The sequence below is a fragment of the Panicum virgatum genome, chromosome 9K (assembly GCF_016808335.1).
Source record: "Panicum virgatum strain AP13 chromosome 9K, P.virgatum_v5, whole genome shotgun sequence".
NCBI lineage: Eukaryota > Viridiplantae > Streptophyta > Magnoliopsida > Poales > Poaceae > Panicum > Panicum virgatum.
Window position 1 is genome coordinate 8,161,743 of NC_053144.1, and position 123,268 is coordinate 8,285,010.

A 123,268-nucleotide genomic window follows, 5' to 3' on the forward strand; every position below is an offset into this window, starting at 1 on the left:
TTCTGTATTAAAAAATCAAGATATGTTATCATCCAGGACTTCATGCAAGATCAACAGCATAACTGAATCAAGACAGGATTCCGTACCTTGGTAGTTTCCATACCTACCTTGGTTGTAGCCATATCCACCATCATACCCGCCTTGATTATCATAGCCTCCATACCCACCTTGATTATCATAGCCGCCATACCCACCTTGATTATCATAATAACCGCCACCCTGATTGTACCCACCTTGGTTGTTTCCATATCCACCGTAACCCCCATAGCCTCCTCTACCCCAACCCCTTCCACGTCCACGGCCCCTTCCTCTACCTCGACCCCGTGCATAGGAGTCTAAACAGAGTCAATGATTAAGAGATGAACGATAATCAACAAAAATACCCACATCAATGCAAAATATCACTGTTGTACCTTCATACTCAAGCTGCTGGAATTGGCCTTGTGGTCGGCGAGGTTGGCGCTGCGGTGGTGGTGCCTGCTGTAGGCGCTGTGGTTGCCTGTGCTGTTCGATGTAAGCAGGAGCTTGGTACCTGTATAAAAATGGATTAATATTCCAATCAAACCTTTGTATTGTGCACAAGTACATTTTTTATCTTACAAGATTAACTAATGTTTGACACCAATAATCCTAAGGAATTAACTGAGGAACACATGTAACTCACCCAGGGGTGTTCTTATCCAACTCTCCAGGAGACAAGGTAATTGAAATCATCGAAACATGCCGAGTCATCTCCAGCCTGAAATTGGGCAAGCTTTAAAATAAGAAATGAAAATGAAACAGGAGTAAGAAAATAATATAGTAAAATGAGTAGAAACTTACGGGACAAGGCCTTCTTCTATAGGTTCCCAGACATCAGTGATGCTGACAGAACTGATATTGGTATCCTGATGCAAACCAGCATTTCTTTTCTGTTTCAAATACAGCTTGTCATATATGGTGGCCTTTCCAAATGAAATAAAGATGGGAGAAGGAGAGAAAAGAATTACCTTGATAATCTCCGCAACAGCAACAGACTTGCTGATTGCCTGTCCCATGGCCTTCAAAACAATCTCTTTTATTCTCCGCTCCTGGTTATAAAGGAAAAAGGTAAATTATATTAACAAATATACAGGAGCTGAGCTACACAGCACTACATTGTACATAGGCAACAAATAGTATAATTGTAAAACATTACAGTATACCTGGTAAAAACGGAATCACAATAACAGGAGAATAATAATCAGCATGAGCAATGAAATAACAGAGTTCACAGCCTTCAGTACTACCCAAACAACAGTCAGGATTGAAGCTAGAAAAGGCCAAGAAAGTACAAACTTTTAGTATCCTACCAAAGCATCACCAGTGGGAATCAAACCTTGGATCATTTGTTTGCCACGGTAGCGGCAGATTAAGCACAAGAAAACCCCCCATAGAAGCCAATGGAGTACAAATAACTAGTTCTACTGAAGCATTTTGAACAAACTTTTGAAAAGTGGGCACCTAGAAAAAATCAATCTGCATTGACCACTTATCACACTGTAAGCACCTAAAGTCTTCCTGCAGGCATCCACATAATTTAAATGCACTCCAAGCGTGGCAGCTAGGCGCATGCACCACATGTCCAGAGCATTGACGACAAACAAGCAACAGAAAACACTAGGGGTGTAATTGGTGACCCTTAGGTGCACCTCCAATTCTCTTTACTTCAAATATTTGCACTACTTCTCCAAAATGAGATCCTATTTTAGAAAAGTAGCACAAATATTTAAGCTAAAGAGGGTTGTAGGTGCATCTAAAGGGTCATCAATTTACGCCCCGAGAAAACAACAAACTCCACATATTGCTTTACCAAGCTGCATTGTCATCCTAATACTAAACCAAAAATGCGTCTTGAAGATATCAGATTGGTGCATGAACATCGACATTGTCCACAGTCCACACTGCATTGAACACGCATGCTTCGCAATCCCAAAATCAGACGCATTAAAATAGATTACCAGTGAATTATCTGCTAAATATCAGAGACTCAGCCAATTCATTCACATGAATCAGAACGCCCAACAAATAAGTAGCTCACTAATCCACTTCCCATGGGCATTTATCAATCTCCACGCATGCCGTTCAAACCACATAAGGTAAACACAACCTCGCATCGAACCGCAAAACTCGCTGTTTGAATCCACCTCTCAGGCCAACGGTCCAAACCCACCAAAGTCCAAGCGCGCCGATTCGAATCGGCACATGGACACAGGGGACTGAAACGGAGCGGCGCGGCGCGCCATAAGGACAAAACCGACACGACGGCGATGGGATAGCCGGGGGGGGGGGGGGGGGGGGGGGGGAGGGTAAGCGCACGCACCTGGAGGAGGGAGGTGGCGTAGGAGACATAGTTGCGGATGAGACCCTGCGAGGTGATGCGGATCTCGTTCTCCTCGATGGTCGCCGACTCGGTCCGCGGCCGCTCCACCCTCTGGTACCGGTCCATCTCGGCCGCCGGTATGGCGGTGGCACGGGTCGCGGGGGCACGGGATTCGCTAGGGGGGAGGAGGTTGCGGCGGTCGGGGCAGGGCCGGGAGGTTGGCGGCGGAGGGCTAAAACCCTAGACGGAGCCAACGATACAGGTGCCCGGCGTACACAAAATTTCTATATATGAAACGGGCGGGACTCCACGGCCGGGGAGGGTAAAGTCTAGATATACAATATTTGTATTTAATTTGCTATTATATTATTTTTCCAGACAATAAATCAGATGCATATATCCACTGAGAAGAGAACATCTCTTCAGATTTAGACAATAAATCAGATTTAGGCGCTCACTAAGAGTCTCCGTTCACCATCCCGGCGTGGTGGAGCTCAAGCCACGTACAAACTTCTTCGGGATCCCACAATCAACTTGGCAAGCTCCGGAAGAAATACCTAAATCACCAAGATCGCCTAGGTGCTGCCAATCACCAAGAGTAATAAGCTAGGGCCTTCACTTGAGCAAGAACCGATCACCAAGAACAGATACACACAAGCTTTTCTCTACTCAAGACCTTAGTCTTGCTTCTTGAATGATTGAATGATCAAAAGTGTGGAAGATAAAGCTCAAGGTGGCTCTCAACAATAGTATGAGTGTATGAATGTTGTCTGGTGTCAAGAGAGTTCAAAATGACCCATTGGAGGGGTATATATAGTCAGCTCACGCGGATAGAGCCGTTGGAGAAAAGCTACCAGAAAAGTACGCAACGCCGGTTAATCCGACGGTCCTCCAAAAGTCATCGTCGGTTTAACCGATGAATGTAAACTGCCTGTAACACCCCTGTGTTAATTGTGCTTGCTAATCACGAGTTAACTCGCTAATCGTGGACTCAAGTTCGTCGTTAACGCTAATCGCGTTCGCTTAGTAAACATCTGCTTAGCGATGTTCGATCCCGTTTTTCTTGATGATCCGAGCTCCAAATCAACTTTCGCCCAAAAGCAAAGTTGTAGATCTTTTTTTCCTCTACAACTTTTATTTTGGCTAAATTTCATGTTCCCTTATCAAATTTTGAGTTTTAGGTGGTCAAAATCGGGTCAAACTCGTGTCCAATTCATTCAATGGGTGCACTGCTCCTCTCCTGTGCTCTCGTACGCCGCCCATACCGCCGCTCTGGCCGCCGGTGACCGCCTCCACGCGTCGACCGTCGCGCCAATCGACCGACGAGCGAGCGAGCTTATCCGGTCGCGGTGCCGTCTCTCGTTTCTCCTCCATTTCATACCCATCCTCGGGCTCGCGCGGAGCTAGACCGAGCAGAGCTCGCCGCCGTATGTCCCGCCGCGCCCAGAGCCGCGCGACCTTGCTGTCCACCTCCTCCGCTCCATCCCGTGGCCGTTCAAGCCGCTCCCCGGCCAAATCGGCGTCCAGACCGCCGCCGCCATCGTCGTCCGCCATCGAGCTCCCTCTCCCGGCCATCCTCCGCCCCAAATCGAGCCTCGGTGAGCTCCCACGTGATCTCCTCTCCCTCCCCGACCTATTCCCCGCTCAGTTCCGCGGCTACCGCCGCCGAATCGTCGTCGCGCCGCCGCGGACGCTCCGCGCGCCGCGCGCGCATGCCGCCGGCCCTCCCTGCGCGGGCCTGTGCGCCACCGCCGCGCGCCCTAGGGCCGCCTGGACCCTCTGGCCGCGGTGCCTCCCGCCTCCGCCGCCGGCCGGTCATGGCCGGGCCGGAACGCGGCGCCGCCACGCGAGCCCCGCCGAGAGCCGCCGCGCGGGCCTCCCTGCGCCTTCCCGCGGCTGTCCCTGACCCGCTGCGCCGGCCCCGCCGGGGAGCCCTGGCTGCGGCCGGGCCTGGCCCCGCCGCCGGCGAGCCGCGGGCCGGCGGGGGTGGCGCCGCTGCGCCGGCCAGGGCGCTGGCCGCGCGCGCGGGCGAAGCAGAGGAAGGGGAGCGGGCTGGGCTCCCTGACGGGTGGGGCCCGGCTGTCAGTCCCCCCTTTTATGTTTTCTTTTTACTTATTTTCGGCTGAAAGTTCTTAATTGCTTAATAAATCACAGAAAATGCGAAAAATGCCAAAAAAAATTTGTTAGGTTTATAAAATCAAGATCTTCAGAGAAAAAATACTTGTGCATGTGAAATGCCACTTTTTCCCCTGATGAAAATTCAGTTTGCTTTTAAGCTGGTTTAATTAATACTGGTTGTTCTATGGCGCTAAAAATTATGAAAAATTTGCAGTGGCTTACTCTTGGTATGTGTAGTTCACTGAAAAAGTTTCAAGTGCATGGCCTATGTGTTTGGTTGTGGATCTGTTAGTGTTTGATTTCTTTTCTAGGGTTAAAATAAATGCTTTCAATCGTCAATAAATATTGAAAATTTGGGTGGCATGCTGTACTGCTTTCACGTTGAGCTGGTAAATTGTGTTGCTAGATCATGTATGCAAGTTAGGTTTTTACTTATATTTTGGCCCTAGCTATACTGTTTTCTTTATAAAAATGCTGTTAGTTGTTTATTTCATGCATGTGAAACTTCAACAAAGTTAGTTCTGTCTCATTCCATGCTACTCTAAGCAAGTTTAATCGTTGTTGTTTTGAAGGAAACACTTCAGGCTAAAATATTTTGAAGTCTTGAAACCAATCATCGGCACCCACACCCTTTTGGTTTTAGCCCTGTTGTTGTGTTTATTCAATTTAATGTTGGTCGGTCTTGATTGTGACTCATTTTGCATTGTATCTCATTGCATCGCATCATAAGCACTCATGTTTTGCGCTGTGTCCTAATTGTTGCATGGCATATTTTTATTCGTGTAGACGCCACGAAAGAAGCTGCCTACGAGCTGATCACCGAGCCGATCCAGGAGCCGCAGGCGGGAGAGCAGCAGGAAGACGCAGGCGAGCCCACTTGCGAAGAAGTTGCTGACCTGCAAGGCAAGCCCCGGAGCATAACCCATAAATTTAGTATATTATTGTTTAATTAAGTATTGTGCATTTATATTCTAGGAGTTGTATGGAACCCTAGTATGCATGTTTCCTAGGTACCCGTGAGTCCATACTAGTATGCAGGTGTCGATAGAAATGCTCTGCTAAGTAGGATCTCGGTAGAAGTCGAGTGATTCCTGTCACTCGCGAGAATTTAAGATATTGTTACTTGTGGCAATGTGGTTTGAGAATGAACTAAAGAGGAAAATAGAATTGGAGACCGGGCGGAAATGTTTTGGAGTATAGAAATGGAATAGATGAGAAAATGAACTTCCGCCTGTGTCGATTGAGGACCGTACCGTTGTTGGCCCTGATGACTGAGGATTGAACAGTACTAACCGCATGCCGGAAGTAGGAGGTAGTCGAAACCGGTAAGTTGTGTACCACTTTACAACGATAGTTTGAATTCCGACCTGCTACGCTGGGCGTGGAAGTTGGCGGGTGTTGGATAGTATGTCGCCTCCGGGTTCTCTGGGAGTTCGCCGTGAGGGACCCATCACCTGGGTTTTAGCAGGCGTGGTTCAGATGTCGTGGTAATGATGGCAACAGTTGACGCGCGTGGCCCGACGGGGCTTACATGCGTCGTGTGAGTTAGGTCGACCTTGCAAGGTTAAATCGGATCGATTCGCCGTGACTCGCGGATATGAGAGCCTTGGTCACTGCGTCACATCGTAGTAAGAAAGTGGAATGAAAATGGAATGGAAAAGGTTGGTTTGTGAGTTATTGATGAATAATCTGCTCCACCATGTGTGCTCTAGATGTTTAGGCTAATTTAGTTAATACTCGCTGTACTAAATGGAGCTAAAATATTGAAAGTAAGGATTCACTTCTAGCAGCCTTTCTGCAAAAGAACTCCAGAGCCAAAAAGCTTTGCATGTCTAGGTAATGGGCTAAGTATACCCAAAGTCGGGTAAGTCTTGCTGAGTATTAGTATACTCAGGGTTGTTGTTGTAACCCTTCTAAGCAGGTTGCGTTCCAGCTGACTTCGAGGAGGTCTGCGCGTCCTGGATTGGACAGCCGCTTCCTCCGGGTTGGACCGTCGAGTGGGCCCCGTCTTCCCCGTGAAGATCGGGCAGGTTGGCATCACATCGGTGGGCAGGATGTGTAGCTCACCTTGCATCGTCGTCGTAGTTATCGTATTGTATTTCGAACTCGGTCTTAAAACTTCCGCTGTGATTTAAACTCTGTCGCTTGTACTTAAGACTTTTATGTAAAACCTGTGTTGTAAATTAATTTGAAGACTTCTGTGTGCTGGTATCATCTATGCTCGTCTTCGTACGGGTCTACTAGTGCAATTGTGATCCTGGAGTATAGTAGTTTAATCGGGAATTACCCGACAGCCTGTCAGATTACACCGTTTTAAGTGCACAGTAACTTGATTAAGTATTAAGATGATGGTTAGCGCACTTAAGCCGGTTTAATTTCGGCGGTGCTGCTACAGCTGGCATCAGAGCTCTAAATTGCACTGGGGTGATTACTGGCGTGCTTAATTACATTAAGTAACTCTTACCTTGCAACGATTTCGGGTTTCTCGAAAAGTTGACGCTAGATGCGCTAAGGAATAGAATAGATAGTTCGTATGCCCTAAATATGTTACATAAGTTAGGTGGCATCTAAGTATCTATTTTATTCCAGCACTTCCAGCTTTTACTTTTTGTTAAACCTTATTTCGGTAACAACGCACCTCCGCCAAGGTAAGCAAGGTAAGCATTCTTGGTAGTCCTTTAGAATAGCCCACGTGTTTCATACGTGCGCGGGTCCCGTATGATGAGCATACGAGGAGGTGATAAGGCTCAATTCAAACGAGTCTGTCGCTATCTGCCGCCTGATATGGAGTGCGGATTTCCTACCATGTGATTGTGATCACGGCCATTTCATAAGGCAATGTTACGAGATGTAAACCTGTCATGCGGTTGGCCATGACCGTGACCCTTGGGACACGTCTACCCTTGGATGTCCCGTAAGGCGAGTGTACGGGAAGTGAATACGTTGTTATGACGTATGCAGCGCTGCCCATTCAGCGTCGAACATCTAGGTGCCATCTCTATAGTGGATGGTAATGTATGTGTGAATATGTGGGAAACTGCATATGCGTTACCCGTGTGGCGTAGGACACATGGGGGCCATTCGTGAGTGCTGACACGAAGGGTCCAGAAGTGGTTATATACTCTGTGTTCTTTTGCCGGAAACTAACCACGTTAAGCGCGTTATAAAATCCTTGATCGTAGGAACGACTAGTCTATATATAGGGAGAGTACGTAAATGTGCCACCGATTGTCCTCGTATACCATATTTTGGTACTTGTTTGGGTGAGAAACGCTAGAACATGCATGCATCTTGCATCTTGCATACCCGAGTTTGTAGATCATTTTGTTGCTTATGGTTGCGCTTCATAAAAATTTATTTGGATCGCCATGTTTTTACTATGCGTTCTTTAAAAATTTATTTGTGTTGCGTTGCCAAGTTTAAATCTGTTCTTTTAAAAATTTGTGGCTTACGTTAGCGCTATGTGTTCTTACAGATGGCTAGCTTCACGCACGTGATCGTGGACGCTGAGGGTTGGGCGCACTCCAATGCCCTCCACACCGGCCACTTCCCTCGTCTGCTGTGGCAGATGCTCAGGGCGTTTGACTACAGTGAGTCCCCACAGTACTCAGGACACGAGTCTAGCTTACTGGGCACCAAGCGCTGTCAGATGATCGTGAAGATTCCTGCGTGCCCCGCTCGTTTGGAATGGGACTCGTGGCAGCTCACTGTCTATGGTAGGAAGCTGGCAGACTCCTGGGAGATTGTAGCTAGGAAGGCCATTGAGGAATTCTCAAAGAGGCACAATGCTGAGATCATGGATACTCCTTACAGTGTGTTTCCTCTGAAGGATGAGACCACTCAGGCCTATGCAGATCGGGTGAACCGCAACATGAACTACATGATGCCCGACTACAACGTCAGGACAGCCCTCTCGTTCAGCTACTCCTCAGCCTTGATCAACATGTACGAGCAGCTTTGCGAGGAAAATGCGATATGTAGGAGCAAGGGTCGAGAGGCTCACCTCCATGAGCAGCACATGATCGGTACTCAAGACAAGATCAAGACCCTGAAGGCCAAGTCCAGAGCGAGGAAGATAAGGATTCAGGAGTTGCAGGAGGAGTTGGAGAATAGGACCCAGATGGTGCAGCACCTGGAGGGGCAGCTTCAGCAAGCCCATGAGTGGATGGAGGACGTCCAGGCTCAGGTGCAGGCAGCACAGATATGGAGGCTGAGGCAGCCGAGGAGGAGCCAGAAGAAGAGGAAGAAGAAGAAGAAGAGGACCCTGAGGAGATCGAGGGAGTGTCTGGAGTCGAGTCGGGACCTGGGACTCCATGAGGACGTAGATGGATAGTGTTGATTCTCCCCTTGCAGTGTAGCCTAATTGTAGGATAGTTGGGTAGGATGACCAACTTAGTGCTCTAGGCTAACCTTGGGTTGAGAATTCTTTTGTGGCTCAGTAGCTCGAGTCATGTAGGATAACCCCTCGCTAGTGTGGCGTGTAGCCGGGTCGTGTAAGACCCCTCTTTTCGTAGTGGTGTGTTGTCGGGTCGTTTAAGAACCTTCTCTAATGTTAGTTTGTTGTCCGTAGCACGGCTTGGTAATGCAATGAACCTTGTTCCAAATCGAGCAGCATGGCTGCATAATGTAAATTGCTTATGTTAATGATCTTCCTGGTTGCTGCTTTAGTTCGTTAATGTTGGTAGTGTGAAACTTCCCCATGAGCTGTGTTTTGATTGTCTTCGTAATTGAAATCTTGTTGAGGCGGTTTCAACCGAAGCAAGCCATTTTAATTCCCTTGGTGAACCAAATCGCAGGGGAAATGATTCATGCCGTGTGTTCATATCATATATGCACATTCTTTAATTGCATGAATTAGTCCTGATAGCGAAATGGCTAACTAGGGGAATGATTATTTTTACAGATGGGTGATAACCATAACAACGAGAATCACGAAGCACTGCCCCAACAACCTCCCTCTTTGGCTCAAGCTGTTGCGGCTCTTATCGCTGACCGCAACGAGCAAACTGAGTTGATAAGGCAACTGGTGCAAGCCCAAGCAAATGTTGGCATAGGTCGACACGTTCCCCCACCGCCACCAGCAGAAACTGACTATGTCGGATTTCTGGCCACCCAGCCTCCTTTGTTCCATAAGGCCGATGATCCCCTTGAGGCTGATGCTTGGATTCGCACCATTGAGGATAAGTTCAGCATCCTCAATTGCGCAGAAATGGACAAAGCCGCCTTTGCAGCGCAACATCTGCGAGGACCGGCAAAAATATGGTGGGTCAATCACAAGGCTTTACTTCCCGCCAATACGCGTCTCACCTGGGATGAGTTTGTGGCGGCCTTTAAAGCCCACCACATCCCTACGAGCTTAATGAGGAGAAAGATGGCAGAGTTCCTAGCCCTGAAGCAAGGGAACAACACTGTTCTCCAGTATGCTCAAACCTTCAACCAGCTATCCCAGTATGGTGGTTTTCATGTGGATACTGATGAGAAGAAACATGATTGTTTCAGAAGGGGACTCAGCACAAAGCTTCAGGACAAACTGGCTCTCACTACTTGCAACAACTTTACCGAGCTAGTTAATAAAGCCATTACTCAGGAAGATGCCACGCTGGCGCACAAAGCTGACAAGAAGAGAAAGGCACCTGCTGGATCCTCCAGCAATGCACCACAGAGGTACAAGCTGGTTCAGACAGGGAATCAGCAGACTTCAAACCGTCCTCCACAGTAGGGCCGATGGGTCGCTAGACCACCACAGCAGCAGCAGCAGTGGGCACCTCGTTTCCCAACACAGCAGCAGAGGCCTTTGATGCTACAAGGTCCTCGCCTCAACAACTACCCCTGTTACAATTGTGGTAACCTGGGGCACTTTACACGTGACTGCCGTCTGCCACCTCGGCAGAATAGCTACAGGACTCCTGCGCTGAGTCAAAGTTCCAGCCAGAAGGATCAGAAAAAGAAGATTGTACCTGCCAAAACTGGTCACGTGAACTACACCGCTCTGGAAGAAGTTTCGGAGGGCACCCAAGTGATGGCGGGTATGTTCTCCGTTAATCACTACCCTGTTACTGTGTTATTTGATTCGGGAGCATCTCATACCTTTATCAGTGAAGCATGTGTGGCACGACTTCACTTACAAGTAACATGCCTAGAGAGACCCTACATTATTCAGACACTGGGCACCCGGTTAAATGCTGGCCAAGTAGTTCGAAATGTTCCCCTTAACTTGGGTGGGAAAAATTTTCCGGTCACTCCCATTGTCCTTCCAAGTCAAGGGATAGATATCATACTTGGAATGAATTGGATGAAGAAGCATGGCGTTATCATCAATACCTCTTCTCGTATCCTTCAGTTCAACTCTTCCACGTATGGTTCTATGGATATTCATCTTTCCCAGCATGAAATTCCAACCACTGTCATATACCATATTGAAGAGAAAATTCTAGGAGTAATTTCGGTGGTTTGTGAATACCCCGATGTGTTTCCCGAGGACTTGCCAGGCATGCCTCCCGATCGAGATATTGAGTTTGTCATTGAGTTACAGCCTGGCACAGCGCCCATATCTCGAAGGCCATATAGAATGACTCCGAGTGAGTTAGCTGAATTAAAAGTCCAGTTGCAAGAGTTGCTAGATAAAGGTTTTATTCGACCGAGCACCAAACCTTGGGGTTGTCTGGCTCTGTTCGTAAAGAAGAAAGATCACGGACTGAGGCTATGTGTGGATTACCGACCTTTGAATGCAGTCACGATCAAAAACAAATATCCACTTCCTCGTATTGATATTCTTTTTGATCAATTAGCTGGAGCGAAAGTATTCTCAAAAATAGATCTTCGATCCGGCTATCATCAAATCAAAATCAGACTGGCTGATATACCAAAAACAGCTTTCTCTACTCGTTATGGTCTTTACGAGTATTTGGTAATGTCTTTCAGATTAACCAATGCTCCCACTTATTTCATGTATCTCATGAATTTGGTATTCATGCCGGAGTTAGACAAGTTCGTCGTGGTCTTCATTGATGACATCTTGATCTACTCCAAGAATGAGGAAGAACATGCTCATCATCTTCACATAGTACTTCAGCGTCTGAGGGAGCACCAGCTTTATGCCAAATTCAGCAAGTGTGACTTCTGGCTGAAAGAAGTTCCATTTGTCAGCCATGTCATATCTGCTGAAGGCATCTCTGTGGATCCCAGTAAAGTACAGGATGTACTTGATTGGGAGGCCCCAACTTCAGTTCCAGAAATCCGCAGTTTCTTGGGTTTAGCTGGGTATTACCGTCGGTTCATCCCAGAATTCTCCAGAATTGCAAAGCCGATGACTGAACTTCTTAAGAAAGGTGTCAAGTTCTATTGGAGTAATCATTGTGAAGAAGCTTTCCAGAAGTTGAAAACACTTCTCACTTCAGCTCCAATCTTGGCCCAACCCGACACAACAAAACCATTTGATGTCTACGGTGATGCCTCAGGCACAGGACTCGGTTGTGTCTTGATGCAGGAGAACCGAGTGATTGCTTATGCTTCTCGATCACTCAAGCGGCATGAAGAAAACTATCCCACTTATGATCTTGAATTAGCAGTTGTGGTCCATGCTCTGAAAATCTGGCGACACTATCTTCTGGGTACACTATGCAACATCTATACTGATCACAAGAGTCTCAAATATCTTTTCACTCAAGCTGATCTGAACATGCGTCAAAGGAGATGGCTTGAGTTGATTAAAGATTATGAGCTCGAAGTGCATTATCATCCAGGCAAGGCAAATGTGGTTGCCGATGCGTTAAGTCGCAAAGCTCATTGTCATTGCATTTCAGCTATACCATTAAGCGAGTCTCTTTGCTTTGAAATGGAAAAGCTGAACTTAAGTATTGTACGACATGGCACATTGGCTCATCTAGAGCTTACTCCTACTCTTCGTAATCTCATCATAGTGGCACAAAAGCAAGATAAAGGGGTGAAGGAAATTCAGAGAAGACTATCAGAAGGAGACCCTAAAGTGAATTGCTTCCACCAGGATACTGAGAATGTGTTATGGTTCAAGAACCGATTAGTGGTGCCTAAGAATTTTGAGCTCAGAAAACAGATCCTTGATGAAGCCCATACTTCACGGTTATCAATTCATCCGGGTAGTAACAAGATGTACCAAGACCTAAAACAACGGTTTTGATGGACTCGGATGAAGAGAGAAATTGCCAAGTATGTGTCAGAGTGTGATATCTGTCGAAGGGTTAAAGCTAGTCATCTCAGGCCAGCTGGAACTCTTCAACCATTGAACATTCCTGAATGGAAATGGGAGGATATCAGTATGGATTTCATAGTTAGTTTGCCACGAACTCAAAAGGGATACGATTCTATTTGGGTTGTGGTCGACAGGCTCACCAAGTCAGCACATTTCATTCCAGTTAACACTCGTTATTCAACAAAGAAATATGCTGAGTTATACATGGAACGTATTTTGTGTTTACACGGTATACCCAAGACTATCATCTCTGATCGTGGAAGCCAATTCACTGCTCGCTTTTGGGAACAATTGCATACTTGCTTAGGAACTCGTGTGATTCGCAGCTCTGCTTATCACCCTCAGACAGACGGCCAAACCGAGAGGATAAATCAAATTTTGGAGGATATGCTCCATGCCTGCGTCTTGACCTATCCATAGAAATGGGATCAATGTTTGTCATTAGCTGAATTTTCTTATAACAATAGTTATCAAGAAAGCATCAAAATGGCACCATTTCAAGCATTATACGGTCGTCGATGCCGTACACCTCTCAATTGGTCGGAAACCGGGGAAAGAACTATTTTTGGACCCGACATAGTTCAAGAGGCCGAAGGACAAGTTCGTCTTATCCAAGCCAATTTAAAGATTGCACAGTCTCGACAGAAGAGCTATACAGATAAAAGAAGGGATCCACTCGTCTTTAAAGTCGGTGACCATGTCTATTTAAAAGTATCACCTTGGAAAGGCGTGCAAAGATTCGGAATAAAAGGGAAGTTAGCTCCCCGGTACATTGGTCCATATCCAATTGTGGAAAGATGCGGTCCTGTGGCTTACTGATTGAATCTGCCAGCAAATCTCTCAGCAATTTATAACATCTTTCATGTATCACAACTCAGAAAGTGCCTTAGAGTTCCGACTGAAGTTGTGGAAAGTGACTCGATTCAATTAGAGTCTGATCTCACTTATCCAGAGCATCCTATCAAGATTATTGATCGCAAGGATCGAGTTACTCATCGCACAACCAACCGATTCTACAAAATTCAATGGAGTAATCACTCCGAAGATGAAGCTACTTGGGAGAAAGAGGAATTTCTGAGATCCAAGTATCTGGACTTTTTAAACGCTCATCCAGGTACTTCACTTTTGAACCTACGCGCTTTATTGTTCCCTTGTGCGTGAATCTCGGGACGAGATTCCTTTAAGGGGGGAAGGCTGTAACACCCCTGTGTTAATTGTGCTTGCTAATCACGAGTTAACTCGCTAATCGTGGACTCAAGTTCGTCGTTAACGCTAATCGCGTTCGCTTAGTAAACATCTGCTTAGCGATGTTCGATCCCATTTTTCTTGATGATCCGAGCTCCAAATCAACTTTCGCCCAAAAGCAAAGTTATAGATCTTCTTTTCCACTACAACTTTTATTTTGGCTAAATTTCATGTTCCCTTATCAAATTTTGAGTTTTAGGTGGTCAAAATCGGGTCAAACTCGAGTCCAATTCATTCAATGGGTGCACTGCTCCTCTCCTGTGCTCTTGTACGCCGCCCATATCGCCGCTCTGGCCGCCGGCAAACGCCTCCACGCGTCGACCGTCGCGCCGATCGACCGACGAGCGAGTGAGCTTATCCGGTCGCGGTGTCGTCTCTCGTTTCTCCTCCATTTCATCCCCATCCTCGGGCTCGCGCGGAGCTAGGCCGAGCAGAGCTCATCGCCGTCTGTCCCGCCGGCTAACCCTCGAAACCCGGCCTCGATTCGCCGCGCCCAGAGCCGCGCGACCTTGCTGTCCACCTCCTCCGCTCCATCCCGTGGCCGTTCAAGCCGCTCCCCGTCCAAATCGGCGTCTAGACCGCCGCCGCCATCGTCGTCCGCCGTCGAGCTCCGCCCCTCTACGCCAAGCTCCCTCTCCCGGCCATCCTCCGCCCCAAATCGAGCCTCGGTGAGCTCCCCTGCGATCTCCTCTCCCTCCCCGACCTATTCCCCTCTCAGTTCCGCGGCTACCGCCACCGAATCACCGTCGCGCCGCCGCGGACGCTCCACGCGCCGCGCGCGCACGCCGCCGGCCCTCCCTGCGCGGGCCTGTGCGCCACCGCCGCGCGCCCTAGGGCCGCCTGGACCCTCTGGCCGCGGTGCCGCCCGCCTCCGCCGCCGGCCGGTCATGGCCGGGCCGGAACGCGGCGCCGCCGCGCGAGCCCCACCCTGCGCCGCTGAGGGCCGCCGCGCGGGCCTCCCTGCGCCTCCCCGCGGCCGCCCCTGACCCGCTGCGCCGGCCCCGCCGGGGAGCCCTTGCTGCGGCCGGGCCTGGCCCCGCCGCCGGCGAGCCGCGGGCCGGCGGGGATGGCGCCGCTGTGCCGGCCAAGGCGCTGGCCGCGCGCGCGGGCGAAGCAGAGGAAGGGGGCGGCCTGGGCTACCTGACGGGTGGGGCCCTGTAACACCTCGGGTGTCTGCACAGTAAGTAAATAGGTGTCTGCACAGTAATTGTGTATGTTTGATATGCATCATGTGCTTTAAATGCTTAAAAAGGGTCTTTTTGTAATTATGAAAGGTTATATGTGTAATTATGATTTTATGCAAGGTCCTTTCTTCAGTTGTGTTGAATAGGGTGTGTGATTATGGCTTTAGTGGAGGGTGTTTTTGTAAAATTTCAGTGTATTTATTGCATGGCAGCAAAATTTACTTTTAAGTCTATGTTTGAAGTGAATTTGCTTTGAAAAAGAAAAATTTCCTAGAATTCAAAATCCCTTCAACGATTTTAATTTTAGCTCTTGAGTCTTTGGTCAAATAAATTTTTGCACAACATCAAAGTTGTAGATCTTGAAAAGTTGAACAACTTTCATGTTGGGCACTTTTCCATTTGAGCTTTGGTTTAAAAGTTATCACTGGTTTACAGTTTAGTCCCTGGAATTTTTGGTAATTGCAAAATCGCCCTTATCTCCATCTCCCACCTCCCTGCTCTGTTCTCGCCGCCGACGCCACCGACAGTGCCGACGCCTTCCCGGCCATTCCGGCCATTAATCCGCCGTGCGCTGGCACCCACGCGTCGCGGACGACCTCCTCCACCGCCCTCTAGCCTCGCGCTGGAGCCTCCCCAGCCGAGCCACGCGCCCCGCCACTTCCAGAGCCACCCCGACGGCCGCCACTGCGACGCCGCCGTGGACAGCCCTGGACAGCGCCCGCCGCGCCCTTCTAGCGAGCGCCCGAGCCCTGCAAGAACCCCAGGAGTCGATTTCACTCGCTCCTTTGCCCTCTCCTCGTTCCCACGCCGCAGAACGCCGCCGCCGCCCCGATTGAACCCCGGCGAGCTTCACCCCGCCGCGGAGCCGCCACCCCAGACCCGCTCCACCCCTACAGCCCCCACCTTTAGCCGCGCCTCGTCCTCGCGCAGCTCCCAGGCCATTTCCCCTCGCCCAAACCTCACCGGAGCTATCCCGCCGCCGTGCTCCGAGCCCGCAAGCCGCCACTCGCCGTCGACACCCCCTCTCCGACCACCCTAGCCTCGATTCCAAGCGCCCAGAGGTGCGCCTTGGACTCCTTTAGCCCCCACTCCTGTTTCCCCTCGCCGCCGGCGACCCCCTCGCCGGGAAACGGCCGGTCAAACCCCGCCTCCCCTCTCTGACCCGGCCAGGGACGTCGGGGTTTGAATTTGAAAAACCCCAGGGGGTTATCTGCGTAGTCAGTGACTCATAGGAATAGTGCCGCAGGGACTTGTTTGTATTAGTTTGCTGCAAACTTTGAAATTCTATATTAATTCATAGGAAATTCATAAAATTGCAAATCTTGATGTTTTGGAATCCTCTTGAAGAGCTCTATGCAGTAGAACCATAATATGTTAGGCTTTAGTTGCAAGTTTTTGCTGTAAATTTTGTTTTGTGTTACTAGGTATATAAATACTTGTTCTTTAATCTTTTTCTTATCTGATGCTTGAAAGCTTGTATTGCTCTGAAATTTTTGTGGTGGTTGAATCATGTTATACTAGTTTTGCTATAAAAATTTCATGATCAGTTCTTTGTTGTAGCTATTTATTTGATTTAATCCTTTTTTAGTATACTTTATTTATGATAAATAGTTTCTTTTCTTATTAAATCCTGATAATATTCCTGAGTGTTCATCTGGAGTATATTAGCTTGATCAGGAAGTTTGAGCCTTAGTTCATGACTAGAACAGGAGCTAAAATTGAATCTTGCTAAACTGATGTCTGTTTTGTTTATTTTCTAAGAATTAATTATGTGTATATAAAATCATGAAAAATTCACAGTAGATAAATCATCCCTGTGCAGAACTCCTGTTAAATTTTGAGCTTCTGTTTTGCTCTAGTTTGACCTGTATAATTCAAGCTTGTGCTAGGTGTTGCCTGCATAAATGATTTGTTGTGATTAAATGGCTATATTTCTTGGCATGATTTTTGCAGGGTAGCTTAGTATGTTCATGTTCTGTTTAGTGTAATTTTGGTAGAATTTATTACTATTTGTGCTCTGAGTTGTTGATTTATTTGCAAACCATGACTTAATTGTATAGGAAATCACCCCCATTTGTTTATGAAGTTAGTCAACTTCATTTGTGCTGTTGATCATGATGCCTTGTGTAGTTAAATTTGGTATTTAACTACTCTATAAACGATTGCCCATGTATGTTTATAATGTTGTTCTTGCATTACATCTAGACACGACTGCCTTATCGGACGGGACGTACGAGTTGATTCCGGAGTCTGACGGAGGTGATCTCGAAGCTCAAGTGAACACCGCCGTACTAACTGAAGCCCCGGACCAAAGTTCGGAAGAGCCTAGAGCTGAAATAGTTAGCAACTACCGAGAAGGCAAGCCCCGGACATAACCTATACTTCAAAATTATTATCACTACTATTATTTACTTGTGCATTTACAGTTCTTAGGATTTGAATTGAAACCCTAGATGCATGATCCTAGGAACCTATGTACTGAACACTAGACCTGAGTTCGACTACTTGCTAAGCTTATAGGACCGGTAAAAGTCGAGTGATTGCCTGTCACTCGCGAGCTTTATAGGAATTGCTTGTTTACTTTCTGTTATCAATATAAGGACGACGGACGGGGTTGTGTTCAATATCATGACCTTATGTGAGACCCCGTCTGTGTTGATGAACTTGCTAAGGTCACGGTGTGTGGTAGTGCCGGTTAAGTTTTTGAAAGTACTAGCCACATGCCGTAAATATGGTACGCGGCAAGCCTAGTAGCCGATTGGACCGGGGAGTGGATATACCTTTCACTCTCTCAGTAGGGATAGGTTTTATTATTATGTTGCGCAACACTACGACTTCAAGGGACAAGGTTCGGCCTTGGAGCCCTGTAGTCGGGGAGAGTGACACTATCCACAAGCCGGAAAGAAAGGTCAACGGTTGTTTGGGAATGACCCGACGGTGTTCCAGACGTGTGTGCTAGGTTATCCTTGCAAGGTTGAATTTCGATTCAGAATCGTCCGCCTCTCACGATGAAATGAGACTGCTTGATTGATCTGCCACACAGAGTAATAAGAGCAACAATAATATGATCAATCTTGATGTTTGCTTAGAAGTTCCACCATGATTGGATAGTAGTTGCTTACATAGAATGGTTAATCTACTAGAATCTTGAAAGCTAAAACTTGAAAGTAAGGACCTACTCTTTATTGCTTTTCAGCAAAAGAAAACCAGAGCCTTACAAAGCCTTGCATAGTCTAGCTAAGGTGGGCTACTTATACCCGTTGACGGTTAAGTCTTGCTGAGTATTAGAATACTCAGCCTTGCTGTTGAAACCCTTTTTCAGGTATGACTTTTGAGGATCAGATCGCTAGCTTGACCTATCCTTGCTCGTTGCCTCCTGGCTGGTCCGTAGAATGGGATACGTCTTCGGCCGGTAATGACCCTGACGAGTGATACCATGCTTGGGCTAGCTTGGTATACTTTTGCGACGTGTTGTAGTAGTCGTGTTTCATCTTCCGCTGTTTAGATTCTGAACTTTTAATCATGGATTGTATAACTGTTTTTCTTAAGCTGTTTTTGTAATAATGATTTGAACCAGTTTGTAATCTTTATTATGCTTCTGTTGTAAAAATTGTGGTTGTAATATCTCTGGACTCGCCTTCGTGCGGGGTATGCTTGTTCGATCCGAGAATCGGTGGTTGTATCGGGACGTTACCCAACAGACCAAAAATTGTTCCGTTTGAAGTGCGTTTAAGCTAATGTTGCCTTTATGGTGATGGTTTGCGCACTTGAGCCGGGATAATTTAGGCGGTTCTGCCACAGCTGGTATCAGAGCTGCAAGCATACACCAGAGGTGTTGGAACCTTAAAAACTGGTTTTCTTATAAAATTGAAAGAACAAGGTATTTCGGAAAACTACGTTGGATTCGTTAAGAGTTGTGCTTAGAACGTAAAGTCCTAGGGAATTTATGGGAATTACTAGGTGGTTATTTCTGTATGGTTTATGTTATCTGACTTCCAGCACTTTATATTTTGTCAAACCATACTCACAAGCAACTCTTAATTCTTGTAACGACGCACCTACGTGAGGTAAGATGGTAAGGATCCTCAGTCAGCTGAGGGAGTCTGACCTTCCCGTCGGTGATGCGAGCCGAATGCTGCCCTCAAGCAGTGGCTTACTTGAGGTGCTTCCAATATACCGACTATTAGTTGACTATATTGGAAGTAAAGTGTGCTCAGTCAGCTGAGGGAGTCTGACCTTCCCGTCGGCGAAGCGAACCGAACGCTGCGCTCAAGCAGTGGCCTACTTGAGCTGCTGCCAATATATCGATCTCGATCGACTATATTAGGAGTAAAGGAACTTGTGAATACGTCTCTGAGTAGCGTATGTTAACGTTGGCCATACGGCGGAAATTGTATGGCTGCCGCTTCTATAGTGAGCGGTAATGTTTGGGAACGCTTTCATGAGTGCTGGCATGAAAGGTTCATTGGATATATATATATATATATATTCTGTCAATCTTATGCAGGTACACTAACCACGATTCGATAAGATAAGAACGGTTAGAATGTATCGATTAGCTATATAGGGAGAGCCGTATTTATGTATACCACCGTGCTAACTACGTAAGCCCAACGATAGTTGGCATTTGTTTATCTTGTGAGGACGGTCAGGACGTGCATACATATCTGGTTGATGTTTGATGGGTTATTAATAACTGAAGTTGCTACATGAGCTTTTTAAGGAATTTTTAGTATGAATCCTTATAAGATAAGTGTTAGTGTGCTTAAAACATGAGTGAGTAAAATTTTGATTTTAGTAGCATGCTTGTAAAATGCTTAGGTTTCCTTGGATGAAAAATATGGTTTTGAGTCATGCCTTCATCCTAAGCCCCATCTTGTTGTTGTAAGGATCTTTTCACTCCTTAGAATCTCAAATGATGAACCAGTACCGATTGTGGTTTATTATTCTTTGAGTTTGGAACCATATCATCTTTTAATTTAGAATCATAGTTGTTTTTCTGCAGTCTTCTTAAAGCTTTATTTGAGAAGTCTTGAGTTAATCATATTACTCAATTTGAATCCTTTTTGATTCAGATGGCGACTTGTTCCCAGGTCTTTTGGGATGAGGAGGGAAATGCTCATACCGACTGTCTGTACTGGGAGGGTTTTCTGAGGATTCTTTGGGATTCACTTCGTATCTTCCACTACCCAGATCCACCCCAGTACACGGGATGCCAGTTTTCGGAGGATGGAATTAAGAAGAACAGAGTTAAAATGACCATTCCTCAGCACCCCACTTTAGAGTGGCCACCGATTGAGATTGAGGTGATTGGGTACCGTCTTGTGGATGCTTTTGAGAAAGCAGCTCTCAACGCTATCACCACTTTTTGTGAGCACCATCCCGAGGAGGTAGCTGCATACCCTATTGGTTTGTTTCCAGCAGTCAGTGCTGGAAATGCAGAGTGGCTGTTCAGGGTCACACACTTTGGGCACTTGATTCGAGATGTAGCGGATGAGACTATCGAGGCAGTAGTCAGATATATGAATGCTCAGTCTCACTACTAGATACTTCAGCAGCGACACATGGACCAGGTGATAGACTTGGCCCAGAGTTTTCAGCGAGGCCTTCGTTTGAGGAATATTCAGATTCAGGGACTTCAGGATGCCGTTGCTGGAAGGGATAATGCCATTGCACAGCTTGAGCATCAGGCTATGGAGCATGGTGCTGAGATAGAGCAGCGCAACATAGTTATTGGTTTTCTTCAGGGGCAGGTGAATGAGCTCCAAGCAGATTGGGCTGATGCTTTAGCACATGTTGGTATGCTCCAGGAGCAACTAGATGCCCCAGCTGAGCCTGCAGCAGCAGATGAGGACCCCGAGGAGATTGAGGGAGTTTCTGATCTAGATTCAGAGCACGCACTTGCTGAGCCTAACCCTCAGCCGGACGACTCTTCTTCCGGCAGTGCCTCTTCTGTGGGCAACCTCGACGACTTCTAGGCGCCTTAGACTAGTCCTAGATAGTTCGTGTTTTCTCTTGTAGTAGCTTGTACATAGGAAAGAGATGTTGTAAGATAGCCCTAGGGAGGAGTACCACTTGTTGTATTATATGTGGTAAGGGTGAGTGATGTTAGGTTCTAAGAAAAATGCTGCTTTGGATGTAATATAAGTAGCGACTACCAGTTTGGAAATCATAATCTTTCTACTTAGCAAATCTCTTCATTTGTGCATTTTCACGCCGTTTGATGAATACTAAAGATGTTGCAAATTTTGTGGCATATGTGCTCATCAAATGTTAGCATGTTGAATCTGTGAGACTAAATTTTAGTCCAACTCCTTCTATGATCTCTGTTGTTTAGCAACATAGCACATAGCGATGAAGAGCGAATTGATAGATTATTTTCTTTACCCTTTGCTCTCAGTATTGAGTCTCTATACGATGGAGCATGAAGCTATCTAACAGCTGACCAGTTTTGATTTTTGTGGGTTGCACAGTTATGTGTTGTGCATATTGTGCTACGCCGCATCTAGTTAAATTTTGCTGATTTTGTTTTATCCTATGTATGATCATTGCACGTACCATTGATTTTGGAAGCGAGAAATATGTATCTAATGGATGTCTTCCATAATTACAGATGGTTGGTCATACTCGCGGAACGCCTGATGGCTTCGGTTGTGAAGCTGGCAGTGGATCTCAGCAACCACCGCCACCCCCGTCGAATCTGGCCGAGTTAATGGCCATGCAAACAGAGTTGCTTCGCCAGCTAGTCCAAGGGCAACAAAATCAGCCACGCCAACAGTATGGAGGAAGGGAGGCACAACCAGCGGGTTACCAGGAATTCTTTGGTACCCAACCTCCGCTTTTCAGCAAAGCTGATGACCCATTGGATGCCGATGCTTGGCTTCGTACAATCAATTCCAAGTTTGCTTTGTTAGCAGTACTGTGTGTTGATGCAAACAAGGCCCCCTTTGCCGCCCAACAGCTGCGTGGTCCTGCACGTATATGGTGGGATAATTATTGTGCAATGCAGCCTGCTGATCATATCATATCTTGGGAGGAATTCAGAACTGCCTTCAGATCACATCATATTCCGGATGGACTAATTGAAAGAATGTTGAATGAATTCTTGGCTTTAGATCAGGGAACCCGCACTGTTCTACAATATGCACAGACCTTCAATCATCTGTGCCAGTATGCGGGCCATCATGCTGACACTGATGCCAAGAAACGTGATCGTTTCCGTCGTGGCCTCAATACTAAGCTCAAGGAATGTTTAAACCTGGTTCAGCCCAATACCTATAATGAGCTGGTTAATATGGCCATTACACAGGAAGATTGTATTGCTGCACATCGTGCTGAGAAAAAGCGGAAGGCACCAACGGGACCCTCGAGTGCCCAGCCACCGAGGTATCGCCTGGTGCAAAATACTCCACCTAGGCCTCCACAAAGAAATGCCCCAGTGGGTAGGTTTGTCTTTAGGCCGCCTCAGCAACAAGGAGGATTCATACCTCCAGTGCCTCAGCAACAGCAGCAACAGCAGCAATTTAGCCCGAGGCCGAATGCCCCACAGTTCAATAGTGGGAATAGTAATAATCGATGTTTCAACTGCGGCAGTGCCTCTCATTTTGCCAAGAATTGTCCACAACCCAGAAGGAATAATCCAGGGCAAAACTCCATCCAGAACAATGACAAGAGCAAGGGCAAGAGACAAATGGTGCAAGTCTGGCAAGGGTGAGTTAACTTCACCACTCTTGCAGACCTTCCAGCAGGAGCACCAGTAATGACGGGTACTTTCTCTATCCACAATAAACCCGCAGTCATATTATTTGATTCTGGTGCAACACATAGTTTTATAAGTGCCAAATTTGGAGCAAGATTAGGATTGGATTTTTGTCATACTAAGGGATCTTTTATGATAACAACCCCTGGTGGGAAGATCGCTTCCAATCAAATCACTAGATATGTGCCAATTAAGCTGGGTAGTAAATTGATCAAGACGGATTTGATCTTAATGAATTTAGAAGGCATGGATGTTATTCTGGGCATGGATTGGATGACTAAACATAAAGTACTGTTAGATATCTCTTCCTGAGCTATCGAGATAGATTCACCACATCAAGGAGCCACCATACTCTATCTACCACAACGAGAGTGCATTAACTCTTGTGCTTATGCCGCAAAAGAAATTAAACTTGAAGATATCCCTATTGTGTGGGAGTATGCGGATGTATTTCCAGATGATTTACCTGGAATGCCTCCTGATAGAGACATCGAGTTTGTTATCGAACTTCAACCCGGTACCGCCCCTATTTCTAAGAGGTCGTACCGAATGCCTCCAAATGAGTTAGCAGAATTGAAAGTCCAACTCCAAGACCTTCTTGACAAGGGCTTTATACGTCCAAGTTCTTCACCCTGGGGATGTCCAGCCCTGTTTGTGAAGAAGAAGGACAACAGCTTGAGGCTATGTGTTGATTATCGACCACTCAATGCGGTCACTATTAAAAACAAGTATCCTCTTCCCCGCATTGATATTCTATTTGATCAGTTAGCTGGAGCTAAAGTTTTCTCTAAGATTGATCTTCGTTCTGGCTACCATCAAATAAAGATCAAGCCTTGTGATATTCCAAAGACTGCTTTCTCTACCAGATATGGACTATATGAATATCTGGTTATGTCTTTTGGTCTTACCAACGCCCCAGCATATTTTATGTACTTGATGAATTCAGTCTTCATGCCAGAGCTGGATAAATTCGTCGTGGTTTTCATTGACGATATTTTGATCTACTCCAAGAATGAAGAAGATCATGCTGAACATTTGCGTATCGTTCTTCAACGATTACGAGATCATCATCTTTATGCCAAATTCTCCAAGTGTGAATTTTGGTTGGACAATGTGAAATTCTTAGGTCACACTTGTAGGGTCGAGATGGCGGACTAGAGGGGGGGTGAATAGTCCTTTCTAAAATTAATTACGCCGGCTAACCGAAACTTATGCGGAATTGAAACTATTCGCTTAGCCAAGACTTCACCCCTCTAACTATGACTCTAAGGCACCTCCAAAAAGGATCCTACACAAAGCAAATGGAGTGCCAAGCTAGTAAGAGCTCTCCTAACAATTCTAATGCCAAGTCACACAAGCTTAAGCACTAGTACTACACAAACCGGGGGAGCTCCTAAACAATTCTAATGAGCAAAAGCACAAAGCCAAACCTAAGCTCACTAGATGCTCAAGGACAAGGATACACAATCCAAATCCAAGTGCTCAACTTGCTTAGCTACACAATCTAAGCAAGAGCAACTAATTAAGCTACACAAGCTAACTAGTTACACTAGGATCTCTACTTCTAGCTACACAAGCAAGAAGTTGATTAGCAAGCTACACAAGCTAACTAATCACTAGAGAGCAACTACACAAGCACAAGATATAGAAGAATGTAAATACAATGCTTGTGATTTGGAGAAAGCAAACCACCGAGAAGAGTAGACAAAGTTGACACGGTGATTTTTATCCCGAGGTTCACTTGGTTGCCACCAAGCTAATCCCCGTTGAGACAAGCTCCAAGGTTGCCGCCGATCCTCTTGCTAGTGGTGACTCTCAAGTCACACTCTCCCACGTGGAGTGCTCACACCGAGCTCTAGCACATGATCCGGCCGAACCACTTGTTGCTCTTCACGTCTCGCTCAACTAGAGTTGCTCTTCGCGGCTCCCGCGGGGTGAGCACAATACCCCTCACAATCTCTTCTCCGGAGCACCGCACAATCTTCTTGCGGGCTTCAACGGAGCCTCTTGCCACCAAGCCGTCTAGGAGGTGGCAACCTCCAAGAGTAACAAGCACACCGGCTTGCAACACGATCACCTAGTGCCACTCGATGCAATCTCTCAAAGCAATCGCACTAGAATCGCTCTCTCACTCGATCGGATGATTACTATCAAGTTAGAGTGAGTAGAGGGCTCTCAAGCACTCTCACACATGGACACTAAGTCCCCAAGGTGCTCAGCAATCTCAAATGGCCGGCCACACCCTCTATTTATAGAGGGAGGCCCCAAACTAGCCGTTACACTCAATTCCCGTGAAAACTGAGTTCTCGCGGACTGTCCGCCTCACAAAAACCGGACTGTCCGCCATTCAAACCCAACGGCTAGATCTGCAATGATTATGTGTCAGAGTCGACCGTTAGAGCTTTCGCGGACTGTCCGCGTCCTATTGGCGGACCGTCCTCAGTTCAGACACTCCGAGCACTCAGAGAGACAGCGTCTCTGGACAAACTTAAAGTTTGAGGGGCGGACCGTCCGCACCCCTGGGACGGACCGTCCGCCCTTCACATCGTGCAACCCACCAGAAACGAAAACGTCTCTGGACAAAAAACGAATTAGCCTGCGGACCGTCCGCGCCCCAAGGGCGGACCGTCCGCAGTTCACTTTTTAGCCCAAATCAGAGAAACAACCTCTCTGGTACAAATCTAAGATTAGCCTGCGGACCGTCCTCGTCCCATGGGCGGACTGTCCGCCGTTCAACTTTGAACCCCACCAGAGAGATACCCTTTCTGGTACAACTTTGAAACAAAGTGGCGGACCGTCCGCCCACCTGGGCCGGACCGTCCGCGAGCCCACCAGAGACTTTGCAAGCTCTCTGGAACGGTCGCGGACTGTCCCCCCTCGTGTGCGGACTGTCCGCCGTTACTCAGTCAGCCCTCAACCTTAGTTGCATCCCAAAGTTGATCAACATCAACTCCAACTCTTTCTCCTTTGCAAATGTGCCAACACCACCACGTGAGCAACACCATATGCATGTGTGTTAGCATTTCACAAATGTTTACAAAGGATTTTCACTTGATCTCACCACGCCACTCGATCCTAGCAACATCGCAATGTTAGATCGCTCAAGTGGCACTAGATGACCGATATGCAAACAAGTTTGCCCCTCTTGATAGTACGGCCATCTATCCTAAATCCGGTCATGCACTTCTCTACTCAACCTTTGACCGGTGAAGTGAAATGCCCTACAAGTCATACCTTTGCCTTGCGCATTCCATTTCATCTTCCCAAATGTTGATGCCACACAAGCACCAAACTTCCATCAAGCCTTTTGATCATCTTCATGAGTCAACACTTGGCTTGATCTTCCTTAAATGATATGATCCACTCCATATCATCACATGACCTCTTTGGTACATCGATCTTGACCTTGCTCGCTCTTCACCGTTGCCTCGGTCCATCGGCGCCAAATCTTGCCCAAGCTTCACCGCCTCGCGGTCCCTCGCTTCAAAGCCTTGACTTGCCCTTCTCCATTGCAACCGGTCCATCAAGCCAAGCCTTGTCTTGATCTTCTCCACTTTGGTCACATAACTCCATGTCATGTCTCATATGCAATGAGTTCCTCGATCACACTATATGAGCATAGCATCAATCCCTTAGCCATTTCTCCACCATGGCACATGTTGCTCATACTAGTGTCTTTGTGTGGACTAATTTCCTGTGTATCTCAACATAAACACTTATTAGTCCACCTAAGTTGTCACTCAATTACCAAAACCAAACAAGGGCCTTTCAATCTCCCCCTTTTTGGTAATTGATGACAACTCTACAAAGATAGGGAAATTAAGCATATTCCAAGCTAGCACTTCACACATGTGTAAATAGCTAACTTGGTTTGGATTTTATGTTTCTTATCCACTATTAAGACCACTTGTAAAAGATTGGATAAGCACCATAAAAAATCCAACTTGGTAGTGATAACTCCCCCTACATGTGTGCTCAAGAGATTTGGTTTTAAACTCACACACATGCATAAATATGAAATTTGTGGGATTGTTATCACTACTAAGTGATGCTAAGGTATATAGGATAAACCTTTGAAGCGTGATACCAACTTGAGTTGCATCCTTGAAGTTCATTCCTTAGCATCAATGAGTAACTAGACATTCATCAAAAACTCAAGATGCCTCATGAGATCAACAATATTAGCAAGGCTCTTGATCCATTTGAAAAAAAAAATGTCTAGCTACAATCTATGCATGCTAGTTATCAAATCATCAATTAAGTTCTATGACTAGCATACATCACACACAAGCAATGCATATATAAATTTTAAAACTTATGCAAATGCAAGCAAGCACATGAATATGCACATATCAAATGCAAACAACTAAGTTCATGAGCTTGCTCCCCCTACTTGTGTGCTCCTCTTGTCCAAGAATATTGATCCTCCTCAATATTGCCCCTCTTGATCCATGTCCATGATCGTACTCTCATCTCATCTCTCCCTTTGTCATCCAAGGATAATTCATATCTTTGTTCACTGTCATCCAAGGATAATTCATATCTTTGTTCATTTCTCTCCCCCTTTGTCATCAATGACCATAAAAAGGGCCGAAGCCACATGAAATTGGCCATGTGAAGATCAATGGCTACCACTTGAGGTTGTACCTATTGTACTTATAGGGTTACCACTTGAATACCCCTTGTAGGCAATCATATGAAGCGTTTGTGGTTTGATACAAAGAGTTGGACTTGGGTAGATGGTTGAGTCTTGAATCTTCATTTTTGATGGACACTTTCAATTTGATTGGAATTGACACCACTTGTAACAACAACATGTGGAAGCATGAAGATCACCTTGAAATGCCACATGTAGGATACTAGTAGGATCCTTGACCTTGATACTTTGTAGTGGGGCTCCTCCCCCTATGTCAAAGAGTTTTGTCAATCTACTTGAATCTTGAGCTCTTCTTGATGAGGATAGCTTTCTTGATTTGAATTGATCACTTAAAGTTGAGGATCACTTGTGGAACCACCATTGTTGTACTAGATCTACTTGAATGAGTACCACTTGTATGACCATGTATATCACTTGTAGAGATACAATGATATACCTTTTGTTGAATCTAGTATCATTTGTAAAATTATGATGGATCACCTTGTGGAATTTGACATTGATAACCAATTCTTGAACTAGATGGTTTCCATGAGCTTCTTTCTTTTTGACTTGATCTAGACTACTTGCCCAAATAATTCAACTCGGTTTGAACCAATGACAAGCTTCTTCACACCTCATTCAAAGGGTTATCTTGACAATGTTGAGTTAAACACTTGAAAACTCATTTTCTAGATCAACTACTTGGGTTTACTAGCTCATGAACATGTCATATGTTACCACTAGATCATATCAACCATAGAAGCAATAGTGGCATCATAAAACATTTAAAAATATTTTATTTTTCATGAAAGATCACTATATATGACTATATGCACTAATCATGTCCTTAGCATATAATGAATGCATATGTCAACCAATTTCACCTTGCTATGTTGGAGTAGAGGATAGTCATTAGATTCCGATTTAGTTCTCCAACTAGCATCATGAAGTCCAATTATAATAGCTTGGTGAAGACAATGAATACCATCCTTCACCCATATGAATTTAGGATTATTTATAATCAAGTGCACTATCTTGTTGTGGTTGACTTGCTTCTTCTTTTTGATCTTTGCTTGCTTGAGAGAATACCACTTGAATATACTTGAACTATCATGAATCTCTCTTATGTTAGGTGTTGCTTGCTTTTCTTGATCAACCCATTCGATATCTTCAACTAAGCATCTCCAATGACTCTAGACTACCACTTCCATGTCGGCCTTCCAAGCACCTTGCTTGTCCATCCCACTCTTGGACGGTCCGGCCCCTCTCCAAGGAGAAGTGATCTCTCCAAGAACCATTCTTGACACTCACTTGAATGACTTTGATTGATTGATCAAACTATGGACTTGTCATAAAAGAAATCTTCACATCTTTCTTTAAGTCATTTTCTTTCTTCTTGAGCTTGGTCTTGATCTTTCAATTAAGTGCCAAAAGTGTGACCCAATACTTGTCATGCTTCTAGCTCCTCTCAAAACCAAACCTAGGTTCCTCAACCACTTGTAACGATGATTCCAACTTGAGGACCTTTCAATTTAAGTGACTCAAGATCAATCCAACATTTGTCACTTTTCTGGCAGATTTTGTACTTCTCAAAGAATACATCAAATCTCTCAAAGTACACATTGAATTGCCAAAAAAAAATTTGTGGAGCTATGTGGCACTAAGTCATCTAGTAGTCATAAAAATTTGAGCTTCAATGCTTTTCGAGATTGCTACCAGATTTCACAGATTCAGTCATAGGTGCATGCTGAAAACTGCTGCACATGCATTGACAAGATCCACTCCAAAACCAAAGTATTTCTCATCATATTCTCATGAAATTTGTACAGAAACTAGTACCATAAGTGTAGGGCATGCATACCAAATTTCAAGCCAATCCAAATAGATTTGATCATCCAACTATGGCTATCTTCTCAGCTTGCTCAGATTTTCAATAAAGGACAGATTTTGAGCAAATGAGCTAAACTTCATAAAATTGAATCAAACTTGATGTCAACTTATTTGAATGAACTCACAAGACATATATCTAATCATATACCATATTGAAGGTTATCTCATGATCATATCCATTCAAACTAACTCAATTTTGATTACTAACCATTTAATCCATTCAATCATCTTGTAGCAAGAAACAAGAGCATATATATCCAATTCAAACATCTCATATGCACCCAAATGAATGTGATCAACTAGAGATATACCTTTGTAGCTGATGATAAGTCTAGCTGTCAGGATCCTCCTTTCTGTCCATTCGCGGACTGTCCGCGAAATCCTAGCGGACCGTCCGCCTTTGAATTTTCACACCGCCGCCCGACTGAAACTGCCTCTGGCAAATACTGCCCAACACAGGCGGACCGTCCGCGGTCCTTTGGCGGACTGTCCGCAGTGTATTTTTGCGGTTGAGAATTTCTCTGCAGAGCCTCTGGTGAGCAAGTCCCATGAACGGCGGACTGTCCGCCCCTTACCCGCGGACTGTCCGCAGTACCAAATTTCAGACTGTCCAGAATTTGTTCCAACTTTCTCAATTCAACCTCAATTTGGGATCATTGCTCATATAAAAATCCAAAAATCTCAAATATTGCATGAAAACCTTCAAAAGACTCATATGAGCAAGTTTCAACAAGAATTCAAAAATAAATCGAGTAGAATCATGAAAACTCATAAATGGCTTTAAAAATTCAAAAAAATGAAACAAGAAGTGCATATATGAACCAAATGCCATAAGTATTAGTTTTCAAGTCATATTTGAGAAGTCAAATGACAAGTAGCTCATTTCTCAACTTGCAAAATGATTTTCATCCAAAAACGAGATTCAACTCAAATAAATTTGCAAGCCATCAAATATTTCCAATAAATCTTCACAACTAGAAAAATATACTTGTATGTTGTAGAACTTGGACTTCATTGTTTTGACTTGACATTGGGATGAGAATAGCACTAGGCTTCGATTACTTGACTCAATCACATGATGAACAAGATAAAACCAATTGAGTCAAGCCTCCAATGTCATTGGTACCCACACACATTTATCCACGTTTTGATGGTACCCAAACTAGGTTGGGTCCTCTCAAGTTAGGAGCAACATACTTTGGCAATGCCTTAGTATGAATAGCGGGATGTTTTGCAATAGTAACAAATGAGGTACCATTACCATCCTTTCTAAGCATAATATTTGCATCAATTGAAATAGGCTTAGAATTGTTACCTAAGGGACATGAATAAGCCATGTGTCCCCTTTCCCGGCATAAGTAGCATCTTCTCTTTTGTTGAGCCTTTTCTTCCTTACTCATTTGATGCTTCTCATTGCCTTGCTTCTCATTGTTTGCTTGAGCCTTCTTCTCAAACTTGTTTGGGCAACCCGAAGCTAGGTGACCCAATATTGCACAACTATGGCACTTGATGTGAGCATGTGGATTCTTATCTTGAATCTTGTTCTTGCTCAACATCTTGGCATCTTGAATATGAGATGGATGCCTTGCTCTTGCCTTGCCACCCCTTCTTGTTCTCTTTTTCATCATATTCAAATCATCAACTTGATCATCATGGTTGATCTTGACTTGAAGTTGGGGTGCCTTCTCTTGCTCAACTTGTGGCTTTGGTTGAGGTTCTTGTTGCTTCACCAATTGCTTGGTTGGGCACATTGAGGTGAGGTGACCCCAAGTGCGGCACTTGAAGCATTTGACATGTTTAAGCTTCTCTTCTTCCTTCTTCAACTTGAGCTTTTCTTTGTTAGGGCAACCATTTGCAAAGTGTCCCATCTCATGGCATTGAAAGCACATGAAATGAGATAGCTTCATTTCTTCTTGCTTCTTCATCCTCCTATTATATGTATTCTTGCCCCATTTCTTGCATTTGGCTTTGCTCTTGTTGGAACCAATGCCGCTCATGTCACCAAAGCTTCTTTGATTTTTTATTATGCTTTCAAGGGTGACTTTTGATTTTGTCCATCTCTCTATTTTGTTGCTCAAATACTTCACTTGACTTTGGAGCTCTTTATTTTCTTCTACAAGGTTAGTCTCATATTGCATAGTAGAAGAAGAACAAGCATCTATATGTGAAGTACATGGCATAGACAATAAATCATCACATGAGGTGGATACATGTTTTTTGCCTACATCACAAGGGTTAGCAACATTTTGCAATTGATCCTTTGACCCATGTGATGAGCTCTCACTAGTTTTAATTTCTTTATTAGAAAGCTTGCTAGTGAGTAAAACATGATCTAATACCAAATTTTCATGAGCAACACTAAGCTCCTCATGAGTCAATTTTAACTCCTCATGTGAACAACTCATGACATAAAGTAGATGCTTTTGTTGTTCACATGTGTCTTTGAGAAAAGAGTTTTCTTTTTCAAATTTGATTGTTTTGGCTAACACTTCCTCAAATAATTTGGTCATGCTAGCATATCTATTCAAGAGCTCATCATATGAATTAGGATCAATCACATTGCAATTTGATACCTTTGTGTCACCTTGTGACATGAAGCAATGTGATGATGGAGATGAGCTTGAAGTATAAATATCATCCATACATGAACCAACTTTATTAACAAGTGTGCTTGGAGTAGGATTATCATTTGCAACACTTGAATCATCACCATCAATTATGTCAAGTGAGCTTGTTGTAGATTGATCATCATCATCATCATCACTTGACCATGAGGTGGAGCAATCTTCCACAACTACCATGTCGTGGATATGCTCACCATCCTCATGTATTTCCTCTAGGGCCTTAAAATCATCATGATCATCGGAGGCCGCCCCATATTTCTCATTTAGATAACTCCAAATCTCATGGGCGGTTTCCTTGTCCATGACCTCACAAAGAATGCAATCATGCAAAGATCTAAATAATATGTTAGTAGCTTGGATGTCTAGATCTAGGCATTTCTCTTGTGTTGGAGTTAGATTTCCTTCATCTAACACATGAGAAAAACCTACATCCACCATCCACCACATTTGAGGGCAAATAAATTTAAAATTGCATATCATCCAATTTTTCCACAGTGCAAAGTGTGTGCCATCAAAAATGTGTGGACACTCAACATCTAGCCCATAAGTCGCCATCCTCTCGGGTCGGTAAGGACCACAAATGAGAGACCTCGGCTCTGATACCACTTGTAGGGTCGAGATGGCGGACTAGAGGGGGGGTGAATAGTCCTTTCTAAAATTAATTACGCCGGCTAACCGAAACTTATGCGGAATTGAAACTATTCGCTTAGCCAAGACTTCACCCCTCTAACTATGACTCTAAGGCACCTCCAAAAAGGATCCTACACAAAGCAAATGGAGTGCCAAGCTAGTAAGAGCTCTCCTAACAATTCTAATGCCAAGTCACACAAGCTTAAGCACTAGTACTACACAAACCGGGGGAGCTCCTAAACAATTCTAATGAGCAAAAGCACAAAGCCAAACCTAAGCTCACTAGATGCTCAAGGACAAGGATACACAATCCAAATCCAAGTGCTCAACTTGCTTAGCTACACAATCTAAGCAAGAGCAACTAATTAAGCTACACAAGCTAACTAGTTACACTAGGATCTCTACTTCTAGCTACACAAGCAAGAAGTTGATTAGCAAGCTACACAAGCTAACTAATCACTAGAGAGCAACTACACAAGCACAAGATATAGAAGAATGTAAATACAATGCTTGTGATTTGGAGAAAGCAAACCACCGAGAAGAGTAGACAAAGTTGACACGGTGATTTTTATCCCGAGGTTCACTTGGTTGCCACCAAGCTAATCCCCGTTGAGACAAGCTCCAAGGTTGCCGCCGATCCTCTTGCTAGTGGTGACTCTCAAGTCACACTCTCCCACGTGGAGTGCTCACACCGAGCTCTAGCACATGATCCGGCCGAACCACTTGTTGCTCTTCATGTCTCGCTCAACTAGAGTTGCTCTTCGCGGCTCCCGCGGGGTGAGCACAATACCCCTCACAATCTCTTCTCCGGAGCACCGCACAATCTTCTTGCGGGCTTCAACGGAGCCTCTTGCCACCAAGCCGTCTAGGAGGTGGCAACCTCCAAGAGTAACAAGCACACCGGCTTGCAACACGATCACCTAGTGCCACTCGATGCAATCTCTCAAAGCAATCGCACTAGAATCGCTCTCTCACTCGATCGGATGATTACTATCAAGTTAGAGTGAGTAGAGGGCTCTCAAGCACTCTCACACATGGACACTAAGTCCCCAAGGTGCTCAGCAATCTCAAATGGCCGGCCACACCCTCTATTTATAGAGGGAGGCCCCAAACTAGCCGTTACACTCAATTCCCGTGAAAACTGAGTTCTCGCGGACTGTCCGCCTCACAAAAACCGGACTGTCCGCCATTCAAACCCAACGGCTAGATCTGCAATGATTATGTGTCAGAGTCGACCGTTAGAGCTTTCGCGGACTGTCCGCGTCCTATTGGCGGACCGTCCTCAGTTCAGACACTCCGAGCACTCAGAGAGACAGCGTCTCTGGACAAACTTAAAGTTTGAGGGGCGGACCGTCCGCACCCCTGGGACGGACCGTCCGCCCTTCACATCGTGCAACCCACCAGAAACGAAAACGTCTCTGGACAAAAAACGAATTAGCCTGCGGACCGTCCGCGCCCCAAGGGCGGACCGTCCGCAGTTCACTTTTTAGCCCAAATCAGAGAAACAACCTCTCTGGTACAAATCTAAGATTAGCCTGCGGACCATCCTCGTCCCATGGGCGGACTGTCCGCCGTTCAACTTTGAACCCCACCAGAGAGATACCCTTTCTGGTACAACTTTGAAACAAAGTGGCGGACCGTCCGCCCACCTGGGCCGGACCGTCCGCGAGCCCACCAGAGACTTTGCAAGCTCTCTGGAACGGTCGCGGACTGTCCGCCCCTCATGTGCGGACTGTCCGCCGTTACTCAGTCAGCCCTCAACCTTAGTTGCATCCCAAAGTTGATCAACATCAACTCCAACTCTTTCTCCTTTGCAAATGTGCCAACACCACCATGTGAGCAACACCATATGCATGTGTGTTAGCATTTCACAAATGTTTACAAAGGATTTTCACTTGATCTCACCACGCCACTCGATCCTAGCAACATCGCAATGTTAGATCGCTCAAGTGGCACTAGATGACCGATATGCAAACAAGTTTGCCCCTCTTGATAGTACGGCCATCTATCCTAAATCCGGTCATGCACTTCTCTACTCAACCTTTGACCGGTGAAGTGAAATGCCCTACAAGTCATACCTTTGCCTTGCGCATTCCATTTCATCTTCCCAAATGTTGATGCCACACAAGCACCAAACTTCCATCAAGCCTTTTGATCATCTTCATGAGTCAACACTTGGCTTGATCTTCCTTAAATGATATGATCCACTCCATATCATCACATGACCTCTTTGGTACATCGATCTTGACCTTGCTCGCTCTTCACCGTTGCCTCGGTCCATCGGCGCCAAATCTTGCCCAAGCTTCACCGCCTCGCGGTCCCTCGCTTCAAAGCCTTGACTTGCCCTTCTCCATTGCAACCGGTCCATCAAGCCAAGCCTTGTCTTGATCTTCTCCACTTTGGTCACATAACTCCATGTCATGTCTCATATGCAATGAGTTCCTCGATCACACTATATGAGCATAGCATCAATCCCTTAGCCATTTCTCCACCATGGCACATGTTGCTCATACTAGTGTCTTTGTGTGGACTAATTTCCTGTGTATCTCAACATAAACACTTATTAGTCCACCTAAGTTGTCACTCAATTACCAAAACCAAACAAGGGCCTTTCAACACTATCTCCAGTGATGGTATATCTGTTGATCCAACTAAAGTACAAGAAGTGATGGATTGGGAATCTCCTATTTCAGTTCATCAAATTCGCAGTTTTCTTGGTTTAGCTGGATATTATCGTCGGTTCATTACTGAATTCTCCAGAATAGCCAAGCCTATGACGGAGTTATTGAAGAAGGGAGTGAAGTTTGTTTGGAATGATAAGTGTGAAGAAGCTTTCCAAACTCTTAAAGCACGATTAACTACTACTCCAGTATTGGCTACACCGGACAGTACTAAACCTTTTGATGTCTATTGTGATGCTTCGGGTACGGGACTTGGTTGTGTGCTTATGCAGGACAACCGGGTTATTTCTTATGCATCTAGAGCTCTCCGGAATCATGAGAAGAATTATCCAACACATGATCTGGAGTTAGCAGCTGTCATTCACGCTCTTAAGATTTGGAGACATCATCTTATGGGAACTCACTGTAATATTTACACTGACCATAAGAGCCTCAAATATATCTTCACTCAAGCTGATCTCAACATGAGACAGAGACGCTGTCTAGAGTTGATAAAGGATTATGATCTAGAAGTGCACTATCATCCAGGAAAGGCTAATGTGGTTGCGGATGCACTCAGTCGCAAGTCACAATGCCATTGTCTATCTGTAGAACCATTCAATGAAACTCTATGCCAGGAAATGATGAAGTTAAACCTAGAAATGGTACCTCAAGGAAGTTTGAACCATATATCCCTTGAGCCTACACTTCATGATAGCATCATCGTGGGGCAATTACATGATGAGGGTATCAAGATCATCAAGGAAAAGTTATCACAAGGAGAAGCAAAGTATAAATGTTTCCGAGTGGATCATAGAGGAGTTCTATGGTTTGAATCTCGACTGGTTGTACCCAAGAATCATGAGCTTAGAAAGCAAATCCTTGATGAAGCACATCTATCGAAGTTTTCGATTCATCCCGGTGGTACCAAGATGTACCACGATCTCAAACAAAATTTCTGGTGGACTCGAATGAAAAGAGAGATCGCCAGATATGTTTCTAAATGTGATGTTTGTCAAAGAGTTAAGGCTAGTCACTTGAAAGTAGCTGGTACTCTCCAGCCTTTAACCATTCCATCCTGGAAATGGGAGGACATCAGTATGGATTTTATCGTTGGTCTCCCCACTACTCCTCATAAGCATGATTCTGTTTGGGTAATCGTTGATAGACTCACCAAGACCGCTCATTTTATTCCAGTACACACCACTTATTCTGCCAAGAGGTACGCAGAGATTTATCTCGATCAGATTGTTCGTTTACATGGAATTCCAAAGACGATTATTTCTGATCGTGGGCCTCAGTTTATAGCACGTTTCTGGGAGCAAATGTAAGAATCCCTTGGAACAAAACTGATTCGTAGTTCAGCTTATCATCCACAAACAGATGGGCAAACTGAGCGCATCAATCAAATCCTTGAAGACATGTTGAGGGCATGTACTATTCAATATGGCAAGAACTGGGTTAAGTGCCTAGCACTGGCAGAGTTTTCATACAATAACAGTTATCAATCCAGCTTGCAAATGGCACCATTTGAAGCATTATACGGTCGAAGGTGTCGAACTCCTTTGAATTGGTCACAAGCTGGAGAACGCAAGATTTTTGGGCCAGATTTAGTCTCTGAAGCAGAGGAGAAAGTCAAAGTTATCCAGGTTAATCTTAAAGCGGCTCAATCAAGACAGAAAAGTTATGCAGACAAAAGAAGAGATCCTTTACAATTCCAGGTAGGGGATTTCGTTTATTTGTGAGTATCTCCTACTAAAGGTGTTCAACGCTTTGGCTTAAAAGGGAAATTAGCACCCCGATACATCGGACCATTTGAAATTATCGAAACTTGTGGACCTGTTGCCTACCGACTTCGTCTTCCATCTCAGTTGGCTGCCATTCATGATGTCTTCCATGTATCACAACTCCGGAAGTGCACCAGGGTACCTACTGAGATCCTTGAACCACAGGATATCGAGATTGAATCCGATCTATCTTATAAGGAGTATCCAATCAAGATTCTGGACACCAAAGAAAGGAGTACTAGAAGGGAGAAAGTTAAAATGTACAAAATCCAGTGGAATCAGCATACTGTAGAAGAAGCTACTTGGGAAACTGAAAATTTTCTCCAAAGAAACTTTCCCGACTTTCTTAGAACCAATCCAGGTATCAAGTCTTTGCACCCTTTTCTTTCTGTAATCTCGGGACGAGATTCCGTTTAGGGGGGAAGGCTGTAACACCCCGGGTGTCTGCACAGTAAGTAAATAGGTGTCTGCACAGTAATTGTGTATGTTTGATATGCATCATGTGCTTTAAATGCTTAAAAAGGGTCTTTTTGTAATTATGAAAGGTTATATGTGTAATTATGATTTTATGCAAGGTCCTTTCTTCAGTTGTGTTGAATAGGGTGTGTGATTATGGCTTTAGTGGAGGGTGTTTTTGCAAAATTTCAGTGTATTTATTGCATGGCAGCAAAATTTACTTTTAAGTCTATGTTTGAAGTGAATTTGCTTTGAAAAAGAAAAATTTCCTAGAATTCAAAATCCCTTCAACGATTTTAATTTTAGCTCTTGAGTCTTTGGTCAAATAAATTTTTGCACAACATCAAAGTTGTAGATCTTGAAAAGTTGAACAACTTTCATGTTGGGCACTTTTCCATTTGAGCTTTGGTTTAAAAGTTATCACTGGTTTATAGTTTAGTCCCTGGAATTTTTGGTAATTGCAAAATCGCCCTTATCTCCATCTCCCACCTCCCTGCTCTGTTCTCGCCGCCGACGCCACCGACAGTGCCGACGCCTTCCCGGCCATTCCGGCCATTAATCCGCCGTGCGCTGGCACCCACGCGTCGTGGACGACCTCCTCCACCGCCCTCTAGCCTCGCGCTGGAGCCTCCCCAGCCGAGCCACGCGCCCCGCCGCTTCCAGAGCCACCCCGACGGCCGCCACTGCGACGCCGCCGTGGACAGCCCTGGACAGCGCCCGCCGCGCCCTTCTAGCGAGCGCCCGAGCCCTGCAAGAACCCCAGGAGTCGATTTCACTCGCTCCTTTGCCCTCTCCTCGTTCCCACGCCGCAGAACGCCGCCGCCGCCCCGATTGAACCCCGGCGAGCTTCACCCCGCCGCGGAGCCGCCACCCCAGACCCGCTCCACCCCTACAGCCCCCACCTTTAGCCGCGCCTCGTCCTCGCGCAGCTCCCAGGCCATTTCCCCTCGCCCAAACCTCACCGGAGCTATCCCGCCGCCGTGCTCCGAGCCCGCAAGCCGCCGCTCGCCGTCGACACCCCCTCTCCGACCACCCTAGCCTCGATTCCAAGCGCCCAGAGGTGCGCCTTGGACTCCTTTAGCCCCCACTCCTGTTTCCCCTCGCCGCCGGCGACCCCCTCGCCGGGAAACGGCCGGTCAAACCCCTCCTCCCCTCTCTGACCCGGCCAGGGACGTCGGGGTTTGAATTTGAAAAACCCCAGGGGGTTATCTGCGTAGTCAGTGACTCATAGGAATAGTGCCGCAGGGACTTGTTTGTATTAGTTTGCTGCAAACTTTGAAATTTTATATTAATTCATAGGAAATTCATAAAATAGCAAATCTTGATGTTTTGGAATCCTCTTGAAGAGCTCTATGTAGTAGAACCATAATATGTTAGGCTTTAGTTGCAAGTTTTTGCTGTAAATTTTGTTTTGTGTTACTAGGTATATAAATACTTGTTCTTTAATCTTTTTCTTATCTGATGCTTGAAAGCTTGTATTGCTCTGAAATTTTTGTGGTGGTTGAACCATGTTACACTAGTTTTGCTATAAAAATTTCATGATCAGTTCTTTGTTGTAGCTATTTATTTGATTTAATCCTTTTTTAGTATACTTTATTTATGATAAATAGTTTCTGTTCTTGTTAAATCCTGATAATATTCCTGAGTGTTCATCTGGAGTATATTAGCTTGATCAGGAAGTTTGAGCCTTAGTTCATGACTAGAACAGGAGCTAAAATTGAATCTTGCTAAACTGATGTCTGTTTTGTTTATTTTCTCAGAATTAATTCTGTGTATATAAAATCATGAAAAATTCACAGTAGATAAATCATCCCTGTGTAGAACTTCTGTTAAATTTTGAGCTTCTGTTTTGCTCTAGTTTGACCTGTATAATTCAAGCTTGTGCTAGGTGTTGCCTGCATAAATGATTTGTTGTGATTAAATGGCTACATTTCTTGGCATGATTTTTGCAGGGTAGCTTAGCATGTTCATGTTCTATTTAGTGTAATTTTGGTAGAATTTATTACTATTTGTACTCTGAGTTGTTGATTTATTTGCAAACCATGACTTAATTGTATAGGAAATCACCCCCATTTGTTTATGAAGTTAGTCAACTTCATTTGTGCTGTTGATCATGATGCCTTGTGTAGTTAAATTTGGTATTTAACTACTCTATAAACGATTGCCCATGTATGTTTATAATGTTGTTCTTGCATTACATCTAGACACGACTGCCTTATCGGACGGGACGTACGAGTTGATTCCGGAGTCTGACGGAGGTGATCTCGAAGCTCAAGTGAACACCGCCGTACTAACTGAAGCCCCGGACCAAAGTTCGGAAGAGCCTAGAGCTGAAATAGTTAGCAACTACCGAGAAGGCAAGCCCCGGACATAACCTATACTTCAAAATTATTATCACTACTATTATTTACTTGTGCATTTACAGTTCTTAGGATTTGAATTGAAACCCTAGATGCATGATCCTAGGAACCTATGTACTGAACACTAGACCTGAGTTCGACTACTTGCTAAGCTTATAGGACCGGTAAAAGTCGAGTGATTGCCTGTCACTCGCGAGCTTTATAGGAATTGCTTGTTTACTTTCTGTTATCAATATAAGGACGACGGACGGGGTTGTGTTCAATATCATGACCTTATGTGAGACCCCGTCTGTGTTGATGAACTTGCTAAGGTCGCGGTGTGTGGTAGTGCCGGTTAAGTTTTTGAAAGTACTAGCCACATGCCGTAAATATGGTACGCGGCAAGCCTAGTAGCCGATTGGACCGGGGAGTGGATATACCTTTCACTCTCTCAGTAGGGATAGGTTTTATTATTATGTTGCGCAACACTACGACTTCAAGGGACAAGGTTCGGCCTTGGAGCCCTGTAGTCGGGGAGAGTGACACTATCCACAAGCCGGAAAGAAAGGTCAACGGTTGTTTGGGAATGACCCGACGGTGTTCCAGACGTGTGTGCTAGGTTATCCTTGCAAGGTTGAATTTCGATTCAGAATCGTCCGCCTCTCACGATGAAATGAGACTGCTTGATTGATCTGCCACACAGAGTAATAAGAGCAACAATAATATGATCAATCTTGATGTTTGCTTAGAAGTTCCACCATGATTGGATAGTAGTTGCTTACATAGAATGGTTAATCTACTAGAATCTTGAAAGCTAAAACTTGAAAGTAAGGACCTACTCTTTATTGCTTTTCAGCAAAGGAAAACCAGAGCCTTACAAAGCCTTGCATAGTCTAGCTAAGGTGGGCTACTTATACCCGTTGACGGTTAAGTCTTGCTGAGTATTAGAATACTCAGCCTTGCTGTTGAAACCCTTTTTCAGGTATGACTTTTGAGGATCAGATCGCTAGCTTGACCTATCCTTGCTCGTTGCCTCCTGGCTGGTCCGTAGAATGGGATACGTCTTCGGCCGGTAATGACCCTGACGAGTGATACCATGCTTGGGCTAGCTTGGTATACTTTTGCGACGTGTTGTAGTAGTCGTGTTTCATCTTCCGCTGTTTAGATTCTGAACTTTTAATCATGGATTGTATAACTGTTTTTCTTAAGCTGTTTTTGTAATAATGATTTGAACCAGTTTATAATCTTTATTATGCTTCTGTTGTAAAAATTGTGGTTGTAATATCTCTGGACTCGCCTTCGTGCGGGGTATGCTTGTTCGATCCGAGAATCGGTGGTTGTATCGGGACGTTACCCGACAGACCAAAAATTGTTCCGTTTGAAGTGCGTTTAAGCTAATGTTGCCTTTATGGTGATGGTTTGCGCACTTGAGCCGGGATAATTTAGGCGGTTCTGCCACAGGCCCGGCTGTCAACCCCCCCCCCCCCTTTATGTTTTCTTTTTACTTATTTTCGGCTAAATGTTCTTAATTGCTTAATAAATCATAGAAAAATGCAAAAAATGCCAAATAAATTTTGTTAGGTTTATAAAATCAAGATCTTCAGAGGAAAAATACTTGTGCATGTGAAATGCCACTTTTGCCACTGATGAAAATTCAGTTTGCGTTTAAGCTAGTTTAATTAATACCGGTTGTTCTATGGCTCTAAAAAATATGAAAAATTTGCAGTGGCTTACTCTTGGTATGTGTAGTTCACTGAAAAAGTTTCAGGTGCATGGCCTATGTGTTTGGTTGTGGATCTGTTAGTGTTTGATTTCTTTTCTAGGGTTAAAATAAATGCTTTCAATCGTAAATAAATATTGGAAAATTTGGGTGGCATGCTGTACTGCTTTCACGTTGAGCTGGTAAATTGTGTTGCTAGATCATGTATGCAAGTTAGGTTTTTACTTATATTTTGCCCCTAGCTATACTCTTTTCTTTATAAAAATGTTGTTAGTTGTTTATTTCATGCATGTGAAACTTCAACAAAGTTAGTTCTGTCTCATTCCATGCTACTCTAAGCAAGTTTAATCGTTGTTATTTTGAAGGAAACACTTCAGTCTAAAATATTTTGAAGTCTTGAAACCAATCATCGGCACCCACACCCTTTTGGTTTTAGCCCTGTTGTTGTGTTTATTCAATTTAATGTTGGTCGGTCTTGATTGTGACTCATTTTGCATTGTATCTCATTGCATCGCATCATAAGCACTCATGTTTTGCATTGTGTCCTAATTGTTGCATGGCATATTTTTATTCATGTAGACGCCACGAAAGAAGCTACCTACGAGCTGATCACCGAGCCGATCCAGGAGCCGCAGGCGGGAGAGCAGCAGGAAGACGCAGGCGAGCCCACTTGCGAAGAAGTTGCTGACCCCGCTGACCTGCAAGGCAAGCCCCGGAGCATAACCCACAAATTCAGTATATTATTGTTTAATTAAGTATTGTGCATTTATGTTCTAGGAGTTGTATGGAACCCTAGTATGCATGTTTCCTAGGTACCCGTGAGTCCATACTAGTATGCAGGTGTCGATAGAAATGCTCTGCTAAGTAGGATCTCGGTAGAAGTCGAGTGATTCCTGTCACTCGCGAGAATTTAAGATCTTGTTACTTGTGGCAATGTGGTTTGAGAATGAACTAAAGAGGAAAATAAAATTGGAGACCGGGCGGAAATGTTTTGGAGTATAGAAATGGAATAGATGAGAAAATGAACTTCCGCCTGTGTCGATTGAGGACCGTACCGTTGTTGGCCCTAATGACTGAGGATTGAACAGTACTAACCGCATGCCGGAAGTAGGAGGTAGTCGAAACCGGTAAGCTGTGTACCACTTTACAACGATAGTTTGAATTCCGACCTGCTACGCTGGGCGTGGAAGTTGGCGGGTGTTGGATAGTATGTCGCCTCCGGGTTCTCTGGGAGTTCGCCGTGAGGGACCCATCACCTGGGTTTTAGCAGGCGTGGTTCAGATGTCGTGGTAATGATGGCAACAGTTGACGCGCGTGGCCCGACGGGGCTTACATGCGTCGTGTGAGTTAGGTCGACCTTGCAAGGTTAAATCGGATCGATTCGCCGTGACTCGCGGATATGAGAGCCTTGGTCACTGCGTCACATCATAGTAAGAAAGTGGAATGAAAATGGAATGGAAAAGGTTGGTTTGTGAGTTATTGATGAATAATCTGCTCCACCATGTGTGCTCTAGATGTTTAGGCGAATTTAGTTAATACTCGCTGTACTAAATGGAGCTAAAATATTGAAAGTAAGGATTCACTTCTAGCAGCCTTTCTGCAAAAGAACTCCAGAGCCAAAAAGCTTTGCATGTCTAGGTAATGGGCTAAGTATACCCAAAGTCGGGTAAATCTTGCTGAGTATTAGTATACTCAGGGTTGTTGTTGTAACCCTTCTAAGCAGGTTGCGTTCCAGCTGACTTCGAGGAGGTCTGCGCGTCCTGGATTGGACAGCCGCTTCCTCCGGGTTGGACCGTCGAGTGGGCCCCGTCTTCCCCGTGAAGATCGGGCAGGTTGGCATCACATCGGTGGGCAGGATGTGTAGCTCACCTTGCATCGTCGTCATAGTTATCGTATTGTATTTCGAACTCGGTCTTAAAACTTCCGCTGTGATTTAAACTCTGTCGCTTGTACTTAAGACTTTTATGTAAAACCTGTGTTGTAAATTAATTTGAAGACTTCTGTGTGCTGGTATCATCTGTGCTCGTCTTCGTACGGGTCTACTAGTGCAATTGTGATCCTGGAGTACAGTAGTTTAATCGGGAATTACCCGACAGCCTATCAGATTACACCGTTTTAAGTGCACAGTAACTTGATTAAGTATTAAGATGATGGTTAGCGCACTTAAGCCGGTTTAATTTGGGCGGTGCTGCTACAGCTGGCATCAGAGCTCTAAATTGCACTGGGGTGATTACTGACGTGCTTAATTACGTTAAGTAACTCTTACCTTGCAACGATTTCGGGTTTCTCAAAAAGTTGACGCTAGATGCGCTAAGGAATAGAATAGATAGTTCGTATGCCCTAAATATGTTACATAAGTTAGGTGGCATCTAAGTATCTATTTTATTCCAGCACTTCCAGCTTTTACTTTTTGTTAAACCTTATTTCGGTAACAACGCACCTCCGCCAAGGTAAGCAAGGTAAGCATTCTTGGTAGTCCTTTAGAATAGCCCACGTGTTTCATACGTGCGCGGGTCCCGTATGATGAGCATACGAGGGGGTGATAAGGCTCAATTCAAATGAGTCTGTCGCTATCTGCCGCCTGATATGGAGTGCGGATTTCCTACCGTGTGATTGTGATCACGGCCATTTCATAAGGCAATGTTACGAGATGTAAACCTGTCATGCGGTTGGCCATGACCGTGACCCTTGGGACACGTCTACCCTTGGATGTCCCGTAAGGCGAGTGTACGGGAAGTGAATACGTTGTTATGACGTATGCAGCGCTGCCCATTCAGCGTCGAACGTCTAGGTGCCATCTCTATAGTGGATGGTAATGTATGTGTGAATATGTGGGAAACTTCATATGTGTTACCCGTGTGGCGTAGGACACATGGGGGCCGTTCGTGAGTGCTGGCACGAAGGGTCCAGAAGTGGTTATATACTCTGTTTTCTTTTGCAGGAAACTAACCACGTTAAGCGCGTTATAAAATCCTTGATCGTAGGAACGACTAGTAATATTTCATTAAGCTGCACAAACTCATTAGTCACAATAATAGTTGTCATTAATCACCGAAACATACCTAGAGAGCCTAGATGCTTACAACCTCCTCGGCCGGCGCGACGAAGCTGCCTCGCGGCGCGGCGGGTTCATGGCGGCCGACGCTCGACGGGGACCTCGGCGGTCGGAGCTCGGCGGGGACCTCCTCGGCCGGCGCGGCGAAGCAGCCTCGCAGCGCGGCGGGTCCATGGCGGCCGGCGCTCGACTCGCGGTGATGGAAGGCGTCCGGTGGTGCTCGCACGCGCAGAGCCCCGCGGCGGCGCTCGCCTGCGCCCGCGGTGGCTGCCGGCAGCACTCGCCCACGCGACGACCCGAGGGTCCGTTGCGGCGCGTGACCAGCCCAGCGAGGCGGGTCTGCTGCGGCGCGCGACTGGCCCGGCGAGGTGGAGCGCGGCCGGCGTGGCGAGGCGAGCCCGCGGTGGCCGGCGGCGAGGCGAGCCCGCGGCGGCCGCGGCAGCGGTTCCAGCTGCGAGATTTGGCGGCGCTCAGCTTGGCGACGTTGCGGTGCGCGAGGTGGAAGAAAGAGAGCAACGGGAGGATGGGTCCTCTATTTTTGCGTCGCTTGTTGGAGAAGAAAATATTTGGATACCTAACTTCTTCACTGTGCGTGACCCAAACCTTGGAATGGGTAGCTGGTTTGGGTCTCCGTTGTTGGAGACAGCTTTACCCAGAGTCTCTAGATTCTAGAACCTACGGCCCTCTCCGGAAGGAAACGGCCTGAAACGTGTGCGAGCCATAAAGGCATAAACCTGTTGGTAGGAAAGTCCAGAAGATTTAGGCAAAATTGGCCAGCGGACACTGAAAAAAGATGGCTTTTGCCACATGCCACTAAAAAAAGTTGTCTTGGCTACAACACACTACAATTTAGTGGTAATTAGGTGTAGGACACTACACCTAATATTATATTCATTTTTAATCAGCAGCCATGCGAAATGACGATTGTGCCCTTGCCTCTCCTTCTCCTTCATTTCCTCCGTGCCCCAAATCGTATCTATCAGAATTTGCTGGCTCCCATGAATCAAAAAAAACCTGCGGCTTCCGCCTCTACTCCGGCCGCCCCTGCTCCGGCGACCCCTGGCGGCCGGCCGTATCCCACTCCGGCAACCCCTGCTCCCCCTGCTCCGGTGACCCAAGGTGGCCGGCCGCCTCTGCCCCGCCTTGGCTCCAGCCGCCCTGCTCCGATGACCCCCGGCGGCCGGCCACCCCTGCTCCGCCCACCCCTTCATCCGCCTCTGCTCCGGCGGCTGGCCGGCCCTGCTCCGACAACCCCTGCACGCGGATGGGCGGGTGGCGGTGCCTGGGGGCACGGAGGCCTGATTGCAGCACAACGCACGGACTGGCGGCAAGGGGTGAGCTCGTTCTACGATCCCCGGTGGCCGGCCACCCCTGCTCCGCCCGGCCCTGACCCCCGGCGGCCGGCCACCCCTGCTCCGGCCGCCCCTGCACGCGGATGGGCGGATGGCGGCGCCTGGGGCCCGGCAGCCTGACCGCAGCACAACACACGGACCGGCGCCAAGGGGTGAGCTCGTTCCGCGACCCCCGGCTCAGCCCCTGGCGGCGCAGATCACCCCCTGCAGCCGTCGGTGGAGAGGAAGCGTCAGGTGAGCTCTAGAATAAGAGGCGTGGGGGAGTTTGATGTTAGGGAGACAAGGGTATAATTGTCTTTTTGCGTGACTTTCTATTAAAATGGGGTATAATAAGAGGTGTAGTGTCCTACACCAAATTACCATAGTTTTAGAGTGTGTTGTGGCAAAGACAATTTTTTAGTGGCCTGGAGCAAAATCCATGTTTTAACAATGTCCCGTGGCCAATTTTGCCGAAGATTTACGGATCGAACTCTCACACCACCCGCATTCCTATTTTTCCTCGCCCCAAGAAAATAAAAAGCCTATTTCGTGTACGCCCAGCACCCGTATCGTTGGCTCCGTCTAGGGTTTTAGCCCCTGCCGCCGCAACCCAACCTCCCGTCCCCTGCCTCTGCCCCTGCCACCGCAACCTCCTCCTCCCCCTATCGAATCCCGTGCCCCCGCGACCCGCCGGGCGACGAGCGCCTGCGCCGGCGGCCGAGATGGACCGGTACCAGAGGGTGGAGCGGCCGCGGACCGAGTCGGCGGCCATCGAGGAGAACGAGATCCGCATCACCGCGCAGGGCCTCATCCGCAACTATGTCTCCTACGCCACCTCCCTCCTCCAGGTGCGTGTGCTTCCCCTCAGGCTATCCCATCGCCGCCGCGTCAATTTCCGTTGTCCTTATGGCGCGCCGTTCCGTCAGAGTCCCCTGTGCCCTTGCCTATTCGAATCGGCGCGCTTGGAAGTGGTGGGATGGGTCCGTTGGGCCTTAGAGGTGGATTCAAACAGCGACTTTTGCGGTTCGGCGCGCTTGGAAGTGGTGGGATGGGTCCGTTGGGCCTGAGAGGTGGATTCAAACAGCGACTTTTGCGGTTCGATGTGAGGTTATGTTTACGCTATGTGTTTTGAACGCCATGTGTGGAGATTGGTGAACTAATTCCATTTTTATGTCATGCATAAATGCCCATGGGAAGTGGATTAGTGAGCTACTTATTTGTTGGTGTTCCGATTCATCTGAATTAAACTGGTCGAATCTGAGTTTTAGCAGATAATTCACTGGAAATCTATTTTGATGCATCTGATTTTGGGATTGCAAAGCATGCGTGTTCAATGCAGTGTGAACAATGTTGATGTTAAGGCACCAATCTGATACCTTCATGATGTATTTTTGGTTTAGCATTAGGATGGCAAAGCAGCTTGGTAAAGCTATATGGGGAGTTTGGTGTTTTCTGTTGCTCATCTATCGTCGCTGCTCTGGAAATGTGGTGCATGCTGTTAGTTTCATCTAGGTGCCATGCTCAGACTGTTTAATTTCATGTGGATGACTGTAGGAGGCCTTTAGGTGCCCATAGTCTGATAAGTGGTCAATGCAGTTTGATTTCTTTTAGGCGCCCACTTTTCTAAAGTTTGTTCAAAATGCTTCAGTAGGACAAGTTCTTTGCACTCTATTGGCTTTTGTGGGTGTTTGCTTAATCAGCCCCTACCATAGCGACAAATGATCCAAGGTTTGATTCCCACTGGTGATGCTTTGGTAGGATACTGATAGTTTGTACTTTTTTGGCTTTTCCTAACTTCAAGCATGGCTGTTGTTTGGGTAGTATTGAAGGGCTGTGAACTCTGTTATTTCAATGTGCATGCCGATTATTATTCTCGTATTATTATGATTCTGTTTTTCCAGGTATACTATAATGTTTTACATTTACAATTTGTTGCCAATGTACAATGTAGTGCAGTGTATCTCAGCTCCTGTTTACTTGTTAATCTAATTTACCTTTTCCCCCTTATATTAACAGGAGCGGAGAATTAAAGAGATTGTTTTGAAGGCCATGGGACAGGCAATCAGTAAGTCTGTTGCTGTTGCAGAGATTATCAAGGTAATTCTTTTATCTCCTCTCATATTTGTTTTATTGTAAAGGCCAGCATATATGACAAGCTTTATTTGAAACAGAAAAGAATTCCTGGTTTACATCAGGATACCAATATCAGTTCTGTCAGCATCACTGATGTTTGGGAACCTATAGAAGAAGGCCTTGTCCCGTAAGTTTCTACTCATTCTACTACATTATTTTCATACTCACTCCGTTTCGTTCGTATTTCTTATTTAAAAGCTTGCCCATTTTCAGGCTTGAGATGACTCGGCATGTCTCGATGATTTCAATTACTTTGTCTCCTGGAGAGTTGGATCAGAGTACTCCTGGGTGAGTTAGATGTGTTCCTCAGCTAATTCTTTAGGATTGTTGTTGTCAGACATTAGTTACTCTTGTAAGATAAAAAAGTACTTGTGCATGATACAAGGGTTGGAATATCAATTCGTTTTTATACAGGTACCAAGCACCTGCTTACGTTGAACAGCCCAGGCAACCGCAGCGCCTCCAGCAGGCACCACTGCCGCAGCGCCAACCTCGCCGAGCACAAGGCCAGTTCCAGCAGCCTGAGTACGAAGGTACAACAGTGATATTTCACATTGATGTGGGTATTTTTTGCTGATTATCTATCGTCTCTAATTATTGGCTTTGTTTAGACTCCTATGCTCGGGGTCGAGGTAGAGGAAGAGGCCGTGGACGTGGAAGGGGTTGGGGTAGAGGAGGCTATGGTGCTTATGGTGGATATGGAAACAACCAAGGTGGGTACAATCAGGGTGGCGGTTATTATGATAATCAAGGTGGGTATGGCGGCTATGATAATCAAGGTGGGTATGGAGGCTATGATAATCAAGGTGGGTATGGTGGTGGATATGGCTACAACCAAGGCAGATATGGAAACTACCAAGGTACGGAATCCTGTCTTGATTCAGTTATACTGTTGATCTTGCTTGAAGTCCTGGATGTATAACATATCTTGATTTATTGAAACAGAAAATGGTGGGTATAGCCGAGGACGAGGTGGTGGCATGCGCGGAAGAGGCAACTGGGGCTACCGTGGAGGTATGCATGCCTGTTATAACCAACTTGTGCCTTCCATGTGCCTAAAACATTGCATGTTTTCGATATGGCAGGGCCCATGATTTTGTCTTATTATTTTCATATATTTTATATGCTCCAAACCTCATTATAATTTTGAAAGTATTTTGTATTGAATATGCTAGTGTCACTATCATAATGCGAATGCACCAACATATTGTCAGTCAGCTAAAATAATTAGACTTTGACCACTTCTACAGTAGGTGTCAATCCTGTGTGTGGTAAACAGTTTTTATGTTCTTTAAAATGTTGTTGCATTTAACAGAGGCATTTCTTTAGTTACTTCTAAACAGTAATTTTAATTTGTTGTTCTGCATAGAAAGATTAGATCCACTGTCTATAAGTGGAAGCTGTTCTGAACATTGTTGGCTTGCAGGCTATGATGGAGGCAGGGGCGGTGGCTATGAAGGAGGCAGGGGTGGAGGCTATGAGCAAGGCAGGGGCGGTGGCTACGAGGGTGGCAGGGGTGGAGGCTATGAGCAAGGCAGGGGCGGTGGCTACGAGGGTGGCAGGGGTGGGGGCTATGAAGGAGGCAGGGGTGGGGGTGGAAGGGGCTATGGTGGTCGTGGAAGGGGAAGAATGGGTGGCCGTGGGCGAGGGAACTGAGCGCAGGCGCAAAATCCATGGGCTTCTGGTGTTTCTTCAATGCATGCTTTATAATCAGGGGAAAAGATAAGTTATCTGAGAATTTGTGTTGGAAGCCGTCAGTTATGTGAGGTCTGTTGTTTTCCCTGAGCGCGAGGTTTGGTTGTGAGCATAATGCATTTGCAAGTTTAATCATGTTGTCATCTTTCAATATTTCTGCTGCCGAGGTTGCTTGTTTTCCCAATGGTCTTTAAATGCTGAGCATGCTGCCTAATGTTCATGCCTGCAGTATCAACAGATGGAAACTCTTCCCCTGTGTTAAATTGTTCATTCTATTTGTGCAATTTTGCTTAAATTAATGTATTCATGATAGTTGATACCGTCAGAGCTTAGTTTCTTTTGTGATTTGCGGCGTACATGAAATTGTTGTGCTTATTCTTGCTTGTAGCCTGTAGGCATCAGCTCCATGATGCATAGGAGTGATGGAAGTGATCTGTATTCATCCTTTCTGTATATTATGATGCCAAGATTACCATGGTTTATGATATCAGCCCATCACATACGACACCAGTACAATCGTTTTAGTGCAACTTTTTGAATAATTGTTAATACAAATTAATGATCTTCCTGTCCAATCCGCAACAGCATGGATCGGATGGTTACTGGTTAGGGCTTCTCCCGTGGTGAATCAATTCATAGTCTCCACGCGAATAGTGAAAGAGCACATATTTTTCTCTCTACTAAAAATGTCATCTTATTACTGTAATTAAACGAAGAATTATTTTCCTGCTTAGTTGCTTTTACTCTCCTCTCCTCTCACAAGCGTTGCCGCAGACGTGCTCTCAAAACACGAATCGGTTTTCACTCTCATCTAGAAATCGACTTCTTTAGCAGTGCTTCACTGAGGCCGGCGATGACAGGTAAATCAGTAGATGGTGTGAAAGCTGGTGGGAACTGGGAAGATAGTGGTAAATTGCTACCTTTGCCTCAGTTCAATCGATGTTTGGAACACCAACATCCTAAAATAGTTTAATCAATTTCCCACGTTAGAAAGCGTTGTCGCCGAAACAATTTTCAACCTAAAAACATTTATTTAGGCCTTTTCACACGAACTGCTGTAGTTCTAGAGTAACTTATATATATATTGATTTTAGAGGCCTTGGCATTGAATTGGATTCAATACCAAATCAGCCTACGCATTGAAATGGGCTCAATATCAAAGTGGTAATTTGGATGCAGGTGCAATCGCTAAATAGAATTCAACTAGGGATAAATATGAATTCATATTTGGATGCGTAAACCCAAAAATTGAAAATCTCCGCCGTGCGGGTCGTGGAGAATCACGTCGATATGGGCCTGTACTTGAGCAAAATCAGCCCAATACTGGTATGTTCTGGACTTAGTCGGACAAGAACTGGAATACAGAACACTTGTTTGATTAAGGCCTGGCACTCGATCAGAATCGGAATCTATACAATCTACCACTCTCCTTACATCTCTGTGTACTACTTCCCGAAGAAGTATGGCTGCTGCTTGTTGGGGTGCGGCTTGCGAACGGAAAGCTTCTGGCTGAGCCAGTACAGCTAGAACCTGCTAATGATCGAGCAAACCAGGCATACGTCCCGACATCTCCGGCTGCTGGAATGCAGCCGGCGGATGGTAAGCTTCTGGCTGAGCCAAAATGGCCAGGACTTGGTCCCGATCAAGAACCTGCAGGAACAAACACAATTCAAATGCCAAGTTACTAATAGTGACCTTGAAACAAGATAACAGAAGAAAACTTTATACTTAACATGGAAACACGTGAAGCTTCTGGCAGAAGATCATCCATCAGCCGCATTGGGGTGACGAAGGGCAAGGCGTGGGGATATGTCAGGCTGGAGATGTGGCGGAGGCGGTATTTTTTTTCAGTATAAACCATCAGACAATAAGGTATAATATTGGGACTGACTACATATCTTTTGAGGAATACAGTGGGTCCAACGTGAGGAGTACTGAAGAATATATCTAGATGAGAAGTGTTATTAAAAGTTTTTGTTCTTTATAGTATAATAAATAAAGCTGTAGCAGGAGGAAAAGCAGGCACCACCACCAATCCACCAAGGTACAGGAGCCGTTTACGCCTATCATAATGCCAGAAGAAAAGTCAGTGATTATGCCTACTAAACCAGTCTGATAGAATATAGTAGTGGAAAACAAATGCACAATGAAGTATTCAGATACAAAACCTATGCCTAAATAAGTATATAAGCAAAAAACAAAAGGGGGTTATTTCAATGTGAGGTCAGAATATCATTTGGTTTGCTTTGGTGCACTAATTCCAATGAGCATACTAAAGTTATCCTTGTACAACTTCTGGAAGAACCATGTCAGCATTGTGTTTTGACTCCCCAATAATACAAAAACTTGCAATACATCCTCGCAATTAAAAAAAAACTTTTGCTGTCTCTTTGCCAATTAAGTCCAGCACTAGCAAACCGAAAATCTTGCATGATGACACTGCATCTAGATGGGTGCAGCTAATATTCCATTCGGTTGGTTAAGTGCAAATGCAAAGTTGAACCAGGAAAATTAAATATTCATCACTGGGTATATTTCTTTCCTAGCCCAAAAAACACTACATGTAAATAAATAACCTAATAATTCTTCTATCCATTATGACAATATAGTCGTCACTAATATAAATAAATCCCTTTTTGCTATTTTGTCAGAAAATGGGCAATCACCATAAGTAGTGAATACAAAGACCAGTCTAGATGCGAAATCAGCATAATCAATTGGTTTGCTTTGGTGCCCAAACTCTGCAATGAACATCCTAAAACTATCCTTGTAGAACTTCTGGAAGCAACATGTCAGCAGTGTGTGTTTGGCTCACCAGCGATGCTTATACTTGCAAATACCTAGGTCGACCGTAGCCGAAATACATTTGCTTTTTGTTTGCTATTTAAGTTCAGCATTAACAGACCAAAAGTCTCAAAGGTAATACTCATAATGCCTTTGTAGCAGAGACAGCGTAGCAACTACAAATGACAATAGCAGCCAAATAAATTTAAATTGATTAATAACTGTGGCTGCAATCTTGGAGCGGTAGCTAAGAAGATGGGGGGTGCCCTGAACATAGATGCTCTCTACACTTAGGTGGAAAGATGGCTGATTGAATTGTATAATTTGACATCAAGGTCATCAGTATTACTTTCATGTTGTATTGATTACAAATGTTTTCCGTGAAATTTTAGTCCTTACTTTGTAGCTCTGTGCAAGCACTCGAGCAGCTGTGAATTGTGATGAGATCATTTTGTCAACCCTTCCCACACCAATGCGTGGGACTATATTTGTCACGTATCTAATTAAAAGGATTCCTACTGATTTGGGACTGTGCACAGTATGTTGTCACTTTAGTACTCTTGAAACACCAAAGAAATTAATTAATGGTACTGAGCCTTTGTGGTCGAGGGAAATTGTGACATAGAACGTGCCACTTGGTCTCCTCCAGCAAAAGTTCAAAAAAAAATCTCTAAGGACAAGAAACTGTATGTAGCAGTAGCAGAAAATATACATGATTTTATAAATTTCTAGTAGTAAAGATCAGTTTTGTTATGTCTTCTTTCAGCAAAAGTGACATGTTTTTGAATGTCCTGTGGCAAAATCCCCCAGCAGTTGATGTAGGGCAATCCGAAAATGCATACTACAACAGAAATATTGCAACGGAGGTAAGACTTACCCCGTGTCGCCACTTTCTCTTCACCCTCCAGTCCTTCCAATTCCCATGGAAGATTATCTGTCCTTTGTTCCTATACAGAAGAGAGGAACAGCAGAGAAGAACATGGGAACAGTGAAATGAACAATTGCTATTGGGAAGAACAATGACGTAAAAACAAAACCAGGTCACTAACCAGTACTCACGAAAGCAGCAGGTAAAGATATGGGGAGTGATGGTGCAAGGACTTGGAAAAGCAATCCCTGGTGTACGTCCATCTGATGCTGCCGATAATGTGCCACTATTGAGATGGTATTGAGCAAGATATGTTTTAATTGGTTCGAAAAGAACAATGGTGTCAGCCACAATGGTAGGAAACGCCTCAGAGCTGACATGCAGACTCCTCTGCCTAGAAAAGAAGATAGTGCTGCCATTGATGCATGTCAGCGGGACAGTCCTTCCCAGCATCAGATCAGCTAATCTGTACAGTGAATATTGCTCACCTCTTAAGGTGATCACCAAAATCTCCGAGTTGCATTCTACCAGATCATACAAAGGGGGACACATTCCTGTGCTTGCTGGACATTTGGCTATAAACTTCGGTGGCGGCAACGATGGCGTACCCAAGTTCATATCCTCCTGCTGGGGTGGGTCGACCTGAAAGACCTCTGGTTCGCTGTTATCTTCAGGCTGATGCAACATATAGAACTTTCCTTGGAACGGCAATGGAACAGAACGCGGGCAGCAGCGCCGGCTTGAGATCCTCCATTGCTGATCCCCAGAGGTAGCAAAGATGAAATTCTGGTTTCCGGGTAGGGACATCATTGCTTTGACGACTCCATCTGCACCCACGCTGATGCAGGCAACACAGTTATTTCTGAGATAACACCACTTGTTTCCCCGCAACCATGGGTCCACATGTGGCAGGAGGGTCTCCAGCGGTGGGAGCTCCGCGATGTCGCCGGTGAAAGGATGGAGGAGACGGATGGCGGTGTCCTGATCCCTCTGCAGAAGGAGGATGCCGTCGACGGAGTCGAGGGCGCAGTGATCCCTGAAGAGCGGGAGCCGGACGCGGACGAAGGCACCAGTTGAGAGGTTGAAGAAGCGGACGCACCCACCGAGTTTGCCGTGGCCCGGGTAGAGGCCGTGGCCCTCGGGGAACAGCATCCACCGCCGCGGGTGGAAGCGCGTGTCGACGATGCCGCGGCCGCGCGGGCAGGCGGTGCTCGACCGCCAGTGGTGGCACGCTGCGCGGAAGCGGACGTAGTCCTGCAGATCGCCGGCGAGCACTCGCCACCCGATTAGGCTGACCAAATCGTCGTGTAGAGACGCCCACGGAGATGAATCCCGGGCTGCGGCGGCGGCGGCATCAGCGATCTTCCGCCGCCGGCGCGAGCTGCTGCACTTTGCAACCAAGGCCGTTGGGCGCTTGCTGCTGCACGCAACCGAGGCGGCTGGGCGATTCAGGTGGCTCGATGACATCCCGCTCGACCAAACAGCAGATCGATCTGGTTCACCAAACTGAGGGTCACAACATGATGGACTGAGGAGAAATCGATCTGATTCACCAAACAGCAGCTCGCCGAAGGAACAAAAATAGAAGTTATATATAGTGGAAACTAGGCAGTAGTAGATGGAAACCTGAAAACTACCATCTTGGATCATCGGATCATGATTATTGATTGATTAGGCCACTGCTTGATACATTTTGCCAATCAACATCCCAACACAGCAGCCAACATCGTGGGCTGCAGATCTGCCAATCAATATCTCTCTGCATCCCGTGGACCTGGCTGGGCTGGCTCGAGCATGGCTCATGCACCTTGCCAAACGCGCCCATAGGATTCTCGCTCGTCCAGGCAAAGCTCATCCAACCGCAGGTGACTGAAATCGACGGCCTGGGGCCTGGGGATGCTCCCAGGTCGTCATGCAAACGGACTTTCTGTTTTTTTTTCTTGGATATGTACGTGCCAAGGGTTTTGGCACGTGTTTAAAGTCAAAATATTTAAAAGTTATTGGATTGCATCGAACTACTACTAAAAAATATCATTTGTTGTGTGATGGAATAACACAACAAAAAGAAACAGAAGAGTTTTATAACTTATAGCTTACCAATGGTCCATCAACCTCCTCCATCTTCTCTTTGCCATATAGCCGCTCCACCAAACCAAAGCGAGAGCAAACTCAATTGCTGTTCCTGGACCCCGGCTGGTCACGGCATTCCGATCCACCACCACCCTTAAGTTCATAAGGATCACATCTGCAGTAAACTTCTCCATGAACGATGGATAATAGCTTGGACACATATAATTACACATCTAATTTCACCAAAAAAAATTATACCAGGGGGATTGGTGCTAAAAAGCTTGTCGATATGTGCTCTAAGAATTCATCGCCTGACGCATGCAAGCAAATCAAAAAACAAACATTGTTAAATAAAGTCCATAAACGATCGATGTTGCTTGATGTCCTACGCCATGGAGAAAATAAATACCTTGATACAACATGCAACTTGGGGGGTCAGGATTTGATGGGAACACAGTGCCCTGATTTAATGAAAGTGCACTGATTTAATGAAACAAATAACAAAGATGGAGGTCAGCGATCTCGACGGCAGTTAGCAAAACAAAAAACAAACATCGCAAGACAAATCCTTGGACGCCATGGAGAAAACGTGCACCATGGCCAAGGTGCAACGGGGGGAGGGGGTGGCATCCTCACCGCTGATTTAATTAATCAAAGATCAAAGATGAAGGTCGGCACTTGCCTGGGGTGGCCCGGCCATAGTGACGGCTGCCCACGAGATAAACAAAAGAGGGTTAATCAACTCACAACAAATTTTTATAATATAGTGCTACATGTAGATTACCTTCGTCAAAATTACGGCATGTGTAAATTTGGAAACATGAGATCACCGTTGTATTAGGAAAGGAAATATTTGGAAACATGAGGCCGCGTACGCTAACTGCTCATAGTAGTTAATTCGCTTTCCATATTGATCAATAGGTGGGTACGGTGGATACATAGGAGAGCTATGGTGAGAAAAGTTGGAGGTTTTGAGTGGAAATATTTTAAAAATAGCTGTTTTCATCTATCTACCATCTATTCACCATCTTGGAACCTGCGGTGTGGGGCCATCTGTGAGGGATAAGGGTGGCCCACTTTGGATGAGAATTGTTTTCAATTATTTCAACTTTTATAGTATAGATTTAATCCCATCGTCCCGGCAGAGCAGATTTATTTCCGGCGGCGCTTGGGCTAGGTCATCGCCGCAAGCACCTGGACGGGCGGACGGCCGAGTCCACGCACATCTCCGGTCAGTCAGCCTCGGCGTATGTTCCTCCGATCCTCCTTCTTTCACCACCCTCTTAATACTATACTTTACCCTGATTATGATATTGATGCAATTCAGTTCCTCTTGTTGTCGAATTAGCTTCTGGATTTCTTTAAACACTGTCTTTACTACAGCGACTGCCAATCCGCAGATCTTGCTTCCTGCACACTGCGCGCCGATCGATGGAGCCCCACAAGAACAGGAATAGGAACAGGAAGAGGAAGAAGAAGACCCATGGAGGCAGCCGCAGCTCCACCGTGGACCGGCTGAGCGCGCTGCCGGACTGCCTCCTCCACCTGATCATGTCCCGCATGAAGGCCCGGCAGACGGTGCAGACCTGCGTGCTGTCCCGCAGGTGGCGGCACCTCTGGCGCTCCGCCCCCTGCCTCCACCTCCACTGGGCAGAGTTCTTCGAGCCCAGCCACGGGCTCCCGACCCAGGAGGAGCTCCACCCGCCCCGGGAGCAGCTCGCCAGGTTCCAGGGCTTCGGAGACTCGCTCCTGCTGAACCGGGAGCCCGGCTCGGCCCTGGACACGCTGTCGCTGCGTCTGCGGGATACGCACGCGAGCCGCATGGATGCCGGCAGATGGATGCGCCACGCCTGCAACCTCTCCTCCCTCAGAGCGCTTCGCTATGAGATCTTCGGCGTCGGCGAGTCTCCTGCCCGGATGCCTCCGGATTTGGGGCCCAGCCTCACACGGCTGCACCTCGGCAACCTGTCCCTGGACGAAAGATTTGCGGGGGTGGTCGCCTCGGTGTGCGTGGCTCTTGAGGTTATGGAATTGGAAGTGTGCGAGATCGCTTGCCGCCGTCTCGCCTCTAACTCGCTGCGGAGCTTGGTTATAGATGGTGGCTACATCGATGGTGACGACGGTCATGGCGACTACCAGCTGGTTATAACGGCTCCTCGTCTTGCCTCGCTGCGATTAATGCTCGACTGGGGGAACGAGTTCGTCACGGTAAGAGCATCTCCAGCAACGGTCGTTACTATAGGATCCTTGCTTTTTTGAACGAGAAAATTTCTTGTACGCCATCAAAATTTAGAGTGATCAATTATACGCCATCGAAACTTAAGCAAATTGAAATTTTAAGCAATCCCTTCAGCGCCATTGACTTTGTGATTTTTCATCCCCTATGTATGTGGCATTCTGTTAATTATCATCGTTAACGTCTCTCAGGGGCCGTCAGCACCACCACAGCTTGGAAACCGCATCCATGGCCGCCGCGCCGTCGAGCTTGCCAATTGCATCCACGCCGTCACGCTCGTAATCCGCGCAGCCGACGTCCTGATCCCGTCGTTGCCCGTTCGCGAGCGAGCAAGCCAAGCATGCGCCCGTACATTCCCAGGGCCACCTTCGCCTTGTGCCACTCCCTCCTCGCCTCCCGCCTCCTCCCCTCCGCCGCCGCCTCCGCTTCCTCGCGGCTCCTCCCCGTCCAGGCCCTCCTCACCACCGCCGGCCTCCTCCCGCGCCACCAGGACCTCGCCCTCCTCGCGCTCAACTCCCTCCTCCACGCGCTCTCCCGCCGCGCCGCCTCCCCGGCCCACCCGCGCCTCGCGCTCCGCCTCCTCCGCGACATGCTCTCCCCCGCCACGCCACTCCCGGCCCCCGATCACCTCTCCTTCCCCTTCGCGCTCTCCGCCGCCGCCGCAGTCGACGCCCCGGGCTCCTCCGATGCCGGGGCCGGGCCGCAGCTCCACGCGCTGCTCGTCAGGAACGCGCTCTTCCCCGCCGACCACTACGTCACCACGGCGCTGCTCCAGGTCTACGCGCCCCGCCCGGAGCTCGCGCGGAGGGTGTTCGACGAATTACCGCGGCGGCAGGCGATCCACTACGACCTCGTCATCGGGGCGTACGCGCGCGCGGGGATGCCCGCGGAGGGGCTGGCGGTGTTCAGGGCCATGTTCGAGGACGGGGTGGCCCCCGACGCCGTCGTGCTCACCACGGCCGTCGCGGCGTGCGCGCAGGCGGGGGCGCTGGACTGCGGCGCGTGGGTGCACCGTTACGTGGAGCGCGCCGCGCCGGGCTTGCTCGGGGACGCGTTCGTGGGGTCGGCCCTGGTCACCATGTATGCCAAGTGCGGGTGCCTGGAGGAGGCGGTGCGGGTGTTCGACGGCATGCCGGAGCGGAACGAGTACGTCTGGGGCACCATGGTGGGCGCGTTCGCCGTGCACGGGATGGCGGAGCAGGCCGTTGCGTGCCTGGAGAGGATGGCGAGGGAGGACGGGGTGCGGCCGGACGGCGTGGCTGTGCTCGGGGCGCTGTCAGCGTGCGCGCACGCCGGAAAGGTCGAGGAGGGGCTGCGCCTGCTCAGGGAGATGCGCGGCCGGTACGGCGTGTCGCCGGGGCACGAGCACTACAGCTGCACCGTCGACATGCTCTGCAGAGTCGGGCGGCTGGAGGATGCGGTCGGGCTAATCGAGACGATGCCGATGACCCCGCTCGCGTCCGTGTGGGGCTCGGTCCTCGCCGGCTGCCGGAGCTACGGCAACGTCGACCTGGCGGAGGCGGCGGCACGGGAGCTCGAAAAGCTAGGTGGCGCCGCCGACGAGGGCGTGTACGTCCAGCTGTCCAATATCTACCTCGATGCCAACCGGAAGGACGACGCACGGCGGGTGCGGAAGCTGATCGGCAGCAGGGGGATCAAAAAGGTCCCAGCGTACAGCGCCGTAGAGGTCGACGGCGAGGTGAGCTCGTTTGTCGCCGACGACCAGGCGCACCCGCGCCGCTTCGAGATATGGGAGGTGCTTCGGCTGCTGGCCGGCCAGATGGCGCAAAAACCAGACGAGGAAGAAGAAACGTTTCAATTGTTGTAATTAGAAGGATGTACCATAGAAAACTGCAGGAATTTTACTGTTAGGAACAGTGGTTGATGTTGTATTTGAAACTTCTTGGACACTTCAAATACCTCTTTATCACCCGAAAAGGATAAAAAAAAGGGGCAATTGTGTTTCTGCCCTTATTTTCAATCCCAATTGCGATTTTACCCTCACTTTTGTTCATTTTGCATTCTTACCCCTACTGTTTCAAAACGAAGTCTCGTTTTACCCCTAGTCCGTCAACAACACCTAACAGTGTTAAAGAAGACAATTTTGCCCTTGTGAATATACCCCTATTTTTTTAGAACTTTTTGAATATACTCTTATTTGCCACTATATTGCAACAACATTTCAATAACAATATGAACAAGAAATTAACAGTATTTTTATTGAGCAATTAGGAGCAAGCCTTTTCATTAATTGTAGAAGAGAGAAAAGTTACACGTATACTCTATCTGCACTTGGCTGACGAGAGAAACAAACGAAAAGAGTTGCTGACTAACACCTATATGTATGATGAAAAGGAATTCATCAAGCGATTCCCCGAGTTACATGGGCTGCTCTCTAGTTGGAAATGTCGATCTTGATGATGCTCACCAATTGATCTATTGATTGACATCGCTCTGTTATCAATTGATCTTGATGATGCTCACATTGTATGAAGTACATATCTGATTTGAGTATATTTGTCATAAGACCGGAGGCATTCCCAAAAATCCTGGCCGCCGGCGCTGCAGCCCTGGCCGCCGGGCGCGCAGCCCCTCCCTGGCTTGCAGCGCCCCCTCCTGGCCGGCGCCTGATGCTTTTGCTCCCTGCTGGCTTGGGATATCGCGCGAGAGACCAGGGGCGAGGCTGGCCCGCAACAGCAAAGCGACGGGCGACGGCCGGGGCATGCAAGCGTCAAGGCCGCTGGCGACTCCTCCCTGGCAGCCGAGCCGCGTGACCCTTCCTGCCCCCTGCTTCCTGGGCGTGCGCGCGCCCGCTCCGAAGGACCGCCGCCACCACTGCCACTCTAGGTTCCAGTCGCGCGAGAAAGGAGAGATGAGAGAGAGTTCTGGCCAGACCTGCGGGGGGAGAAGAGATAAAGATAAGGGGTATATTTGTCTTTTCTCATGGTTTTAGTTATTTTATTAATTGTTTTATTTGGGATGCAGCTCACGGTGTCACAAATAAGGGTAAACGGCAGCTTTGTTTGAAACAGTAGGGGTAAGAATACAAAGTCAACAATAATGAGGGTAAAATCGCAATTGGAGTTTAAAATAAAGGCAAAAACACAATTGCCCCTAAAAAAACTCATAGTTTTGCTATACGAGTTTGTACATAGCAATGCTGATTGCTTTACCTGTCATGCATACACCAGACATTTTTCAGTCACCTAAGGAAAAAAAAAGGGACATTGATCTGCCACTCGGGGAAAAAAGGACAGATCTCTTCTTTTTTTCTAAAAAAAAGGGACTGATCTGCACAAACCGCTAATTCTAGCTCAGACGGTCAGACCAGCAATGTAACAGTAATTGGTGATGTATGCACACGAGCGCTATTACAGAGACCATGCTTCTGAGTTGGGAAAACAACAGATAACAACTTAACGGTACCTGAGGTAATGATACAGTGTTTACATCTGACAAAAATTTTGCGCAGTGACAACATATGACAAACTGGCGCAAGGATTCCACCACATTACTCAAGTTTAGAAGAAAAGAATACACCATTACCACTCTTGGTGCTAAAGCTTAGGCGAAGCGGCCATTTTGTGCTCCAAAATCCTAGAACCCCTTTCAACTGACAGCATGCTTGAGGACAGATGCATGGTGTTACTTGAGCAAAAACAAAAACAATGGGCTCCTTTCCACAAGACCAGAGCTAGACATGTTAGCTTGAATCATGTACCGTATATATGTCTGTGAACTGGTGGGCCAAAGCCTTCAACTACATCCAACCACCGCTTCTCTACTATTAAACTTGAACTGTCCAATAGGTGCCCAACAAAAAGGACTGGTTCTTTAAACGGAAAGAAGTTGAAGTTATTCTTATTCTGTTGTTTCGACTCTTCATCACGGGCCTTGCGCTTCTGCTTTGTTTTTGTACTCTTTTGTGCATCTGTCCTCTCTGCTGGTCCAGTTGATCTACTTGGCAATGGAACATCATCAACAACAGGCAATCCGAAATCAATAAAGCACATGGCCCTGAAAGTGAAGGAGATTGAACTTCTATCATCAATTCATTATATGATACAGTTATCAACCCAAAGTTTGCATTGGTACAGAAAATAACCAAAAACAAGGGTAGCAACATGAGAAATGTCTCCAAGAGGTTACCTTGTACTGTATACCACAACTATCGATGAGCTTTGTGGCGGAAATGATAGGCCAATGACCTCACCAGGAAATTCCTGGAAACTTCTGGGCAAGTGATGTGTGTATCGCTTGGACCATTCACCTAACTGTTTTGCTTCCACATCAAATACATACACCTCATTTTTAGATGTAGTTATCACAAGGACATTGTTCTTGGGGCAAAAGCCACCAGATGTAACCGCGCCACCATTCATTCTAGATATGAACCAGTGTTGCCTGCAAAGATGAGAAAAAAAAAATAGTAATGGCCTTTATAGATACTGTAGGAAACAAGAAAATGTGTATGCAAGACAAGTTGGAGAGTATCAAACTGGTGCATACCTTTGTACTTCCAGGTTAAATACATAAATATCGCCAAAGCAGTTAACTGCGGCCAACCATTGCCCATCTGCACTTAGGAACATTTTCGTTACAGGTGATTCTCTAGAAGAGATTGTTCCATCTGCCTTTCTTGTAGGATGAAATACATTTGAAATTTCTCTTGTTTCGATGTCAACGATCTGAATGATGCAAAAGAAATGTTAAAAGATAACAAGATGCGAAAGGAAAACAAAAAAAAATAACGATCTTGGTTTGCCATGGTGACTTGTCTGATCATGATCTCTACACCACAATGCAAAAATATACAGTCAAACATCTGGCAGCTTACTATGAATGATGCAAAAGAAACTGTTAAAAGATAACAAGATGCGAAAGGAAAATACAATAAAAAAAGATCTTGGCATGGTGAATCATCAGATCATGATCTCGAACATAATGCAAACAAATATACAGTCAAACATCAGGCAGCTTACTAAGTTCAAAACAAAATAATTTTAATCACAAGTGTTAAATTCGAAACCAATAACAGGTTAAATCAAGGATAGTTTCACATCTAGTTGCTCCATTTCTTGGTTCAAATGTTGAGCACATAGCAAGCTTAAATTGAATTGAATATATATAATGTGCCACATGTAAATTCCTTCTCTAGCACATACATATGCTACACATGTTTTCACATTCATAAAGAACATATGATGAGAGTATGGCAAAAATACATTGCAGTTAGATAATGACATCATATATGGATCATGTTATCTTCTATACAATTATCGAAGACTCAATATTAGAGAAAGACTTGTAAGACTTACATAAATTTTTCCATCACGTCCAGCTAATATCAAATTGGACGAGTCAACAGTAAACATCATACTTTGAGAACATGGCAGTCCTTTGGGCAGCTCCAACTTGTCAAGGGCGTACTTCTTTCCACACTTATGCTTTAGTGCAAAGAGGCAGGGTCGCACACAATCCGAATAGGCCAAAAGTGTTCCATTGCCGGAGGCAGCACTAGAAATGATTTTTCTTGACCCCTTGCTTTTCAAACGAGCAAGTTGTCGCACTTTAGCATCTTCTCTAGATGATGTACTTGGCGTTAACTTATTCTGAACTGTCACAAGTAAAACATCCAGCCAGTTGGCAGATTGGACAAGCATTACGGAATCTCCATTGGCTGTGCTATCTCGAGCCAGAGTTATCAAAGGACGTTGAGGTGCAGGGCAGAAATTATGAGGTGCAAACTGAGTAAACTCTTTTGCCGAATAAGCAAACAGCTTAGTGTCATCACCACCAGATATTAGCATCGGAACACCAAGATGAGCCCATTTGTGGTAACTGAATTGATGTTTTCCACGCCGGCGAATCTTCACCACCTTTTCTTCATGTAATGCATCTAAATGACAGTCAAATATGTGTAAGCACCAATAATGACAGTTAAATAAACGTAAGCACCAGTATAGGGGCGCCAACTAAATACAAGCAAGTACAAACATCACATACCTTCACTGCAAATTGGTACAGCCATGGTCAATGCCCTTACATCATGAGTGTGAGCTCTCACATATCCCACGTAGGTCCACTTGCGAGCTTGATCTTTGACCATGTTTTTACTAGCACCGAGCTCATCGTTTGATGCTTTATACAAAATCACCTAGAAGGTCACCCGAGTTAGTACAACAACAGAAAACCAATGACAAATAAATTGACAAAGGTATTGAATTTTAAATTAACTACAAACAAAGCATCGAGCAGAGAGGTAAGGTTGCACAAGATTAGTTAATCCACCTAATAGCTGTTTGAGTAATGCTACCAACCTGCCCATCAGACCCTGCCGAAAATACCCTGTTCTGACTAGGCAGAGTTGCTAGTGCATTCACATCGCCTTTATGATAAGAGTGAGCTTGTAAAAGTGTCCCATGGCTGCTATCCCAAAACTGTACACTCCCTGTACTATCTCCACTAACAAGTGATCCACACCTAGATAGCAGCAACAATAATCAGCTCAAGAAAATGAAGGGGGACAAATGCAAATTCAGAAAAAAAAAACAGTAATAGTTACTTAATCTCACCTCAGAAACAATAATGTCCAGATACAAAGTTCCGGTCCAGTACCAGCCCCTCCCAGTCCAGCAGTGATACGATACTTTTCTTGGAAAGATGTTGAATCCCAGCATCTGATTAAACTGCCAATAACAGAAAATGGTACCAAAAAATGAAACCGCAAGAATGCAAGCCCACACCACTAAACAAAAGCATGACAGTTAATTACAGAAACAAGACAAATGTGAAAGACTCTTTGTGTATGTAGGGAAGAATGTGAATAACAACAGACTGCTTACGCCAGCACGAAAACTCAAACATACCCGTCGCTACTTCCAGAAAATATAAATTTGGCGTTACTACTCCACGTCACACTCAGAGCTCGCCCTGTACAAAGGCACAAAAGTAACTGCCAGAGTTGAATTTAATGCCAAAATAAGAGAAAACAGAATATGTACAGGACATACCGCTTACTCTTGGAAGAGATCTATAGTAAGTCAATGCGCCTGATTCAGGCACGTTATACAATCGTATTGAACCATCATCGCAGGCAAGCGCCAGTCGCTTCACATCATCAAGATATGAAGACCTTGTGTTCGCTGAACTGTCCTCATCTTCCGAGTCGTCACCATCATCAACATTACTTAAGTCAGAATCGCTGAAGTCGTCATGATTTGCATGGCCATTGATGGCAATCCCTGAGTCATTAATTTCATTATTTTTAGAATCATCCGAAGGCTCCATGGCCATCTGCCAGAGTGCTACTCCAATAGTATCGAGGACAGTCTACAAAGCAGAATAGCAAACCCGTTATAATAATATCCATAGACCTAAATGACTATTACGTAGCAAAGAGTGAAGATATAAGTGGAGTATGGTAAATCTCGTGAACTGGGTATGAAAATCAGGAAACATTTCTTGCATGCTGCATTCAATACACCCCATAGGTTACGAACCATTATTTCACCGCCCAAACATACTTACAACGCGCTCGTACAAAACCAGAACTTCAGTTCATTACCACGTAAGCTCAAAATCAGTTCCCACCTATATATCTCAAACGATCCCACTGTCCCGGCACCTAAGAACAGTTCAGAGTTACCACTAACACATACATGCTAAATTCACTATCCCAAAATCCGATTTCACAAAGAAAATCGAAATGTAGAGTGAGCGTGCAAAGAGAACCACCTTTTGCTGCAGGTGGAACAGATCCCACTCAGACACAGACCCATCAACGCTGGACGAGAGCAGCCGGCCGGCCGCTCCACCTCCACTGCGCCCCCACACCAGCGATGTGACCATCGACTCGGAGTTCCCCTGTATCGTCTGCACCCAAACAAACCCCCCAGTCAGGTCACTGAAAATCCTCGGACTGCTCGCAGGAAACCGCAGGGCCATGGGGTGGGGAGGGAGGTGTGGGGAAGCGTACGAGCCGGTGGTGCCAGCCGACGGAGCCCGGGGAGACGAGCCAGAGCTCGAGTGAGCCGTCCTTGCGCGCGGCGGCAACCTGGGAGGCGCAGGGAGAGGTGGCGAGCGCGACGACAGGGGAGGGCGACCACTCGACCGCGCCGCCGCCGCAGCGGTGGACGCGGAGCTTGTCCATGGGCTGGCGGGCCGATGCGATGGCGGCGCAGGCAATCCGGGTGCTCCAGAAGGTTCGAGAAGGGGGCCTCGACCTCTCGATGTCACGAATGACGATGTCGAGGGAGCAGGGCGGCGCGCGGGTAGAGTGGGAGGCGCTCGAGATAGGCGGCTCGCCGCTCGTTAGGGTTTTGAGGGAGACGAAGTCAAGTAGGGTTGGTTGGTCGACGACGCCTAGACGGCGGATCTGGAGTGGGCCGGGTGGGCCGCAGCCCACCTATGTTCGGACCAAAGGTTCAAAAGCCAGCCTCTCATTTATCAAATCAAAGCTAGTGTTGAGTTATTTTTTATTGCTGTGCACACTGGCTAATGTTGAGTTACCTTTTTTTTTGCAAGGAGTTAATTTATTTTTTATAAATGTTAATTTCGTTTTTTTTATATCTCTCTTGTGACATGTAACTCGTAAATGTTTTCACTTACACACTAGGAGCATCTACAGCTCATGGTCTGTGTACTGTGTCGGTAAAACAATGAGAGACTTCTATGTGGATCTAGTAGGAGTGAACCTCTCCGTGCTCATTCTTATATGATCCGGTAGGGCTCCTGCCATGAGTTAAAAAAAAAGAACTGTCCGTCTTGTTTTTCTTTTTTGAGATAAAAAAGACAAAATGTCGCTTTCAAGGGCTACGGCTGACCAATCATAGAGCACCTTCGAATGAAACTTGCCACCAGCGCTGATGGACACGCTGCCACGCTGGTTACTTGGCGGGTGCGCAAGGTAATGAACTCCCGATTCACTTAAACTAGCTATCAAATTTAAATAGAGAACCCCGGCCAGCTACGGCTCCTCACGCACAGCAAGTTTCCAAGTCTTCTCCACGCATACATGTACTCGACATATGCTTATTTAAATAAGTAGAACACTACCTTTTTAAAAAAAAATACTCAGTACAACTTAGGTACTCATAAAACGCGTGCACACTCACCTGTACGAACACCCTTATATAGGCATCCCAAAGGCCCCCCTAATAACTACTTGTGTCAAGGATGCCACTGGTTCTTCACACGATCCATTATGTGCCGATCGAGCGTAAACTTTAGCAATCCTGTATCTAAACATCAAGTGCTAAATTTTAGCACTAGTGTACCTAAACATGAATGCTAAAGTTTATTCAAGATTTATGAACTTTAGTAAATATATAAATGTTGATAGGCGCTAAACTTTTAATTTTAGCCCCTCCGACCGAATGGAGCCTTACTCGTCGACAGCGGCCGACGAGGCGATCACCATTATCGAGCGAACAAATGCTGCATGCCTGCATGCGCGACTAGCCCCTCCCGGCATCCCGGTCCCGGCTGCTGCTCACCCTGAACCGTCCATCGCTGGCCACCCTGCCGCTCCGGTGACGGCGACCGTGACCGTGAGAGGCTGAGAGCGGTGACACTTAGGGGTGGTAAAGGGCCCAACATTTTGAACTAGAAAATCTAAGGATCGGGCCCTAAAAGGGCCGGGCTCTAAACATATGTATTTTTGAACTAAAAATTTTAAGGGCTTTATTGGGCTGTGAAGAGGCCATTAGGGCCATGGCCCATTACCACCCCTAGTGACACTTGACAGTACAGTGCAGGTGCGCTTGCAAGCGTCCAAGCAAGCAAGGCTCGCGGAAAGACCTCGGAATATGCCATCGCCACCTGGGCAGGAGCTCCTGGACGAGCAGATCCGTTCCGTCTTCCCGTCGCTGGCTGCCCCGCCACTCCGCCACCGCCAGGCCGCGCGGTGGGCCCCGCCCAGTCCCATGAGAGGCACGGGAGCTTCCAAAAAGGAAAGGAACAGCGGGCGAGAACCGCAGGACAGGATCGGAGCCTCGGAGAGGAGGGCGGCGGCCGGGGGAGGCGACTACGTGTGGACGTGAGGCCCTCGCGCCGGATAGCGTCTCGACTGGGGACGAGCCACCGAGAGAAGCTTCCACTCCTCCGCACACCGACGCGGACGCCACCTCGCCCTCTCTGACGGCCCTACCCCACGTCGCGATGCCCCACAGGTCAGCTGGCCGGAGACGTGGGTTCGTCGGCGGGGGATTTTTCTGCGTCGTCTCCTCCCCCCTGCGCCCCTACCTTCTCCCGCTCTCCACCGTGCCACGCCGGGCGCTACTGGAAAGTTTTAAAACTCACGGGGAGCTCGGAGGCGCGACGACCGCCGCTTCCCCACCTGCCATTGCCGAGGAAGGGAGCGCGCGGGACGGCGGGAGCGACCTAGGCCGGCGGGGTCCTGCAGCGTCGCGTCGGCGATCTGCGATGATGAACCTGCGCGTCGCCACCGCGGCGCCCTCTGCGGCCGGCGCGCGCGTGCTCGGCGGGGGCGTTGCGCGCGTGCCGCCGCGCCCGTGGGCGCTCCGCGGCAGGAGACGCCTCTCCGTGCGCATGTCCGTCGCGACCACCGAGGCCGCTGCCGCCGCCGTGGGCGCCGTCCGTGCTCCTCTCTCTCTCCGTGCCTGTCCTTGTTTAGTTCTTCCTCTCCTCGGTTGTCGCTCTAGCTAGCTAGATAGCCACGACTCACGGGTGCTCGGTTGTCGCACGCAGTCCGAGGACGAGGCGCTGGAGGCCAGGAACTCCAAGACGGTGGTGGCGGTCATCCTCGGCGGCGGCGCTGGGACCAGGCTCTTCCCGCTCACTAAGCGCAGGGCGAAGCCCGCGGTGGGTGCTTCCTCTTCATCTCTCGCAAAAATTATCACCAAATTAAAATGTGGCACAAGTTCTTTGTCACTTGAGAGGATTTAAAATTCAGGCAGCTTTAACTGTTGATTTTTTTTCCTCTGCATTTCAGGTGCCGATTGGCGGCGCGTACCGGCTGATCGACGTGCCGATGAGCAACTGCATAAACAGCGGGATCAACAAGGTGTACATCCTCACCCAGTTCAACTCGGCGTCCCTCAACCGCCACCTCTCCAGGGCCTACGATTTCAGCAATGGCGTGGCGTATGGAGACGGATTCGTCGAGGTGTGACTGTGAAATTCAGGCTATGCTTGCACTCTAGGGGATCACGACCAGGCTACAATGATTTGTGGCGATGATCTGACACGTAGGGAATTCAACTGTTCTTCAGGTTCTAGCAGCAACACAGAGGCCTGGAACGGAGGGAAAGAGGTGGTTTCAGGGTACAGCCGATGCAGTTCGGCAGTTCGACTGGCTTTTTGATGTACGTTTTTTTTTTGTTTTTTGTTCGGCTATCACATACGACCAATGCCTTCTTTTTCCATGGACATGAACAACCGTGATTCAGAGTGTTAAATGCGGTGCAAACATGCCCATGTGGTGTCAATCCAGTGCCAATTACCCAAAGCCACAGATATGCCGATGCTTTAGTGGTCACTGAAATTAGTCTGATGCTTGCGTGGTGAAAAGCATTTCCGCAATTTTTTTACTAGTTCAAATGGGACGGTCATGAATTTATTCAATCCAAATGTACTGCTAAATTCTCAATTATACTCATCTTAATATACTGCTGAAAAATACAATGTTGTTCCTTGCACAAACTGTAATGTCTTTTTGCTCTGCAGGATGCCAGAGCTAAAGACATTGAAGATGTGTTGATTCTTTCTGGTGATCACCTCTACCGTATGGATTACATGGACTTTGTTCAGGTCAATACCACATATAAATCATCTCTGCCATTTGGCTGTTCAAGTAATGCATTTGTAATTTGGTTTTTGCAATTTAATATGCAGAGTCATCGGCAAAGAGGTGCAGGCATCAGCATATGTTGTTTACCAATTGATGGCAGGTGACTCTCTTTACATTTCAGCAGCCAGTAGAGTCAGGACTACTCACCAAATCGGTTTTACATATATATTTTTTAGATTAGTTTGATTTCATTGCTCTGTTTCGGAGCATATGATGAGCTGTCTTTCATGTGTTTCCGCATCTTTATTTGGTCCTTGTGGACGTGAGCATGAATAACTCTCTTTTATATGTCAGCCGGGCATCTGATTTTGGTCTAATGAAGATAGATGACACTGGAAGAATAGTTTCATTCAGCGAGAAGCCAAAAGGAGATGATTTAAAGGCAATGGTAAGTTGGATTTTTTCCCCAAGCCAACTGTCATGTAGTTCTTATGCTACACAATTTAAAATAAACTTTTAGTTGGCTCAATGTGCCACCAGGTAGTACTGCATAAACGAGAATGAACATTAAAATTAAAATACAGAAATTCATGAGGCGTTAATTATTCATTTTTTTTTTGCAGCAAGTTGACACCACGGTGCTAGGCTTATCAAAGGAGGAAGCAGAACAGAAACCCTACATAGCGTCAATGGGGGTTTATATTTTTAAGAAAGACATACTCCTAAACCTTTTAAGGTATGGCAATTCAACTCACTGGAGCTCATAAAAAGGGTCAGTAAATAATATATTTGGTTACCATAAAAGGGGGTTTTGAATACTGATTTTTTTATGTTAAATGATTTAACTGCTAGTAGATCTTAAGCTGTACTGTATCATCGTTAGGTCAGATGGCGTTTTCCCACTGCGAATGATTTTGGTTCTGAAATAATTCCTGCTTCAGCAAAGGAAATCAATGTAAAGGTACGTAAGCGATCAGCATCGTAAGTTCATTGTTGAGAACACAGGATTGCATCACATTTCTTCTAATTGTCTGTCAAAAATCAGTATACCATGCATGCCTAGGAAGTAATACCTCCAGTCAGTTTTATATGACGTTCCAGAAAACAAAATAAAACTGCATGAAAGTCAGAAATTACTGTATGAAACGGCATATAAAGCTAACTAGAGGTACTACGATGTCACAATTTTTCAGCAGTACCTTTACTTCCCTTCTTAAGTTGCAATCACGCCGTGAAACTTGCATAATTAAAAGGCATGCATAACAGCTTTGTTGTGTATTAAACCTGTTTGTAATATTATTTCCATAATTGCGCACTTTCAAAAAAAAATAGAAAATGGAAAAGTTCTGGAAATCTGCACTTTCATATCATGGTGAAATGTCTAATATCGAATTATTTCAGGCATATCTTTTCAATGATTACTGGGAAGATATTGGAACTATTAAGTCCTTCTTTGAAGCAAACCTTGCCCTTGCTGAGCAGGTATGCCTTTTATGATTTCTGCATACTACTGGAAATATCTTTTCTACCACTTTGCTTTCAAAGTTTGTATTTTTCTAGAAAAGGACTACTGAAGAGAATCCCTTTTACTACACATGTTCATTCATGCTCTAACTTTTGGCATTGGTTTTCAAACATTCATGTTGCGATGGCCGATAGTGATAATGTGAAAGTGTGAAACCTTGAACTCTTTGTAACTTGTGTTCACCCTTTCGTTAAACTATGCAGCCTCCAAGGTTCAGCTTCTATGATGATGACAAACCAATGTACACATCACGGAGAAACCTACCGCCGTCTATGGTCAACAATAGTAAGGTACTATGCTTTCAATCTGTACTAGAATGGCTCATCTTGCCCTCCCTTTTTTTCTGCACCATTTTTTGTGTTCCCAATTCCCATATATCATTTATTTCACATTTATAGTTTTAGTTAGCAATTCATTGATCAAGCATCATAATACTATCTGGTTTCTATCTAACCTTCTAACATTGTGATGTCTGCAGATCACTGATTCAATCATTTCCCATGGATGTTTCTTGGATGACTGCAGGATAGAACATAGTGTAGTTGGAGTCCGTTCTCGGATAGGCTCCAATGTGTACCTCAAGGTTAGCTTCTTTGTTGATTCTATTTAACTATCGCAACATAGAGAAACAAATATCAAGCTGATTTATTTATTCTAGTTGTCGTGGTGCTGCAAACCACGGCCGGGTGGCGGAAGGCACCCGCCCTAGCTCAGAGGGTGTGTACTCGGGGGCTAGCCAGTCCCAGATGGATCTCACTCAAGAACACGATGAACACGGCAAGATTTAGAGTGGTTCGGGCCGCCGGAGCGTAATACCCTACGTCCACTGTGTGTTGTATTGCCTTCCCACGAGAGTGAGAGAGGTTTCGAGAGCTTGTGTGTCCGGAGAGCCTGTAGTGCGCAGCGAGCGCCCCCCTTTTATATCTCAAGGGGGGCGCGTACATGGCTGTTGGGTCCCCGACAAGTGGGCCCAACGGTGTAGTATAAAACAACATACTGTTCATACATCATGGCGTCGCAGGCAACGGGGATCTCTCTCCTGGAATCCCTTGCCTGCTCCTGGAGTCTCTCATTCATCATGTCCAGGCGCTGTCTTTTCGGGACGATGCCAGACGTAGCTAGTGGCGTCGCCTGCCACATAGTTGAACGGGCTGTGTAGCTTGCGGCGTAGGCGGCATGATGGAAAAGTGCCGTGCCGTCGTATCCATTTAATGCTGCAGACGGGCTCTGCGCGGGTGCGGCACAGGCGGCTGCACTGTGTACCTTGGTAATACACGGTGCACAGTGAGGCATGACAAAGGCTGTCTCGCGTGCCGCGGCAATAGAGCACGCCTCAACCATCCGCATTAAATGCGGTGGGTGGGCGAGTCTCCTTGCGGAGGACTCGCGCTCGAGCCCGCGCCCGTGCCTCCGGGACACGTGGCGGCTCCGGACCCCACGCGGTAAGGGGGTCCGGATGGGCGCAGGAGGTCCCGGACCCCTATGGGGGGTCCGCGGCCTCGGCTGTCAGCTCGGAGCTTCCCTTCCTTAGAGACACGTGGCGTCTCCGGACTCATCCCCAGGTGGGGAACAGGTCCGGGGCCGTTGGCCTGGTGAGGAAAGAGCCTGACCGGTGGGGCCTGGCTACTCCATCCTTACGCGTAGTTACGGATAACTACGCGGGTCCTGCCTTGCTGCAGTAAGAGTGGGTATCCCTGCTACAGGGTACCGACAGTGGCCCCCGGGCCCACCTTGGGGGAGGTACGAACCCGCAGGTGGGGCCACTACTGCGATTTGGCTCTGCATAGCTTGAAGCTTCTTGCTGCAGAGGTCTTGACCGGCTTTGACCATCCATCGGGTTGTTTGCTGCCTCATCACATCGCAACGGCTTATTGACTCATGGCCCCCACGCACAGTGGTACACCTAGTCACGCGCGCGACGCTCGGCATTCTTGCGGCCGGAGTAAACGGATCATTTACCACCGGCGCAGTTCCCGAAAAGCTCGGCCACGCCAGCGCTTAATACGCGCACGTCAGCTCAGCTTCCGCCTCGCTCCCCGCGCGCGCGGGCGACGGTTCAGATCCTGTCTTTTCGCACCCTTGTTGGTTACCCACTCACCCCGCCAGGTGGGCCCGGGCCCCCATGTCATGGACTGGGCGGTTAACGCCAGGCGCGGGCGTCGCTTGGGTTCCGGCGACGGTTCCGGGGTGCGCCGGTTGAGTCAGGCTTTATAATGGGGCGTACCGCATTCCGCGGTTACTTTCCCGCATTCGTCTTCTTCCTCCTAGCCTTTGCGCCCCTTTGCCTTCGAGCTTCCCTTGCCCTTCTCTCCCCTACGCAGGCTGCTCCTCATTCCACCAAGAGATGGCATCCCTTGTTCATCCCCGCCGCTACCAGACCGAGGGAGAGTTGAACACAGTGCGCCGCCTGCTTGGGTGGAGTGCTCAGGAGACCGGCTGGGGGGTGCGAGCAGGCTCGGTTCCCCTTGGCAACCTCCACGCCGGGGAGTTTGTGCTATTCACCTCGCACATCTCCACCGGCGTGGGACTGCCGATTTCTTCGTTCCTGCTGCTGCTGCTGGAAGACTTCGACCTCCAACTTCAGCATCTGACGCCCCACTCCCTCCTTCTGACGTCCATCTTCGTGCACTTATGCGAGATGTTCGTGGGAGTGCGGCCCTGCGTCATCCTCTTCCGCTACTTCTTCATTCTGGTGAGGTCCGGAAGGAGCAAGGACGAGGTGGGGGGGTACTACTTCCAGATGAGGAGTGACCTGGCGACTCCTTACATTCCCGGCCTTGCTGGCGGAAAGTGGGAGGAGTGGTGCAGGGATTGGGTGATCGCCACCACCGAAGCCAACGAGCGCCTCGCCCTGCCGACCAAGGGGCCCGCCTCCGACAAGGCATCCTGGAGGGCCAAGCCGTCGCTGCAGCCGGAGTTCGACTCCGTGCTGGACAAGATCAGGTCGCTGGCGGAGAGCGGCCTCACCTCGTGGCACGTGCTCGGAGACTTCGTGAAGCGTCGGATCGCTCCCCTGAAGCAGCGGCCGCGTCCTGCGTGGAACTTCACCGGCCTCAACGACTGCAGCAGGACCCAACGCGGAGAGGGGAGCGACCTGACCCAGGAGGCCTTGGAGGTTCTGGTGCGGAACGTGACGGGGGACGCCTTCATCCCGGAGAACCTGATCCTCCCGCAAAGCATAGTTCCCCTCTGCGAGGACCCCGCGAGGGTGGCGGTGCTGGCTACCCTGCCAACTCTGGACGACGGGGGACTGGCCCCACGCCAGACCGGAGGCGACCCGAACCGTGGGCTCCAGATCCCTGGCGCGTCCGGGGATCAAGCTACGCTGAGCGCTGCGGGGTCCGGCGCCACCACGAAGGGGAAGCAGGCCGCGGCTAGCAGCGCGGCCGCAGCCGGTTCCAGCCGGGCACAGAGCAGCTCCGGTGCATCGTCGGGAGACGCAGGCCGGCGCAGGCTACTCAGGGGCGACGGGACCCTGGTCTCGGAGCCCGCCGCGAAGCGCCAGAGGTCTTCTGAGGGCGCGGGCCAAGGTAGCTCCCGGGCTGCCGGCCCCCACGCATCCTCTGGGGCGGCTGCACCACCACCATCGCCGCCGAGGAATTCCTCCCGCCGGCAGCAACAGCAGCAGCAGCGGCAGCAGCCGCAGGAGCAGCGGCAACAGGCGCGAGGGCGGCAACAGCAGCAACAGGTGCAACCCCGGGTCGCGCCCATGCTGCAGCCACGGGGACAGCAGCAGCAGGAACAAGCCCGGGTTGCGCCTGCATCGCAGCTGTAGGGGCAGCAGCAGCAACAGCAGCAGCCGCAGGAGAAGAGGCCGGGGCTCCGAGGACGCTGGGTACCCGGTACCTCTAGGTTAGTGTTATCCTGCTTTCTTCCCTTACGCCAGTGCTCTGCTTTTTTCCAGAAGGCTTTTCCACTTTGTTGCCAAGGGTCGTCGCCCCAGCAGTTCTTCCACCATCGCCGGTTCGTCGGCTGGTACCCAGGCGTCCGCGGCCTCGGCGTCGACGGCAACGGCGATGGCGGGTGCGGGACCCTCAGGTACAGCGACCTATGCCAGCCCGGTGGTGCGCAACGTGATGCTGACAGGCGCGTTATTTCCAGACTCAGCGGCACACAACGCTGCGGCGGCGGAGGCACCTGCGGCAGAGGCAGCAGACACAGCGGCGGTCGGGGCGCCGGTGCTGGGTGCAGCCGCGCCCAACGCAGCGACAGCGGAGGCGCCGGTGTTAGGTGCTGCCGTACCCAACGCAGCAATGGCTGAGGCGCAGGCGCTGGGGGCATCCACACCCGACGCCGCGGCGGCTGAGACGCCGGCTCTGGGTGCAGCCGCACCCGACGCGGCGACGGCGGAGGCGCCGGTGCTGGGGGCAGCCGCACCCGACGCGGCGGCGGCGGAGGCGGCGCCGGTGCGGGGCGCAGCCGCACCCGACGCGGCGGCGGCGGAGGCGGCGCCGGCGCCGGGCGCAGCCGCACCGGACGCGGCGGCGGCGGAGGCGGCGCCGGCGCCGGGCGCAGCCGCACCGGACGCGGCGGCGGCGGAGGCGGCGCCGGTGCTGGGCGCAGCCACATCTGACGCGGCGGCAGCGGAGGCGACGGAGACAAGTGCTGCAGCAGAAGCCCCCACCTCCAGCTCCGGTCCTGTTGCAGAGGAGGAGCTGGTGGTGGTCTTTGGCAGGCGGCTCCTGCAGCTCCAACTCTCGGAGGAGGATGTGACTCCCCTCCCCCAGGTGCTGTTTCAGGTCCGGCGGTCGATCGAAGAGGCAACCTCCTCCGCCGAGACGGCCTTCCGGCGGAAGTGGTCTGCTCTGGAGAGCGAGCGCCAGCGCCTCTCCAACTGGCACACCCGCCTGGGAGCGCAGACGAAGGCTGAAGCCTCCCGCGCTGCAGAAACTCGGTCGAAGCTCAAGGCGGACCAAGAGGCCTACCGAGCCAACCTCAAGAAGGTGTTTGACCGGGAGTTCGCAGTGTCGAACCGAGAGTAATCCCTGGCGCAGCGGGAGCAGGATTTCACCCTGGAGGTTGTTGGCTTCGCGGCTCAGCGGTCCGACCTCGAGACTCGTCTCGCGGCTCAGCAGTCCGAGCTGGAGACTCGCAGCCAGGACCTCGAGGTCCGGAGGCAGGAGCTCGACGTCTTCTCTGCGACTCTATAGGGATGGCGTGAACAACTGCAGGAGAGAGCCCGCCAGCTGACTGCCGACGAGGCGGTTTTGGAGGAGGGCCGGAAATCCCTCGCTAAGCGGGAGGCCCACGCCACCGGCATAGAGAAGGAACTCGGGCGCCAGCGAGACTCGCTCAAGAAGTTGAAGGACCGGGTGGAGGAGAGGGAGGCCGAGCTCGAGGAGAGGTCCTGCAGGCTCGAGGAAAGGTCCCGCGAGGTGGAGGTGGCCAAAGCGGCTCTGGACACCCGGGTGCGAGAGGCGGTCCAGGAGGCGGTCCGGAAGCACCAGGAGGACCAGCGCGCAGGAGCCCAGTGGATCACTGACTGGGCGGCCGAAGCGAGCCTCGCACTGGTGCCATTTGGGATGAGCCCAATCCAGGTGGCGGAGCCGCCAGCTTCGATAGCTGACGCCCTCCCAGTGCTGAGTTCTGCTTCGGATAGGTTCCATCGTCTGGAGCCAGTCCTCGCTGGTCAGCTTGAAGCCGAGGGTCGCGAGCTGATCCGGATGGTGGCAGAGCACATCCTGACCTGCCTCCGGAGCCATGACCCGGCCATGTCGCTGGCCCCCGTGGTCAATGGCCCTGTAGCGGAGACGGAGGCAGCCGCTCGGGACAGCGTGCGAGTGGTCGTTGACTTCGTTGCCGCCTACTTCAAACGGGAAGCTGCGGACCCTTGAGCTGGGCATTGTATCTTTTTCTTTTTGCACTATGTAACAAACACTGTATTAGTTGAAATTTTTGAAATAGAAGAAACTTCAACTTAGCTGTTTGTCAGTTGTTGATTTGCGGTATGCAGCACCCCGGCGCCCTGGCCCCCTGGCGGATAGGTTCAGTTGCTTGGACCTGTCTGCCATCTGAGCCGTAGAAGATATTCCGGACCTCCTTGGGCATAGGGCTGCATAGTTTGTAAGACGAGCAAGCGCCTTGTTCCTTGTGTAGCATACAAAACTATAGGGAGAAGAATCAAGTTCACTTATACAGTAGCAATGATACTGCAACTTAGCTGTTTGACGCATGCAGAATCCGTTCATGATGTGTGGGACAAAGCGGATGCTCCGGGCCCCCCGGGAGATAGACTCAGTTGTTTTGAGTCTGTCTACCATTGAGACCGGATCTTGATCTGCATGAAGGCTTTGAAGCGGATGCTAGGACCCCCTGGTAGGTAGGCTCAATGGTTTGAGGCTGGCTACCACCAGTCCGGACTTAACCTGTGTACCACTTCAAATTTACAGCTTAGTAGCAGGCCCGCGGGACTTATCCCTGACTAGCACCAGGCTGGTACTAGGTCTGGGGCTCTAGATGCGCAGGTCCAGGTTGCTCAGTGCTTGTTACAGAGTAGTGGAGTGTGTAGGCTTAGGGTACGGGACCAGGCTAAGGCGCTACACAGGGCTCCGGACCATTCCAGGAAACAGCACGATCTTCCCGGACCTGGCTTCATCGACCCAGGCCTCTCGCAGCAGTGGGCAAGGTCACTTTGTTGTACTCGATCCTTTGAGATATAGGACTGGACATGCCGTATTGGACTTAGGGAACCAACTCTTGAGCTAGAACGGGGTCCGGGCCCTTAATTACCCAGCTCCAGGTACTAGAGTACTCGTTACAGGGTGGTGGAGTGTGTAGGCTTTTGGGTACAGAACTAGCTAAGCGGCTACACAGGACTCCGGACCACCCCAGGAAATAAGCACCCGCTCTCCAGAGTAGGTCCTTAGGGTTCTGGACTCCTCTCCAGCAGCAAGAGGGTCCGGATCTGTACGGCAGTCCAGCAACTCAATTCAGATCTTAGTTGTAGCAACAAGGGTAGAGGTCCCCGCGGGGGTTAGAGAAGTAAAAACTTGAGAATCGGAATGCGAATTTAAATTTTGACACAAAGACAGAACTGGGAGAAACTATTTCCTTTACAATCTTGATGTACATGGCTTGCGCGATGGATGCCAGAGGCCGGGTTTACGAGGTCGGACCTCTACCGTTCTGAGCCGCGCGTTAGCCGACGGTGCGATGGATGCCAGAGGTCGGGTTTACGAGGGTGGCCCCCAACCGCTCTGGGCCGCACGGTAACTCTATCTTATTACAAAGAAAAAGTTTATTTCCCGGCTCTGCCTAGGTGTAAAACTTACGCAGATGCTCTATGTTCCATGGGTTGGGCAGTGGCACTCCATCTTCTGTGGCGAGGCGAACGCATCCGGGCCGGCATACCTCTGTAACCCTGAAGGGCCCCTCCCAGCTGGGGGAAAGTTTGTGGAGCCCTGCTCGGCTCAGGATCCGTCTGAGGACGAGGTCGCCAGCCCGAAGCTCCCTACTGTGCACGAACCGTTGATGATAGCGCCGGAGCGCCTGGTTGTATCGTGCATTTTGGATTGCTGCTCGCCACCTTCGCTCATCAACGAAGTCCACGTCGTCACGCCGCAGCTGTTCCTGCATGGATTCGTCAAAGGCCTGGACCCGTGATGAGCCCAGGTGAATTTCTGGGGGAAGGCATGCTTCAGCCCCGTAGACCAGGAAGAACGGAGTCTCCCCGGTGGCTCGGCTGGGTGTGGTCCGGTTGCCTTGTTGAGGCTGGTGTAGTCGATGCACATCCGAAGCTTCCCGTTGGCCTTTGGGACGACGACCGGACTGGCCAACCACTCGGGGTGGTGGACCTCCTCGATGAAGCCGGCGTGTAGGAGCTTATGGACTTCTCCGCGGATGAAGTTCCGTTGCTCCACGGACTGCTTCCGAGGCTTCTGGCGCACCGGCGTGGCGTCGGGGTAGATCCCCAGATTGTGCTCGATCACTTCCCTGGGGATCCCGGGCATCTGTGACGGTTCCCAGGCGAACACGTCGACATTTGCCCGGAGGAAAGCGATGAGCGCGTCTTCCTATTTCTCCTCCAGGTTCCCCGCGATGCGGGTGGTCCTGGTGGAGTCCGCTCCAATCTGCACCGTCTTCACGGGAACATGGTCCGGATCGGATGGTTGGACCTTGGGAGTCTTAGCAGGCACCTTGGGTTGCGAGGTGGATGGATCCTCCTCGAAACGTGCAGCCTCTGCCGCCAGAGCATGCAGTCTCTCAACCGCAGCGACGGCAGCAGTGCGGTCGCCCTGCACGGTGAGGACTCCGGCAGGGGAAGGCATCTTCAAGACCAAATACCCATAATGAGCAATGGTCATGAAGCGGTAGAGCGCCGGCCGGCCAATGATGGCGTTGAACGGGAGGTTCACTTCCGCAACATCGAACAGAACGCTCTCTGTGCGGAAGTTCTCCTCGGTCCCGAACGTGACCGGCAATGTGATGCTCCCCAGAGGGAACACCGGGTGTGGGCCCACTCCAGAGAATGGGCGAGAGGGAGTCAGCTTGGACTCCGGGATCTGCAGCTGCTTGAACGCTGCATAGCTGATGACATTGAGGCCAGCCCCACCGTCAATCAGCACGTGATAGAGCTTTACGTTGGATATGACAGGATCGGTGACTAGAGGTAGTACGCCCGCTCCGGCCATATTCTCCGGGCAGTCGGATGGCCCGAAGGAGATGGTGGTGTTCATCCACCTCTAGTGCGGCGCCGCCTTCGGGACCCCCGGCTTCACCGAAAGGACCTCCCGGCGAAGGTTCTTCACGTCCCGTCGGGAGACAAGCTCTCAGCTTCCGCCGTACATTACGTACAGCTTCTTGCGGCGGTCGCCGTTGTCGGAATCGGAGTCGTCGTCGTGGTAGACGCCCTTCAGCTCTCGAGCGGGGGATTGGTACCCCAGCTCCTTCTCCCCAGCGGCGGCCCCGCTGTCGGAGGCCTTCTCCTTGCCGGCCCGCTGGCGAGGAGGGGGTGAGCCGTCTTTGGAGGACTGCTCACGCCGCCCACTGACCCGCTTCGCGAGCTTCTGGATCTCGCGGCAGTCAGCGGCGCTGTGGCGAGCGGTGGGATGCACTGGGCATGAACCTCCGCTTCCACCTTGCGGGCGAGGGCATTTGCCATGTGCATTCTGGCCCCCAGCCGTTGCTGCCGCAGCCGGCGCCGCCGCTGGCACTGCTGCTGCAACGACTGGTCCGCCGGATTGCAGTTCCCCGCGATTCCGGTTCTTGTTCTTCTTCTTCTTCTTGCCACCGCCCTGAGCGGTAGCACTGGAGCCGCCAGCCTTGGCGTCTCCGTCTTGGGGGGCTGAGTGCCATGCACGGCCCTCAGCGGCCCTGGCACACTTGTCTGCCAGGGAGAAAAGCGTAGTGACGCTTTCCACCTCGTGCGTCGCCAGCTTCTCGAGCATCTTCTCGTCACGTACCCCCTAGCAGAAAGCAGTGATAATAGATGCATCTGAGATACGAGGAATGGTACCCCGTACCTTGGTGAAGCGCGAGATGAAGGCCCGGAGCGTTTCTCCGGGTTTTTGCCTCACGGCGTGAAGGTGTGCCTCCACACCATGCTGCTGGTACGCACTGGCGAAGTTCACTGTGAACCTCGCACAGAGCTCTTCCCAGGACTGGATCGTCCCAGGTGTGAGGTTCATGAGCCAGGTCCGGGCTGGCCCAGACAAGGCTACATGAAAGTAGCTTGCCATGACGGCGCCGTTACCACCAGCCGCTGTGATGGCGGTAACGTACACCTGCAGGAACTCCGACGGGTTAGTGGTACCGTCGTACTTTTCCGGCAGGTGGGGGCGGAACTTGGATGGCCATACCACTGCGCGGAGGTGCTCCGCCAGCGCAGCGCAGCCCACCCCAGCAACTGGTGCGCCTGGCTATATCCGGGCGTTCACCGGGGGCTTGGGTGCTACCACGTCCAAGTCGGCGTTGAGGTTGCGGCCCTCAATGTTAAGACGGCGCTCTCGCGCCCTCTCAACGGAGACGCGGGCATCCTCTCCCGCGCGCCGGCGGTTGAGCTCCGCCCGCAGGTCTTCTGTTCGTGCACCCCTAACGGTAGGGGAGTGCACGGATGCCGACGCACCGCCCTGACGCTGGCGGTAAGGTACCACCGCGTTGCCGGGCGGAGGTCGTTGCCCAGTCCTTGCAGAACTGGGGGAGGCCTGAGCCAGGTGGAGGAGACGGTCAACGTCATCCCGCCACTGCTTCAGGGCTTCTGGCGAGGCTGCTTCAGCCGGGGGGTTGCGAAGCAACTCCCTAGCCGCTGCCAGCGCTCCACCGCTCGCAGCTTGTGAGGGGGCCCTTGATGGGCGCCCTGACTCTTGCCGGCGAGCAGCGCGCGCCGCCGCCGACGGTGGCTGCTCCGCAGGCACAGTTGCCCCTGGAGCAGGAACACGAGGGGCGTGTGGCGTGGAGGACGCCACACCCTCCGTCATCTCTACGTCGTCCACACGAACCATGGGGCCGAAGAAGAGATGAACTGCGACCAGCTAAAGGCCCCTACCTGGCGCGCCAAATGTCGTGGTGCTGCAAACCACGGCCGGGTGGCGGAAGGCACCCGCCCTAGCTCAGAGGGTGTGTACTCGGGGGTTAGCCAGTCCCAGATGGATCTCACTCAAGAACACGATGAACACAGCAAGATTTAGAGTGGTTCGGGCCGCCGGAGCGTAATACCCTACGTCCACTGTGTGTTGTATTGCCTTCCCACGAGAGTGAGAGAGGTTTCGAGAGCTTGTGTGTCCGGAGAGCCTGTAGTGCGCAGCGAGCGCCCCCCTTTTATATCTCAAGGGGGCACGTACATGGCTGTTGGGTCCCCGACAAGTGGGCCCAACGGTGTAGTATAAAACAACGTACTGTTTATACATCATGGCGTCACAGGCAACGGGGATCTTTCTCCTGGAATCCCTTGCCTGCTCCTGGAGTCCCTCATTCATCATGTCCAGGCGCTGTCTTGTCGGGACGATGCCAGACGTAGCTAGTGGCGTCGCCTGCCACGTAGCTGAACGGGCTGTGTAGCTTGCGGCGTAGGCGGCATGATGGAAAAGTGCCGTGCCGTCGTATCCATTTAATGCTGCAGACGGGCTCTGCGCGGGTGCAGCACAGGCAGCTGCACTGTGTACCTTGGTAATACGCGGTGCACAGTGAGGCCTGACAAAGGCTGTCCCGCGTGCCGCGGCGATAGAGCACGCCTCAACCATCCACATTAAATGTGGTGGGTGGGCGAGTCTCCTTGCGGAGGACTCGCGCTCGAGCCCGCGCCCGTGCCTCCGGGACACGTGGCGGCTCCGGACCCCACGCGGTAAGGGGGGTCCGGATGGGCGCAGGAGGTCCCGGACCCCTATGGGGGTCCGAGGCCTCGGCTGTCAGCTCGGAGCTTCCCTTCCTTAGAGACACGTGGCGTCTCCGGACCCATCCCCAGGCGGGGAACAGGTCCGGGGCCGTTGGCCTGGTGAGAAAAGAGCCTGACCGGTGGGGCATGGCTACTCCATCCTTACGCGTAGTTACGGATAACTACGCGGGTCCTGTCTTGCTGCAGTAAGAATGGGTATCCCTGCTACAGAGTACCGACACTAGTGCTCTGTAGTTGGCGGCTAATGTGTTGTTTCATCTTTTTTCCCTGCAGGATACAGTAATGCTCGGTGCTGATTACTACGAAACTGATCCGGAAAGAGGACAACTGCTTGCTGAAGGAAAAGTTCCCATTGGGATTGGGGAGAATACGACGATTCAGTATGCAATCATATTTTACTATGCAGCAATGGCTCATTTTTAGACATCATCGTTTATTCACTCTTAATGTGTTCCTTTATTTTGTTCTCTGCAGAAAGTGTATCATAGACAAGAATGCGAGGATAGGGAAGAACGTGACGATCTCCAACGCTGAGGTACGCATGATCTCTGCTACCTCTTTCATTCGGTAATAGTACCAATGACTACCAGATTAAACAGTGTATGAATGTAATTATGTAACCATGAGTTGCAACTTGCAAGAAATTAAGATGTCCACAATGTATATGTTACCATGAGTTACAGGATATTTTTGTTTTTGCTATCTATGTCAACTATTCAGAGAATGTCCCGTCAAACTCTAAACAAGACTGGCTGGCTGTTGGACCCTTTTGCAGGGCGTAGAGGAAGCTGATAGAACATCCGAAGGATTCTACATCCGATCCGGCATCACTGTCGTCCTGAAGAACTCAATAATCGCCGATGGATTGGTCATATGAGCTGAAAAAAGCTCACCAGACAGGCATTTGCAGCATAAATAATGATAGGAGTTCTTTGTAGTTTTACAATAAGCTGTGACGTGCAGCATTCAAGAGCTTTTGCTTGTCTATACAAGATCATTTTTGTTTGCAAGCCTGCCCTGTCTCACCATGTTTTATTTGACTAAAGGACACTGTTAGACCATGAACATTTTCTGTGATTCGGCACTTCAGTTTTACTGGTTATTGGACAATGTACACAAAAAGCTTCTACCACCTTTCAGTTGGCAAGTTGGTCCATGTGTGTTGCATTTCCTTACTTTTTTCCAGATCCATCGTGTAACCAGGTTATAAGTTGCATGTGCCAATTTCAATGTGCTTGGTAAGATATAAACTTTAGACAGATACAGCTGTAACATACCTTTTAAGATCAAAATAGATTTATGTAATGAATGGAACAGTCATACAGAATTCTGTGGTAACTATCTGATGAAAATGATTGTTGAATGTATTTCTGTTTGCTTGTCTGAATTATCGATATTATACCAACTTGTTGAACCATAATCCAAATGCACCATACACAATGTGGTTCTATTACAAAATAATCACATTGCAGCCGATGAAATGACTATTGAAATGGTTTTGCAACAATAAATAACACATTGCTCAAAGAACCCTTTATGCTAGAGTACTCAGAAGAACATTTTGAGTTTATGCCCAGTCACCTAGTGAGATCAGAACAGGGTAAGGACTGCATTATTGTCAGCAATCGGTACAATATGAATCAGGTAAAAGATAAATGTGGCAGCCCAATGTGTGCATTTTTTTCGCAATGGAACTGCTTTTGTTAGTTTCTCTGCCTTATGTGTCATCCTAAACTCAGGAGTTTTTGACAGAAACCTATGCCCCAATTTATGTACACATGTTTAAGCATTTGTCATGAAACAGACTTGATATCTTCTTCGGTCGGTGGGCATATGTCCAGCTTCTGCTCCTGTTCCTGTTCTGGCATCCTGACCAATAAATTAGAAGGTTTAGCGATTGTGTATTTCATTATATACAAAGTAAGTTTTCGAGAGACCTAGTCATTGCTCTAGGCAGCTATATCCACTGATAAATCAAATGAAGAAATTACATCTAAACTGTTTCATGAAAGTTTGTCCCTCACTGTCTAAACTAATCCCAAGATAACTCTGGAAGTTTACATTTGCTGATTTGCACAACATCATACAGCTTCCAGACTATTATTTCAAATACAGTGAAAGAGCGTGCTTACATCCCGGAGTCAGTTTTGACCATGGTTTGATTATGCTCCACAGGAAGATCGATCAAAATTTTGTCATCTGTATCTCCCTGCACAAGTAAATTAGAAGTGCCATGTTCAGATAAAACTTCGATTCAAGAAAAAGCGTTCAAATAAATAAGTTTCTATTACAAAGATGGCACACCATTTTACTTGGATTGGCAGGATGCTGCAGAGTCATTTTGGGGGCATGCAGAGGACTTCTTAGAGTACCCTGAAAATTTCAAATGTTAGCTAGTAGGAATGTTACTAGTAGGGCCCACAAGCACATGCTAATCAGGTAATTTGTTGGCCAATCAGAATATCTTACTAGGATGTTGGTCAATTTAAGGAGAATGCTACTTTTGCTTTGACATGAGAAGAAAAGGGAAGGTATAAAACATGACAAGAGGTGCTATGATTGACATAGAGAAAGAAGTACCTTATTTGCCCACATTAGACCACAAGCATTACAGAGGGACCTTGGACCAGCTGGGCCCCTACGCATTGCTGGGGTAAGTCTTGAGCTGATGCCACAATTTTGGCAACTAGCAAAACAGGCCAACATTAGTCACTACATGGATGGAGCAACTTTCTGCATATGAAACTGATGTAACATGATTTGCACATACACCAGTCAAACAGTTGATAGTTGACAAACATGACAACCAACTCACTGGGTTTCTTTAAAATGATCATCCTCGCCGTTAGCTGGAGAGCCACAAGCTACAGAAGAACAGGCACCATCACCAAAATCTGACCTCCCAGCAAATTGGCCTTTACACCGTTTCATCCTGAGAGTATTGAAAAGTTTGTGCAATGTATGAAAAAAATAATTTACAGCAAAAAATTTAGCAGAGATCTTTTGAATGCAAAATATGGTTATCCAGTGCCTGTGGCAAATAAATCTGGGACGTGTTCCCAGTGGTGAATGGTGGGGGCAGCAATAGGTTAGGCAGGGCTTGTTCCCTGGCAGCTGCTTCAGAAAGTAACAGGATGATAAAAAAAAAACATAAACGCCTTTTCTTGCAAGGTTAGAACACAAAAAGTGGTGGCTGGATTGAACCAGCTTCGAAGGTGTGGGAAAAAAAAAAACGGTATCAGAAAAGCAGGAGTAATAAATGGAAAATGAGTGCCTGGAAAGGTAATGGCAAATAATTAAAACTCCAGAATATCACAATCGGTTCCATTCTCCATAGAACCCATCTAATCTTTTATATGATACTTCTTCCAAAATCCAAAACTAAAAGGCATAAAAAGCAAATCCTCATTCATGTTGATATCTAACTGAAATAAAGTGTTTTAAGCATTCACTTTGATTTTATAACCATGAACGTTTAAAGATTTCTCACTAAATAAGGTAGTGTCTTATAATGCATCAGAGGCTCAGAGCACATTGAGTAAGATGCCTGTAGCGCACAAATACTCTGATAGGTAGATTCCATGGTGCATATCAACAGAGTGATGTGAGAAAAGAATTGATTCTGATCCTCATACCAAAGAATACTTTCACATTACGATGTCTAAGGCTCAGTACAACATCATTTATGTGGTCTAGCAGTGTCAAACATTAAGGCTTTGTTGCTGTTGGTGGTGGTAGCAGACTAGCTGTGTTAAACACAATCAAGCCCACAATAAGCTGATAATTTCACTAATGTGGACACGTGGACTAACTAATGCAGATTTTCTTACAGATTTCTCAAATCCCCCAAAACAACAGCACGCCTTTTTTAACCAAGAATACTTATAAAATTCTCATGATGCGCGAACTTTAAAATGCTAAATATGCATGCCCCCTGTGAATCTGTGATATGTTATGATGGTCAGATTCTGTGCAGCATAATCATATATCATCACAACACATATGAGTGGCATGAGTTCTGTCCGTACTTTTGGGCGACCTCCTTGCGCACATTGTATCTAATTCTTTTATCATAACATCTTTCCTTTCTCTTCTCACGGAATCTCATTAATGAAGCAAACCTTCTAGCAGCCACAGTTGTACTCTGCACATATGAGACAACACTTTACGAGGAGAAACTGGAAATAGTTATAAATCCTTACTACAGACATTTTGTAGCCAGTGGATACCTTCTCATCATTTGCAGTAGGAACAGCCCTGTTTACTAAATCAGGCGGAACCTCGTACCCTCCAAGTACTAACAGAACAGCCTGAACCTGTTCAAAAGGAAACTTTTAGTTGAGTTTCTGGATATGGCACTCTAACACGCTCGCTTACATGTGGCCCCAAGATACACATGTCAGTGAAACAATTCCATCACTATATACACTCAAATGAAATCAATAATGATCTAGGCACAAGTAACCCTCAAAATCTTTAATATGGTTGCATCCTGCTTACTTTGTTATTATTCATTCCAGTGGAGCTTTTCACTACACCTGGCTTCACCAGGGTTCATGATTGCATCTACAATCACTCTCCTTACTAATACTGTATTTAAGGAATTGAGCTAGACAAAAACAGTAACACCATTAAAATGGAAGACAAGTAAAACCAACTTGTAACTTTCAAACCAAATCATTATATATCGTTTCATGATTAGATCCCTTGTAACATTTTGAAAGTATGACTATGACTTTGACTAATCCAGATACTTCATCTCGATTGCTCACTGACAGCAGTTGCCTAATTCAGTTGGCTCCAGCTTTCCAAAGAATCTCCCCCAAACAACGAGATTTTTCTTTGAAAGAGGACAATCATAAAAATTAAAATCCTCAACTTGCCAATGAGATAAGTAAATCGTATAAAACACTATAGTTTAACCCAGGACCACATATGAAACATGGTTGCAGAGTTTCACATTTTGGTTCCAAAGACTAACAAAACTTAGCAAAGAATATATGCTTCTGATCTAAAAAAACGAGCTTACACATTTATTGCAATTTTATTCAGCAAATATAACGCAAGTACAAATATGCTATTTGCTATAGTCATAGCAAGGAAGATATACTCCACTTTTCAGAAAACAAGCGACTTCACCGCAGGACTACTAGAACATCACAATACAGACAAAAACTGTCTAATCTATCAAGAAACGCCCTACTCTTCATTGAAAATGTCAAACAAAAAACAGTAACATTCAGCAATCAAGCACGCAACCTTGATTCCACTAGAAGTCTAGAACAGTATATTTTTTGAAACGAAATTCCACTAGAACAAGTATAGCCTGATCGAAGAATAGCCAAACTTATTCAGAATAGCATCAGCCCTCCCTTTAGACATCGACGACCAATAACAGTGACATCAACACTCTTCGGCGCAATTACGCAAGGGAACAGAAGGACATCAGCTATTGTCAGCAGAAAAAAAAATCACAAACCGAAACCAATATACCCACAACCGATAATCAGTTCCCCTTAAATTTAACACAGAGCATTAAAGGCGCAATTTGATTATGTGCGACCCAATAGCACAGCGTCTCCGGAAAACTCGAACATTATTTGCCCATAAAACGCATAATCCCACGGCGCAATTCGTCGCCGGCACAGGCCATCTCCAGCAAAAGGAACCGCGACCACCGCAACAAGTCAACGCGACCAACGGGGAGAACCGAGCGGGGGCGATGGAATTCGGGAGGGTGCAAGAGGCGCGACCTTTTGGGGCGAGACGGGGTCGAAGACGTAGACGTCGCCCTGGTACACCATCGTGAGCTGCTCCGACGCCGCGCTCATCAGCGCCTCCGCCGCCGCCGACGCGGAGGCGTCGCCCCCGCCGGCAGCGGCGGGGCCATCCGCCGGGGGTGGCCGGGGATCGTGGTCGTCCGCCGCGGGCTCCGCCGCCATCGGCTGGGGATCGGACGGTGGAGATGCGCGGACGGGGGTGGACGGACTCGGGAGCCGCGCACGTGAGGAGGGGGTGGACGGGAGCCGCGCACGTGTGATGGTGGAACACCGATCATACAGTTATGCACCGCCGATGTACGTGTCCGATCGAGGGACGCCAGAAGGCTACCGGCTCCGCGTTCTGGCTTTTCCGCTTCCAAAACGAAAACTGAAGTCCGGTTTACGCCTTCTAGATGGGTTTGCGAATGTAACAATTTTACGCCTTCCTGATACAGTAGAGTGAAGTTTTTTTTGTTATAAGAACTTGAGATGAATTCGTCAGATTGACGTTTTGGAACCTTAACCAGGTCATGAATGTTCTGAAAGCCTATGGATCTGCCTGGACGCACAATACTATGAGCCCTGCATCATCAAGAAACGAACACCCATGACCAAAAACAGGGGTGTAGCCCGGGGGGGACCTATGGTTCCCAAATTTACATTGAAAATTAAAAATTTGATCAACATTTTAAATAAATTAGCACGGTTGCCCCCCTAACAATGAAAAAAATGAATTTCGCCCTTGACCAAAAACAATAAGATAGATGCTTCTGTTGAATAAAAAGGTTTTGCAAACCATTATTGGAAGTACATCTGCTGAATGGACGTTATCTTGCCAAAATAAACAAATTGCATAATAAACATAGATTCAGTAGTTGCATATGATTCCATGGGATTGTAAGCCTTGAAGGTGCGTTTCAGCATTTCACAGCTAAATTTACATGATCACGGAGAATGAAACAAAAAATTATGAAGCTGCAGACCTAATTCTGCTTGAAAATTAACTTGCAGTTCGATACAGTTGAACACACATCACCATTGACTTTGCAAATTGCGACACAACGCATTGCTAAATGCAATGATGGTAGGTCACAACCAGAACATTCACAATATACAACAAAGGTGCAGTCCACAGAACTTTATTCAAAATAGCTTGTTGATCATGATAATTCACTTGGACCATCAAAATGTTATAACATGATAGATGATACAGCTGAGAGCATATCTCCTTTTATTCAACAATAACCAATTCTTCTTTATAGACATTTCAATCTCTTTGCAACAGAGAAGATCCAGTAGACCAATAGAATAAAGTAATATTTTTCATGGATATTCTCCAAATTCAACTCACAGTCTTCAAATAGAAAAACTTTGAGATCTGCAATCCTAGTTACTCTCATGTCAGAAAATTTAAGTTTGCCTTCAAAGCAGAAATGTAGCAAGGCTATTGTGCAAAAGAGATTATTTTTGTTTGCCTAATCCTGCAACCTATCAGGTAGTATGGTAAATAAATGAGGTTTGAGGGCACATATTTATGTAGGATCAGAATGGCGTATGGAGAATAATAATCACCACATTAAAAAATCCAGTTAGCAGATCTATATTAGAGACATGCCACTTCATTTGAAACATAGCTTAAGTATGAATATTTTCTTCAGAGTTCACAGTTCCATACAATGTTGTGGTACTTGGAATTTTGAAATCTTGCTGGAAAGAAATGGTTTCTTATATGTTTCCCCCTTAAGATGTTCATGTTCTGCAATCTATCTATTGAAAATTTCTCACATGCTGCTCGACCATGCACTCTAAGGGATTTTTTTTTCTCCTGCGGCATTCTCACCCCATTTGTGTGCTCAATCTTGTGAATCATTTCAGAAACTACATGGCACTACTGTTACAGAAGAATTGAGAGGCCTTAAAAAATAACAGCAGCAATTTCAATCTTTCTGCTAGAACCATCAACTGGATTCACAAGCCGTTGTAGTAAACCAACCAATCTTTCAAGCATACCAAACATACATGATCAACTGCGAAGCATAACAAGTTCCTCTACATTCATAACACTCACTTGGAACTAGCCTGATCCTCCGTACCATTTTCAGAAGTTGCAACTTTAGCGAAGTCTAAGTCTCGCTTTTAACCACAACATAGCAACTTTGCATTCATATGTACACTTGACTACTTTAGCTGAAACATTTCGAAATTTCATAAATATCTTAAAACTGAGGTGCAGATCAAAGTAGTCTAACCAGGGCGCAACCATTTCAACTAATTACGCCCCTCGATGCGAGCAATGTTACAACAACTCCCTAAAGCACCAGTTTTGCCCCACTGCAGACAAACTTTACACTACCCTGGTCCCTGGGTTGCAAAAACTTAACTAAAACTAACCCTTCCCCTTTTGCCCAATCGCAACAACCACACACTGACAGGTGAAAGCCACATCACTACAATCCTCTTTTCAATAAACAATATAATCCTAAGATAGAACTCTAGTGTTCATCAACAAATTGCTCCATTGTGAGTAAAAGAATCTCTATTTTTCATACCATAAAACAAACAATCAAGATACAGAGCTCGAAGCAATATTGCTAAATCTAAGACTATTCCCCAAAGCCCAATTGGCATTTCCACCGGCAATGAAAATATCTCCACCGTCAATCTCACTAATTATTGCTTCCTTGTTCCAAAATTCTATCAGTTTCTTCGTACAATTAAGATAAAACAAATCAAGAAACGAGGCCATACAGAGCTCTCGTCGTCTCACTCGAGAACGATCTTGGCGCCGACCGCTCGCATCTTCTCGGCGATACTCTCCGCCTCCTCCTTGGGCACTCCTGCCTTCAGCACGGCCGGCGCCTTCTCCACGAGCTCCTTCGCCTCCTTCAACCCCAAATTCGTGAACGCCCTGAGCTCCTTGATGATCTTGAGCTTCGCCGCGGCGTCGAACCCCTCCAGCTTCACGTCGAACGCCATCTTCTCCTCCTTCGCCTTCGCCTCCTCGCCGGCCGCCCCGGGTCCCGCTGCTCCTCCGGCGAGCGGGACGGCGCCGCCCGTGAGGATGGCCAGCGGGGGGAGCTGGTCGACGCCGAGGCGGCCGCGCAGGGCGTCGGCGAGGGAGGAGGCCTCGAGGAGAGTGAGGCCGCAGATCTCGTCGACGATCCCGGAGACGCGCGGGGTCGGGGTGGCGGCGGTGGAGAACGCGGCGGCATGGAGGGTGGGGCGTGGAGTTAGGAGGCGGCGGAGGTGGAGGAGGCGCGACGCCATTAGGGTTTTCGCGGGGGAGAGAGAGGTGACGCCGTCACGGCGACCGGCCGGCGTGCAGCAGATCACTTGAAGTTGAAGTGAAGAGGGAGGTCGTTTCGTCACTTGAAGACATGAAGGCGTATTTTCATGGATTACGTAATGAAGCCAGGAAGGCGCATGGAACAATCCTCTCATTTTATGTTGTGTTTAGCGAATTTTGTTAAGATGAATTTTTTGACCATAAAGTTTCGGTATCAGCGTTTGGTATTTAAAGTTGTGAGTTGACTTTTGCGGTAACGAACAATTGTTGATCTGCCATCAGATCACTGTCATGCAGACGATTGAAGTGGTGTCAACTGTCATGGCGCCAATAGAAGGCGAGTTGGTATTGGTAGTGGTTGAGTGGAGCTGTGGAAGCACGCAATTGACCTTAAAAAAAAAAAAGTTGAAGCACGCAATGTGTTGCCTGCGCAAATATTATGCGATTGTGAACGTTGAAAAATCACGTACTACTTGATCGGAACAGATGTCGTTGAACTTTCATTTCCTTCTCGATCTTTCCCCTGTGCTTCGCACCTAACGCGGTTCAGAATGTTTCAGCAATGCTTGCCGTCCATCTTGGTCAAACAAAACTACACTGTCTACAATCGAGACCTCTGAACCGTCAGCCTCTGCAACTAGTCCGCCCAAAGCACGCACCGTACCCAACCTGCGCAGCCATCGAACGTTCTCGTCATCTAGTAGTTTACCTGTCCCGTGCCTCCATTCATATTCCAAAAGAGCGTGCATGCAACAGGCTCCAACCTTTTGGTGTGTCGTGTGTGTGCAAAACTTCCAAAGCTGAAACTGATCATAGCATCACTTCTAATCTCGAGTCACCATTGCAATTTTGTCCAGTATAATAATCGAGTAGCACGATGAACCAAAGAAATCGTCATCGACATCAGTAGAATTAACGATCTTTTCACGGACTTGATCGATTCCAAGCCCCATTACTAGTCCAACAAATCGTCAAAGAATGGACTATATGTCTGCAGATTCGCAGCAGAATCTCTCTCCTCAGATAGATAACCTCGTACACGACGGCCCGCGCGGCGTCGACGTCGTGAAGCTGGGACCCCGCCGACCGCCGGTCGCCGGCGCCAGGATCCGCACGGCGACCGCCGAGCTCCGACTGGCCCTGGCGTCGTCGCCGGCCGAGGACGACGGCGGCGGCTTGTAGTACATGCGCGCCGTCTGCGGGCAGTGCGTGCGAGTAGAATCTCGCCGCGACGCGCACCCCCATGTCCAGCATCTCCGCGTGCCGCGACATCTCGATCGGTGCCTTCTCTGCGGGTCGGGGTGGCTTTCCGTTCCCGTGCGTGCGCTGGCGCTGTAGCTCTGACCCCGTGGGTCCTTGCCGGCGACCACGTAAAAAATGGTGGAGGAAGCGTGGCCGCCGCAGCACCAACGCACGAGCTCGGACGACGACGGTGAAGGGCAGTGGATGGACCGGTCGTTATCGTGCGTCGCTGACAGAAAGATTTGAGGTTTCAGAACAATCGATCGTATCGCACGGGCGTGCTACTCTGAATCTCTGATGTCCTGCCCCGTTGCCAAGCCGGGAGCATGTGTCGCTGGCGGGGATCAGCACATTTGTGTGTGTCCCGCTCCTGCTCCCGACCTCCCGTGGGGATCAGCAAGCATGAATGTGTTGCGGGTGCAAGTCCTTGAGCACCGGCTAGTCACACCTCTCTGAAAAAAAGAGGGGCCATTTCCATCTTTCTGAGCACACAGCAAGCGGCAACGGTGCCTTAGCGGCAGCGGCGGCGGCGGCGTGATCCGTGCTCGTCGGCCAATGGCCGTTTGGTGCGCTTATAGGGCCAGCGCGGTCTTTGGGGTGCTGAGGCCGATGCCTTGCCACCCTTCTTAGTGTGAGGCAGGAGATGCTGGGCGAAAATTCTACACGGCTCCGATCGGTGCCGACGGCAGCAACACCCCGTGGGTGCCGTTCCTTTCTTGGATGCGTCGTCGAGGTACCTCTTCTCTCAGTTCCGAAGGTAAGCTACGCCTAGGTTCTGCTAGGCAGGCGACGGCAGCGCTAGGGTCCGCCCCTGCTTGCTTACGGTGGGTGAGTACCGCAACTAGGAATTTGAGGAACCCCCGCTTAGAGATTCGACTAGAAGCTGAACATGCTGATCTCCTGTATAACACGAGATGGTGAGCACACATAGATTTTACCCATGTTTGGGCCTCTCGGAGGATAACAGTCCTATGTTCTGCTTTTTTTTTTGTATATTTTGTGGTTGTATATCGGAGAGTATAATGACCGAGCTCGTGCATAAGCTCTGAGGAGAAGCCGTCCCCTCTTTCTACCCTGGGTCTTCTTTTTTATAATCCAAGAAGGATCTCACATCGGGTTGCGTATAGAGAAAATAGGTGAGAGCAAGGTTTATAGCGGCGGTGCCGGCTGGGAGGGAGACGGTGATGATGGCGGGCCCCGCCAGCTCAGCCAATGGCAGCGGACGGAGGGACTCTCCGCCGGCCTGAGCGAGCGCGGAGCGAGACGCCCGTCTCTCATCCACATCAGCTCCCAGTTCGTTCACCGTCGGTTATAATACATGCACTGATGCGTTCCTGCAGAGGGGACGTGGCCTTTATGCACGACTGTAGTTGGCGCCGCCCTCTACTTGACCCTTTCTTGGGTGCCCTCAGAGCAGGTATTACAAGGGACTGAGAAGGGACTGAGAACCGGCTGGGATCCGACCTGGAGAGGTGATTGAGCGAGAACGGACGGATGCTGAATCGCCCGCTGCAACCGGCGGCAAGCGCTCCGGCTCTCACTACAACACATTCAATGCAGACGCTGCGACTTGATGATGGTGTGCTCCGAGCCGTCAGTTGGCTGGGACTATAAAACTTGCTTTCATGCATGCACGCATGGCTTGAGCCATTTAATGTTTGCAGGTACCCTTCACTTGCGTGTGGCAGAGTTCCCTCTGCTAGGCCGTGTTTGGTTTAAAACCATGAAAATACTGTAGCAACTTTGACCAAAAATTAAGATGAGTAAACGAAGTCTAATTACAAAACCACCTCCACAACCCCCTGTGTAAATCGCGAGACGAATCTAATGAGGCCTTTGACCACGCGATTAGAGGATGGTTACTGTAGCATTACTGTATCAAATCATCACTTAATTACCGCCATTAGATTCGTCTCGAAAAGTTACACTCATCCCTGAAAAGGTTTTGCAAATAGACTTCATTTAGTACTCCATGCGTACGAGATTCTTTTCTCGAAAAACGTGCGCGAAAAAAATCACATGTAACCAAACACGGCCCTAGTGTTGCATGCGTGGTAAGAATAGACATTGATGACCCTACTAGCACCTACTACTTGCATGTGCATATGTGCGGCAGCCATTTTCTCTTGTCTGGGTGTGTTTAGATGTGTAAAAAGAGTGTAAAAAGTGGATGTGAAAAGTCACATCAGTCACTGTAGCGCACTGTAGCAAGTTTCGTTTGTTTGTGGCAAATATTGTCCTAACATGACCTAACTAGGCTCAAAAGATTCGTCTCGCAACGTACATCAAAACTATGTAATTAGTTTTTTTATTTAACTACATTTAGTACTCCATGCATGAGTCATTTGCTATATTTAATGTTTTGATGTGATGGAGATGTGATGGAAAGTTTGAAGTTTGGGGGGAAGTTTTTGGAACTAAACACAGCCTCTATATGTGCCGCATGCAGGTGGCAGGGGTGAATATTCATTATCCCTACTAGCTAGATCCTGCATGCATGTAGTCAAGTGGTAGAGGTGCCTTTGTCTTGTCGAGCCAGTGGCTCAAGTTCTTGAGTCAGCCAGAACGATTCCTTCATAGGGTGTGTTTAGATCCTTGAAAAGATGGGAGAAAAAATCACATCGAACACTGTAGTATACTATAGCACTTTTCGTTTGTTTGTGGTAAATATTGTCCTAACATGATCTAACTAGACTCAAAAGATTCGTCTCACAACGTACATCAAAACTATGCAATTAGTTTTTTATTTACCTACATTTAGTACTCCATGCATGGGTCATTTGTTATATTTAATGTTTCGATGTGATTTTGATGTGATAGAAAATTTGGATTTTGTGGGGGTTTTTGGATCTAAACACACCCATAGCGAAAGATAGTTTATCTGCAGTCCCGGGGTCCTCCCACGGTGTCGTCCCGAGGTGCTAGACCGCCCCGGGGTCCTGTCCTGGCGCCGTTCTGGGGGCTAGACCGCCCCGGGGTCTGTCCTGGCGCCGTTCTGGGGGCTAGACCGCCCCGGGGTCCTCCAACCAGCGTTTACAAAACTGGTGAGAACTAGTTACCGGTCAAACCAGTCCGGTTCGGTTCCGATTTGGACCGGTATCAAACCGGTCTAAATTTAAAATTCAAATTTGCATTCAAAAGAATGAAAAATTTCTAAAAATACTTCAAGGTGCGACGAATCTAATGCTGTCAAATTTTCTCAAAAAATCATTCGTTTAACATACTTTTCGAACATTTAAAGTTAAACCAAAAAAGAAAAGAAAAAAATGAGACGGCCCATTAAGGCCCACTTGATAAACCGGTCAAACCGGCCGGTATACCGTTCCAAACCGGTTACACATGCGATTTTAAATTTGAATTTGAATTCAAACCGGTCAAACCGGCCGGTATACCGGTACGAACTGGTTGAACTGATTTTTTTGAATTTAAATTTGAATTCGACTGGTACCGACCGGTTTCCGGCCAAACCGAACCGGTATACCGGTACCGGACCCCGACGATTTGGCCGATCCGATCGGTAAATGAAACCCTGCCCTGCCTCCAACAGGCTGCCCCGGGGTCCTCCCCCGCTTCCATCCCGGGGTACCCCCGAGCTCCCGAGACCTGTGAGTTAGGTGGCCCCACTCAAGGGCCACCGAGTGTTGTGAGAGTTGAGATTCTCCATGAATCGTCTCCTAAGAGTACTCTCGTTCCCTGTGTGCTGACACGTGCAGTCTACATCATCGAATTGTATGGTCGCTGGCCAGCGTGGGACGTGGGACGTTCGCTACCCTTCCGAGGCAGGGTGTTTGACCTTCACCTCTTGAAGCATCGCCTTTGAGATCCTTTGGTTACAGGCAGGCATATGAACATCAAGTCTCCGAGAAGACTAGAGATGTGCTGATTTTCTAATGCGTAAAGACTTTACAAGGATGAAACGGGAGCAAACAAGAATTTTGAAGCTTAGTCTTCTAGATTTCTTTCTTTATTTTAGAGTGTTCTTTCTCGAAGCAAGTTTGAAGCATGAACGAAGAAGAAGTTTGAAACTTAGTCTTCTAAGTTTCTTTCTTTGTTTTATAGCTTTTTTTATTGTGAAATTCTTCATTTGAGGTTTAGAATCTAAGAATTTTTATAACTTTTTTGGTTGTAGTCATTCGCATTCGCCTGTGAGTGATCAAGACCGGAATTTCTTCCATAATCTAAAAAACAAGAAGGTCCACGAACAGTAACAGCAATGAGTCTGGATGCAGTGCATTTCCTACCTACTATACGTATAAGCGTACTGAATCTGCCAGCCTTGCGGCCACCCAACCCAAAACAGATACGCACCCAACCAACTTCAGGATCCACCGAACTGTTCTCGTCGTATAGCAAGGTTCACGGACTCCTTTGAACCAGTCCCGGCCCGTGCTTCCGTCCAAAGAGGCGAAGAGCATCCAAGCTCTCGAATCTTTAGTCCATTCCAACTTCCAAAGTTGCAATCCATCCCTTGGTGGTTGGACCATGTCACTGCGGCATCAGCATGAGCATCGCTAGCGTCTCTCTGAACTCTGATCCGGTTCAATTTCGTCAGTGTATTCGATCGATTTTCGAATACAGATCAATCATCCAAATTAAGGAAAATATAACACGCTCATGATGTTTGTTCAATGAATGGTTTTTTTTTCGTGTTGAGTGAATGTTCCTACGCAGACTACAAATCAAAGAATAGAGTACACGTTTACAAATTTTTCCCTCCTCCAAAAATCTTCATCATCTCTCAAGAAACCTCTCGCAGCAATTGCGGAAAGCCGGCCGGAAACCTCGCTCTCTAGCGGAGCAGCCTCCCTCCTCATATGACCTCGTACACGACGACCTGCGCGGTGTCGAAGTCGTGGACCTGGAACCCCGTCCGATCGCTGCTGGCGCCAAGATCCGCGGCCGCCGCGAAGGGCCTCCGGACGGGCGCCGCGCGGAGGCCGCCGGAGCTCCTGGCCCTGGCGTCGTCCTCGGCCGCGCCCGACGACGACGTCGCCGCCTGGCCCTGCCCCTGCGGCGGCTTGTAGTACATCCGCGCCGTCTGCGGGCAGTGCGAGTGGAACCTCGCCGCGATGCGCACGCCCATGTCCAGCATCTCCACGTACTTAGACATCCCGGATACGATGGCCGCCGATCCCTTCTTTCTCCGCCGCTCGCCGCCGGCCGCCGGCCGCCGGTCGTCGGTGAGAGTAGCCTTTGGTTCAGCTGGCTCGTGTGCTTTGTGGGGCACGAGGAGAAGGGGAACGATTCGCGCTCGGTTTTATAGCTGGGGGCAGGAAGCCAGGAAGGCAGCGAGGCTTGGCGTGGCGGAGGAGGTTGTTGGGCTGGGTGTGGGTGGCGGTGGCGGTGGCGGCGACCAGGTGGTGGCGTTTCGCGTGGCTTTCGTGCTGGGTTTCCGCGGTGGACGGAGAAAATGTGCCCCTCACTTTTCGGGCGCGGTTGGGTCGTCGCGCGTGGCCTCCGTTTCGTGCACGCGCCTCGCCTTGACCCCGTAAAAGAAACGACGGAGGAAGCCGGAAGCCCGGAAGCGTGCGCGCAAGGCACTCGGTCGCCGGAGTGGACTGCAGATTCTGGGGGATTTTGGGCGATCCAACTTCTCTACTTCATGAAGCGAAGTCACAAAGAGGAACAATATTCTAAATCTGGATGAACAGTGCTCCATTCATTTCAAAACAAACGATACACAGAGGCTCAAAAAGTCACGGGAACAGTGTTCCCTGACTTGCCTTCACCAAGTCAGGGAATCCCGATTGGATTTTGGAGGCGTTTGGCCACCAAAAGCGACCTCTTTTTGCGGTGCCCCTGCTTCGGTGCTTGTGCTTCTGGCCCTTTCACCGCTCGGCGGGCGGCGGCTGAGGTTGTAAAGAATGTGTGTTTTTGGCCGTCATTGTCATAATATCATGCGTCACCAACAAAAAAAAAGGATTCGGGCGCAATCTATTGCAATTCGCTTCGCATGGAAAAGCAGCTGCTGACAATGTTCTTCGCGTGCCCGGCACGTGCTTCTGCGGTTGCGTGACGTCAGTATCTGCCTCGTTGGAGCGGGTCTCTGATAAAAAATGAGAGTCACGTACAAGCAGCTGGCAACTAGGAGTCTCTTTATAATTCAACTTTATACTTATATTTTTGTAGCTTAAAATTTTATAAAATTAGAGCCCGGCTCTTATATTATCTAGGCTAGCTAAATTTTAAAACGATTTACCACCCTAGGGGTACAGGATGCAGCCGTCACAGACAAATAAACAGTCGCGCAGCGCTGGCTATGGAGGGCTCCTGGAAACTCCCGTGCTCTCATGGTTTGATCCCAAAAACACTTCTAGAACCACCAATACCATTCCGTTAAATTCCTCTCTGAATGGGTAAGTTTTTTTAATTGAACGGGGAAATTCGGAAAAAGGTCGTAGTTAACACTACTTCATGTCTTACCCGCGCAAAAAAAAACACTACTCCGTGTTTGAAAGATGGGCTCAAAGTGGGCTACATGATGAACCGTCGTCGACCTTCCCGGTCCGGCCCAGAAAAAAATTGTCAGCCCAAATAGAAATAACCTTTTCAGCCCAGAAATCAGCGGCCGCCGCCGCCGCCCAGTCGGGCACATCCAGACAGTGAGAGAAAAAAAAAACTTTGCAGCGCACGCTTCGCTGTTCGTCCACGCACGCGCAGGCGGCCGCGGCGGCATCGACTTCCCGAACAATCTGGCGGTGGGCGGCTACGGAGACCACGACTCCACGAGGCGACTAGGCGAGAGGCGCGAGGGAGGAGTCCACCTCTCGCCGGAGATGCCGCCGGGGGGCTCGCCGCCTGCGTCGGAGGCGTGGACGTGGGAGAACGCCGCGGCCGGAGCGGCCGCCGGGTTCACTACCGTCGCAGCCCTCCACCCGCTCGACGTCGTGCGCACCCGTTTCCAAGGTAACCCCTCCCCTCGGACTATAGGCTCTAGGGCTTCGGAGACGCGGAGCTGCGTCCGGTAACCGAGTTCTCTCTCGTATCCGCGTGCAGTGAGCGGCGGGAGGGGTTGGTCTGAGGTGACGCCGTACAGGAACACCGCGCACGCCGTGTACACCATCACGCGATCTGAGGTATCAAGTCCCACCACAATTTTTTGGACGATGCGTGAAATCTTTAAGAGTCATTGTAACTTATAGTTTTGCCTGATATGATTTGATGCTTCCCAAAAAGTTGGAATAGCACTTGCCTACAATGTAAAGGTGAAATTGCATACCCGTCGCTCAATTTCACTCTAATTTGATCGAAAAACGACTTCTAATTCATCAGGCAGGTGCTTATTATGCTTGCGGTAGCTGCATGTGAACAAAAATGCAATAATGACAGTTGTTACATTTTAGATGTATACAAATGGAATGCTTTAGGCGGGTTTACCAACAACTGTGCACATTACATATGAAATGCAACCTACTGCAGTCTGCTGGTAGTTACCAATTAGCTTGTCCACTGTACATATGACAAATCACCTACTCTAAGAAGTTTGGTTAATTGGTTCTTAGAAACTCAACTTTTCATATTTCTAATGATTGCATCCCTTGATTCTGTTGCAATGTTTTGTTGTAAGATCTGTGGTCCTAAGAAATTAGGTTTCAGAGCTTCTGATTTATCACTATAAGTTATTTCTGATCTAACTGGCTTCTTGCAGGGTCTGAGAGGACTTTATGCAGGCTTTTATCCTGCAGTTCTTGGATCAACTGTATCCTGGGGCCTATATTTCTTTTTGTAAGTTATATTATTTTCTTTTTTTTCTGAACAATTGTGGCATGGTGTGGTGTGTTCAATGTGTTTTTTTTCCTAAATTAAACTCGGGTAAAAATCTAAGTTGCTGGGTACCAAATTGGAATGCTTGATTTTTAGGAATCTGAATGCTCCTTACAATATATTTTGATTACTCATTAGTTTTTCAATTGACATCAACTGCACTTTTTTGAACAGTTATAACAGAGCTAAACAAAGATACTTACAGAGGAAGGATGACCAGCTTCATCCGGTCCAACATCTCATCTCAGCTGCAGAAGCAGGTGCTTTGGTTCGTACATTGACTTATCTTTTCTGAAAGGATCAATATTATTGGATTGCTTTTTTTTCATTGTTCAATCTAAGATTCAAACGCTACTATTAAATTATCAAAATGTAACGGGACCTTTTATGGTGTGCATTACCTTTATGATTTTTCTGACTACTGGCATTGGTAGTGTTATTTATTTACTGATATTTAATTTCATCATTTAAGCGTGCCATTTATTCATGAAACTATTTTTCTTGTTATTATACACTACAAAGGTGTCCTTGTTTACAAATCCCATATGGCTGGTGAAGACAAGACTGCAACTACAAACACCTAAACATCGTACTTCAGGATATTCTGGTTTTTCTGGTAATGTGCACTTCCTTGAACTGTTTATGTTTATGTTGTATAAGTGCTCATGTTGTTGTATATATGTTTGTAAGCCTAGTCTAGCAATTTGCTATAACACATTACACTGGTTGGCTCTGTTCATCAATTGAGTAGCCTGTGCTCATTGTCAGTTATGGCAGATTCTAGAAACTATGCCTATTTACATGGATTAAAAAAGGGAACTGCCATTTCTAGTTCAGTGAAATATCAATGTGTTGTGGAGGTTGATTGGAATTGTAGTGTAGGGTGTAGCATGTAGAGTCTGCTTGACAAATTTGAGTAAGCCTCCTTGTATGGAGGATTCTTATAACAGTTTAACCTACTAGATAAGATACCAAATAATAAATTCATATCCTAGGAAACTAAATATATCTTGCCAACTGTTATCACAGTGGGACTAGTAACGCTACCCTAATGCAAGTTAACTACCTTTGTAGATCAGCTGCTGCAACTCAATTGATGCATCTTTCTAATAATTATTTCTGAGCTTACTTATTCTTCATACTTCCTGTTTTTCTATATTTGGTTTTATACATTAAACTTGTTTGTTAAAGCCAGATGCTTTGAGAACTATTCTAAAAGAGGAGGGATTTCTTGCACTTTATAGAGGAATTGGTCCTGGGCTTTTGCTGGTATGTAATTCTTGTTTATCTGCTGCTTGCAGAGGTTATGCTACATTTCTTTGCAAAACTACAACTATACTCATAACTGCTAGGTTCTGGAGTGCAGTAGCATTTTGCGTTTGAAGTTTCTCTTTCTCTCTAGCATTTCTTAGCTGTGTGCTCCAAGGGTATGATGTTTCCATAAGATAGTAGTAAATTCACAATTATCACTTGAATTTTGAGATTCTAGCCTCAAAGATTTTTTTAAGCAGCCTATCAAATAAATATATGGCCGTGTGTTCAAGATAAGATCCTCCGACTGATCCTCAATTGGATGATCAGTGTTTGTAACTTCATATTACTGTACCATGGATAGAGATAAGATCCTCCTATTGATCCTCAACTGGATGATCAGTGTTTTATTTTGAATGATTACTTATTTCTTTTCTGTTTTACAGACATGGATTGTCAATGATTCTAGTCTACTGCCTTGATGTCTGTTTATTCTGTCATGCATGAAAGGTCACCCATGGTGCGATACAGTTCACGGCCTATGAGGAACTTCGCAAAGCTATGATATTTATGAAAACTACACAAACAAGGACAGAAGATAGAGGAGGCGAGGAGTCATTGGTATTAACTGATCTCTAGTTTATGTGTTTAACATGGTTCAGTAAACTTCAGTTTCTCTGGATAAATATTTCTGGCATTTAATAGTTTTCTTTTGCTGAAACTAGGATGTTGATGCTATTTACGCTAATCTTTTTATGTTGTTTTCACTGATTTGACACTCTCTATCATGTAATTTGTTAGCTATCAGAATTCAAAAATTAGTTGTGATGTATTGATTTTACACTGTATCTTATTACATCACTTTCTTACATTTGATTGGTAGACATTTATTTCTAAGAAGATTAATTCTCTTAATAGAAAATCTGTATCCACTCATCTGTACACAAATATATCTATTATTATCTGCAAAACTAGCCTGATATGCCTTTATCTTAACAGAATTCTATTGACTTCGCGGCACTTGGAGCTAGTTCAAAAGTAGCTGCTATTTTACTTACCTATCCTTATCAGGTAAATTTTCTGCCTTGTGCTTATTAGTATTAACTTTATATGCGTAATCTGCCCTCTTATTTATAAACAAGGTTTTCTTTTTTTGAAAATTGCAGGTCATCCGAGCCCGCTTGCAGGTATCAGATTTGAAACCTCCATTTCCACACAGTGCACCTTTGTTTTTATGTTCCCATTTTTATATTTTCTTGACTTCTCAACAATTATAACTCTTAATTTCTGATGTGTTATTTTCAGCAACGGCCTGGGAGTGATGGTACTCCAAAGTACTCGAATAGCTGGCATGTGGTGAAGGAAACTGCAAAGTGAGACTGACTTCTGTTAGTTTTGTTAAATCTAAAAATTACATAATGCTCAGAACAGTATTGCCATATCATAGTCTAATGCTGAACATTGGTCAGACTTTTTCTTGCCTTATGCAGTATATATGCATTTTATTGCCTTGGAACTTGATGTGTTTAGTTTGTAGTAGATGTGCTTGTGGGGTTTCTGAAGTTTTCCCCTTCAGTTTTGCCTACTGATTATCTACTTCCTCTCTCCCTCTGATTGCAAATAGGAGTTGCTGTAGACTCAGTAATTACCATATTGGAAAACATGAAACATATTTAGAGAAGTCTAAAGTGGCAGTAAAGAGAAACAAGGAGTTATTGTTCATAATTTTCCCGCGTTGGCACCTAATATTGGAATTTGAATGCCCCTGTCTACTTAGTGTAACATGGCATCAAAGCGAAATAATCCATTTTTTGATATTGCCTTTTAATTTCTGAATTTAATCTTATTCTTAGACCTAGGTCAGTTCTATTATTCTTCTGAATATAACATTTGTTAAGGGATTGGCGTTCTGACGTGCTTGTTTGCAGGTATGAAGGTGTCCGTGGATTTTACAGGGGCATCACGTCCAACCTATTGAAAAACCTTCCTGCGGCTTCCCTCACGTTCGTGGTGTATGAAAATGTAATCAAACTATTCAAAGCAGCCAAGGAGAAGACGTAGTGAAATCCAAGTAAAACAGAGAAGGAAGAAAAGAATATTGAGATTGTTTTAACACTCCCGGATTCATGGTCATACCCTACAGTTTCCACTTCAGGGTTGAGTCCATATCTCGGTCGTTTAGCATCCCAGACTACAGATTTGCAGCCGTAGAGGTTGTGGGCTTGTGTCTAACATGATAAGTGGGAAATTTTGTTTCGAGAAATTTGCATTTTGTAGAGGGAAGGAGCATTTTTTATGTTTCTTCCAGGTGAACAGTACACTGCTAATGTTCGGTCCCACAGTTTGCACCCTTGTTGGTGCGCATTTTTTTTCTTTTGATAGTTCTTGGTGCGCACTTGGGCATTAATGATGGTATCATGCCTTTGCTAACGTATTGCCATAATATAGATTATAGAGTGAATGTACTTTGGCTCAGATTTATCTGTAATTTTTTATTTGAGCACTGCAGTTTTATCTTCCTTTGCCCTGTCTGATTTCTGTAAATTCCGCTGTGCAGTGAAGTTTTTGGCACCCTTTTCCAGTGATACATTTATTCTCGAAAAGGTCTCCAATTCCCATAAAATACAACTGAATTGCTTTTTATTCGACAGCAGGATCTATCTCGCTTTTGACCATGCAAATAGATCAGGCTCTTCACACAAATGGATTCTACGATCAGGCTCCGCATTTCTCCACTCCCCCGTTGCTCAGGTAAATAGTGCAGCCTCTCTTCTCGTTCTCGGCGAGGCAGCAGTTACACGCAGGCGGCAGTTGCTCGGTATCCTTGGGCGGGCACGTCATGTACTTTGCATCCAGGCAGTACATGGGGCAAATCCTCCCCGGCTTGGCCTCCGTGCTCCTCCGGCAGTACCACGAGACCTGCACATTATTCAGGAAAAAGAATGCCATTCACAACGGAGGGCGCGTGTAACACCGTGCCTTGCGGATAGTCCGCTTGGGACGGCGGACGGTCCGCGACGCGCCTTGTTTCAACCACTCCGAGACCGAGGTTCGTCGGTCGCCGCCATGTGCTGACCGTTGAGCCTATCCCCCGGCCATCCCAGTACGCCGCATTGAAGGCGCGTACCTACCCTTCACCCACCCCGAGCTCATTTCTCGTTCTCTCTCTCGTTTCACTCTCTCCTCCCTCCCGACGCCATGGACGGCGCTTGAGCGCCACCCGTTCGCCGGCCGAATCCGTGAGCTCCCCTCCATGGATTTCAAATCCACCGCACCCAAAGCTCAACTACCTCCCTAGCTTCCTCCTCAACCCCTCAAACCACAGCCACGACCCCCACCTCGCCGGGAATCCCGGATTCCCCGGCCGCCAGTTCTAGTTTCGCCCAAACTCGACCTCGCCGTGGAACTCCATCGCCCGGCCACCATTTCTTTCGTCCAAGAGCTCGAATCGACTGTAAGTAAGCCGCTAATGCTCGTGCTCCCCTCGTTCCTCCACGTTCTAGTTGTTTCCACGCACGTTCTCGGCAAAGTCGTTGTGACCGCAATGGGCCACACGTCGCCGACTAGGTTTGGCTTGGTTTCTTTGCGTGCATCACCCATGCCCGTGTGCGCCTCGGCCAGTAGATGGTGTAGTGCTGGCCTCACCGTCGGTCGGGCCGTCGTCGGCGGGAACGGCGCGCCGCGTTGCCACGCCGGCCTCACTGGTGGCGGCGTGCGGTGTCAAAATACTTGAACTGCGGACGGTCCGCTATTGGAGAGCGGACAGTCCGCCGTAGAGTCTAGAATTTTGTCCAGAGACATTGTCATCTCTGGTGGATTGGCAGAGTGAACCGTGGAAGGTCCGCTATTTTGGAGCGGACAGTCCACCCTATAGTTTTGAAGTTTGTCCAGAAACATAGTTGGTTCTGGTGGGTCTGTGGAATTGTACTGCGAACGGTCCGCCATTTGGGCACGGACAGTCCGCAAGACATTTCTTTTTAAAGTATAGTGATTGTATAGTGTGAGTCGCACTCAATCATTTCATATGCATTCATGTAGCATCCGCAGTTGAGGACGCCGTATATAAGGTGATTGCGGCACCGCAGGAGCAGCCGGATCAAGCCCAAGAAGAAAGGCATGAGAACCCGGCTCAAGGCATGTCTGACCCCAGCTCTGACCAGCAGCCCGAAGGCAAGCCCCGGTGCATAAACCTTATTTCAAATTATGCAACACTATAAATGTAGATATATATATATATATATATATGTGTGTGTGCGCGCGCGCATTAAAGTCATAGGAGTTGAATGGAACCTTAGATGCATAACCCTTAGGTACCATGAGTTCTATACTAGTATAGGTCAGACGATAGATGTGCTATGCTAGATAGAGTTCGGTAGAGGTCGAGTAATTTTCAGTTACTCGCGAGATATAGGTTATTTTATGTTTCTATATATGAGTTACTAATCTTGAAAGGAAAAGAAAAATAGAAGTTGAGACCGGGCGGAGAAAAGTATAGCTCCGTCTGTGTCGGTTAAGGACTGTACCGTTGTCGGCCCTGCTGATCATGTTTGAATTGTACTAACCGCATGCCGGGAGTAGGAGGTAGTCGAAACCGGTAAGCCTAGTACTGCCTCGCTCCGAAAGTACAGAACTTCTACCCACCCCTTAGGGTAGTCGAGTGGCCGCGGAGAATTTGGATACAAATGTTTATTTTTGGTGGTCTCTCGTAGGGCTCAGCTGACTATAGGCAGGTGTGGCGGTTCTGTAGTTCGCGGCGGGGAGGGGAATGGTTGGCTCGTATCATCCGACGGGGCAATTGCGTGCCGTGTTGGTTAGGTCCACCTTACAAGGTTAAATCGAATCGATTCGCCGTCAGTCGCTCTCGGACATGGGCACCTTAATCACCGAGTCACATCATAGTATTATGAAGTGGAACATAGAATATAATATGTGTGTTGATTCTATTTTGAATTGTGAATAATGTTCTACCATGTTTGTTCTAGATGGTCTATGCAAATATTAGATTATGGTTAATCTATATAGAATCTGGAGCAATAATATTGAAAATAAGGATCCACTTTTAGACGCTTTTCTGCAAAATAAACCACCAGCCAAAAGCTTTGCATGTCTAGATACGTGGGCTATGTATACCCCTAGTCGGGTAAGTCTTGCTGAGTATTAGTTGCTCAGGGTTTTTGTTGAAATATTATTTCAGGACACTCAGACATAGACTTCTGTCCCTGCTGCGTTAAGTTCATCCGCCAGGACGCAGAGGGATGAGAGGTTGTGGAGCCAGACTCTTAGTTAGGGATCTCCCTAGGGTACACTTTTGGTAGTAGTAGGCCCTTCCCTCTATTTGAACCTTAATTTCGGTATTGTAAAGTTTATAAATTATGTATGTATTCAAACTTGGTTTGTAAAACTTAAGGTAAAATCTTATGTATATTGCTGTATTTTTAAATATATGTCGTGCTTGTAGCATCTGCGCTCACCTTCGCGTGAGACTATCGGTGTTGTTTCGATCGGGACGTGGGCTGAGAAAGGACTGTCAAATTAAACCATTAAGTTAATGCGCCCGATGTGTTCAAATGATGGCCATTATGTTTAATTTAGAGTTTTAATTTGGCGATTCCGTCACAGCGCGATGAGTGAGAAGAGTTGGGAGTAAGAAGAGAGGGAGAGGGCAAGAACAGGACTGGTACCACATAACAGAAGAGCTACCGGAAGAGCAAGCTTGATTGTAGCCATGTTCTGTAACTTCTCTTCAGTGAAGAGCCAGAGTATGGTCTCGCTGCTAGAGTATACTTTTATAGGCAGCTTTGGTCAAGAGCCCGAGTTTTTGTCCTCGCAAAAAGAAGGGAAAATGAAAACTGCAGCTCTATTATTTGGGTCATGTGAATGTGGGATATGGGCACTTATTAAGTCATCAAAATCTAGGTCTGACTTTATCTTCGCGTATCCGTGTAGCTTTGTTGACCGTTTCCTTTTTGACTTTTTTTTTTGCGAGGGACTTTGTTTAGTATGCACTAAGCAGTGGTCCACTGTACAAGGATGCGCTCTGGATCCAAGATGGTACGGTCAGTCAAAAAAATCAGCAGTCTCTGTTTGTTTCTTAAAGTGCTGTTCAACGATATGCTACACCCATGGCTTGCAGCAGGTTCATCGCACAGTACTGTGCACATTAAGTACTAATTTCTTCCAAATGCTTTCACAAAAGACTACAGCATACTTAGAAAAGAAGCTACAGAGGTCTGTTCGTAACATAGTGCTCTTACAGTTTTACACAAGTTTGCATCTCGTAACCGTTCATCTCGCTTCAATTGCACAGAGATTATCATTCTATAAAATTTAGTTTATGCTGCTTTTTTTGTTAATGCATTTTGACAGGAAAAAAACCCGGCAAATTTAAGGCAGATTTTTAGGTACCAACCTTCACAAACATTGAAAGCCGGAAGCTATACACGGCATTATTGCATTCCAGAGAAAGCAGCAGAATCCCATTAGGCATTATACTGTAACTGGCACAGAGTGAGAGTGATTAGTCAAGCAACACAAGCGACGACGCAGCTGTCAAGCAACATAATCTGACGCGTCACTGTCTTCTTGCAAGTTAGGTTGAGAACAACTAATCAACTATTAAACAGTTTGTTAGTGTGGCACTGTGGCCACACCGATCTAGAGATAACGGCCTCTGACTTCTGAGCAAAGTCTTTGACGTATCCCCAGTACTCCATTCTTCCCTGAAGATCTAGGAGCTAGAACAATAGTGTAAAACACCCACTAATTATGCTTTAGTAACGCTACTCATCTTCTATGCCTTAAGCCTTACATGCATGCTCCATGACCATGATGGCTTGCATCTGTCTCATATGCATTTGCTCGAAGAACAGAGCATTTATTAATCACACGACTTCAGAAAAACCGCACACCACAAGGGTCCAAGAGCCATATGCACATTCTTGCTTAAAAAAAAATCATCATCTGTTTTTGTTCATCATTTTCACCGAATACAACTCCGACGCGTTGATACAAGCGGCGGCATTATTCTAGCCAGACTCTCTAAAGTCTGAAACTTGTTACATCCATGGAGGCAAGGCGAGCATGGCGAGCGCGCACAGTTCGGTCGGCGGCCAGCGCCGCTACTCCGGCTAGCCGCACTGTTGCTTGGAGCCGGACTGGAGGTAGAGCACGCAGTTCTTGCCGTTCCTGGGCGCGCACCCGCAGATGCAGCCGTCCAGCTCCTGCCCTGGGTAGTTGTCGCACATGATGTACCCGCCCTGGATGCACCGGACCAACGAGCAGTCCACCCTGCTGGGCGTCCTCGCCGCGGCGCCACCGACCTCGCCGAACACGACGAGCCCTGGAAGAAACACATCGAGATTCGAGGATGAGAAGATTCACACGAGCCAGAACTCAGACACCACTTGGTTATGGATCACCCAGGTTCATGGAGGCGGCGGCGGCCATGGCGATCGGTCGGTTGGCAGGAGCGCCGTGCACGGCCCGGGCTGGGGGGGTGTGCGTGCATATATATACGAGGAGATGCAGATCACGAGCTGGCAGCCTGCCTGCCACTACTCATCGCCGTGCGGCCGCTGCCGTGTTCGGACCCGCTGCCGTTTCCTCGGACCCGCCGTACGCGCCACACGGACCCACGAGGGTTTGACGCCAGCTGGCGCGCCGGACGGATAGAAGGCGAAGCGGCGGCCGTGCGCCATCACCTGCCTGAAAAAACAAAGAGCGTCGTCGGGTTGCATTAATTCCGGTATACAGAGCAGACCACTTGGATTGGCCTAGTCCCAGAGTTCACACTGAATCTAGTAAGCATTTATGTTGCTAATTAAAATAGGATTCGGCTAACGTTCGGCCGGCCGTAATTTAGGCCGGCCGTATGGTCTATCTGTTTCTTTTTTGCAACAAAGACAATCAGATTTTTTCCCTTTTCTTATTTAGATAAAACTGCCACTGTAACTCAAAAGTATTGTCAAAGGATAATTCAAAAAATTAAAAAATTGCATGAAACGAAGCTTGCATTTTTTCCGAAACGTGCATATGATTACAAGACAAGATTCTGAACTACAAAGATCATAAATCTAGCAATTTGATTATATAATATGCTATTTACACATAGATTTGCCTCCCATCCTCCCCTAAAATCAAAAGCATCACAGGAAAATCTAGCTATTCATAACTGTATATAATCAGAAATGCACGTTTCTATGCTTCACACTGCTTCACACTTGCATAACTGGTGAGTACCTTTCATGACCTGCCATGCGACAACAAAATAAAGAGAACGAACTCAGTTAGCATGCAACACATAACAAATTAAAAATAAAAACAAACAAAAATAATTCAGATGAGATAAACAACTAGCTTGTTTATCCTAATTTTCAGTAGAGACACACCAGAAATAAAAAGCTCATCAGAAATTGCCTATAGGCAAATGTACTGTTTTGCCCATTCTATAGTAAAAAGTTGCCTAACCAAAAATATTATTTTGCCTAACTAATAACAATGATTTGCTTAGACTCAATTGCCTAGAGCTTGAATTATTCTACCTTACTAATAACACATTGTTGCCTAATGGTAAAAATAAACAAAGAAAACTCATACAACATGTCCTGATTTTAAGCACAAGCCATTCATTAATCAAGAAGGCATGTCAATGTCTTGAAGCTAAAACAAATCTTCAATCATCTTTGGACTGAAAATTTATCTTCACTGGGACAGATAATTGATCAGAAGTACAACATAAGGTCACAGCAAAAACATAGGTGAAAAACGTTCATCGCCTGTACGACCACAAGCAACTTGCTTCCCAGCAACTCATTACACAGCTAGAGAACATCGGGTGGGACAAACTGACTTGCTACTGGCGGATCTTGGACTGAGGGGAAGGGAAGAGTGAGGGGTTAGATGGGAGAGTTACCATCTTCTTATGAGACTGGGCCACTGGGGACTGGGGAGCCGCCGAGCTCTTGTTTTATATCCACCAGTATTTCCTTCTTTCCTGCTGGATACCTGCAAAATATTTAGAATGAATATGATTTGATTAGAGAACTTGTAGTATAGTGGAAAATAGTGAGGCATAACAAGTAATTACCTAAGAGCTTGAATTATTCTTCCTTGCTAATAACACATTGTTGCCCAATGGTAAAAATAAACAAGGAAAACTCATATAACATGTCCTGGGTTTGCTTTTGTTCTTAAGCCTGAATATATGTATTGAGTTGTATATATGAAAATCATAAGAAATGCCTAAATATATGCACTGAGTTAGCCTTGTTCTTAACATATTATTGCTTAGATTGATGCTTGGCTAGTATAATTAATTTGTTTGTTGGTTGAGCATAAGTTGCATATATGAAATCCAAAAAATGACCAGTAGGAAGATCGGGAAATTATAAGCAAATGCCTAAGTAAAGAAAAACATTATTCTGGAGTAGACAAATGGAACATTTGTGTTAATTAAACTACTGCCTAACTGAGAATCATGCTTGTGCCTAATTCAAGAATGGTATATAGTTACGCCTAGTTCAAGAAGACAGATCACTAACATGGGCATGCACTTCTTGTGGTCTTGGGAGCCCTCTAAGTTCACACTTGTATTATTGCTAATTTAGAACTATATTATTGCCTACAAAGTATATTGGTTTGCCTAATTTAGCAGCACTTATTGTCTAATTTCTATCGCTGAGAGAATCAACGGAACAAAACTAACAAAGCACACACAGAAGGGAGGTCTCATGGTGATGCCATAGAATTACTGAAAAAGGATTAAAAGGCAGTGAGAAAACAAAAGAATGGTATCAATCTAAGAAATTATTTTGGAGGAAAAGACCTAAAACAAGCAGTTCATAATGTTTGCCCTGTAAGTTTTAGTAAAGACTTCATAGATATTGGAATTTCCTTGGAGTTACAAATAGAGACTTAACGGAGCAAACTAAAAATTAGGCCTAACAAATTTACTCCTTTTAATGTAAGAAAGCCGACCCATTACTTGGTTGTATACTTGTATGGTGCACTAGAGACAACAAGATGTAAAACATAGGGGATGCGTCTAATGGCAACAGAAGCTAAGCATTCAAGTAATTGAGAAGAAAACAAAAGCTAAAAACAAAAGTGAGCAACACTTAAGTACCACAAGAACACTATTTGCAAGTACTCTTTTGTAAGATATAATAATACATAAATACATGAGATATTATTGCCTATCTAGAACAACATTGTTGCCTGATCCCTACCTATGTTATTGCCTAAAGAGCACTCTTGTCTAAATCAGGTCCATGATATTTGCCTAATGGCATGATCCTTTAAGCCGAACATGTAAAAAAGGCAGCAAAACTAAAAGATGCAATAAGGTGTCAGCTGTATGTTGAAAAATCATACTACAAAAACTGAAAATCCAGATCGATAATTCCCTAGCCCTTGTCTTTGCCAGATCGTCAAAACACTATCAATAACATAAACCAGATTCTTATGTCCATGTACTATCAGCACACATCTTATAAAATAAATGTAACTAACAATGATGAGCTCTCAAACCCTAACCGAGCAGATCAGACCATTTAACACCTTCCACACATGCTTTAGAATCAGAGCAAAACAGTTGAGGCAATGAGGCCCCCATCCCTACCCCATGTTATCTCCAATTTCAACTTCGCTCACTCGCCAATTCAAAAAACAAACAAAAAAATCAAGTGATTCAGAGACTAGGGAGCTAGTGTGAACGAGAAATAATTGTCCACATCGCCGAAAGGAGAACTCACTTTCATATTGGTATGCTCCTACCATCAATTATCGATTTGCGCTTCAGTAAACCACATAAAACACAGCTACGGGAATACCACTAACCTTCATCTGCCTTCGTGCCGCGCCCTGCCGTTGACATGCTCCCGGGGATCCATGCCTTCGCCCGCGGTCCCCGGCTCCACGCCGCGGCCCTTCATCTGCACCTTCGTGTCACGTCCTTCTGTCCTTGTGGTCTCCAAGGATCTGCGCTGCCGCCTGTGGCCCCTTGCTCCGCGCTGCTCGCCATGGTCGCCGGCTCCCACATCACGACTCTGCATCCGCTCCTTCGTGCCACATCGCGGATCCGTGACCCCTGCCCTGCCGCTGCCCCTCCGTTGGGATTGGGGGAGGGTCCCTCCGCCTCCCGCGGCCCCTCGGCACCGTGGCCTCACGCCGCTGCGACCCCTCTCACTGAGGGTGGGGCATGGAAAAGGAGGGGACCGGAGGCGAGGGGAAGGATGGCTCCGCAGGGGAAAGAAGTTCGCGTGGGGAAGGGAAGGCCGGCAGGGATGGGAGGTGGGGGAAGGGAGGGAGGAGATGCCGAGGGTTGGAGGGAGAGGGCTGTCAGGTAGAGAGATGCGAGATGTGTGGAGAAGAATGAGTTAGGCCAAATCAAATGGATAGAGCCGGCCGTGCAGATGCATTAACGTACGGCCGGCCGGTTTAAAGTCATTACCATTAAAATATGGTTCTCGCAGTATATAGATAAAAGCTGGTGATGAGACAGAACCCTGATCGACCGCCTCAAACTCCTGACCCACACAAATATATCATGCATGACGTCATCACATACCGACATACACTGGGCTCTTGCGGCGATGCAGCCGATATTCAAAGAAAATAAAAAGGAAGAGGCAAGAAAATAAAGTTGGGAAATTTGTCATTTTCGTTTGAACTTCTACAAAATGAGTTTGCATACTTACTTTTGCCGCGCAGTACATTATTCTGTTCAACTCAGTCTCTCACACTCCAAACCAACTGTCCCATCGGACATGAAATTGCCTTATTTTACTGTGCAAAACGACCTGACTAGGATATGTACAAGGTTTGGCTAGCTAGCACTACTCCATGGCTGATGGCTCCTACTGCGCCGGGCAGTTGAACGTCCCGCCGGTGCGCAGGAAGTGGAGCCTGCAGTTCTTGCCGTCCTTGGGCGCGCACTGGCAGTCGCACCCCCCGAGCTGCTTCGACGTGTAGTTGTCGCAGGTGAGGTAGGCGGCCTGGACGCACCGCGCCGGGCACGCCGCCTCCTTGCTGCCGATCTCGCCCAGCACGATGAGCCCTGCATGCATGTCACCGGCGGTCAATCACGGCACCAAGCCACCAAGCTTAGCCGAGCAAGAACCGAGATCCTTGTGGTTCATTCTGTGCTTGATAGCACTACATGCCAGCTTACCGGAGAGGAGGATGAAGGTGAAGGAGAGCTTCATGGAGGCCATGATCTCTTTCTTCTTAGCAGCTTGCGTCTGCGCTCGTGTTTGGGTTTCAGGGCCTGAGGGTCGATGGGTTTATATAGGGTAGAAATTAAACGTGAGCTGGTGAGCACCGGCGCCGCGCACTCGCATGCATCTTATCGGCAGGTCAAGTGTGGGGTTCGCAGTGCTATCTCCTACGGCTGTTCTCGCTCGTCGTGCTGTCGCCTCGATCTCTGTCCTGAAGCGACGTATAGCATCTGCATGCAACTCACAAGTCAGGGAACGCGGCGGGGGATCGGACTCGATTAAAATTTCAGAGATTCAGAGAAAACGCATGCATGTCTCATCAGAAGCAACTCATCATGCTTTGCTTTTTTGAAACACTATCCAGGTTTTCAAGTCATGCGGTACCCTGTCAGCTCAATTTCAGTACTGAACACTGAAGAGCAGCTTGAAACATTCCAGATTATTTCAGAGAAAATGCCAGGACAACGAAAGCTGGTAGCAAGCGAGCTCTCCTCTTGCTCTTTATTATTGCAAGAACACCATCCATCATTTCAGAAACGCAAGCGCAAACACACGAGACGACCGCCCGGCGAGAGGAAGGCGTCGTTTTCAGCCCCGCAGGGTCGAGCCGCCGGCGAGGTGGACGACGCAGCCCGCGCAGGGCGCAGCCCGGCGGCGCGCACTGGCCGCAGGCGCACCCGGTGAAGTTCTGCCCGGGGCTGTTGGCGCACGTGATGTACGTGCCCTGCGCACACATGAGAGTGCAGACAGCTTCGCTGGGCTCAATTGCCATCCCAAGTATCAGAAGCCCTGGTTTGCAAGGCACAAAATTGTCTGATCGGTACCAACAATTTAGGAGGATTCTAGGAGCCAAGCGCGACGAGATGAAATGGGGAAAAAACTAGAGCAATGAGGAACACAGTTCATGGAATGGAGCAGAGATATCTACCGGAGAGGAGGACGGCGACTGCGAGGGACAAGTTGATTGAGGCCATGCTAGCTTAAGGCTCTTGTCACTAGTAGTACTCTGAACTTCCTCAGACCACAAATCTTCGGCTTCTTATATAACTGGCAGAGAAAGGTGAAACCTTTTCTGAAGGAAAGAAGGTGAAACCTTCACTGGATGTACACCGCATTCTGCCCAACTTTGTGTAGGTTTTGTGGCATTGTTCATCCCGAATTCCAAGAGTTTCTTGGTTTATGTACATTGAGTTCACCGTCATGTTCACATGGACAAGATCACGGAGATCACACGGCCTAGAGATCCAAGAAAGCAAGTGGACGAGTAGCGAACCATTGCGCCATTGCCCAGTCCACAACTTAGTAAAGAAAAATAAAAAAAGGAAATTGTTTACTTTGCTGTCTTGGATAATCCACTTTATCCGTTTGACTCTCGAACAAAATTGAGCCTTATTTTACTCCCCAAACTATTTCCATTTGTACCCTGAGATTGTCTTCTTTCGTTTCTCCACCCATAAATTGAGTTTTAAGTTCAAATTCTGTTGGTTGATCTTTTGGTTAAAACACTTTGTTGGTTGATGAAGTACACGCTTTCCTTTGTTATGAAATGTTTTAAGAATATTTTTGTGATTATTATCATAGATTAAGAGTATCCAAATTAACCAGAGAGATGGAAAATTGCAGGTAAAAAAAACAAAGGTCATGTGGACACTAATGCTATTGTGATCAAAGTACTACATTGGTGAAAAATGAATTACAGTGACAAATGTAGATAATTTAGAGGTATATTTGGGGCTTACTATAGTCTATTTTTAATAACGCTAGATGTGGGCAATTTATATGCAAATTGCATGCAGGGTAATTTTGATGAAACTAAAGGTTTATTTAAGGCTATTTTTTTATAAATGACAAGGTGGGTAATTTGAATTGGTTATAGATTTAGAGGGTTACTTTTGATTACTTTCATAATTATTGAGAGATTTAATTTTTTAGAAACCACAATAGATCCAACTGATATCATTACCAATGATGATTAGAGTCCATCGGAATTATGGACTTTGAGAATTTCTATAATTTATCTTTTCTTGTAGCACATATAGCGAGGATTAACAGGGAGGCTATTAAAGAAGTCTTCGATTAGTAATAGTAGGATATATTACTTCAAATATAAAAAAAATATGCATTATAAAATTATTCTCATGATGGACCGAATGTTCTAAGACCAGCATGTAAATAGAATTTTTATAGGCCTCCCAGTGCTAGTTCACTCCCAGTGTTACTTGAAGTCCAATTTGACAAATCGTTTACAATAAGAAATGGATATAACTATTGAACAGCGCAGAGATCAGGCTGCAGAGTTCCCTTTCTGCTCCATCTCAAGACAGAAAGGGAATTTTAGTAATAAACTGCAATCCGGTAACGGTAAACGACGATAGTAAAAGCCTAAATAAAACGAGCTGGCGATCAAGCTCTGCTCAAGTTAAGACCGCCGTAAGAAGCAAAGCCTCTTTGCTTTTTATTACATCATCATCATCATCATCATCTTGTAGGAGCTGACACCGTCACACGCCGACACGCGAACACGAAACCAGAACAGAACGATGCTGCCGCGATCGTTTTCAGCCCTGCAGCGTGGAGCCGTCGGCGAGGTAGACGGCGCAGCCGGTGCAGCCCGTCGGGGCGCACTGGCAGGAGCACCCGGAGAAGTACTTCCCCGGGGTGTTGGCGCAGGTCATGTACGTCCCCTGCGCGCACGCGATCGTGCTGCAGACCAACGCTTCCGCCGGCTCGATCGCCGTCCCCAGGATCAGAAGACCTGGCTTACAAAGACACGAAAGATTCATGACCACCTATATGATTCAGAAGGATTTTAGGAGACAAGGGCAACGAATACGACGAGATGCGAAAACTAGAGAGCAATGTGGGAATGGTAACTCCCATGAGTAGGATCAAGCGTCTACCGGAGAGGAGGACGGCGGCTGCGAGGGAGAAGTTGATGGAGGCCATGGCTGCCTTGCAATGTATACTGTGTACAGACTACAGTAACAGTGCAGGAACTTCCTGTCTCCAAACATGGCGAGGAGTTTGGCTTATATACCAAGCCGAGAAGGTTTCACCTTCACCAGATACTAACCATTCTCCCGATCTTCGTCTGATTCGGGAGCGTTTGCCCCTTCCAAACTTCAAGATTTTCTATTTTTCTTCGCTTTTTGTTAAGGTTGTTGATGGCCTCGTTCAGCGCCAGTCACATGGACGCAATCACGAAGATCGCACGGGTGATCCAAGAAAGATAAAGTGCCTCTCCTCTATATTAGGGGTATAGTAGACATATATAGTAGTAGTTCAGTTGCGTATATTGTAGTACTTGCTCAAGTTCCCCAAGGGCACAAGATGGCACAACAAAGGCCCAAAATAACAAATAAAAATTGGCAGGCTATCTTCAGTTTAGGACGGTGGTGCTCCCTTAGTGGCCGCGTAGTATCATTTTGTACACACTGCAAATAAAAAAAAAAGGTGGAGAGACAATAAAAGGAAAAAAGGACTAGGATGAATGGACGATCACCAAAAAAGAATTTAGAGATTGGGTTACAGCTCCGTTTCAGGACGGTAGTAATTAAATTGAAGCAAATTCAGCAGTGCCCCCCCCCCCCCCCCTGTTCGATGCCATCACACAAGGCACAACACCATTTATCTCTCGGACAAATCAAATCTAATAGCCGGCCGCGCAGACGCGGTCGAGGCTGCAAGCAGACACCGCGCGCCTTGTCTTCATCAGCAGCGCTGCAGAGCCGTGCCGTTGGCGGAGTAGACGACGCAGCCGTGGCCGTCGTCCGGCTTGCAGTGGCACGCGCACTGGGTCAGATTGCCCTCGTAGTTCCGGCATGTCATGTAGACCCCTTGCACGCACATGACAGTGCAGACGGCTTCAGTGCGCTCCGTCGTCGACCCCAGTATCACAAGTCCTGGTTTGTAGAAAGAAGCATAGAAATTAAAGACAATCTCAGTAGAGCCTATATTGAGGGACCGAAGTCGGCGACCAGAGGTGGGTGAATGGAAGCCGATCAAATTTTTTTTCGAAATCGATCCGTCGGCCTATATCCCAAAAATCACCGCAAGCCCTCACACCTAGGATACGAGAGAATAGCTATGGACTATCTCTGAGCAACAACGTCCTAGGAAACTACGCGGAAGCAAAACGAGTCGAAACGCAGAACTGGACTGCAGAGACCGGTCAGACCGGTGCAACTCCCCGGTCAGGCTGGTCACACCGATCAGACCGGTGGAAGGGACCGGTCAGACCGGTCGCTTCCAGAAAGCTCGGGAACAAGACTTCAAAAGTTGAATCTCGAGCAAACGAAGTCCAAATCCAATGAAACTTGGAGGATACCTTCACAACTATCCCGTGAACATATCCCCAAGAAATCTTTTCCAAAAGATTAACAGATCGTGAGAAATCAATGGAAGATCAAAGAGGATTGGGGTTTTCTCAAAAACTCAAAAACTCCAATTCGTGAGAACTCGCGATTCTAGAGGGTTTGGCACTGAGCTAGATGAATCAGAATCGTCACAGCGAGTCCATCAAAACACGAATCGAAGAGCTTGACTCCTCCAAATACGAAACACACCAAAAGAGGAGAATTCGAGTCCAAAATGCAAGAGAGGAAGGGGAGGACGAATACTCAATACACAAGGGTGAATCTTAACCAGATTCCATTCATAAATCTCAGAGGAATTCACCTATACAAGGCTAGAGTCATCCGCCCATCATCCTACCCACTAATTTGAGAGACTAGCTAAACCCTAACTCTCGTTTGCGTTGGAGTCATTGGCCCTAACCTAGAGCAGGGGAAGGGAAAAGGAAAAACGAAAAGGATTCGAAAAGACTCAAGAGACTCAACCAGCCACGGGCTGGTGGGGGGTATTTATTCCCGTGGAGACCGGTCAGACCGGTGCCAGGGACTGGTCAGACCGGTTGGTCTGCAGCTTTCCCCTGTACACGATCTCATCTGACGGCTGAGGTTCTTTCTTCGGAACGAAGTCTTCTCCACGATGCCGCCATCTTGATGAAGATCTGGTCCACGGTTTTGGAAGGTCCGGGAAACCCGGGTAGATGGCCGGTTTTGAGAAAACCGTCAAAACTCCTCGCGCGGTAAGATTACCGCCTCCATGTCGTGGCCCTAAACGTCGTTCCCGCCTCGGCCTTCTGACGGCCCTAAACGCCGCCCGACGCCCGTCACCTCCTCGCCCGCTGCGAGGCCCTAGACGCCGTCGACGCCCGTCGCCTCCGTCAGTCCCGAGACCGACGCCCGTGCCTCCACGACTTGGCGTCTTCAACTGCCGTCCGCCTGCTTGGTTTTGTGGCGCAAACCAAGAAACCCGCCTTCCGTCGCCGCTTGCGCCCTCGATTCAGGAGTGGACGCCACAGCTGCGCCCGGCCTGAGCTCCTCCACGGCAGCTCTCCGTCGACACTCGACGCCCGTGTACCTGCAATCCAAAGACCAAACGCACGATCACACCGCACGATTGACAATTCACTCATCACAAGCAGGATAGAGTACTCTCATTCCTCATATATTAAGAAAGGGTTTTGACTCAGGAATCAGGAGCTACGAGTTGAAATCCAAAATTAGTTTTTTCTTCTTCTTTTTTTGCAAAGAAGAGGAGGCAAAAGGCAGATATAGTAGTAGTGCGAAGAAATTCATGAGATGATCAGATATTTGTACCGGAGAGGAGGACAGCGGCGACGAGGGAGAAGCTCATGCTGCCCATGGCGCTAGTAGGTAACTGAATGTATGTGCACACAGCACGCTGCTGTCCCTATCCCCAAACTTGCGTCGAGTTTCGGGTTATGTAGCAGGGCGAGAAGGTTTCACCTTCACCAGATACTATGCCCAACTTTTTTTGAAACGAGATACTATGCCCAACTTAACTTTATTTTAATTTGCATCGCATTGTTTATACCGAACTTCCAGGGTCAATGCCTTGGCTTCAGCAGCTCGATCAGCTTCCTGTCAACTCTAGGAACGCCGCGCGCCCATCTATCAGTGGTGAAGGATGGGCATGCAAGATCGTTGGCTTGTGTTGACTTGAGGTGGGGATCGATGGATCGACCCTTCAGACAACTTATTCAGGGCTGGCTCACTGAAGGCCATTCAGGATTCACTGAAGGCCATTAGATTCTGAGTTTCTTAAGATATTGGATGATGATCCATCACCAGTCCACACCCCAAACCAAAGACCATGTACGGTTACAGATCCAAATGTTCAGGACTCACTGAAGGCCATCGGTTAGTGCAAACAGCAGCGACGGTATCGATCACACGTGCTAAGGAGTACTTCATTATTACCATTTTGTTAACCAAACATACTTCGCTGACAACATTCAGGCACACTATTATTCAGACAATCACAAACGCCACGTAGAGGCCACGAGCAGCAAGGGTGTGCTCGCGAGGCTCCAGCCGAGAAGCCTACGCCTTCGCCGCGGAGCAGTTGAAAGCGTCGCCCGTGGCCAGGAGGTGGAGCACGCAGTTGACGCCATCCTTGGGCGCGCACTCGCATACGCAGCCGTCCAGCTTCTGGTAGGGGTAGTTGTCGCAGGTGATGTACCCGCCCTGGATGCACACCACCGGGCACGGCTCCGGCGCCGGCGCCGCCGTGCCGAACACGACGAGCCCTGCCATGATTCATCCCGCCCTGGATCAAGATCGATTACGGCAAGATTGGCTAGCAAATGTGACATGCAGCGTACCGGAGAGGAGGAGGAGGATGCAGGCGAGGGTGAGCAGCTTCATGGAGGCCATTTCGTTCGTCCCTTCAGTTTGCTTTGCTCGTGCTGCCGTCTGTATATCGATGGATTATATAGGGAAGATGGCAGTGCGAAATTGTCAGCATGGCTAGCTGAAACAGCATGGAGTAGGTGTCGTGATGGTGAAGTTTACACGTCTCTCCAAAGTACACGGCGGCTTGCAGGCCAGTAAGTCCAGTAGCAAACAGAATAAGTCAGTTGCTTTAGATGCCAGAATACTGAACGACGTGGACTGCACTAACATAGCGTATCCTGTCACTGCTTCCGCAGCAAGTCGGTAGACCGTTTCAGAGTTCCATGGGTGGTCAAATCCCTGATTTCACACTTGAGTCGGAGGCATTGAAAAGTCTAGGCCCATACAATTGAGCGAAGTAGCAAATTTTCAGCCAAAATCTGGTGTCTGACCGATTTCAGCACGTTCCTTTTCCTTCAAAAGAATTCAGTATCGTTTTCTAAAGGGTTGATTCAGACAGATTGTTGACTCCTTTAATTATGTGCCGAACCTTGACATATATAGCTTGTGCTTGTCCCTCTAGTTGTGAGAACTCATCATGACCTCACACATAACAATTCTACCACTAGTTGCTTTTTCAGCCTTATCCAAGAAGTTTGGATCAGAACTTAGTCTCAGAAGTCGAGGTCTGAACTGGCTAATCTTTTAAAGGAAGAGAATCAGGAATAATCTGGTGTGGTTATTTTGTTACGGACAGTTTATTTTCAAAAAAAACTTTGTTACGAACAGCAAGATAGATCGGTTAACTCGTGGTCCTCTGGAGGCTCTGGATGCTTCTTTTGATCTATTTTCTGCTTACTTAATCTAGGACTCAAGGCAACCTTTTATGGACAAGCTGCCTAACAAACCCACTGACAAATCTTATCCAAGCAACTAACTAATACTATGGGTGTAAATTTGTGACCCGTACATGCACCTCCAACTCAAAATTTTAAACAAAAGAGGGTTGGAGGTGCAGCTAAAGCCAATTTGCGCCCCTACTTAGTATGCTAACAATTTTGAACAAACTAATCCCATTTGCTGCTTCCGAAGCTGAACTAGTTCTAGCCAAGACCGGCCCACATTATCATAACATAATCAATGAACAATTCAGACAATAGGTTGTGCAGTTTCCTGGAAGTAGAGCTGGATATCGAGCCAGCTCGGCTCGTTATGGCTCGACTCGTTATAGCTTGTTATACAAACGAGCCAGAAAGCTAGCTCGGCTCGGCTCGTTAGTGGCTCGAGCTAGCTCGTTTGGCGCGCGAGCCAGAGTATAAAAATATTTACATAGAGAGGCTAACCGTAAATCTGTAAAAAAACACATCACATGCATATTTAAAGTGAAATAAATAAAATAATATGAATTTTATAATGAAAAATATAAGTATGTTATCATTCATGATCATGATCAATCATTATTCGTTGATCGTTTCCACTAATTCATACAATATTTGTTATTTATCTTGGCTTGTTATGGCTCGCGAGCAGCTCGCAAGCCAGCTCGAGCTGGCTCATTATAAAATGAGTCGAGCTCGAGCTGAGCTACTAACAAGCGAGTCGAACTGAGCTACTAATGAGCGAGTCGAGCGAGCTAGCGAGTTACGAGTTTTTCATCCAGCCTTGTTTGGAAGCACCATGTGAAGACTGAAGGGCATGCATCACTTCAGAATAATGTTCAGTAAAATGTTAGCGGTAGCAACGCAATCAACAAAACGTGCAAACCTGGCCTCGCCGTTATAACAAGAACGTCACAATCGTTGACAATGCAGACACATGGTTGGGCAGTTTCCTGGAAGCCCATTTCGAGACTGACAGGCATGCATCATCACATCAGAGTGGTCAGACTGTCAGAGCAAGGCAAACAGGGCAAAATTAGCGGTCATGGGCTGCTGCGTGCCTGCAATTCATGGGCTCGTGGGCTAGGTTCATCTATTGATGGGCTGAGCCGAGCATGATGTTAAACGGTCGCGTGGCCCGCGAAGAACCTAGCCCACCAATTGATATCCTGCTCCACTAAAAAAAATTGATATCCCGCTGAATTCGGTCGCCGAACAGAAAAAAAAACTTTCACCGTGTTCGACAGGCTGGAGCTGGAATGGTATGAGATAAAAATACTGCTACTTGGCTTGGTGGCTGGAGGCTAGTGCTGCAGAAATATAAGAAAAAAATACTGTACGGCTGGAGGCACCAGCCTCCAGCCGAACACGGTGTTTAGAGTCATGGTATATTTGCTTCTTCTGGATGCTAAACGGTCACCTCTCATCATAAAAAAAAAGCTAAACGGTCGCGTGGCCCGCGAAGAAATGACAACGTCGCCGTCAGTGATCCGTGCGATGTACGAGTAGGGTTAACATATCCGACCGCTAATTGGTAACCGCCGGCCTCCGGTTCCGGTATACCGGTCCGGTTTAACCGGTTACCGGTCGGAACCGGTGGAATTCAAATTTGAATTCAAACTTCGCCGTTCAATCGGTTCCGACCGGTATACCGGCCGGTTTGGCTGGTAACCGATCGGTTTGACTGGTAACCGGTCAAATTCAAATTTTTTTTCTTTTTTGGTTTAAATTCAAATGCCCGCAAAGTATACTAAATAAATGTTTGTACAACATAT

At 47.4% G+C, this 123,268-nt stretch overlaps 12 protein-coding genes across 15 annotated transcripts in view; 5 read left to right on the forward strand and 7 right to left on the reverse strand.

The window, feature by feature from the left end:
• LOC120649850 (TATA-binding protein-associated factor 2N-like) overlaps window positions 1-2,640 on the reverse strand; it is a 3,650-nt gene extending 1,010 nt beyond the window's left edge. The window contains exons 1-7 of the mRNA XM_039926758.1: window positions 2,342-2,640; window positions 990-1,070; window positions 823-911; window positions 665-739; window positions 414-532; window positions 87-335; window positions 1-2 (exon numbers count right to left, since the gene is read on the reverse strand). The exon at window positions 1-2 is cut by the window's left edge and continues 67 nt beyond it. Of these exons, the coding sequence (XP_039782692.1) occupies window positions 1-2; window positions 87-335; window positions 414-532; window positions 665-739; window positions 823-911; window positions 990-1,070; window positions 2,342-2,467 (741 nt within the window). The 5' untranslated portion in view covers window positions 2,468-2,640. The remainder of the gene's footprint in view (window positions 3-86; window positions 336-413; window positions 533-664; window positions 740-822; window positions 912-989; window positions 1,071-2,341) is intronic.
• A 43,932-nt stretch (window positions 2,641-46,572) lies between these two features.
• LOC120649851 (glycine-rich cell wall structural protein 1.8-like) lies at window positions 46,573-50,155 on the forward strand. Its single transcript, XM_039926759.1, has 8 exons — window positions 46,573-46,850; window positions 48,019-48,099; window positions 48,174-48,262; window positions 48,349-48,423; window positions 48,550-48,668; window positions 48,747-48,995; window positions 49,081-49,149; window positions 49,562-50,155. The coding sequence occupies exons 1-8, from the start codon at window positions 46,725-46,727 to the stop codon at window positions 49,789-49,791; spliced, it is 1,038 nt and encodes a 345-aa protein (XP_039782693.1). The 5' UTR covers window positions 46,573-46,724; the 3' UTR covers window positions 49,792-50,155.
• Window positions 50,156-51,698: 1,543 nt separating this feature from the next.
• LOC120649852 lies at window positions 51,699-55,171 on the reverse strand. Of its 2 annotated transcripts, XR_005665393.1 has the most exons (4): window positions 53,971-55,171; window positions 53,664-53,894; window positions 53,492-53,561; window positions 51,699-51,893 (listed from the first exon to the last, which is right to left on the reverse strand). XR_005665393.1 is itself a non-coding variant. In XM_039926760.1 (3 exons), the coding sequence occupies exons 1-3, from the start codon at window positions 55,130-55,132 to the stop codon at window positions 51,888-51,890; spliced, it is 1,545 nt and encodes a 514-aa protein (XP_039782694.1). In that variant the 5' UTR covers window positions 55,133-55,168; the 3' UTR covers window positions 51,699-51,887. The 2 variants fall into 2 exon arrangements, 1 of the variants encoding a protein (XP_039782694.1); XM_039926760.1 differs by having other exon boundaries at window positions 53,664-55,168.
• A 1,522-nt stretch (window positions 55,172-56,693) lies between these two features.
• LOC120649854 (MEIOTIC F-BOX protein MOF-like) lies at window positions 56,694-57,910 on the forward strand. The gene is made up of 2 exons (XM_039926763.1): window positions 56,694-56,783; window positions 56,936-57,910. Exon 2 carries the CDS (start codon window positions 56,984-56,986, stop codon window positions 57,809-57,811), a length of 828 nt encoding a protein of 275 aa, XP_039782697.1. The 5' UTR covers window positions 56,694-56,783; window positions 56,936-56,983; the 3' UTR covers window positions 57,812-57,910.
• Window positions 57,911-57,987: 77 nt separating this feature from the next.
• On the forward strand, window positions 57,988-59,732 carry LOC120649853 (putative pentatricopeptide repeat-containing protein At3g28640). The gene has a single exon (XM_039926762.1). The coding sequence runs from the start codon at window positions 58,129-58,131 to the stop codon at window positions 59,614-59,616; it is 1,488 nt and encodes a 495-aa protein (XP_039782696.1). The 5' UTR covers window positions 57,988-58,128; the 3' UTR covers window positions 59,617-59,732.
• Window positions 59,733-61,124: 1,392 nt separating this feature from the next.
• On the reverse strand, window positions 61,125-66,121 carry LOC120649855 (WD repeat-containing protein PCN-like). Its single transcript, XM_039926764.1, has 11 exons — window positions 65,767-66,121; window positions 65,526-65,663; window positions 64,802-65,120; window positions 64,658-64,721; window positions 64,364-64,477; window positions 64,109-64,271; window positions 63,795-63,945; window positions 63,107-63,687; window positions 62,298-62,476; window positions 61,938-62,192; window positions 61,125-61,805 (listed from the first exon to the last, which is right to left on the reverse strand). Exons 1-11 carry the CDS (start codon window positions 65,938-65,940, stop codon window positions 61,502-61,504), a joined length of 2,442 nt encoding a protein of 813 aa, XP_039782698.1. The 5' UTR covers window positions 65,941-66,121; the 3' UTR covers window positions 61,125-61,501.
• Window positions 66,122-67,811: 1,690 nt separating this feature from the next.
• LOC120649856 (glucose-1-phosphate adenylyltransferase large subunit 1, chloroplastic/amyloplastic-like) lies at window positions 67,812-83,703 on the forward strand. 2 transcript variants are annotated; one of them, XM_039926766.1, is made up of 15 exons: window positions 67,812-68,384; window positions 68,499-68,612; window positions 68,743-68,916; window positions 69,023-69,115; window positions 69,477-69,560; window positions 69,645-69,700; window positions 69,895-69,988; window positions 70,164-70,276; window positions 70,429-70,501; window positions 70,942-71,022; window positions 71,269-71,355; window positions 71,544-71,648; window positions 82,668-82,774; window positions 82,869-82,929; window positions 83,170-83,703. In XM_039926766.1, the coding sequence occupies exons 1-15, from the start codon at window positions 67,950-67,952 to the stop codon at window positions 83,269-83,271; spliced, it is 1,779 nt and encodes a 592-aa protein (XP_039782700.1). In that variant the 5' UTR covers window positions 67,812-67,949; the 3' UTR covers window positions 83,272-83,703. The 2 variants fall into 2 exon arrangements, with proteins under 2 accessions (XP_039782700.1, XP_039782699.1); XM_039926765.1 differs by having other exon boundaries at window positions 67,935-68,384; window positions 69,477-69,700.
• Window positions 83,704-83,852: 149 nt separating this feature from the next.
• Window positions 83,853-88,429, reverse strand: LOC120649857 (GATA transcription factor 19-like). Its single transcript, XM_039926767.1, has 8 exons — window positions 88,148-88,429; window positions 86,624-86,710; window positions 86,423-86,538; window positions 85,210-85,326; window positions 84,975-85,080; window positions 84,699-84,767; window positions 84,527-84,603; window positions 83,853-84,263 (listed from the first exon to the last, which is right to left on the reverse strand). The coding sequence occupies exons 1-8, from the start codon at window positions 88,334-88,336 to the stop codon at window positions 84,188-84,190; spliced, it is 837 nt and encodes a 278-aa protein (XP_039782701.1). The 5' UTR covers window positions 88,337-88,429; the 3' UTR covers window positions 83,853-84,187.
• A 2,171-nt stretch (window positions 88,430-90,600) lies between these two features.
• Window positions 90,601-91,514, reverse strand: LOC120649858 (50S ribosomal protein L7/L12-like). Its single transcript, XM_039926768.1, has one exon. The coding sequence runs from the start codon at window positions 91,421-91,423 to the stop codon at window positions 90,920-90,922; it is 504 nt and encodes a 167-aa protein (XP_039782702.1). The 5' UTR covers window positions 91,424-91,514; the 3' UTR covers window positions 90,601-90,919.
• A 5,790-nt stretch (window positions 91,515-97,304) lies between these two features.
• Window positions 97,305-98,101, reverse strand: LOC120648501. Its single transcript, XM_039925264.1, has one exon. It carries the CDS (start codon window positions 97,792-97,794, stop codon window positions 97,495-97,497), a length of 300 nt encoding a protein of 99 aa, XP_039781198.1. The 5' UTR covers window positions 97,795-98,101; the 3' UTR covers window positions 97,305-97,494.
• A 1,169-nt stretch (window positions 98,102-99,270) lies between these two features.
• Window positions 99,271-104,218, forward strand: LOC120649860 (folate transporter 1, chloroplastic-like). 2 transcript variants are annotated; one of them, XM_039926769.1, is made up of 11 exons: window positions 99,275-99,590; window positions 99,681-99,760; window positions 100,333-100,409; window positions 100,623-100,716; window positions 100,971-101,064; window positions 101,644-101,717; window positions 102,210-102,320; window positions 102,699-102,770; window positions 102,866-102,886; window positions 103,005-103,072; window positions 103,628-104,218. In XM_039926769.1, exons 1-11 carry the CDS (start codon window positions 99,461-99,463, stop codon window positions 103,758-103,760), a joined length of 954 nt encoding a protein of 317 aa, XP_039782703.1. In that variant the 5' UTR covers window positions 99,275-99,460; the 3' UTR covers window positions 103,761-104,218. The 2 variants fall into 2 exon arrangements, 1 of the variants encoding a protein (XP_039782703.1); XR_005665394.1 differs by having other exon boundaries at window positions 99,271-99,590; window positions 100,623-100,708; window positions 100,971-101,717.
• Window positions 104,219-120,164: 15,946 nt separating this feature from the next.
• LOC120648502 lies at window positions 120,165-120,739 on the reverse strand. Its single transcript, XM_039925265.1, has 2 exons — window positions 120,606-120,739; window positions 120,165-120,530 (listed from the first exon to the last, which is right to left on the reverse strand). The coding sequence occupies exons 1-2, from the start codon at window positions 120,655-120,657 to the stop codon at window positions 120,325-120,327; spliced, it is 258 nt and encodes an 85-aa protein (XP_039781199.1). The 5' UTR covers window positions 120,658-120,739; the 3' UTR covers window positions 120,165-120,324.
• Window positions 120,740-123,268: the final 2,529 nt, after the last annotated feature.

Bases quoted from the DNA above. Each gene is read 5' to 3' on its own strand.
- LOC120649856 (XM_039926765.1), top strand. From the start codon at position 67,950: ATGCCCCACAGGTCAGCTGGCCGGAGACGTGGGTTCGTCGGCGGGGGA. The intron at 68,917-69,022 runs GTGTGACTGTGA...ACTGTTCTTCAG, and splicing joins ATGGAGACGGATTCGTCGAG to GTTCTAGCAGCAACACAGAG. The intron at 71,649-82,667 runs GTTAGCTTCTTT...TTTTCCCTGCAG, and splicing joins GCTCCAATGTGTACCTCAAG to GATACAGTAATGCTCGGTGC.
- LOC120649851 (XM_039926759.1), top strand. From the start codon at position 46,725: ATGGACCGGTACCAGAGGGTGGAGCGGCCGCGGACCGAGTCGGCGGCC. The intron at 48,263-48,348 runs GTAAGTTTCTAC...GCCCATTTTCAG, and splicing joins ATAGAAGAAGGCCTTGTCCC to GCTTGAGATGACTCGGCATG. The intron at 48,669-48,746 runs GTACAACAGTGA...GGCTTTGTTTAG, and splicing joins CCAGCAGCCTGAGTACGAAG to ACTCCTATGCTCGGGGTCGA.
- LOC120649857 (XM_039926767.1), bottom strand. From the start codon at position 88,336: ATGGCGGCGGAGCCCGCGGCGGACGACCACGATCCCCGGCCACCCCCG. The intron at 85,327-86,422 runs GTACGGACAGAA...CAATACTCTCAG, and splicing joins CGCAAGGAGGTCGCCCAAAA to GATGAAACGGTGTAAAGGCC. The intron at 85,081-85,209 runs GTGAGTTGGTTG...CTGTTTTGCTAG, and splicing joins GATCATTTTAAAGAAACCCA to TTGCCAAAATTGTGGCATCA.
- LOC120649860 (XM_039926769.1), top strand. From the start codon at position 99,461: ATGCCGCCGGGGGGCTCGCCGCCTGCGTCGGAGGCGTGGACGTGGGAG. The intron at 99,761-100,332 runs GTATCAAGTCCC...GGCTTCTTGCAG, and splicing joins ACACCATCACGCGATCTGAG to GGTCTGAGAGGACTTTATGC. The intron at 102,321-102,698 runs GTATTAACTGAT...TTATCTTAACAG, and splicing joins GAGGAGGCGAGGAGTCATTG to AATTCTATTGACTTCGCGGC.
- LOC120649854 (XM_039926763.1), top strand. From the start codon at position 56,984: ATGGAGCCCCACAAGAACAGGAATAGGAACAGGAAGAGGAAGAAGAAG.
- LOC120648501 (XM_039925264.1), bottom strand. From the start codon at position 97,794: ATGTCTAAGTACGTGGAGATGCTGGACATGGGCGTGCGCATCGCGGCG.
- LOC120649855 (XM_039926764.1), bottom strand. From the start codon at position 65,940: ATGGACAAGCTCCGCGTCCACCGCTGCGGCGGCGGCGCGGTCGAGTGG. The intron at 64,722-64,801 runs GTATGTCCTGTA...GCCTTTGTACAG, and splicing joins ATCTCTTCCAAGAGTAAGCG to GGCGAGCTCTGAGTGTGACG. The intron at 64,478-64,657 runs GTATGTTTGAGT...TGTTATTGGCAG, and splicing joins TTTTCTGGAAGTAGCGACGG to TTTAATCAGATGCTGGGATT.
- LOC120649852 (XM_039926760.1), bottom strand. From the start codon at position 55,132: ATGATCCAAGATGGTAGTTTTCAGGTTTCCATCTACTACTGCCTAGTT. The intron at 53,562-53,663 runs GTTAGTGACCTG...TCTTCTGTATAG, and splicing joins TGCTGCTTTCGTGAGTACTG to GAACAAAGGACAGATAATCT.
- LOC120649858 (XM_039926768.1), bottom strand. From the start codon at position 91,423: ATGGCGTCGCGCCTCCTCCACCTCCGCCGCCTCCTAACTCCACGCCCC.
- LOC120649853 (XM_039926762.1), top strand. From the start codon at position 58,129: ATGCGCCCGTACATTCCCAGGGCCACCTTCGCCTTGTGCCACTCCCTC.
- LOC120648502 (XM_039925265.1), bottom strand. From the start codon at position 120,657: ATGGCCTCCATGAAGCTGCTCACCCTCGCCTGCATCCTCCTCCTCCTC. The intron at 120,531-120,605 runs GTACGCTGCATG...GAATCATGGCAG, and splicing joins CATCCTCCTCCTCCTCTCCG to GGCTCGTCGTGTTCGGCACG.